The sequence below is a fragment of the Bufo gargarizans genome, unplaced genomic scaffold, assembly GCF_014858855.1.
Source record: "Bufo gargarizans isolate SCDJY-AF-19 unplaced genomic scaffold, ASM1485885v1 fragScaff_scaffold_347_pilon, whole genome shotgun sequence".
Classification (NCBI taxonomy): Eukaryota; Metazoa; Chordata; class Amphibia; order Anura; family Bufonidae; genus Bufo; species Bufo gargarizans.
Window position 1 is genome coordinate 206,619 of NW_025334099.1, and position 129,836 is coordinate 336,454.

At 48.2% G+C, this 129,836-nt stretch overlaps 1 protein-coding gene across 1 annotated transcript; it reads left to right on the forward strand.

The window, feature by feature from the left end:
* Positions 1-8,885: 8,885 nt before the first annotated feature.
* LOC122922423 (Myb related transcription factor, partner of profilin) lies at positions 8,886-100,545 on the forward strand. Its single transcript, XM_044273024.1, has 3 exons — positions 8,886-8,948; positions 63,274-63,711; positions 99,251-100,545. The coding sequence occupies exons 2-3, from the start codon at positions 63,309-63,311 to the stop codon at positions 99,868-99,870; spliced, it is 1,023 nt and encodes a 340-aa protein (XP_044128959.1). The 5' UTR covers positions 8,886-8,948; positions 63,274-63,308; the 3' UTR covers positions 99,871-100,545.
* Positions 100,546-129,836: the final 29,291 nt, after the last annotated feature.

A 129,836-nucleotide genomic window follows, 5' to 3' on the forward strand; every position in this document is an offset into this window, starting at 1 on the left:
CCGCAGACACTGACGAGGGTTTATGACCCGCACCGCTGCAGACACTGACGAGGGTTTATGATCCGCACCGCTGCAGACACTGACGAGGGTTTATGACCCGCACCACGGCAGACACTGACGAGGGTTTATGATGCGCACCTCCGCAGACACTGACGAGGGTTTATGACCCGCACCGCCGCAGACACTGACGAGGGTTTATGACCCGCACCGCTGCAGACACTGACGAGGGTTTATGATGCGCACACCCGCAGACACTGACGAGGGTTTATGACCCGCACCGCTGCAGACACTGACGAGGGTTTATGATGCGCACCGCCGCAGACACTGATGAGGGTTTATGACCCGCACCGCCGCAGACACTGACGAGGGTTTATGACCCGCATCGTTGCAGACACTGACGAGGGTTTATGACCCGCACCGCCGCAGACACTGATGAGGGTTTATGATGCGCACCGCTGCAGACACTGACGAGGGGTTATATGACCCACACCGCTGCAGACACTGACGAGGATTTATGACCCGCACCGCTGCAGACACTGACGAGGGTTTATGACCCGCACCGCCGCAGACACTGACGAGGGTTTATGACCCGCACCGCCGCAGGACACTGACGAGGGTTTATGATGGACACCGCTGCAGACACTGATGAGGGTTTATGACCCGCACCGTCGCAGACACTGACGAGGGTTTATGACCCGCACCGCTGCAGACACTGACGAGGGTTTATGACCCGCACCGCTGCAGACACTGACGAGGGTTTATGACCCGCACCGCTGCAGACACTGACGAGGGTTTATGATGGACACCGCTGCAGACACTGACGAGGGTTTATGACCCGCACCGCCGCAGACACTGACGAGGGTTTATGACCCGCACCGCCGCAGACACTGACGAGGGTTTATGATGGATACCGCCGCAGACACTGACGAGGGTTTTTTGACCCGCACCGCCGCAGACACTGACGAGGGTTTATGATGGACACCGCTGCAGACACTGACGAGGGTTTATGATCCGCAGACACTGATGAGGGTTTATGACCCGCACCGCTGCAGACACTGACGAGGGTTTATGACCCGCACCGCCGCAGACACTGACGAGGGTTTATGACCCGCACCGCTGCAGACACTGACGAGGGTTTATGACCCGCACCGCTGCAGACACTGACGAGGGTTTATGACCCGCACCGCTGCAGACACTGACGAGGGTTTATGACCCGCACCGCTGCAGACACTGACGAGGGTTTATGACCCGCACCGCCGCAGACACTGACGAGGGTTTATGACCCGCACCGCCGCACACACTGACGACGGTTTATGACCCACACCGCCGCAGACACTGACGAGGGTTTATGACCCGCACCGCTGCAGACACTGACGAGGGTTTATGACCCGCACCGCCGCAGACACTGACGAGGGTTTATGACCCGCACCGCCGCACACACTGACGAGGGTTTATGACCCGCACCGCCGCAGACACTGACGAGGGTTTATGACCCGCACCGCCGCAGACACTGACGAGGGTTTATGACCCGCACCGCTGCAGACACTGACGATGGTTTATGACCCGCACAGCCTGCAGACACTGACGAGGGGTTATGACCCACACCGCCGCAGACACTGACGAGGGTTATGACCGCACCGCCGCAGACACGACGAGGGTTTATGACCCGCACCGCTGCAGACACTGACGAGGGTTTATGACCCGCACCGCTGCAGACACTGACGAGGGTTTATGACCCGCACCGCTGCAGACACTGACGAGGGTTTATGACCCGCACCTCCGCAGACACTGACGAGGGTTTATGACCCGCACCGCTGCAGACACTGACGAGGGTTTATGACCCGCACCGCTGCAGACACTGACGAGGGTTTATGACCCGCACCGCCTGCAGACACTGACGAGGGTTTTGTGACCCGCACCGCTGCAGACACTGACGAGGGTTTATGACCCGCACCGCCGCAGACACTGACGAGGGTTTATGACCCGCACCGCCGCAGACACTGACGAGGGTTTATGACCCGCACCGCCGCAGACACTGACGAGGGTTTATGACCCGCACCGCTGCAGACACTGACGAGGGTTTATGACCCGCACCGCCGCAGACACTGACGAGGGTTTATGACCCGCACCGCTGCAGACACTGACGAGGGTTTATGACCCGCACCGCTGCAGACACTGACGAGAGTTTATGACCCACACCGCTGCAGACACTGACGAGAGTTTATGACCCACACCGCTGCAGACACTGACGAGAGTTTATGACCCCACACCGCCGCAGACACTGACGAGGGTTTATGACCCGCACCGCTGCAGACACTGACGAGGGTTTATGATCCGCACCGCCGCAGACACTGACGAGGGTTTATGACCCGCACTGCTGCAGACACTGACGAGGGTTTATGACCCGCACCGCCGCAGACACTGACAAGGGTTTATGACCCGCACCGCCGCAGACACTGACGAGGGTTTATGACCCGCACTGCCGCAGACACTGACGAGGGTTTATGACCCGCACCACCGCAGACACTGACGAGGGTTTATGACCCGCACCGCCGCAGACACTGACGAGGGTTTATGACCCGCACCGCCGCAGACACTGACGAGGGTTTATGACCCGCACCGCGGCAGACACTGACGAGGGTTTATGACCCGCACCGCCGCAGACACTGATGAAGGTTTATGATCCGCACCGCTGCAGACACTGACGAGGGTTTATGACCCGCACCGCTGCAGACACTGACGAGGGTTTATGACCCGCACCGCTGCAGACACTGATGAGGGTTTATGATGCGCACCGCTGCAGACACTGACGAGGGTTTATGATCCGCATCGCCACAGACATTGACGAGGGTTTATGACCCACACCGCCGCAGACACTGACGAGGGTTTATGACCCGCACCGCTGCAGACACTGACGAGGGTTTATGACCCGCACCGCTGCAGACACTGACGAGGGTTTATGACCTGCACCGCCGCAGACACTGACGAGGGTTTATGACCCGCACCGCTGCAGACACTGACGAGGGTTTATGACCCGCACCGCCGCAGACACTGACGAGGGTTTATGACCCGCACCGCTGCAGACACTGATGAGGGTTTATGATGCGCACCGCCGCAGACACTGACGAGGGTTTATGACCCGCACCGCCGCAGACACTGACGAGGGTTTATGACCCGCACCGCTGCAGACACTGATGAGGGTTTATGACCCGCACCGCCGCAGACACTGACGAGGGTTTATGACCCGCACCGCCGCAGACACTGACGAGGTTTTATGACCCGCACCGCTGCAGACACTGACGAGGGTTTATGACCTGCACCGCCGCAGACACTGACGAGGGTTTATGACCCGCACCGCTGCAGACACTGACGAGGGTTTATGACCCGCACCGCCGCAGACACTGATGAGGGTTTATGATGCGCACCGCTGCAGACACTGACGAGGGTTTATGACCCGCACCGCCGCAGACACTGACGAGGGTTTATGATGCGCACCGCCACAGACACTGACGAGGGTTTATGACCCGCACCGCTGCAGACACTGATGAGGGTTTATGATCCGCACCGCCGCAGACACTGACGAGGGTTTATGACCCGCACCGCCGCAGACACTGACGAGGGTTTATGACCCGCACCGCTGCAGACACTGACGAGGGTTTATGACCCGCACCGCCGCAGACACTGATGAAGGTTTATGATCCGCACCGCTGCAGACACTGACGAGGGTTTATGACCCGCACCGCTGCAGACACTGACGAGGGTTTATGACCCGCACCGCCGCAGACACTGACGAGGGTTTATGACCCGCACCGCCGCAGACACTGATGAAGGTTTATGATCCGCACCGCTGCAGACACTGACGAGGGTTTATGATGCACACCGCTGCAGACACTGACGAGGGTTTATGACCCACACCGCTGCAGACATTGACGAGGGTTTATGACCCACACCGCCGCAGACACTGACGAGGGTTTATGACCCGCACCGCTGCAGACACTGACGAGGGTTTATGATGCACACCGCTGCAGACACTGACAAGGGTTTATGACCCGCACCGCCGCAGACACTGACGAGGGTTTATGACCCACACCGCTGCAGACACTGACGAGGGTTTATGACCCACACCGCTGCAGACATTGACGAGGGTTTATGACCCACACCGCCGCAGACACTGACGAGGGTTTATGACCCGCACCGCTGCAGACACTGACGAGGGTTTATGACCCGCACCGCTGCAGACACTGACGAGGGTTTATGACCTGCACCGCCGCAGACACTGACGAGGGTTTATGACCCGCACCGCTGCAGACACTGACGAGGGTTTATGACCCGCACCGCCGCAGACACTGACGAGGGTTTATGACCCGCACCGCTGCAGACACTGATGAGGGTTTATGATGCGCACCGCCGCAGACACTGACGAGGGTTTATGACCTGCACCGCCGCAGACACTGACGAGGGTTTATGACCCGCACCGCTGCAGACACTGATGAGGGTTTATGATGCGCACCGCTGCAGACACTGACGAGGGTTTATGACCCGCACCGCTGCAGACACTGACGAGGGTTTATGACCCGCACCGCCGCAGACACTGACGAGGGTTTATGATGCACACCGCCGCAGACACTGACGAGGGTTTATGACCCGCACCGCCGCAGACACTGACAAGGGTTTATGACCCGCACCGCCGCAGACACTGACGAGGGTTTATGACCCGCACCGCCGCAGACACTGACGAGGTTTTATGACCCGCACCGCTGCAGACACTGACGAGGGTTTATGACCTGCACCGCCGCAGACACTGACGAGGGTTTATGACCCGCACCGCTGCAGACACTGACGAGGGTTTATGACCCGCACCGCCGCAGACACTGACGAGGGTTTATGACCCGCACCGCTGCAGACACTGATGAGGGTTTATGATGCGCACCGCTGCAGACACTGACGAGGGTTTATGACCCGCACCGCCGCAGACACTGACGAGGGTTTATGATGCGCACCGCCACAGACACTGACGAGGGTTTATGACCCGCACCGCTGCAGACACTGATGAGGGTTTATGATCCGCACCGCTGCAGACACTGACGAGGGTTTATGATGCACACCGCCGCAGACACTGACGAGGGTTTATGATCCGCACCGCCGCAGACACTGACGAGGGTTTATGATCCGCACCGCTGCAGACACTGACGAGGGTTTATGATCCGCACCGCCGCAGACACTGACGAGGGTTTATGACCCGCACCGCTGCAGACACTGATGAGGGTTTATGATGCGCACCGCTGCAGACACTGACGAGGGTTTATGACCCGCACCGCCGCAGACACTGACGAGGGTTTATGACCCACACCGCTGCAGACACTGACGAGGGTTTATGACCCACACCGCTGCAGACACTGACGAGGGTTTATGACCCGCACCGCTGCTGACACTGACGAGGGTTTATGATCCGCACCGCCGCAGACACTGACGAGGGTTTATGACCCGCACCGCTGCAGACACTGACGAGGGTTTATGACCTGCACCGCCGCAGACACTGACGAGGGTTTATGATGCGCACCGCCGCAGACACTGATGAGGGTTTATGATGCGCACCGCTGCAGACACTGACGAGGGTTTATGACCCGCACCGCTGCAGACACTGACGAGGGTTTATGATGCGCACCGCCGCAGACACTGATGAGGGTTTATGATGCGCACCGCTGCAGACACTGACGAGGGTTTATGACCCGCACCGCTGCAGACACTGATGAGGGTTTATGATGCGCACCGCTGCAGACACTGATGAGGGTTTATGATGCGCACCGCTGCAGACACTGACAAGGGTTTATGACCCGCACCGCCGCAGACACTGACGAGGGTTTATGACCCGCACCGCTGCAGACACTGACGAGGGTTTATGATCCGCACCGCTGCAGACACTGACGAGGGTTTATGACCCGCACCGCTGCAGACACTGATGAGGGTTTATGATGCGCACCGCTGCAGACACTGACAAGGGTTTATGACCCGCACCGCCGCAGACACTGACGAGGGTTTATGACCCGCACCGCTGCAGACACTGACGAGGGTTTATGATCCGCACCGCTGCAGACACTGACGAGGGTTTATGACCCGCACCGCTGCAGACACTGACGAGGGTTTATGACCCGCACCGCTGCAGACACTGACGAGGGTTTATGATCCGCACCGCTGCAGACACTGACGAGGGTTTATGATCCGCACCGCCGCAGACACTGACGAGGGTTTATGATCCGCACCGCCGCAGACACTGACGAGGGTTTATGACCCACACCGCTGCAGACACTGACGAGGGTTTATGACCCGCACCGCCGCAGACACTGACGAGGGTTTATGACCCGCACCGCCGCAGACACTGACGAGGGTTTATGACCCACACCGCTGCAGACACTGACGAGGGTTTATGACCCGCACCGCTGCAGACACTGACGAGGGTTTATGACCCGCACCGCTGCAGACACTGACGAGGGTTTATGACCCGCACCGCTGCAGACACTGACGAGGGTTTATGACCCGCACCGCTGCAGACACTGACGAGGGTTTATGACCCGCACCGCCGCAGACACTGACGAGGGTTTATGACCCGCACCGCTGCAGACACTGATGAGGGTTTATGATGCGCACCGCTGCAGACACTGACGAGGGTTTATGATCCGCACCGCTGCAGACACTGACGAGGGTTTATGACCCGCACCGCTGCAGACACTGACGAGGGTTTATGACCCGCACCGCCGCAGACACTGACGAGGGTTTATGATGCGCACCGCCGCAGACACTGACGAGGGTTTATGACCCACACCGCCGCAGACACTGACGAGGGTTTATGATCCGCACCGCTGCAGACACTGACAAGGGTTTATGACCCGCACCGCCGCAGACACTGACGAGGGTTTATGACCCACACCGCCGCAGACACTGACGAGGGTTTATGATCCGCACCGCTGCAGACACTGACGAGGGTTTATGACCCGCACCGCCGCAGACACTGACGAGGGTTTATGACCCGCACCGCCGCAGACACTGACGAGGGTTTATGACCCGCACCGCCGCAGACACTGACGAGGGTTTATGACCCACACCGCCGCAGACACTGACGAGGGTTTATGATCCGCACCGCTGCAGACACTGACGAGGGTTTATGATGCGCACCGCTGCAGACACTGACGAGGGTTTACGATGCGCACCGCTGCAGACACTGACGAGGGTTTACGATGCGCACCGCTGCAGACACTGACGAGGGTTTATGATGCGCACCGCTGCAGACACTGACGAGGGTTTATGATGCGCACCGCTGCAGACACTGACGAGGGTTTATGATGCGCACCGCTGCAGACACTGACGAGGGTTTATGACCCACACCGCCACAGACACTGACGAGGGGTTATAATCCGCACAGACACTGACGAGGGGTTATGACCCGCACCGCCGCAGACACTGACGAGGGGTTATAATCCACACTGCTGAATCCATCACGTAATTCAATGCCTTTGGTTCTGGTCGTACACTTGTATTATGGATGCAGTGAACCACGCGATGGATTCTGTAAGGCTGGTTTCACACGGGCGTTGCGGGAAAAGATGCGGGTGCGTTGCAGGAACATGCACGATTTTTCCGCACGAGAGCAAAACATTGTAATGCGTTTTGCACGCGCGTGAGAAAAATCGGCATGTTTGGTACCCGAACTTCTTCACAGAAGTTCTGGCTTAGGATCAGTGTTCTGTAGATTGTATTATTTTCCCTTATAACACGGTTATAAGGGAAAATAATAGCATTCAGACCACAGAGTGCATAGTACAATGGCGCTGGAGGGGTTAAATAAAATTATTTAACTCACCTTAGTCCACTTGCTCGCGCAGCCGGCATCTCGTCTGTGCTGTGTGCAGCAACAGGACCTGTGGTGACGTCACTGCACTGATCACATGGTCCATCACATGGTCTTTTACCATGGTGATGGATCATGTGACGGACCATGTGATGAGCGCAGTGACGTCACCACAGGTCCTGTTGCTGCACACAGCTGAAGACAGAAGAGAAGCCGGCTGCGCGAGCAAGTGGACTAAGGTGAGTTAAATTTTTATTTTTCTAACCCCTCCAGCGCTATTGTACTATGCAGTCTGTATTCAGAATTATATTATTTTCCCTTATAACCATGTTATAAGGGAAAATAATAATGATCGGGTGCCATTCCGATCGTCTCCTAGCAACCGTGCGTGAAAATCGCACCGTATCCGCACTTGCTTGCGATTTTCATGCAGCCCCATTCACTTCTATGGGGCCTGCGTTGCGTGGAAAACGCACAATATAGAACAAGCTGTGATTTTCACGCAACGCACAAGTGATACATGAAAATCACCGCTCGTGTGCACAGCCCCATAGAAGTGAATGGGTCCGGATTCAGTGCGGGTGCAATGCGTTCACTTCACGCATCGCAACCGCGCTGAATACTCGCCCGTGTGAAAGGGGCCTAAGAACGCAATACATTATGTAATTCACTTAACCTCAAACCCAAAAAGCAGGATCACTGAACTGATGGGACCGGATTACTAACATCCGGCTCCCCACCCTCATCAGTCTGCCGCCTGGCTCCCAATCACTGATGTGTGAACAGCCCCTTATAGAGAGCAGCGGCAGATGCGGTCAGCAGGCTGCACATGCGCACTGCGGCTCTGTCCCAGCAGCTCGCACCGCACGTGTTCCTGCGGAGTGGGCGTGGCTCGTGCTCAGCGTTTATAGAGTTCCCATCAGTCTAGACTTGTAAGGGGAACGATGGCGCCATCTCGTGGCCGCAGGGGGAACCTCTCCCATGATTCTAGGCGCAGCGGCTGAGGTACAGGCCGTGTTCTTGCGATGACGTAAGGCGGCGCATGCGCTGTGGGCGGCGGAGGAAGTGGAAGAGGTGGAGCTGGAGCCGGAGCGGCTGCGAAAAGGTAAAATCCCCGAAATCATTGCTGTGTGCCCCCGCCCCCTCCTCTACAGTAAGTACCCGGAGCCTGGCATACCTACCCAGCGGGAGGTGTCCGCGGCCGGAGACTGACCTGTAGATCTAGTAACCCTGAGATACGGTCCCCAAATGCTATAAACACCCGGGGATTAGAATATATACACCCGGTGACCGTCCTGTGCCCGCGGTGACCGTCCTGTGCGCGCGGTGACCGCCCTGTGCGCGCGGTGACCGTCCTGTGCGCGCGGTGACCACCCTGTGACCGTCCTGTGCGCGCGGTGACCGTCCTGTGCGCGCGGTGACCGTCCTGTGCGCGCGGTGACCGTCCTGTGCGCGCGGTGACCACCCTGTGACCGTCCTGTGCGCGCGGTGACCGTCCTGTGACTGTCCTGTGCGCGCGGTGACCGCCCTGCGCGCCCGCTGCGACCGTCCTGTACGCACGCCAAATTATAGGAACGCCCGGATATTAATACATATACACCCGGTAACCATCCTATAAACACCCGGTGGTGGTCTCACAGGGTATGGCTATCCTGCAGTGGTCTCACGGTCCCGCCTGTGACAGGGACTGGCTGTACATGATTGACAGTCTCTTTGGTTTCACCTTTCTGTGTTGTTGCTGGGGATGACCTCTTGTCTCAGGTGAAGCTTAAGTGGTCATTCCTTCTCTATTTAGTCCGCCTCGCCCATCATGCTATGCGGTTGATGGCTCCTTGTTTGCGGAAGTCCTGGTGTTGGTTCTCTCGGAGTTCCTGCTCGTCCGCATACTTCTGGAAGTTAAGTTTATCTTAACCTGCTGGTATTAGGCCTGAGGGGTCTCCTAGTCCTTCATCTGGGTAGGAATAGGCCAGCTGTGTCCTGACACTATCTGCAGGGCCCTGTTAGGGTGATATTGGGCTTAGGTTCCTGTGTATGAACATTCCTACCATCAAGGTCTGTTCATACTGATAGCAGTCAGGGCTCGGCGTAGGGACTCGCTAGGTGTGACCCTTTCCCTAGGTTCCAGACCTAATACCTTTTTCCCTCCCCTTCTGTGTTCAGTGTATTTCCCGCGCCGTGACATTATCAACCGCCGCAAACCATCTTTTTTTGTCTGTGTAAGTGAGGCTATGGATCCTATCGCTGCACTGGCTGGACAATTGCAAGGTCTGTCTTTGGAGGTAGCCGACCTCCGCACGCAGATCCAGGGATCACAGGCTGCTGGTGTCAGTAGTATTTACCTGGCCTGTCCTGAACCGACGGTTGCACTTCCGGACAGGTTTTCGGGGGGGGGGGGGGGGGGGGGGTGACAACTTCATTCAGTTCAGAGAGTCGTGTAAGTTGTACTTTAAGTAACGCCCGCTCTCATCAGGGAATGAGTCCCTCCGGTCGGTAGATGAATTTCTAAGAGCTCTAGGTCTCATCTCTGATGACCCCGTTTGGATCTCCCTGGCCTGAGACCAAGTTACGTGGTTTACGGCAGGGAGAGCGTTCTGCCGAGACCTATTGCTCTGAATTTAGGAGATGGACTACTGATACGGAGTGGAATGATCCAGCTCTCCGTAGCCAGTTCTGTCAGGGATTGTCTGAGAGGCTACAGGACACGTTGGCCTTTCACGAAAATCCTGAGTCATTGGAAGCGGCCATGTCCCTTGCTGTACGTCTGGATAGACGCCTGAGAGAGATCTAAGGTCCCTCACTCTCAGAATGAACTATCATATAACGTGGCGGCTTCCTCTGACACCTTCGGTGGAGAGACTCCTGAGTTTATGAACCTATGCAGTTAGGGGGAGCTACCCCTGGGCCTGCTTGCAAGAGTTTTAGTTATAAGAAGGGAATATGTTTTGCAGGATGTCCCTCCATGACAGCACCCAGTGGAGGATGTCCCCATTGGCCTCTGTAGGGACAGGAAGACTGAGATGTTAAAAGGTCACTCCCCACCCCCACTCTCCCCCCTACAGTGTTCTTCCTGTCCCTACGGGAGATAGGAGCAGAGAGGGTCCCTGCTGAACTTGTTGACGAGGCCGAGGCTGGTCGGGGGGGGATCTCACCTCTCCTCTTCAGCTCTCATTCAGGGCCTATGCTCGCTCTGGGAAGGGCCCCCTAGCCTTTCCTGGGATCCGGGACCTCCTGGACTCCTTACCCAACCAAGCCGCGGTATCGGGATCGCTGATGCCGCTTCTCCCGCCGAGCAGCTCTGGGCTCAGCGGCGGCTCCTGATGCGACGGAGCTCGTGACCGGAAGTGCGCGTCACGGGACCGGAAGTGCGCGTCATACGGCCGGGAGAAGATGGCAGCACCCGTACACATGCTGGCGGCCTCGGAACCGGGGCCCTCGCATGGGGGTGGACTCTTCTTTAGAATGAGTTCCCCGAAAATTAGGAGGCAGAGCTGCGCAGAGACGGGGGGCGGACCGAATGGGGTAAGTCTATTTATTCGTGTTGTAGTTTGTGCAGCTAGGCATCATGGAGGTCCAGATGTCTATTAAGCAGGACACTGTTACAGACTCCCCCGTCCCGGGTCATGTAAGTGTTTGATTGCCTTTCTAATACCCGCATGGTTTTTTGTAAGGCAATGCCGTATTTTGTCTCTTTCTCTTCTCCCTTCCACCTAGGCTGAGAAAGAGACAGGACACAAGTCCCATGGAGACTCAAAAAATGAAATAAAAAAAAAAGTGCAACCTGCACAAAGAAATTGCCGGAGATATATAAAAAATCGCTATGTATGGATTGCCTGGCAACAATCCTAAAAGAAGAACAACCTTCCTTTTTATCGAATTTGAAAGCCATAGTAACGGAAGAGGTCCAGGCAGTCTAAGCCACATCCCTCCGATAGTCCCTTTCCCCCCACCTGCTAAACGGTCTAGTGTCCAAATAGATTCCTATTCTGAGGAAGAGAGGTTATACTATTCCGATGACATGGAGGACGATCTTCCCCCTTCCTCTTCAGACAAACCGAGGAAGTACCTTTTCTCCAGCGAGGATCTAGATCCTCTCCTAACCGTCATAAGACAGACAATGGCAGTCGAAGAGGAAGAACAGGCTCGCACCACACAGGACGAAATGTTTGGGGGCCTGAGAGCAAAGAAACTTTTCCCTGTAAATACAAACCTAAAAAATTTAATCAAAGAAGAATGGGAGGAAGCGAAAAATAAATTATATGTTCCGCGACAATTTGAAAGCAGACTTCTCTTTGACCCAGAAGAGATAAAACTGTGGGAAGAAATCCCGAAGGTGGATGTTCAAGTGGCAAAGGTGGTGAAAAGAACCACTATTCCATTTGAAGATTCATCACAAATAGAAAATAGATGGATTATTAAAGAGAGCATGCAAATATCGCTGCCACCTCGATAGCCAGATGGATGGTCCTGTGGCTGGATCAATTAGAGAACCACCTCAGGATAAAAACGTCTGGGGAAGAAATCTTGGACTCTCTTCCATTACTAAAGATGGCCACATCCTTCATGGCTGACGCCTCAGCTGAATCCATCCGGTTTGCAGCAAGGAATGACACTCTAACAAACACGGCAAGGCGGGCACTTTGGCTGAAGTCATAGACTGGAGATATGGCTTCCAAAAAGAAACTGTGCGCAATCCCCTTTTCCGGTTGCTACTTGTTCTGTCCAGTCTTGGACTCTATCCTGGAAAGTGCAGCCAATAGGAAAAAAGGCTTTTCAGAAGAAAACCTAGAAAGACTCAGCCCTTTCGGAGGCCCTCTAAACAATTCTCAAGTACATTACCAAGAGGGAAAGGCAAGATGGGTAGATGGAGCTACCCAAAAGGAGGAAGGGAAAGAGGCTTCCTCTTCAACCCAAACACGGGGAAACAATGATGCCAAGCCGGTAGGGGGAAGACTCCGTTATTTCTGGCAAACTTGGAAGCAAGTCGCCCAGAACCAGTGGATCCTAGATTCCCTTCGAGAAGGATTCAAAATCGAGTTTCGTTGTCTATGCAGATTCTAGGTTTGATGATTTCTTACATCTCAATTGTGCCTTGGGCCCAGTATCACTGAAGAGCCTTACAGGACACGGTGCTCTCATCCTGGGACAGAGACCACCACTCCCTCAACTCAAAAATAGTCCCACCGAAGGAAGTGTTAAACTCCCTGTCCTGGTGGACGAACCCAGAAAACGGACTCCCTGGAACATGTCACTGGCCATAGTGATTACCACAGATGCGAGCCAGAGCGGCTGGCGAGAATAGGACATGTTCTATCTTTTGCGGAGCTGCGGACCCGAAGATCGGGGACGCGCTCCGCAATTGCGGATGCAGACCGCACACTGTGTGCTGTCCGCATCCATTCCGTCCCCATAGAGAATGAATGGGTCCGCACCCGTTCCGCAAAATTGCGGAACGGATGCGGACCCATTCTGCGGCCGTGTGTATGGAGCCTTAAACGCTGTCTTCCATTCATCCCCATCCTTGATCCTGACCAGATTATATGTCCCCCTTAGGTCCAACTTGGAGAACACTTTGGCATCTACAATCTGATTTTCACGCATCACTTGTGCAAAGAGGTGCGTTTTCCACGCAACGCAGGCCCCATAGAAGTGAATGGGGCTGTGTGAAAATCGCAAGCAAGTGTGGATGCGGTGCGATTTTCACGCACGGTTGCTAGGAGACAATCGGGATGGGACCCGATCATTATTATTTTCCCTTATAACATGGTTATAAGGGAAAATAATAGCATTCTTAATACAAAATGCTAAGTACAATAGGGCTTAAGGGGTTAAAAAAAATATTTTTTAATTAACTCACCTTAACCCACTTGTTCGCGCAGCCTGGCTTCTCTTCTGCCTTCATCTGTGAGGAAAAGGACCTGTGGCGACGTCACTGCGCTCATCACATGGTCCATCACATGATTCATCACAATGGTAGATTCATCCTAATATGGTAATTACTGATCACAAAAATCTGGTCTACCTGGAGTCGGCTAACGTAACAAAAATTTTAAAACTCAACACTTTCGGTTTTGCTCCCATTTTGCATGAGCTGAACTCAAAGATCAAAAACATTTTCTACAGACACAGAAGACCCATTACTCTCAGATATTGTTCACAAATCTGTCTGGATCTGTGTCAGTGAGCGCTTCTCCTTTGTCAAGATAATCCATCCCACCTCACAGGTGCGGCAGATCAAGGCACTTATTAGACAGCATGAATATTGCACAGATGTGCCTTAGACTGCCCACAATAAAAAGGCCACTCTGAAATGTGCAGTTTGATCACACAGCACAATGTCACAGATGTCACAATGTTTGAGGGAGCGTGCAGTTGGCATGCTGACTGCAGGAATGTCTGCCAGAGCTGTTGTCCGTGCAATGAGCTCATTTCTCTACCATAAACCATCTCCAAAGGCGTTTCAGATAATTTGGCAGTATATCCAACCGGCCTCACAACCACAGACCACGTGTAACCACACCAGCCCAGGACCTCCACATCCAGCATGTCCACCTCCATGATCGTCTGAGACCAGCCACCCGGACAGCTGCAGCAACAATCGGTTTGCATAACCAAAGATTTTCTGCACAAACTATCAGAAACCGTCTCAGGGAAGCTCCTCTGCTCGTCATCCTCATCGGCAGTTCATCGTCGTAACTGACTTGAGAGGGCAAATGCTCACATTCGATGGCGTCTGGCACGTTGGAGGTGCGTTCTGTTCACGGATGCCTCCCGGTTTTCACTGTTCAGGGCAGATGGCTGACAGCGTCTGTGGCGTCGTGTGGGTGAACAGTCTGCTGATGTCAATGTTGTGGATGGAGTGGCCCATGGTGGCGGTGGGGTTATGGTATGGGCAGGCGAATCACTGATGCATTTTATTGATGGCATTCTGAATGCCCAGAGATACCGTGATGAGATCCTGATTTTCATCCTCAGGTGAACGGACAGACTAAGGGCACTAACCAGAATCTGGAGACTTACTTGAGATGTTTTGTCTTGGAGAATCAGGAGGAGTAGTCTTCATTTTTGTCTTTAGCTGAGTTTGCCATAAATAACCGTAGACAGGAGTCCACTGATAAGTAGCCATTTTTGAGGGCATATGGGTTCCATCCGCAGAGACTTCTGGTATACCTGAAGAGGGAAGATTTTCCTCTTTGTCATCTATTTGATGGAAGATTCAAAATAATAAAAAAATGGCAATAAGTATAAACATATGGCTGACAAGACGTATGAATGGTCTGGACCTAAGAGTTAGTGATTCTGTGTGGCTGTCCACAAGTAAAATTAAGTTGAAAGTACCTTCGTGGAAGTTGGGCCCAAGGTTTATTGGTCCATATAAAATCATTGCCATTATTAACCTAGTTGTGTTCCATAAATCGTTGTTGAAGAGAGATGTCGAACCTGTTGAACCGTCCTCCTTGCCTCCTGCGCCTGTCATGGTGGACGGTAATCTAGAATTTCAAATAGCCAGGATAAGTGGACTCCCGAATTCTCCGTAGATCCCTCCAGTATCTTGCCCACTGGAAGGGTTATGGACCTGAAGAGAGGATGTGTGTTCCAGCGGCCGACGTTAATGCTAATCGTGTTGTGAAAGCTTTTCACATTGCTCATCCGGATAAAGACGGTCCTGGGGAGTACTGTCACGGTCCCGCCTGTGACAGGGACTAGAAGATCGAGGAGACTGGCTGCACGTGATTGGCAGTCTCTTTGGTTTCACCTTTCTGTGTTGTTGCTGGGGATGACCTCTTGTCTCAGGTGAAGCTTAAGTGGTCATTCCTTCTCTATTTAGTCCGCCTCGCCCATCATGCTATGCGGTTGATGGCTCCTTGTTTGCGGAAGTCCTGGTGTTGGTTCTCTCTGAGTTCCTGCTCGTCCGCATACTTCTGGAAGTTAAGTTTATCTTCTTTGTTTGTTGTTTTCCCCTACTTGCTGACATTAGGCCTGAAGGGGTCTCCTATTCCTTCATCTGGGGAGGAATAGGCCATCTGTGTCCTGACACTATCTGCAGGGCCCTGTTAGGGTGAGATTGGGCTTAGGAATGTTTGTACGCAAGAACCTACCATAAAGGTCTAGTCATACTGATAGCAATCAGGGCTCGGGACTCACTAGGTGTGACCATTTCCCTATGTTCCAGGCCTAATACCTTTTCCCTTCTGTGTTCAGTGTGGAGTGTATTTACCACACTGCGCTTTGAAAAGTGGTGGCGGTCATACAGGGGATGAATATCCTGCAGTGGTGGTGGTCATATAGAGGATGGATATCCTCCTGTGGTAGCAGTCATAGAGAGGTTGGGTAACCTGCAGTGGTGGTGGTCATACAGAGGATGGATATCCTGCAGTGGTGGTGGTCATATAGAGGATGGATATCCTGCAGTGGTGGTGGTCATATAGAGGATGGATATCCTCCTGTGGTAGCAGTCATACAGAGGATGGATATCCTGCAGTGGTGGCGTTCATACAGAGGATGGATATCCTGCAGTGGTGGTGTTCTCACAGAGGTGGGATTTTCTTTTACTGTGGCGGTCATACAGGGGATAGATATCCTGCAGTGGTCATTCTAAGCTCTTCCATCTGGGACACACACAAGATGATGATGATGATGATGATGAGGAGTGGTGGACCAGAGGGTTCCTATCACACATGGTTGACACAAGACCCGACCATTAGACGGACAGGAGAGAACACGTGGAGGTAGACTGAAGAACGTCCACCGATGAAACCTACATTCTTCTAATGGTCGTGTCTTGCGCTTATTATCCAATCCCTTGGAATCCAGAGAGAAAAAGATCAGCAGTCTGGGAGCAGCGCCATTTTGACGGAAACTGACCAATTTTTTAAATCATGTTTTTATGTTTAATATATTTTTTAAAAGAACGTTTGATTGTTGTTTTTAATTTTCCACGTCACTGTCCATATTTACAGAAAAAGCATTAAATCCTGCAGTTTTCGTACCGGCCACTAAGCTTAATTATTGGCTCCACTACTTGATCTGTAGAGATCACTTTACTGTAGTCATCTGCTTATCTACACACAGAGGTGATATCATTATAGGCAGGATTAGAATGACCCATGGTGATTGACAGAGTTTATCTACTCCACCTCCCTGCACAATGACCTCTGCACAGGTCACAGAGCATGCCCAGAAAACTCTCCAATAGAGGTCAATAGGGTCCCGTGCTGGAGACGGCGGCCCCCCGTGACCGTGCTGGAGACGGCGGCCCCCCGTGACCGTGCTGGAGACGGCGGCCCCCCGTGACCGTGCTGGAGACGGCGGCCCCCCGTGACCGTGCTGGAGACGGCGGCCCCCCGTGACCGTGCTGGAGACGGCGGCCCCCGTGACCGTGCTGGAGACGGCGGCCCCCCGTGACCGTGCTGGAGACGGCGGCCCCCGTGACCGTGCTGGAGATGGCGGCCCCCGTGACCGTTCCTAGAAAATGGAAGAAATAAATCTGCAATCAGAAAAGAAAAAAAATAAGAATATGCTGCTCTCTGTTTTTAACTGGTTCACTGTTTTGGAGACTTTTGTGCTTGTTTCGCCAATTTTGAGTTTTAAGTCTACTTCAAAAGTTTTCAAACTTTTGTGATTTTAGATATATATTTTCTTATGTAGGTGCGCCTGAATTAGACTCTTGAACAGTCTTATTTTGACTGCACTCCGGATCAGGCCTATTTTCCCCGTCTGTTTTGAGGGGGAACGTGCGTAATTTGTTCTATTGAAAGAGGTAGAGATGGAACTTTGAGGTAGAGATGGGACTTTGAGGTAGAGATGGGACTTTGAGGTAGAGATGGGACTTTGAGGTAGAGATGGGACTTTGAGGTAGAGATGGGACGTTGAGGTAGAGATGGGACGTTGAGGTAGAGATGGGACGTTGAGGTAGAGATGGGACGTTGAGGTAGAGATGGGACGTTGAGGTAGAGATGGGACGTTGAGGTAGAGATGGGACTTTTTTCCGGTCACTTGAGCAAACCCTTGAGACCAGCCTTAGGCTGGGGTCAGACGGCACCACTTATTGTAATGATAGTTTACGGTGACGCACTTCGACATACTGCGACACAACAGTCGCAAGAAATCCATCCACGGCACGGCGCAGTGCGACACCTTAGACCAGAGGTCGCAATAACGCCTGTACAAGCGTCATAGACTCCTGTTCCGGCCATTTTACTCCCTGGAAAAAGTCTGAGGTGTACAATACGCCTTAGACTTTCCCTGCATTTCCTCAGCGTAGGACGTGCAGTGAACGGCACAGGCAGCGCAGCCTTGCTGCCTGTGCCTGCAGTAACCAATAGCAAAGCTCCGGACAGCAAGAAGCTTTTCTATTGGTTGGTTTGGGCAGGCGCAGGAGCGATACAGGTCCTGCATCAGGGGAAGCCGGTGGGCGCTGGAAGGAGGGGGGGCGGCTCCGGGGGGATGTTTGGATACGCAGTCCTGGGTGTGCTGCACAAGGACCCTGACGGCGGTGGAGCTACAGACTGAGCAGAAAAAGGTGACAGCAGCGCGTAACGTAACGATGTGTCTGATGTATGTAGTGCAGTGTGTGATCATCACACACATGTATGCATCACACGCTGCACCACATGCGGAGCTCTGGCTCCTAGCTTGGGTTCTCACTCTAGGGCTGGGGAAGGTCCGGGTCTACCCACCGTAAAAGGACCTATCCCAGGCGGCATTCGTCTCCTTGCGGAGCAGCTCTCCAAGCCTGCCTTCTTTCTGCCTCCTCCCAGCCTCATGGGGAGCCGCCTGAACATGGCCACAGCGGCTAACCTGTTTCAGTCTGGCTGGGTGGGTGAGCGTCCCATTCCAAAGAAGGCCACCAAGGGCAGATGCGCTCTGTAGCTAAGATAGCCAAAAGATCTGCGCTTCCGTTTGAAGACCTAGAATGCCAAGATCTTGGGAATCGGCATCAAGTAGTCTCAGGCCTGCTATAGCTGCCTCCTGGGTCTCCAGGTCTTTAAAATTATGGTTAAAGGGAGTCTCTCACCACAATTTGCCCTTATGCACCGCTTACATAGCACTGTAGCATAACTAGAGATCAGTCAAATGGTACCTTTGTCTTTTTGTTTGGATGTTCACCAGGGGCAAGAACAGAGTTTTATTAATATGTAAATGAGGGATCGCAAGTGCCCAGGGGCGGCGTCCGGGGCTGTAAGTGCCCAGGGGGCGGCGTTCGGGGCTGTGAGTGCCCAGGGGGCGGCGTTCGGGGCTGTGAGTGCCCAGGGGGCGGCGTTCGGGGCTGTGAGTGCCCAGGGGGCGGCGTTCGGGGCTGTGAGTGCCCAGGGGGCGGCGTCCGGGCTGTGAGTGCCCAGGGGGCGGCGTCCGGGGCTGTGAGTGCCCAGGGGGCGGCGTCCGGGGCTGTGAGTGCCCAGGGGGCGGCGTCCGGGGCTGTGAGTGCCCAGGGGGCGGCGTCCGGGGCTGTGAGTGCCCAGGGGGCGGCGTCCGGGGCTGTGAGTGCCCAGGGGGCGGCGTCCGGGGCTGTGAGTGCCCAGGGGGCGGCGTCCGGGGCTGTGAGTGCCCAGGGGGCGGCGTCCGGGGCTGTGAGTGCCCAGGGGGCGGCGTCCGGGGCTGTGAGTGCCCAGGGGGCGGCGTCCGGGGCTGTGAGTGCCCAGGGGGCGGCGTCCGGGGCTGTGAGTGCCCAGGGGGCGGCGTCCGGGGCTGTGAGTGCCCAGGGGGCGGCGTCCGGGGCTGTGAGTGCCCAGGGGGCGGCGTCCGGGGCTGTGAGTGCCCAGGGGGCGGCGTCCGGGGCTGTGAGTGCCCAGGGGGCGGCGTCCGGGGCTGTGAGTGCCCAGGGGCGGCGTCCGGGGCTGTGAGTGCCCAGGGGGCGGCGTCCGGGGCTGTGAGTGCCCAGGGGGCGGCGTCCGGGGCTGTGAGTGCCCAGGGGGCGGCGTCCGGGGCTGTGAGTGCCCAGGGGGCGGCGTCCGGGGCTGTGAGTGCCCAGGGGGCGGCGTCCGGGGCTGTGAGTGCCCAGGGGGCGGCGTCCGGGGCTGTGAGTGCCCAGGGGGCGGCGTCCGGGGCTGTGAGTGCCCAGGCCGCTCTTCCTTCTTCTCACATTACCCCTCCCCAGCCTGTTGCTTGGCCCGTCCTGTAAGCCTCTTACATCATTCAGTGTACTGGCCGAGATCCTGCCGGCGCAGAACCCTATACAAGCATTAGAAAACCATGTACAGGACTTAGACATGGATGAATCGGGGCATTCAAAATATTCCCCATATAATCCATCAGAAAGGGTTCATGACCTTTAGCCGCCTACAAGAGCATTACCGCATCCCCGACATGGAGCAATTTAGGTACAGATGGTGGCCTACCTTGCTTAACTGAAGTTATATGACCCGTTCCTGAAGCCCTAAACAAGATTGGTCACTCCTCTCCAAGACCATATTACACCTTATTAAAGCAAAGCTTGACTTTCCATAAGGGACCTCAATTGATTCAATGGGAGAAAGACCTAGCAGAATAATTTTCCCAGACTGAATGGACATCTGTGTTTAGCTAGCCCCAAACGCAACGGATCGCACATTGCACTGGAAACAATATTGTAAAGTACTGTAGTGCTGGTATTCTACACCGCTAAGGTTCTCTAAGATCTACCCAACCTCTTCTCCCTCTTGCTGGATGCAGAAATGTAGGCTCTCTTTTCCATATTTTCTGGTCTTGTCCTAGACTACATCCATTCTGGGAATCCGTCAAGGCACGGATCCAGACTCTCTACCCTGAGCTGGATAAGCCTACCCCAGCCTTAGCACTATTGTTAATAGGCATGGCATAGCCCTACTCCAGTGCAGAGTTATAGTCTGATATCTTACAGCCTACTAAACTGGAAGGGGGCAGCCATACCCACTAGAGGAGGAATACACTGTCTAACAACTATCTCCATCAATCTCCAGAGGGGTAGCTTACAGTCATTTACTCACCTCTGGTCTAAATGGGGTTCCTTCCACCCAAATCTATCAACATGACAATATGTTGGCACATATCCTGAAAATGCAGGCTCTACGGATGTAGCCCATGTGGGCAATATTCCCAGGTGACGACAAGTTTATAAACCCTGTAACTTCATGGTTTATGCTAGAACTCCGTACTTTGACATTAGCGGCAGGGGAGTCCGGCAGGCGGGTGAGCAGCTGTCGCATCCGTCCTGCCGCTTCTTAGAAAGTGAAAAGCTAGTAACCCCAAGTACATAAGAGTGTGGAACATGTTTTCTGACTTCTTAGGAGGCAGTCCAGATGAAAGTCCCGGATGTGTCGAAAATTCTAAATGTTTTGCAAGCAGATCTAGATAAAAATCCGAAGGCTTCCCCCCTAAGAGTACAGGTTGATGCTCTCCGTTATTTCTTTGACACCAAGTTAGCAGAGCATCCATGGATTAAGAGATTCGTAACTGCAGCCTCCAGATTGCATCCCCCATTGAAACTGTTATCTCCCCCTTGGGATCTGAACACGGTCCTTTCTGCCCTGTATCAAAAACCAGCAAAAATGACCTTCAAAATGGCCTTTCTGCTTGCAGTTACGTCTGCTGGACGGGTCCCAGGAACTCAAGCCTTCTCCGCTTCTCCTCCTTACACGACTGTGTTGGAGGATACAGTGATTATTAGGCCCCTTCCATCTTTCCAGCCTAAGATGGTTTCAGACTTCCACAGGAGTCGGGATGTAGTGTTGCCATCTTGATGTCAGAAGATGCTTGTTAAGGTCCATGGCATCTTGAAGAGTAGATGAGGACCTTTTGTTAGAATTTCAGGGTAAATTCAGGGGTCACAAGGCTTCTACTGGTGCCATTGCTATTTCCATTGCCTATTCATCCTTAAACCTATCTCCCCCCAACTGGGTTTGGGGCACATTCAACAAGAAGCGCTGCAGCCTCTTGGGCAGAGAAGGTGGCTGCTCCTCTGGCTCACATTTGCAGAGCGGCCACTTGGCGCTTTCCCAATACCATTTTTTAAACACTATGGACCAGATTTATCATTAGCTCAAGTCAAAATAATGGAGTGAAAAAGTCACAAACTTCTGCACAATAGCTAAAACTGCGCAAAAATGTCCAACTTTTATTGGCGCTGCGCTGCGCTCGCCAGTTTTCTGAAAGTGTTTTCTTATGAAAATGAATACAGATTGACTATTCCTCAGTTTCACTCCAGTGACGACCATGCTTATCTTAGAACATGCAAATCTTTCATAGACGAGCGACTTTTGTAAAGCCGCTCACTGAAGGATAAACTGCTACCGTCAAGCCACCTTTATCACAGTATTAAGGGACCGTTAGTAACTCTGACTCGGCCAAAAGTGACTTTGGCGCACATGTAAAAGTGGAGTAAGATGTAAGTGTAATGATAAATCTGGCCCTATAGGTTGCATCTAAATTCAGATGCAGCCTTTGGGAGGAAAGTACTACAGAGGGTAGCCCCCCAAGTTCCAACTTATACTTTAGTCCTCATGGGTGAGCGGAAAGCAAAAATTACTGTTACCCGTAATAGTTTTTCTTGAAATCCATGACAGCACCCCAAAATTCCCAACTCTTAATAAAAAAATAAAATAAAGTGTAAGGTACTTAAAAATAAGTACATGATATTGGATAGGGATATAATGTACCGAATTGTGTTTGCATTAACCCTTTCTTAAGCCTATTCTTTTGGTGGTCGGCACGCCTCCAGAGAATCACTGAGGTGGGGGTGGGGGCCATTTTATCTCTTCAGGTTTCCTGTCCTGGATGGCAGTTCATAGTCGCATGGGTTTCAAGAAAAACATTCTTAATATTCTGTTCACATAACCTTATTATTAGGGCTTATTTTTTGCGAGATAAGTTGTACTTTCTAATGGCACCATTTACAGTTGCATGCAATGTAGTGGAAGCAGAAGAAAATTCCAAATGGGGTAGAATTGGGAAGAAAATGCAATTCTGCCACAGTTTTTATTTTTATTTTATTTACGGCATTCACTATGTTAAAATTTACCTTAATTCTCCAGGTCAGTACGATGACAGAGATACCACATTTATATAGTTTTATGGGCTTTGTGTTTACAGCGTTCCCTATGAGATAAAACTGACCTGTTCCCCTTATTCTCGGGGTCAGTACGATTACAGTGATACCACATTTATATAGTTTTATGGGCTTTGTTTTTACAGCGTTCCCTATGAGATAAAACTGACCTGTTCCCTTCATTCTCGGGTCAGTACGATTACAGTGATACCACATTTATATGGTTTTATGGGTTTTGTATTTACGGCGTTCCCTATGAGATAAAACTGACCTGTTCTCTTCATTCTCGGGTCAGTACGATTACAGAGATACCACATTTATATAGTTTATGGGTTTTGTTTTTACAGTGTTCCCTATGAGATAAAACTGATCTGTTCTCTTCATTCTCGGGGTCAGTACGATTACAGGGATACAAAACCCATAAAACTATATAAATGTGGTATCACTGTAATCATACTGACCCGAGAATTAAGAGAACAGGACAGTTTTATCTCATAGGGAACGCTGTAAACACAAAACCCATAAACTATATAAATGTGGTATCTCTGTAATTGTACTGACCGGAGAATGAAGAGAACAGGTCATATTTATCTCATAAGGAACGCCGTAAATACAAAACCCATAAAACTATATAAATGTGGTATTTACGGCGTTCCCTATGAGATAAAACTGACCTGTTCCCCTTATTCTCCGGGTCAGTACGATTACAGTGATACCACATTTATATAGTTTATGGGCTTTGTCTTTACAGCGTTCCCCATAAGATAAAACTGACCTGTTCCCTTCATTCTCCGGGTCAGTACGATTACAGAGATACCACATTTATATAGTTTTATGGGCTTTGTCTTTACAGCGTTCCCTATGAGATAAAACTGACCTGTTCCCTTCATTCTCCGGGTCAGTACGATTACAGAGATACCACATTTATATAGTTTATGGGCTTTGTCTTTACAGCGTTCCCTATGAGATAAAACTGACCTGTTCTCTTCATTCTCCGGTCAGTACGATTACAGAGATACCACATTTATATAGTTTATGGGTTTTCTGTTTACAGCGTTCCCTATGAGATAAAACTGACCTGTTCTCTTCATTCTCCGGGTCAGTACGATTACAGAGATACCACATTTATATAGTTTTATGGGTTTTGTCTTTACAGCGTTCCCTATGAGATAAAACTGACCTGTTCCCTTCATTCTCCGGGTCAGTACGATTACAGCGATACCACATTTATATAGTTTATGGGCTTTGTCTTTACAGCGTTCCCTATGAGATAAAACTGATCTGTTCCCTTCATTCTCCGGGTCAGTACGATTACAGAGATACCACATTTATATAGTTTTATGGGCTTTGTCTTTACAGCGTTCCCTATGAGATAAAACTGATCTGTTCCCTTCATTCTCCGGGTCAGTACGATTACAGAGATACCACATTTATATAGTTTTATGGGCTTTGTCTTTACAGCGTTCCCTATGAGATAAAACTGACCTGTTCCCTTCATTCTCCGGGTCAGTACGATTACAGAGATACCACATTTATATAGTTTTATGGGCTTTGTCTTTACAGCGTTCCCTATGAGATAAAACTGACCTGTTCTCTTCATTCTCCGGTCAGTACGATTACAGAGATACCACATTTATATAGTTTATGGGTTTTCTGTTTACAGCGTTCCCTATGAGATAAAACTGACCTGTTCTCTTCATTCTCCGGGTCAGTACGATTACAGAGATACCACATTTATATAGTTTTATGGGCTTTGTCTTTACAGCGTTCCCTATGAGATAAAACTGACCTGTTCTCTTCATTCTCCGGGTCAGTACGATTACAGAGATACCACATTTATATAGTTTTATGGGTTTTGTCTTTACAGCGTTCCCTATGAGATAAAACTGATCTGTTCCCTTCATTCTCCGGTCAGTACGATTACAGAGATACCACATTTATATAGTTTATGGGTTTTCTGTTTACAGCGTTCCCTATGAGATAAAACTGTCCTGTTCTCTTTATTCTCTGGGTCAGTACGATTACAGAGACACCACATTTATATAGTTTATGGGTTTTGTGTTTTACAGCGTTCCCTATGAGATAAAACTGTCCTGTTCCCTTCATTCTCCGGGTCAGTACGATTACAGAGACACCACATTTATATAGTTTATGGGTTTTGTGTTTTACAGAGTTCCCTATGAGATAAAACTGACCTGTTCCCTTCATTCTCCGGGTCAGTACGATTACAGAGATACCACATTTATATAGTTTTATGGGTTTTGTCTTTACAGCGTTCCCTATGAGATAAAACTGATCTGTTCCCTTCATTCTCCGGTCAGTACGATTACAGAGATACCACATTTATATAGTTTATGGGTTTTCTGTTTACAGCGTTCCCTATGAGATAAAACTGTCCTGTTCTCTTTATTCTCTGGGTCAGTACGATTACAGAGACACCACATTTATATAGTTTATGGGTTTTGTGTTTTACAGCGTTCCCTATGAGATAAAACTGTCCTGTTCCCTTCATTCTCCGGGTCAGTACGATTACAGAGACACCACATTTATATAGTTTATGGGTTTTGTGTTTTACAGAGTTCCCTATGAGATAAAACTGACCTGTTCTCTTCATTCTCCGGGTCAGTACGATTACAGAGATACCACATTTATATAGTTTATGGGTTTTGTGTTTTACAGAGTTCCCTATGAGATAAAACTGACCTGTTCCCTTCATTCTCCGGTCAGTACGATTACAGAGATACCACATTTATATAGTTTATGGGTTTTGTGTTTTACAGCGTTCCCTATGAGATAAAACTGTCCTGTTCCCTTCATTCTCCGGTCAGTACAATTACAGAGATACCACATTTATATAGTTTATGGATTTTAATACTGCCATATTCTGACCCTCTATACCTTTTTTACTAGCTATGTGAGCGCTCATTTTTTGCGGGTCGATCTGTACTTTTAAGTGATGGCATTTTGAAGTGTGTGTGACTTTTGATCACTTTCTATAAAAAAAAAAAATTTGGGCGAATTGGCTGTTTTTAGTAATTTATTCTATTAAATCATTTGTCGTATGGGATTAATATTATTATATTTTGATAGTATGGGCTTTTTCGCACGTGACAGTTCCTATGATGTGTACTTTTTTTGGAGTATTTTTATTTTGACTTTGGTGAAAGGTAGGGGATTTGAACTTCTATTTAGTTTCCTTTTTCCCCCTATGTAGCCATCATTGAACACTTCATTTTCAGTATAACCGTGCAGTGCTGCCACCTAGTGGCCTGGATTGGTACATGTCTGCTCAAGGCCTCAGGCTATTAGTGCAGTGTAACAGGTTCCCCGATCTCAGTTGGAACTGTAGGTTTGGTGGACTAAGAAAGTCCAAGAAAAACGGACCGAGTAACAGGCGCAAATCCACAACCAATGGTAGAAAACAAATTGGTTTATTAAGGACTGAATAGTCCTGAATAAACCAATTTGTTTTCTACCATTGGTTGTGGATTTGCGCCTGTTACTGTCCGTTTTTCTTGGTCCACCAAAGCTACAGTTCCTGTACTCACCCATTCGGCGGTTCGGCACCGACCGAAGGGGGTTTGGACAAAGCCGGCGGCACCAACCAACCCTCACGGGCACTCAGCTCTCATTGCAGTTGCACCCAATTGGTGCAACTCTAACAGGTGAGCATATTACCTCTCGCCTGAAAAGGGAAATAATCCTTTACATACTCACCCTATGAGCGCCTTCTCTTTCTTTTTGTCTACAACCGCCGATCTCAGTTGGGGAATGCAGGAGCACGCGGTCACATTTGACCACGGATCCTGAGGGCTGAAATGTAAGTGATCGGACTTATGGCCGATCACATACATGTGCCGCAGGTCTCTGCGGTTTGAAATGGCAGAAGCTTGGAGGTTACGGCGTTTGCTGCACACGCAACCGGGCGCCAAGTTTAAAGATGAGATTTCTGCTGTACATATACATCGGAGGTGGTGAAGGGATTAAAGACAGGCTTTGCCGATACTACAGTAAAGTCGTGCTTGATAAATGTGCCCCAGTTACATCACTCAAGTGTTTCTCATGCCACCAGTAAGGCCCGATAGAGGCTAAATATTCCAACAAAATAACCTCCCTAAAAACATAACCTTTATTATAACAAATCAAAAAACTAATCGTAATTAAAATCCACTCAGTCTAATAGAACAGACCCTGAGCAGGGACTGGTGATGGGGGGACCCTAACCCTAAATGGGCCCCAGTCAAATACGATGAAGCTGGTTTTATTAAAGGGGTTGTCTGGGTTCAGAGCTGAACCTGGAGGTTTCCCCTTCTTCTCCCCTCGGGCCCCCTGACTTTTAGTGCTCTGATCTCCCTTGCCCTGCGCTGGCAGTGAGCCCGGGGAAGTCACCGGCATTAATGGGTGGTCTTTAGCTCTGCCCAAGTCTGTAAAACGGTTAGGACGGTGCTAAATGCTGCCCATCAGTGACGTCCCGGGACCACAGCTAGGCAGGAGCCTCCGCGGAGCAAAATGTAAAGAGATATCGCAGGGAAGGGAGAGCATCGGAGCATGAAATATCAGAGGGGCTGCGTGGGGGAACCCTAAATATGAGGCAATTATCTGTGCGCGCGGCTGAAGGTCGGCGCCTGACTTTATGCTACCGGTCCGAGTAGTGTAGACACTATCACTAACTGGCGGGTTTATTGCAGTGTATACGTAATGTGAGAACCAATAACCCTATGCAGGCTAAGTGAATAAATATACAGTAACAAGCAAATCACATACAGAATAATAGTAAAGTAAATGGACATCACTAGCCTAAATCGCCATGTCATAGCACATGGACGACACCCCAGGGTGTACAAGAAATACTTGCATCCTACCTAGAATGCCTTCAGTGAAGTGCCAATCAATTGTTAGTGGAGACCTCCGTTATTCCCATCAGCCCCTCTGTCTCTGAGCTCACTCAGAAGTGTGTTCTTATCAGCACAATGGAGGATGGGTACTACATTACAAGGCACATCATTACACAGAATGGTAATAATAGAAGGCAACATAATTAAAGGGACAGAACAAATCAGTAAATCACAGAAAAAATGCACCAAACGGATATGCCACTGACTATACTAGCTAGTCATACAAGCAGATATTAAAAGCTGAGACTTTTGCCAATATATTCGTGTCAGGAACATATCAGAGCCCATCATGCAGGTCTCTCAGCATGGCAAGGGTCCTACCACTGCGCTAACTATGGTGTGAACACGGTCTGAAGGTGATGACATCCAGCTCACAGCCAAGCTTCCACACAACCGCCTAGCAGGACAACTAGTGCAATGTGAACAAAGCAAGACTGTGAGCCTCACCCATATCAGACCGTGTGATGGAGGCACATACACTACATATAAAACAAAATCACTGAAATATAGTGGCAAATATGGGGGAACTGCTCAAACCCCAAACACTGTAGCGTGTTTCTCATTGGGGGAGCAGCCCCACCGCATGTGGACCGCAGCAAACAACCACCCCAGCAAAAAATGCGTACAATGGAGGATGCAGGCGCGGTCCACATGCACCACAAAGGCATCCTACACAAAACGGAGCATGCCACTGACTATACTATACACTGACTATACTAGCTAGTCATACAAGCTTGTATGACTAGCTAGTATAGTCAGTGGCATATTCGTTTGGTGCATTTTTTCTGTGATTTATATAATTATATTTTCATCCGCACAATGCTCCGTTTTGTGTAGGATGCCTTTGTGGTGCATGTGGACCGCGCCTGCATCCTCCATTGTGCGCATTTTTTGCTGGGGATAGTCGTTTGCTGTGGTCCACATGCGGTGGGACTGCTCCCCCAATGAGAAACACGCTACAGTGTTTGGGTTTTGAGCAGTTCCCCCATATTTGCCACTATAGCTCTGTGATTTTACAGAACCAATCAGTACTTAAAAATACCCTTACAATACAACTGTGGGTACATTTTTGCATTCGTATTGGTTTTCTCAGTAGGTAGGTCTCCACTGTGTTGCACAGGTAAGTAGTTAGGGTTGTGGCTGTCTAATTAGGAGAAGCTAAAAAGCCAGTGTTGAGGCAGCTTGGTCCTTTGAATCCAGAGTGGAAAGATCAGCAGCCTGGTTTGGAACTGTCGGGAGCAGTCTGAAAACGCGAGTTTGGCAGCGAACAAGTGTTTGTTCTCAAGTGCGGGACTTTAGGCAGAGCCTATATTAAAGGGGTTTTCTGAGACTTTAACACTGATGAGCTGTCCACAAGCTAGGTCATCAGTATCTGATCAGTGGGGGTCTGACACCCAGGACCCCCGCCTCTCAGCTCGCAGTATCTCTGCAGCCTTCTCCGTGCTCGCCAAGCCTTTTGCCGTACACTGTACAGCGGCTGTGCTTTGTCTCGCACTCAGACCTGTTCTCTTCTGAGAGCGTCACTGCCTTCTCAAACAGCTGAGCGGCAGGGTTCCCGGGTGTCGGAGCCCCACCAATCAGATACTGTTGACCTATCCCGAGGACAGCTTATCAGTAATAATAAGTTTTGGAAGACCACTTTAAAGCTAGTGTCCAACAGCAGCCTGCTTGAGATGTCTGGATCCGCCATTGCCGGCCCCATTAACTAGAACCTAGAAAATACAGTGAGAATCAGCCGGACTAGGACGACAGCGTGCAGCGTCTTCAGGCAGTGGCGGATCCAGACCTCTCCGGCAGGCAGACAAAATGGCCAGAAGCAGAGGTCACAGTAACGCCTGTACAAATGTCCGACGCATTTTACTCCCCTGAGCCTCGCCCCTCTCCTGAGAAGCTCTGCCCCTCATCAGGAGCGGCTCCAGACTACACAGGACTTGTACAGTGGATCATGTGGTAGAGCTGTGTGTGTGTGTGTAATGGGCATGTAGCAGGGCTGTGTGTGTGTGTGTAATGGGCATGTAGCAGGGCTGTGTGTGTGTATAATGGGCATGTAGCAGGGCTGTGTGTGTGTATAATGGGCATGTAGCAGGGCTGTGTGTGTGTGTGTATGTAATGGGCATGTAGCAGGGCTGTGTGTGTGTGTATGTAATGGGCATGTAGCAGGGCTGTGTGTGTGTGTGTATGTAATGGGCATGTAGCAGGGCTGTGTGTGTGTGTGTGTATGTAATGGGCATGTAGCAGGGCTGTGTGTGTGTGTATGTAATGGGCATGTAGCAGGGCTGTGTGTGTGTATGTGTAATGGGCATGTAGCAAGTGCGGATGCGGTGTGATTTTTCACGCATGGTTGCTAAGATGAAAGTCTATTCACTGTGTTATTGTCCCTTATAACATGGTTACAAGGGAAAACAATAGCATTCTTAATACAGAATACTTAGTAGGTGGTCAATTGAGGGTTAAAAAATTAAAAAAATTAACTCACCTTCTCCTCTTGATCGCGTAGTTGCCGATCTCTTCTTACTTCTTTAATCATGAGCTGCCGGCTAAAGGACCTGTGGTGATGTCACATCACATGGTCCATCACCGTGGTGATGGACCATGTGATTGGACCATGTGACGAGCTCAGTGACTTCACCACAGGTCCTTTGAAAGGTCCTAAAGAAAGAACAGGAGACCGGCAGCTACGCGATCAATTGGAGGAAGTGAGTTAATTTAAATATTTTTTTTTTTAACCCTCAATTGACCTTGTACTAAGCATTCTGTATTCAGAATGCTATTATTTTCCCTCATAACCATGTTATAAGGGGAAATAATTACATCTACACAACACTGAACCCAAACCTGAACTTCAGTGAAGAAGTCTGGGTTCGGGTCTGGGTACCACATTCAGTTTTTTTTATCACGCGCGTGGAAAATGCAATGCACCCGGGACGCATCCGGCCCTAATCCGGGCTCGCTCGTCTGCAAGGGGCCTGTTCATGTTATAACATTATTGCTGTGAAGAAGAGGCCTGTGATCTCTGCTGAGTCAAATTCCGTTTTGAAAACTGCAAAAGTAACCCAAGCATCTGTGATAATATCTTGTAGGCAGAGAAATAATCTTACAAAAACCCCCGGAAGAGCAGGACATTGTGAATGGATTAATGGAACTTATTTACCAAAAAATGTAACATCTACAGCCTTATTCTACATAATTAAAAAACAAATCTTTATTTCATGATGGAATAACCTTTGGATGGTAATAGATTTTCCTCAAAAAGCATTTTATATAAAAAAAATAATCAGATTTTAAATAAAAATAATAATAAATCATTGATTTGTATCCACCCTGCTCGGTTTGCCGCAGAGCTACGTATCGAGCTTTGTTATTGGTCAGGTGGCTGCCGGGCCATTTGCTGCGCCACTTTCTGGAGGAGGCCTGTACAGTGGTGCTGCCATCTTCACCAATCCTGCTGGTGGAGTGGCGGCAGCCTCCAGTAAGGCTATGTTCACACTAGCGTTTTTGCTGGATCCGGCCGGGTTCAGCAGAACGCTTCCTTTACTGATAACACAACCGTCTGCATCTGTTATGGACGGATCCGGTTGTATTATCTATAACTATGGAGGACGGATCTGATTTCTTTTGTGTCATAGAAAACGGATCCGTCCCCAGTGACTTGCATTGTGGGTTATGGCGGATGCGTCTTGTTCCGCATCCCAGGATGGAAAGCTGCTCTCCGGTATGAGAACGGAACGGAATGCATTTTGGAGCTCTCCCTTCTGTTCCGTTTTGTCCCTATTGACAATGAATGGGGACAAAACGGAAGTGTTTTTTTTTCTGCTATTGAGACCCTATGACGGATCTCAAGACTAAACGCTAGTGTGAAAGTAGCCAAAGGGTAGCTGTGGGCAGGGTGGGCGCTAGGGTGGGGTGACTGGGCAGTTACCGCCAAATAATTACAGAATAGTCTTGGTAAAGCTGTTTATGGCTCTGTTATAGGTCATCACATGGGACAACTGCATATGTGGGCGCTGTGTATGGCAGCGTCGGGTGGGCACTGTGTATGGCAGCGTCGGGTGGGCGCTGTGTATGGCAGCGTCTGGTGGGCGCTGTGTATGGCAGCGTCGGTGGGCGCTGTGTATGGCAGCGTTTGGTGGGCGCTGTGTATGGCAGCGTCGGGTGGGCGCTGTGTATGGCAGCGTCGGGTGGGCGCTGTGTATGGCAGCGTCGGGTGGGCGCTGTGTATGGCAGCGTCGGGTGGGCGCTGTGTATGGCAGCGTCGGGTGGGCGCTGTGTATGGCAGCGTCAGGTGGGCGCTGTGTATGGCAGCGTCAGGTGGGCGCTGTGTATGGCAGCGTCAGGTGGGCGCTGTGTATGGCAGCGTCAGGTGGGCGCTGTGTATGGCAGCGTCAGGTGGGCGCTGTGTATGGCAGCGTCAGGTGGGCGCTGTGTATGGCAGCGTCAGGTGGGCGCTGTGTATGGCAGCGTCGGGTGGGCGCTGTGTATGGCAGCGTCGGGTGGGCGCTGTGGGCGCTGTGTATGCAGCGGGTGGCGCTGTATGGCAGGTCGGGGGACCGCTGTGTAGGGCAGCGTCGGGGTGGGCGCTGGGTATGGCAGCGTCGGGTGGGCGCTGTGTATGGCAGCGTCGGGTGGGCGCTGTGTATGGCAGCGTCGGGTGGGCGCTGTGTATGGCAGCGTCGGGTGGGCGCTGTGTATGGCAGCGTTATGGTGGCACTTATGTTTAGTGTATGACGTTGGATGAATGTATCATTGTCTACATTTGCTCGTTCTTCACAAAAGACGCTGTAGGTCACTGGACGATCTGTCCTAAAAGACGGCCCCCAACTGGTCAACAGTCCCTACCAGAGGTCGCGCTCTTGCCCCAGGAGGAGGACGGAGGTTGCAGATGCTTAATACGTAGTCTGCACTTTCTTCATCTGCATTGGAGCCTTTGTCACCGATTCTGTCAAGAGGACTGGACAAAAAATCCCCGCACTTTATTTTCTCTGGTAAAAAGAACGGAAACTGAACAAACGCCATCATAGTCGGCGGAGTCTGCTCTAACAGAACAGCAGAAATAAAGGGGCTCACACAGAGAACACAATGGATGCTGGAGGGTTCGCTATCAATTTGGGTCACCCAGTCCCAGTATTAAAAAGGAAATTGATAAAGAAAGATAGACGCTCCTCCTTCCGCAAAGTATGTAGTATAAACCCAAAATAGATATAAAACACAGGAAAATTCATAAAAATAAAAAATTAGCATGATCCGATATTGCACACAATAATAATACCAAATTCATATATTCATAAGATGGTGTCCCCAAAATATCAGGTAATATTGTAGCTTATAAGGGTAATTCATCCAGACTTGACTATAACCGTACAATCAGTTGGTGGTTAAAGTCTCTCTCGTAATTGATATCCTGAAAACACGATTCATCAGAGTATCTTATAATTAATATCTGGCAATTATTATTTTGTGTCCATGCTGGATCTCCCCAATAGTAGGAGCACTATTATAAAATAAATATACTGCAGTTGATGCTGTTAATATCAACTAGTCGGCTCCATTGTATCCATTCAGTAACCAATAGCAATGGTTACTGTCAGCGTGACCTATATGTGATAATATATGGCATATTATATAATCTAATATATAAAGCTGAGTATGTGTGTATGTCTGCTAAAGTAATCCACACCGTCGCATTTACAGTCACGATATTTGGTGTCTGAGAAGGTTTTAGACGGGGTCTCAGCTCTATAGCACGTACCGTTCCTGAGATATTCCCAAAAAATGCATTAGCCAATAGAAACTTGGTCACATGACCCTTATCAGCAGGGTAAGGGGGCGCAGTACAGAGGCAAAATACAAGTTCTTAACTCAAAACGTCAGTGTTTGTTCACACTTGAGGCAATTGCACAAAACAGCAGTAACTTTGCAGTGTTGGTGTTAATTCACACACAATGGAAAGTTCATATAACACAAGTCACCTTGCTGGCAGTTCATCCTCCTGTAGTCCACAGAAGACTTTAGGGGGCCTGTTTCCCCAGCACAGCACAAAGCCTCAGATCCCAAAAACAGAGACATCTCTGCTGAGCCCAGCTGCCTATTTAAGGACAGCCAGGTGCTGCCAAAACCTGGACCAGCACTTAAACTCCGGTCCGGTATTTGACATCACCTGGCTGTAAATCAGGCCAGCAGCACATACTGGGAGAAAATACCTGCCTTGCCAGAGACAACCCCTCATTGTGTCACATACCCCCCCCCCCTCCTTTGTTCAACCCTGAGGCAGTGGACACATGCCAGACAATGCACCCGGGACAGGGCATCCGCATTTCCTTGCAAGCCTGCTCCGTGTTCTACCGAGAACTTAAAGTTCTGCAGAGACCATCTGGTGACCCGGGCATTCCTGTCCTTGGCCTGGCTCATCCACTTGAGAGGACAGTGGTCGGTCACCAGGCAGAACTTTCTCCCCAACAATTAGTAGCGGAGAGACTCGAGTGCCCACTTGATAGCCGGACACTCTCTCTCCACTATACTGTACCGGGTCTCGGCTGGGGTGAGCTTGCGGCTTAGGAAGACAACGGGACGCTCCTCCCCATTGACTTCCTGAGACACTACAGCATCGAGGCCTACTTCGGAGGCATCCGTTTGTACCACAAACTCCCTCTTGAAGTCGAGCGTCACCAAAACCCACACATGGCCGACTTTAAAGCGGCAAAAGCCTCTTCCGCCCGATCATCCCAGCGAACCATCACTGATTTTCGTCCCTTCGAAGAGCCCTGTCAAGGGCGCGGCTAGAGTAGCAAAGTGAGACCAAAGCTCATGTGATAGCCACCATTCCCAGCAATCCCTTTATTTGCCTAGTATTGGAAGAATAAACCGGCACTCACTTAGTCTTCTGCGAATTGAATATTTTAATCGTCACATATAATGCAATTCTGTGACGCGCGTTTCGTCTCACAATACGAGCCTTTCTCCAACAGATATGGCATACACATGAGACAATATACACGATTTAAATAGATCGCCAAGGCGGAAGTGACATCGGGTAACCATAGTGATACATTCAACAAAAGGAAACAAAAGCAGAAACGCGTGCGAGAACAGCCCAACTGCAGCAGCACTTACAACATAGGTGGAAGTCTCCAAAAATTGAGATAATTTCCAAGTCAGGTGATGCGGTTGGGGGTTCATCACTTTTCTGAAAAAAAGAAGCAAATAAATACATCAAGTATAAAATACACATCATAATGGAGCTCGGAAGTTGCAGGAAGCCATTCGGATCATACACCCGTGGGCTCAGTGTCTGCAGTGTGTGGATCCAATAGGCTTCACGCCTTGTTAACATTTTGATCCCGTCTCCCCCTCTGCGAGGTTGCGGCACGTATTCGATGATTTGAAAGCGCAATTGTGCAATATTATGATTGCAGCGATCAAAGTGGTATGGGATCGGTAAGAGCAGGTTCTTTTTTCGTATAGTCGACTTGTGTTTCGAGAAGCGGTCCTTCATTCGCATGGACATTTCAATAGACACACTATAAAGTTACTATTGCGTGTAAAGAAACCCTTCACAGGAAATTGCTTTCCCGTGTGGGGATGTGAAAAATATCCCCCTCTGATCACCCTCGAGCAGGGAAACCTACCCTTCCTCGGAGTGGACAAGGTATGTTGTCGCTTCTCAATCTGACCGCTCCCCGCCTCAGCCCGTACCTCCATGTCGCGAATGTTCTTGTTGTGCTCATATTAGGAGAACTCTTAAACGCCTCCACAGAGGGGTATGCCCGGGACAAAATATGCCTACACTTGTTACCCCTGGGTGGTATGTGGTCACAAATGGGATGCGTGACTTTTTTCCCCCTCTTTTGTAGAAGCCAGAGAAGTGACCTTATTCCTCTCACTATTCGGCAGTGAAGTGCGGTAACCTCCATTCTCAAATCTCGCCGACATTTCATTCAAGCGATTCTCCCGTAGCACTAGACACGATTCTACGGACCCTCTGAGAATGGGGCAGTGCTTTTTGGACTGTGGAGGAGAGAATTCCTATCAGTGCTTTTTATCTATAAATCTCCATTATCCGCCTTAATCACAAGGGTATCTAGAAAGTACATTTCATGGATATCCTAGTGCAACGTGAATTGGAGTTCAGGCCAAATCGAATTTAAATAATCTGCAAAACCCTGAAGGGATCGGATGCCGCCCCGCCACACGCAAAACACGTCATCGACAGATATAGATCTGATATAGATGACAGATATAGCACTAAATATCAGACTAAGCGCTGCTTCCTGCCACCGCCCCACTGTAGGAGGGTCTTTATCCATTCCCGAAGTCTGGCCTGAAACGGAACTTTCTTCAACACCAACTGTAGCTCTCTATTTAAGATGTGCAGTGGCCCCCAATATACAGACTACAGGGTCTTCCAAAACGTGGATACCCAAGAATAACGATGTAGTCTCTACAATCTCTTTCCAATACCTTATCAATCTCGGGCATCTCCAAAAGCAATGTATAAGATCCGCCCTCTCACCCCTACATTCCGGACACTTATCCGAGGTTCTAACGCCCAGGGAGATCGATGTAACCTATGAAGTATAAAGAACTGCGACATTTTATGTGAGGCCCTTTCTGAGACCCTAGTATAACTTCTAAGGGCATCATTCCATTTTCCTTCCGAACACAATTTTTACTGTGGCGGCCGCCTCTCTTGCATCAGACAGAGGGGCCAGTACCTCTTCTCGAAAACCCGGCCACAAAGTATACGGTAACAAAGTATACGTATTAGGTATCACCGCGTCCGTAACAACCAGCTCTATAAAAAAATCACATGACCTAGCCCCTAAGCTGAACACTGTAAAAAAAACTTGCAAAAAAAGTAAATTTTTTTGTCACCTAGCATCACTAAGGGTACTTTCACACTTGCGTTGTTTGATTCCGGCAAACTGTATGCAAACGAATGTCATTTTTTTTGACCGATCAGGTATTTTTCAGACTGATCAGGATCCTGATCAGTCTGAAAAATGCCTGGTCAGTCAGAAAAATGCATTGCAATACCGGATCCGTTTTCCGCTGTCATCAGGCAAAACTGATCCGTTTTTCTTTCTCATTTTTAAAGGTCTGTGCATGCGCAGACCGGAAGGACGGATCCGGCACTAATACATTCCTATGGAAAAAAAAATCAGGGATTCAGGCAAGTCTTCAGTTTTTTTAGCCGCAGATAAAACCGTAGCACGCTACCTGATCAGTCAAAGTGACTGAACTGAAGACGTCCTGCTGCATCCTGAGCGTATCGCTCTCCATTCAGACTGCACGGGGCTATGCCTGATCAGTTATTTTCCGGTATAGAGCCCCTAGGGCGGAACTCGGTGCCGGAAAAGAAAACCGCTACTGTGAAAGTAGCCTTAAAGTGCAACAGAAAGCGATCAAAAAGGTGCATGCCCCCCAAAATAGTACTAATCAAACCGTCACCTCAATCCGCAAAAAATGAGACCCTACCTAAGTCAGACTATGGAGACCCTAAAACATCATTGAAAAAGTATACATATTAGGTATTGCCACGTCCGTAACGATCTGCTCTATAAAAATGTCACATGACCTAACCCCTCAGGTGAACACTGTAAAAATAAATAAATAAAAACTGTTCCAAAACAACCAATTTTTTTGTCACCTTGCCCCATAAAGTGTAATAATGAATGATTAAAAAATCACATGTACCCAAAAATGGTACAAATTACAACGGCAAAAAACGAGCCCCCACACAAGACGATCGTCAGAAAAAAGAGTTCAGTAAATGGAGACACAAAAACATATTTTTTATTTTTTTTTCAAAAATGCTTTATTATGTAAAACTGAAACAAAGTAAAGTAGACCTAGTTGATATTATTGCGTCCATAACTACTTGAGCTATAAAAATAGCACATGATCTACCCTGTCAGATGAATGTTGCAAAAAATCTAAAATAAAACGGCCATTTTTGGGTTACCTTGCCTCACAAAAAAACTTAATATAGAGCAATTAAAAATCATATGTACCCCAAAATAGTACCAATAAAACTGGCACCTTATGCCTTAGTTTCCAAAATGGGGTCACTTTTTGGGAGTTTCTACTCTAGGGGAGCATCTGAGGGGATAAAAAATGGACATGGTGTCTAAAAACCTGTCCAGCAAAATCTGCTTTCCAAAAACCGTATGGCATTCCTTTCCTTCTGCACCCTGCCGTGGGCCCGTACAGCCGTTTACAACCACATGTGGGGTGTTTCTGTAAACCGCAGAATCGGGGTAATAAATAATGAGTTTTGTTTGGCTGTTAACCCTCAATGTGTTAAAGGAAAAAAATGGGTTAAAATGGAAAATCTAGAAATTATAAATTTAGAAATTTCATCAGCATTTTCCTTTAATTCTTGTAAAATCAGTTTTTAGTAACTTGAGGGGTGTAGTTTCTACAGTGGGGTCCTTTATGGGGGTATCCACTATGTAGGCCCCACAAAGTGACTTCAGACCTGAACTGGTCCTTTTTAAAAAGTGGGTTTTGGAAATTTTCTTAAACATTTTATGAATTGCTTCTAAACTTCTAACGTCCTAAAAAAACGAAAAAAAAAAGTTACAAAATGAGGCCAACATAACGTATGGGGAATGTTAAGTAATAAATATTTTATGAGGCATCACTTTCTGTTTTAAAAGCAGAGAAATAGAAATTTAGAAAATTGATAATTTGTTCAACATTTTTGGTAAATTTGTGATTTTTGTTTCATATATAAAGGTGAATATATTGACTCAAATGTATAACTGTCATAAAGTACAATGTGTCACGAGAAACCAGTCTCAGAAAGGTTTGGATAAGTAAACGCGTTCCACGTAAAGTGACGCAGGTCAGATTTGCTAAATTAGACGCGGTCACGGGGGCATCAATGACCCTTGGTCATGAAAGGGTTAACCACCTGACTGAATACCAAGCCGATTATCTGACATGATTTTGCCGTTCTAGGTCGAGTCGATCAGGATTTCGGCCCCATTAAGCTGCGATATAACTGATATTTTGGGCGACACCATCTTATGAATATATACATTTGGTATTATTATTGTGCGCAAGATCAGATCATGCTCATGTTTTTATTTTTATGAATTTTCCTACATACTTTGCGGAGGGAGGGGTGTCTATATTTCTGTATTAATTTCCTTTACAAATAAATAGCAGTGGTGTGAACGGGGCCCAAGAGGAGGGTATTTATATAGGGAACCATTACTGATCTATATAACAGCAGGCAGTGATAAAGTACAGTCCTCCCTGTACTGTACCCTATAGTTTCCTGCTGCGCACTCACTACCGACATCACAGTGTGTGATGCATGTAGTGCAATGTGTGATGTACAGTTGTGTTCAAAATAATAGCAGTCAGACATCACTAACCTGATCACTGTTTTTGGTAGAGATGATATTTCTACATGGCTAATAATTTACTAGCAGGTGTAGTAGAGTAATAGAAACCCAACAGTCAGGACCTGCTGCTGCTGCTGCTGATGATTCTGTGTAATTCAATCACTTATTGAAAGGGGCATGTTCAAAATAATAGCAGTGTGGAGGTCAATGACTGAGGTAATTCATTCTTTGAAAAGCAGGCGGCAATTATTGCCCTTATTTAAGGAAGGAATCAGCAGATGTTGTACCTGCCGGTTACAGGGCATTTCTCTCTGAAATTCTGAGGAAAATGGGTCGTTCCAGACATTGTTCAGAAGAACAGCGCACCTTGACTAAAAAGTTGATTGGAGAGGGGAAAACGTATAAAGAAGTGCAGACAATGATCGGCTGCTCGGCTAAAATGATCGCAAATGATTTAAAATGGCAACCAAAACCTGGAAGACGTGGAAGAAAGCGAGAAACTACCATTGGAAAGGATAGAAGAAAAGCTAAAATGGCGAGGACTCGGCCAACAATCGGCTCCAGGAAGATGAAAGAAGGTGTGAAGTTCCCTGGGAGTCCTGTTACAATGAGAAGACCCCGATGTGAGGCCGAGCGATCTGCAAGAAGCCCCCGCAAAGTCCCACTGCTGGAAACAAGACGTGGGCTGAAGAGCTTACAATCTACCAAAGAGCCCATTGACGGCCTGAAGAGACCTTCTGTGGACTGATGGAAGTGAGATGGTTCTTTCTGGGTCTAGTGGCCGGAGACAGTTTGTCAGACGACCCCCAAACACTGAATTCAGCCCCAGTGCACTGTGAGGACAGTAAAGCATGGTGGACAAGCATCATGATATGGGGATGTGTCTCAGACTGCGGTGTGGGGCCTATTTATCACAGACCAGGGATCATGGATCAGTCTGAATCCATCAGAATCCTGGAAGAGGTCCTGCCGCCTTATGCTGGAGAGGAGATGCCCTTGACATGGGTGCTCCAACAAGACAACGACCCCAAACACTCCAGTAAACGGGCAACATCTCGGCTCCAGACCAACAAGACCGACGTTATGGAGCGGCCGCCCCGATCCCCGGATCTTAATCCAATAGGAAACTTGTGGGTGACATCAAAAATGCAGTTTCTGGGGAAAAACCAAGAAATAGAGAAGAACTGAGGAATGTGGTCCAATCATCCGGGGCTGGAGAACCTGGTGACAGGGGCAGAAGGTGGTGACGCCGAGCGGCACAGACGTCCAGCAGGTCTCAGAGACAGCGGGTATACAACCGAGTATCAGTGACGGGATTCAGAGGAGAGGAAATACTCAGACATTTCTCCGTTTATAGAGTGAGTGTCTGAGATTGTAAAGAAGAAGACAGACACTGCTATTTTTTTGAACAGTCTAATAATCACCTTTCTTCAATTATTTTTTTAGAGGAACAACACAAATTTGATAAATGTTTCTTCATGTTGTGATTCGGAATAGAAGGTGCAGTGTCCCCGATGCATCTGTGCGGATGGAGATAGAAGCCATTAGACGGGTTCTGAGCTTTAGTCACTTTTTTAAACACTGCTATTATTTTGAACACAACTGTATCTACTACTGTGGTTGATGTGTGTGGCGCAGTGTGCGATGTGTGTGTGTGGCGCAGTGTGCGATTGTGTGTGTGTGGCGCAGTGTGCGATTGTGTGTGGTGCAGTGTGCGATTGTGTGTGTGTGGCGCAGTGTGCGATTGTGTGTGTGTGTGGTGCAGTGTGCGATTGTGTGTGTGTGGCGCAGTGTGCGATTGTGTGTGTGCGCGGCGCAGTGTGTGTGTGTGCGGTGTGTGTGTGTGGCGCAGTGTGTGGCGCAGTGTGCGGTGTGTGTGTGTGTGTGTGTGTGCGCGGCGCAGTGTGTGTGTGTGCGATGTGTGTATGGCGCAGTGTGCGGTGTGTGTGTGTGTGTGTGGCGCAGTGTGCGGCGCAGTGTGCGATGTGTGTATGGCGCAGTGTGCGGTGTGTGTGTGGCGCAGTGTGTGGCGCAGTGTGCGGTGTGTGTGTGTGTGTGTGGCGCAGTGTGTGGCGCAGTGTGCGGTGTGTGTGTGTGGCGCAGTGTGCGGTGTGTGTATGGCGCAGTGTGCGGTGTGTGTATGGCGCACTGTGATGATCACACACTGCTGCTGCTGTCACCTTGTTCTGCAGGTCCACCGCTGATTGAAGGCAGGGAAAGTCGGAGGCGTATTGGGACTCCTTACACTCTTTTCAGGTTGTAAAATGACCTGAACAGGCGTCCATGACGCTTCTACAGACGTTACTGTGACCTCTGGCACAACGTACAAGCACCTGTGGTAAGAACTGCTGGGACCTGTTCACACGGCCAGAACCCGAGCAGAACAAACACAGAGCAGAATCAGCCCTGACGTGTGACCTGAAAACCCGGCGTTCACAGGACGACATTCCGCCGGCAGAAGTGCAGTCACTCTGGTCAGGACAGCCTGGAGACAGACGGACACCGGACCTCCTGATTTCCAGACAAACTGACCATTACCCCCCCCCCCAGTCCCATTACCCCCCCCCCCCAGGTCTCTATCTGCATAATCCTCCCCTCCTATAATGTAATCACCCCCCCCCCCCAGTCCCATTACCCCCCCCCCCAGGTCTCTATCTGCACTATCCTCCCCTCCTATAATGTAATCACCCCCCCCCCCAGTCCCATTACCCCCCCCCCCAGGTCTCTATCTGCACTATCCTCCCCTCCTATATTGTAATTACCCCCCCCCCCAGGTCTCTATCTGCACTATCCTCCCCTCCTATATTGTAATCACCCCCCCCAGGTCTCTATCTGCACTATCCTCCCCTCCTATAATGTAATTACCCCCCCCCCCCAGGTCTCTATCTGCACTATCCTCCCCTCCTATATTGTAATCACCCCCCCCCCCAGTCCCATTACCCCCCCCCCCCCCAGGTCTCTATCTGCACTATCCTCCCCTCCTATAATGTAATCACCCCCCCCCCCAGTCCCATTACCCCCCCCCCCAGGTCTCTATCTGCACTATCCTCCCCTCCTATAATGTAATTACCCCCCCCCCCCAGGTCTCTATCTGCACTATCCTCCCCTCCTATAATGTAATCACCCCCCCCCAGTCCCATTACCCCCCCCCCCCAGGTCTCTATCTGCACTATCCTCCCCTCCTATAATGTAATTACCCCCCCCCCAGGTCTCTATCTGCACTATCCTCCCCTCCTATAATGTAATTACCCCCCCCCCCAGGTCTCTATCTGCACTATCCTCCCCTCCTATAATGTAATTACCCCCCCCCCCCCAGTCCCATTACCCCCCCCCCAGGTCTCTATCTGCACTATCCTCCCCTCCTATAATGTAATTACCCCCCCCCCCCAGTCCCATTACCCCCCCCCAGTCCCATTACCCCCCCCAGGTCTCTATCTGCACTATCCTCCCCTCCTATAATGTAATTACCCCCCCCCCCCAGTCCCATTACCCCCCCCCCCCCCCGTTCTCTATCTGCACTATCCTCCCCTCCTATAATGTAATTACCCCCCCCCCCCCAGGTCTCTATCTGCACTATCTCCCCTCCTATAATATAATCCCCCCCCCCAGTCCCATTACCCCCCCCCAGGTCTCTATCTGCACTATCCTCCCCTCCTATAATGTAATTACTCCCCCCAGTCCCATTACCCCCCCCCCCCCGTTCTCTATCTGCACTATCCTCCCCTCCTATAATGTAATTACCCCCCCCCCCCAGGTCTCTATCTGCACTATCCTCCCCTCCTATAATGTAATTACCCCCCCCCCCAGTCCCATTACCCCCCCCCAGGTCTCTATCTGCACTATCCTCCACTCCTATAATGTAATTACCCCCCCCCCCCCGGTCTCTATCTGCACTATCCTCCCCTCCTATAATGTAATCACCCCCCCCCCCAGTCCCATTACCCCCCCCCCCCCCCCAGGTCTCTATCTGCACTATCCTCCCCTCCTATAATGTAATCACCCCCCCCCAGTCCCATTACCCCCCCCCCAGGTCTCTATCTGCACTATCCTCCCCTCCTATAATGTAATTACCCCCCCCCAGTCCCATTACCCCCCCCCCCCAGGTCTCTATCTGCACTATCCTCCCCTCCTATAATGTAATTACCCCCCCCCCCAGTCCCATTTCCCCCCCCCCCCCAGGTCTCTATCTGCACTATCCTCCCCTCCTATAATGTAATTACCCCCCCCCCCCAGTCCCATTACACCCCCCCCCCCCGTTCTCTATCTGCACTATCCTCCCCTCCTATAATGTAATTACCCCCCCCCCCAGGTCTCTATCTGCACTATCCTCCCCTCCTATAATGTAATTACCCCCCCAGTCCCATTACCCCCCCCCCCCAGGTCTCTATCTGCACTATCCTCCCCTCCTATAATGTAATTACCCCCCCCCCCCAGTCCCATTACCCCCCCCCCCCAGGTCTCTATCTGCACTATCCTCCCCTCCTATAATGTAATTACCCCCCCCCCCAGTCCCATTACCCCCCCCCCCAGGTCTCTATCTGCACTATCCTCCCCTCCTATAATGTAATTACCCCCCCCAGTCCCATTACCCCCCCCCCAGGTCTCTATCTGCACTATCCTCCCCTCCTATATTGTAATCACCCCCCCCCCCCAGTCCCATTACCCCCCCCCCCTCCCCCAGGTCTCTATCTGCACTATCCTCCCCTCCTATAATGTAATCCCCCCCCCCCAGTCCCATTACCCCCCCCCAGGTCTCTATCTGCACTATCCTCCCCTCCTATATTGTAATCACCCCCCCCCCCCAGTCCCATTACCCCCCCCCCTCCCCCAGGTCTCTATCTGCACTATCCTCCCCTCCTATAATGTAATTACCCCCCCCCCAGTCCCATTACCCCCCCCCCCAGGTCTCTATCTGCACTATCCTCCCCTCCTATATTGTAATCACCCCCCCCCCCAGTCCCATTACCCCCCCCCCCCTCCCCAGGTCTCTATCTGCACTATCCTCCCCTCCTATAATGTAATCCCCCCCCCCCAGTCCCATTACCCCCCCCCAGGTCTCTATCTGCACTATCCTCCCCTCCTATATTGTAATCACCCCCCCCCCCAGTCCCATTACCCCCCCCCCCCTCCCCCAGGTCTCTATCTGCACTATCCTCCCCTCCTATATTGTAATCACCCCCCCCCCCAGTCCCATTACCTCCCCCCAGGTCTCTATCTGCACTATCCTCCCCTCCTATAATGTAATTACCCCCCCCCCCCCAGGTCTCTATCTGCACTATCCTCCCCTCCTATATTGTAATCACCCCCCCCCCCCAGTCCCATTACCTCCCCCCAGGTCTCTATCTGCACTATCCTCCCCTCCTATAATGTAATCACCTCCCCCCCCCAGTCCCATTACCTCCCCCCAGGTCTCTATCTGCACTATCCTCCCCTCCTATATTGTAATCCCCCCCCCCCAGTCCCATTACCCCCCCCTCTCCCCCAGGTCTCTATCTGCACTATCCTCCCCTGCTATAATGTAATCACCCCCCCCCCAGTCCCATTACCCCCCCACCCCAGGTCTCTATCTGCACTATCCTCCCCTCCTATAATGTAATCACCCCCCCCCAGTCCCATGCCATACTCTTTAAAACTACTGGTGCAGCTCCCCCGACATGTTTCACCGCGAGATGCGGCTTCTTCAGGGGGGAAGAGGATGAACTACTTACAACTACCCCTCCCAAGAAAAATGAAACTATTCGGTGCATTGGAACTTTCGACGGATATAATAGAGAAATATACAATATATTACAGAAATACTGGTGCATCATACAGAGAGACCTTAGAGAAGTTCCCACCGTCAATCCAAGTGCGACATATAGAAGGAGCTCCAATCTAAAGGATCACCTTGTGCACAGCCACCTAAAAGAAAACCAATTGGAGAGAAATACTGTGGATCAACACCTTGTGGGGATTGCTCCTTCTGCAGGGATATCCCAGGCATTAAAGAATTCACAAATCCATCAGATGGAAAGGAATACACAATTAGACAAATGATCACCTGTAAGACTAAGGGAGTGACATACATAGCATCGTGGCCCGTGGCCCAAACTGTACGTGGGCAAAACTATTCAGGACCTGAGGCGCCGTATCTCTGGTCATATGAGCTCCATAGAAACAGGGAAAGATACACCAATTGCCAGACATGTAAAATATATACATGGCAACAATATAAAAGTCCTACGTTTCTGGGGCATAGAAAAACGAAGTATGGGTCCCAGAGGAGGCAACCGGGATAGGAAGCTCCTACAGAGGGAAGCCAGATGGATCCAGAGGTTGGACACCATGAGTCCAAAAGGATTGAATGAAGGATTTACCTTCACAGCGTTCATATAAATACAAACTGATTGATTATAAGAAAAGAAACTACTTGTATCAGATAAATTATTACTCTTGTTACCAAAAATAATTCTATATAAGATAACATAGAAAATAATAATAAATAAACAAATGCTCAGAAGCAAAATACAATAGAGCAGGAATATCCAGATCACAATAAATATGCCGTTGTTTTAAAAAAAAAATCTGAACTGAGTTGGCAAGTCTAGTCGGAGTCTGTATGTATATGTGTCTTCATCATATTGGAGATAATTGAGTATGGCTGGAAGTATGGGAATTTTTTGAGACATGGGCACGATATTCTAATCCTCCTGTATCTATATAACCTGGATGGTAACGTTATAAGGCCGCAGTACATGCCCCCTCGTGATAATACCAAGAATATTCCTTTATTTTAAACATGAATGGAAACACTCTCCTAGTGAGGTAACAGTCATGATGACCTACAGGAGTGGAATCGATATAATGAATCCTCCAACCAGAGAAAGCGTTTAGTAGGAAATTCAGGGAGTGATATTATTAAGATCTAAGTCCTGACATCTGCTCTCTATACCCTGTAAGATCGGGAGAAAGCGTCAGGCCACTCACCTAAGTGCAAGCAGATCCCTAGAGGGGAAAAGAAAAGAAAAAGATCTGAAGTCTCTATACCTGCACATTAAAACATCGAAGTGGCTAGGCCTGCGCACTGACGCCTCTGAACTGAGTAGAATTTCAAGTCCCGACGCAAGCGCACATAATAGTTACAACAAAAAAGACACTAAGTGCCGAACGCAAGCGCATAAGTAACAATGTGATTAGCTGATAACCAGACCATCGTGACTGACGAAACCGCATCTGGATTGGCCTGTTTGAATGCTCTTCAACACGAGATGTAACCTTACAGGACATCATGGAGCGGAAACCTGCCCCATGGATATTTAAGATCTTATAAATGAAACACTCGTGTTGTCAGCAGCTCCTTCCCCCCTGAAGAAGCCGCATCTCGCGGTGAAACATGTCGGGGGAGCTGCACCAGTAGTTTTAAAGAGTATGGCAGGGCAAATGAATGACTAACCGAACGGCGACCTGCAGACGCCGCACATATATGTACATTATAGGGGCAGACAATAAGCACAAGTGCGGGCGGTAGAAGCCGCTATGAGTGCCTGATAAAATATCGGACACGGACAAATACAGCACCGTAGGTAGGGTAATAATCCTAAGAGCGTCAGCTGCAAGGCGCCTGATGCCGGCTGACACTACAGACACGCACTGCACACTGCACTGCAAGAGATCAGAAACACTCAGCCACCTACAGATGAGCAGTGGATGCCAACCCTATAGCCCCTAACAGCACTCAGCCCCCCATATGCCGCTTTCAATTTATATGTTTTTGTGGCTACACTGTTTATTAAAAGAAAAATAAGTTATATTTTAAAAATAGAGAAACGGCCAGAAACAGGAATTATAGTCTTTTGACTATTGAAACCGTAACTTTGACCTCCTGGGTCCAGTGGATCATTTGTAAATATTTATATAATGTAATTACCCCCCCCCCCCAGGTCTCTATCTGCACTATCCTCCACATCTATAATGTAATTACCCCCGGTCTCTATCTGCACTATCCTCCCCTCCTATAATGTAATTACCCCCGGTCTCTAACTGCACTATCCTCCCCATCTATAATGTAATTACCCCCGGTCTCTAACTGCACTATCCTCCCCATCTATAATGTAATTACCCCCCCCCCCCCAGGTCTCTATCTACACTATCCTCCACATCTATAATGTAATTACCCCCGGTCTCTAACTGCACTATCCTCCCCATCTATAATGTAATTACCCCCCCCCCCCCCCAGGTCTCTATCTGCACTATCCTCCCCTCCTATAATGTAATTACCCCCCCCCCCCAGGTCTCTATCTACACTATCCTCCACATCTATAATGTAATTACCCCCCCCCCCCCCAGGTCTCTATCTACACTATCCTCCACATCTATAATGTAATTACCCCCGGTCTCTAACTGCACTATCCTCCCCATCTATAATGTAATTACCCCCCCCCCCCAGGTCTCTATCTACACTATCCTCCACATCTATAATGTAATTACCCCCGGTCTCTAACTGCACTATCCTCCACATCTATAATGTAATTACCCCCGGTCTCTAACTGCACTATCCTCCACATCTATAATGTAATTACCCCCGGTCTCTAACTGCACTATCCTCCCCATCTATAATGTAATTACCCCCGGTCTCTAACTGCACTATCCTCCACATCTATAATGTAATTACCCCCGGTCTCTAACTGCACTATCCTCCCCATCTATAATGTAATTACCCCCGGTCTCTAACTGCACTATCCTCCACATCTATAATGTAATTACCCCCGGTCTCTAACTGCACTATCCTCCCCATCTATAATGTAATTACCCCCGGTCTCTAACTGCACTATCCTCCCCATCTATAATGTAATTACCCCCGTCTCTAACTGCACTATCCTCCACATCTATAATGTAATTACCCCCCCCCCCCAGGTCTCTATCTGCACTATCCTCCCCTCCAATAATGTAATTACCCCCCCCCCCCCAGGTCTCTATCTGCACTATCCTCCCCTCCTATAATGTAATTACCCCCCCCCAGGTCTCTATCTGCACTATCCTCCCCTCCTATAATGTAATTACCCCCCCCCCCCAGGTCTCTATCTACACTATCCTCCCTCCTATAATGTAATTAACCCCCCCCCCCAGGTCTCTATCTGCACTATCCTCCCCTCCTATAATGTAATTACCCCCCCCCAGGTCTCTATCTGCACTATCCTCCCCTCCTATAATGTAATTACCCCCCCCCCAGGTCTCTATCTGCACTATCCTCCCCTCCTATAATGTAATTACCCCCCCCCCCCCAGGTCTCTATCTGCACTATCCCCCCCCCCCCCCCCAGGTCTCTATCTGCACTATCCTCCCCTCCTATAATGTAATTACCCACCCCCCCAGGTCTCTATCTGCACTATCCCCCCCCCCCCCCCAGGTCTCTATCTGCACTATCCTCCCCTCCTATAATGTAATTACCCCCCCCCCCCCAGGTCTCTATCTGCACTATCCTCCCTCCTATAATGTAATCACCCCCCCCCAGTCCCATTACCCCCCCCCCCCAGGTCTCTATCTGCACTATCCTCCCCTCCTATAATGTAATTACCCCCCCCCCCCCAGGTCTCTATCTGCACTATCCTCCCCTCCTATAATGTAATTACCCCCCCCCCCCCCAGGTCTCTATCTGCACTATCCTCCCCTCCTATAATGTAATCACCCCCCCCAGTCCCATTACCCCCCCCCCAGGTCTCTATCTGCACTATCCTCCCCTCCTATAATGTAATTACCCCCCCCCCAGGTCTCTATCTGCACTATCCTCCCCTCCTATAATGTAATTACCCCCCCCCCCAGGTCTCTATCTGCACTATCCTCCCCTCCTATAATGTAATTACCCCCCCCCCCCAGGTCTCTATCTGCACTATCCTCCCCTCCTATAATGTAATTACCCCCCCCCCCAGGTCTCTATCTGCACTATCCTCCCCTCCTATAATGTAATTACCCCCCCAGTCCCATTACCCCCCCCCCCCAGGTCTCTATCTGCACTATCCTCCCCTCCTATAATGTAATTACCCCCCCCCCCCCAGGTCTCTATCTGCACTATCCTCCCCTCCTATAATGTAATTACCCCCCCCCCCAGGTCTCTATCTGCACTATCCTCCCCTCCTATAATGTAATTACCCCCCCCCCCAGGTCTCTATCTGCACTATCCTCCCCTCCTATAATGTAATTACCCCCCCCCCCAGGTCTCTATCTGCACTATCCTCCCCTCCTATAATGTAATCACCCCCCCCCCAGTCCCATTACCCCCCCCCCAGGTCTCTATCTGCACTATCCTCCCCTCCTATAATGTAATTACCCCCCCCAGTCCCATTACCCCCCCCCCCAGGTCTCTATCTGCACTATCCTCCCCTCCTATAATGTAATTACCCCCCCCCCCCAGGTCTCTATCTGCACTATCCTCCCCTCCTATAATGTAATTACCCCCCCCCCCTCAGGTCTCTATCTGCACTATCCTCCCCTCCTATAATGTAATTACCCCCCCCCCCCAGGTCTCTATCTGCACTATCCTCCCCTCCTATAATGTAATTACCCCCCCCCCCAGGTCTCTATCTGCACTATCCTCCCCTCCTATAATGTAATTACCCCCCCAGTCCCATTACCCCCCCCCCCCAGGTCTCTATCTGCACTATCCTCCCCTCCTATAATGTAATTACCCCCCCCCCCCCAGGTCTCTATCTGCACTATCCTCCCCTCCTATAATGTAATTACCCCCCCCCCCCAGGTCTCTATCTGCACTATCCTCCCCTCCTATAATGTAATTACCCCCCCCCCCCAGGTCTCTATCTGCACTATCCTCCCCTCCTATAATGTAATTACCCCCCCCCCAGGTCTCTATCTGCACTATCCTCCCCTCCTATAATGTAATTACCCCCCCCCAGGTCTCTATCTGCACTATCCCCCCCCCCCAGGTCTCTATCTGCACTATCCTCCCCTCCTATAATGTAATTACCCCCCCCCCCAGGTCTCTATCTGCACTATCCTCCCCTCCTATAATGTAATTACCCCCCCCCCCCCAGGTCTCTATCTGCACTATCCTCCCCTCCTATAATGTAATTACCCCCCCCCCCCCCCCCAGGTCTCTATCTGCACTATCCTACTATCCTCCCCTCCTATAATGTAATTACCCCCCCCCCCAGGTCTCTATCTGCACTATCCTCCCCTCCTATAATGTAATTACCCCCCCCCAGGTCTCTATCTGCACTATCCTCCCCTCCTATAATGTAATTACCCCCCCCCCCAGGTCTCTATCTGCACTATCCTCCCCTCCTATAATGTAATTACCCCCCAGTCCCACTACCTCCCCCCAGGTCTCTATCTGCACTATCCTCCCCTCCTATAATGTAATTACCCCCCCCCCCAGGTCTCTATCTGCACTATCCTCCCCTCCTATAATGTAATTACCCCCCCCCCCCCAGGTCTCTATCTGCACTATCCTCCCCTCCTATAATGTAATTACCCCCCAGTCCCACTACCTCCCCCCAGGTCTCTATCTGCACTATCCTCCCCTCCTATAATGTAATTACCCCCCCCCCCCCCCAGGTCTCTATCTGCACTATCCTCCCCTCCTATAATGTAATTACCCCCCCCCCCAGGTCTCTATCTGCACTATCCTCCCCTCCTATAATGTAATTACCCCCCCCCCCCAGGTCTCTATCTGCACTATCCTCCCCTCCTATAATGTAATTACCCCCCCCCCCCCCCCGAGGTCCTTGCCCTAACCCTAAGATCTAAATCCCTGAAATCATTTTTAAGGACTCTCCACCTACCCCTAACTTTGTCGTTGGTTCCGATATGGACCATGACCGCTGGGTCTTCTCCAGCCCTCCCAGTAATCTGTCAACCTGATCCGCGATGTGTCGAACTCTAGCGCCAGGAAGACAGCGCCTCGTTGGACGATCCCGGTCTTTGTGACAGATCACCCTATCTGTTCCCCTAATAATGGAGCCCCCACTACCAGCACCCGTCTGCCCTGCTTACTGGAGTCCGGCTGCGGCAGTGCCATCCCTGAGCTGACAACCCCTTCATCTGACAACCTTGTGTCAGATCCAGGAACACACATACTAAAGTGGGGACTAGAGGAAGGATAGAAATGCTCCAGAATGCGTGCAGTGTATATGGAATTACTGACAGTGTATAGAAGGATAGAAATGCTCTGGAATGCGTGCAGTGTATATGGAATTACTGACAGTGTATAGAAGGATAGAAATGCTCCAGAATGCGTGCAGTGTATATGGAATTACTGACAGTGTATAGAAGGATAGAAATGCTCCAGAATGCGTGCAGTGTATATGGAATTACTGACAGTGTATAGAAGGATAGAAATGCTCTGGAATACATAGTGTGCAGTGTATATGGAATTACTGACAGTGTATAGAAGGATAGAAATGCTCCAGAATGCGTGCAGTGTATATGGAATTACTGACAGTGTATAGAAGGATAGAAATGCTCCAGAATGCGTGCAGTGTATATGGAATTACTGACAGTGTATAGAAGGATAGAAATGCTCCAGAATGCGTGCAGTGTATATGGAATTACTGACAGTGTATAGAAGGATAGAAATGCTCCAGAATGCGTGCAGTGTATATGGAATTACTGACAGTGTATAGAAGGATAGAAATGCTCCAGAATGCGTGCAGTGTATATGGAATTACTGACAGTGTATAGAAGGATAGAAATGCTCCAGAATGCGTGCAGTGTATATGGAATTACTGACAGTGTATAGAAGGATAGAAATGCTCTGGAATACATAGTGTGCAGTGTATATGGAATTACTGACAGTGTATAGAAGGATAGAAATGCTCCAGAATGCGTGCAGTGTATATGGAATTACTGACAGTGTATAGAAGGATAGAAATGCTCCAGAATGCGTGCAGTGTATATGGAATTACTGACAGTGTATAGAAGGATAGAAATGCTCCAGAATGCGTGCAGTGTATATGGAATTATGACAGTGTATAGAGATAATGCTCCAGAATGCGTGCAGTGTATATGGAATTACTGACAGTGTATAGAAGGATAGAAATGCTCCAGAATGCGTGCAGTGTATATGGAATTACTGACAGTGTATAGAAGGATAGAAATGCTCCAGAATGCGTGCAGTGTATATGGAATTACTGACAGTGTATAGAAGGATAGAAATGCTCCAGAATGCGTGCAGTGTATATGGAATTACTGACAGTGTATAGAAGGATAGAAATGCTCCAGAATGCGTGCAGTGTATATGGAATTACTGACAGTGTATAGAAGGATAGAAATGCTCCAGAATGCGTGCAGTGTATATGGAATTACTGACAGTGTATAGAAGGATTAGAAATGCTCCAGAATGCGTGCAGTGTATATGGAATTACTGACAGTGTATAGAAGGATAGAAATGCTCCAGAATGCGTGCAGTGTATATGGAATTACTGACAGTGTATAGAAGGATAGAAATGCTCTGGAATACATAGTGTGCAGTGTATATGGAATTACTGACAGTGTATAGAAGGATAGAAATGCTCCAGAATGCGTGCAGTGTATATGGAATACTGACAGTGTATAGAAGGATAGAAATGCTCCAGAATGCGTGCAGTGTATATGGAATTACTGACAGTGTATAGAAGGTTAGAAATGCTCCAGAATGCGTGCAGTGTATATGGAATTACTGACAGTGTATAGAAGGATAGAAATGCTCCAGAATGCGTGCAGTGTATATGGAATTACTGACAGTGTTATAGAAGGATAGAAATGCTCAGAATGCGTGCAGTGTATATGGAATTACTGACAGTGTATAGAAGGATAGAAATGCTCCAGAATGCGTGCAGTGTATATGGAATTACTGACAGTGTATAGAAGGATAGAAATGCTCCAGAATGCGTGCAGTGTATATGGAATTACTGACAGTGTATAGAAGGATAGAAATGCTCCAGAATGCGTGCAGTGTATATGGAATTACTGACAGTGTATAGAAGGATAGAAATGCTCCAGAATGCGTGCAGTGTATATGGAATTACTGACAGTGTATAGAAGGATAGAAATGCTCCAGAATGCGTGCAGTGTATATGGAATTACTGACAGTGTATAGAAGGATAGAAATGCTCTGGAATACATAGTGTGCAGTGTATATGGAATTACTGACAGTGTATAGAAGGATAGAAATGCTCCAGAATGCGTGCAGTGTATATGGAATTACTGACAGTGTATAGAAGGATAGAAATGCTCCAGAATGCGTGCAGTGTATATGGAATTACTGACAGTGTATAGAAGGTTAGAAATGCTCCAGAATGCGTGCAGTGTATATGGAATTACTGACAGTGTATAGAAGGATAGAAATGCTCCAGAATGCGTGCAGTGTATATGGAATTACTGACAGTGTATAGAAGGATAGAAATGCTCCAGAATGCGTGCAGTGTATATGGAATTACTGACAGTGTATAGAAGGATAGAAATGCTCCAGAATGCGTGCAGTGTATATGGAATTACTGACAGTGTATAGAAGGATAGAAATGCTCCAGAATGCGTGCAGTGTATATGGAATTACTGACAGTGTATAGAAGGATAGAAATGCTCCAGAATGCGTGCAGTGTATATGGAATTACTGACAGTGTATAGAAGGATAGAAATGCTCCAGAATACATACCGCGTGCAGTGTATATGGAATTACTGACAGTGTATAGAAGGATAGAAATGCTCTGGAATACATAGTGTGCAGTGCTGCCCATAATTATTCATACCCCTGGCAAATTTTGACTTAAAGTTACTTTTATTCAACCAGCAAGTAATTTTTTGACGGGAAATGACATCGGTGTCTCCCAAAAGATAATAAGACGATGTACAAGAGGCGTTATTATTGTGGGAAAAACATCTCTCCGCTTTTATTTACAGTTGAGCAAAAAGTGTCCAGTCCAAAATTATTCACACCCTTCACAAACTGTCGCAGTCTGTGGGGAAATCCAAAGTTCTACACCATTCCAAATAGTCCAAGCTGTTCTAAAGCCTCCTAATTACCCGGATTAATTGGGAACAGCTGTTTTAATCCACTCAACAGGTGAAAAGCAGCAGCTCCCTGCAGGTGGTTTGTGGACAGTCATGGCTAAGACAGAGGAGCTCAGCGAGGACCTGCGGCTGCGCACAAGTCAGGAAAGGGCTACAAGGCCATGTCTAAATGTTTTCAAGTTCCAGTGGCTACAGTGCAGAGTATTATTAAAAAATACAAGATGTTCCGCACTGTGGAAAATCTCAGAGGACGTGGTTGGAAGCCAAAAGTGACTCCCGTGCTGCCAGGAGGATAGTTAGAATCCAAGGATCACCACCAAGGCCATCCTGGTGAATCTGGGCTCTGCTGGTGGCCATGTCTCAAGGCAGACAATCAAACGGACACTGCAGACCAAGGAGGACGCCACTTCTCCAGATAAGACACCTGCACACTAAGGAGGACGCCACTTCTCCAGATAAGACACTGCACACTGCAGACCAAGGAGGACGCCACTTCTCCAGATAAGACACTGCACACTGCAGACCAAGGAGGACGCCACTTCTCCAGATAAGACACCTGCACACTGCAGACCAAGGAGGACACCACTTCTCCAGATAAGACACCTGCACACTGCAGACCAAGGAGGACGCCACTTCTCCAGATAAGACACCTGCACACTGCAGACCAAGGAGGACGCCACTTCTCCAGATAAGACACCTGCACACTGCAGACCAAGGAGGATGCCACTTCTCCAGATAAGACACTGCACACTGCAGACCAAGGAGGATGCCACTTCTTCAGATAAGGCACCTGCACACTGCAGACCAAGGAGGACGCCACTTCTCCAGATAAGACACCTGCACACTAAGGAGGACGCCACTTCTCCAGATAAGGCACCTGCACACTGCAGACCAAGGAGGACGCCACTTCTCCAGATAAGACACTGCACACTGCAGACCAAGGAGGATGCCACTTCTCCAGATAAGACACTGCAGACCAAGGAGGACGCCACTTCTCCAGATAAGACACTCCACACTACAGACCAAGGAGGACGCCACTTCTCCAGATAAGACACTGCAGACCAAGGAGGACGCCACTTCTCCAGATAAGACACTCCACACTACAGACCAAGGAGGACGCCACTTCTCCAGATAAGACACTGCAGACCAAGGAGGACGCCACTTCTCCAGATAAGACACTCCACACTACAGACCAAGGAGGACGCCACTTCTCCAGATAAGACACTGCAGACCAAGGAGGACGCCACTTCTCCAGATAAGACACTCCACACTACAGACCAAGGAGGACGCCACTTCTCCAGATAAGGCACCTGCAGACCAAGGAGGACGCCACTTCTCCAGATAAGGCACCTGCAGACCAAGGAGGACGCCACTTCTCCAGATAAGACACTCCACACTGCAGACCAAGGAGGACGCCACTTCTCCAGATAAGGCACAAAAGCTCGCTTGGCCTTTGCAAAAGCTCATCTGAACAAAGAAGAAGACTTGTGGTCTTCTGTGTTGTGGTCAGATGAAACAAAAATTGAATTGTTTGGTCACAATGATGTTTCCTTCATTTGGTGTAAAAAAGAAGCCTTCAACCCAAAGAACACCATCCCCACTGTCAAACATGGTGGAGGGAACCTAATGCTTTGGGGGGGATTTTCAGCCAATGGACCAGGAAACCTAATCCCAGTAAATGGCACCATGAAAAAAGAGCAATACATGAGGATTCTCACCGACCACATCATGCCGTCTGCAGAGAAACGTGGCCTTGGGCACCAGTGGACATTTCAGCATGACAATGACCCAAAACACACAGCAAAAGTGGTGAAGAAATGGTTAAAGACAACAACATTAACGTCTTGGCGTGGCCAAGTCAGAGTCCAGACTGGAATCCAATGGAGAATCTGTGGAGGAGCTAAATATCAGGGTGACGGCAAGAAGACCCTCCAACCTGGAAGATCTGGAGCTCATTGCTGAAGATGAAGGGGCAAAAATACCTGTGGAGACCTGCGAAAAGCTGCTCTGCAATTATAGGAAGCGTCTGATCGCTGGAATAGCCAATAACGGCTTTTCTATTGATTATTGAGAAGGGGAGAATAATTCTGGACTGGACACTTTTTGCTCAATGTAAATAAAAGCTGAGAAATGTTTTTTCCACAATAATCCATCTTGTCCATCGTCTTACTATCTTGTGGGAGACACCGATGTCATTTCCCGTAAAAAAACAAAAAACTTGCTGGTTGAATAAAAGTAACTTTACGTCAAAATTTGCCAGGGGTCTGAATAATTATGGGCAGCACAGTATATAGAATTACCAGCGGTGAGTACAGGAAGGATAGAAATGCTCCAGAATGCATTGTATATAGAATTGCCAGCGGCAAGTATGTATAGTATATGGAATTACCAGCAGTGTATAGAAGGATAGAAATGCTCTAGAATATTTAGTGTATTTGGAATAACAAGCGTTGAACAGACAAAGGATAGAAATGCTCCAGAATACATACAGTGTATAGAATTACCAGCGGAGACTACAGGAAGGATAGAATTGCTCCAGAATACATACAGTGTATATAGAATTACCAGCGGAGACTACAGGAAGGATAGAATTGCTCCAGAATACATACAGTGTATATAAAATTACCAACGGAGACTACAGGAAGGATAGAAATCCTCCAGAATACATACAGTGTATATAGAATTACCAGTGGAGACTACAGGAAGGATAGAATTGCTCCAGAATACAGTGTATATAGAATTACCAGCGGTCAGTACAGGAAGGATATTAATGCTCCAGAATACAGTGTATATAGAATTGCCAGCGGTCAGTACAGGAAGGATAGAAATGCTCCAGAATACATACAGTGTATATAGAATTACCAGCTGAGACTACAGGAAGGATATTAATGCTCCAGAATACAGTGTATATAGAATTACCAGCGGAGACTACAGGAAGGATAGAAATGCTCCAGAATACAGTGTATATAGAATTACCAGCGGAGACTACAGGAAGGATATTAATGCTCCAGAATACAGTGTATATAGAATTACCAGCGGAGACTACAGGAAGGATATTAATGCTCCAGAATACAGTGTATATAGAATTACCAGCGGAGACTACAGGAAGGGTAGAAATGCTCCAGAATACATACAGTGTATAGAATTGCCAGTGGTCCGTACAGGAAGGATAGAAATTCTCCAGAATACATACAGTGTATAGAATTGCTAGTGGTCCGTACAGGAAGGATAGAAATGCTCCAGAATACATACAGTGTATATAGAATTACCAGCGGAGACTACAGGAAGGATATAAATGCTCCAGAATACATGCAGTGTATCTAGAATTACCAGTGGAGACTACAGGAAGGATATTAATGCTCCAGAATACATACAGTGTATATAGAATTACCAGCGGAGACTACAGGAAGGATATTAATGCTCCAGAATACAGTGTATATAGAATTACCAGCGGAGACTACAGGAAGGATAGAAATGCTCCAGAATACAGTGTATATAGAATTACCAGCGGAGACTACAGGAAGGATAGAAATGCTCCAGAATACAGTGTATATAGAATTACCAGCTGAGACTACTGGAAGGATAGAAATGCTCCAGAATACATACAGTGTATATAGAATAACTAGCGGTCAGTACAGGAAGGATATTAATGCTCCAGAATACATACAGTGTATATAGAATTACCAGCGGAGACTACAGGAAGGATAGAATTGCTCCAGAATACAGTGTATATAGAATTACCAGCGGAGACTACAGGAAGGATAGAAATGCTCCAGAATACAGTGTATATAGAATTACCAGCGGAGACTACTTGAAGGATAGAAATGCTCCAGAATACAGTGTATATAGAATTACCAGCGGAGACTACAGGAAGGATAGAAATGCTCCAGAATACAGTGTATATAGAATTACCAGCTGAGACTACTGGAAGGATAGAAATGCTCCAGAATACAAACAGTGTATATAGAATTACCAGCGGAGACTACAGGAAGGATATTAATGCTCCAGAATACAGTGTATATAGAATTACCAGCGGAGACTACAGGAAGGATATTAATGCTCCAGAATACAGTGTATATAGAATTACCAGCTGAGACTACAGGAAGGATATTAATGCTCCAGAATACAGTGTATATAGAATTACCAGCAGTCAGTACAGGAAGGATATTAATGCTCCAGAATACATACAGTGTATATAGAATTACCAGCGGAGACTACAGGAAGGATAGAAATGCTCCAGAATACAGTGTATATAGAATAACTAGTGGTCAGTACAGGAAGGATATTAATGCTCCAGAATACAGTGTATATAGAATTACCAGCTGAGACTACTGGAAGGATAGAAATGCTCCAGAATACAGTGTATATAGAATTACCAGCGGAGACTACTGGAAGGATATTAATGCTCCAGAATACAGTGTATATAGAATTACCAGCTGAGACTACAGGAAGGATATTAATGCTCTAGAATACAGTGTATATAGAATAACTAGTGGTCAGTACAGAAAGGATATTAATGCTCCAGAATACAGTGTATATAGAATTACCAGCGGAGACTACAGGAAGGATATTAATGCTCCAGAATACAGTGTATATAGAATTACCAGCTGAGACTACAGGAAGGATATTAATGCTCCAGAATACAGTGTATATAGAATTACCAGCAGTCAGTACAGGAAGGATATTAATGCTCCAGAATACATACAGTGTATATAGAATTACCAGCGGAGACTACAGGAAGGATAGAAATGCTCCAGAATACAGTGTATATAGAATAACTAGTGGTCAGTACAGGAAGGATATTAATGCTCCAGAATACAGTGTATATAGAATTACCAGCTGAGACTACTGGAAGGATAGAAATGCTCCAGAATACAGTGTATATAGAATTACCAGCGGAGACTACTGGAAGGATATTAATGCTCCAGAATACAGTGTATATAGAATTACCAGCTGAGACTACAGGAAGGATATTAATGCTCCAGAATACAGTGTATATAGAATAACTAGTGGTCAGTACAGAAAGGATATTAATGCTCCAGAATACAGTGTATATAGAATTACCAGCGGAGACTACAGGAAGGATATTAATGCTCCAGAATACAGTGTATATAGAATTACCAGCTGAGACTACAGGAAGGATATTAATGCTCCAGAATACATACAGTGTATATAGAATTACCAGCGGTCAGTACAGGAAGGATATTAATGCTCCAGAATACAGTGTATATAGAATTACCAGCGGTCAGTACAGGAAGGATAGAAATGCTCCAGAATACAGTGTATATAGAATTACCAGCAGAGACTACAGGAAGGATATTAATGCTCCAGAATACATACAGTGTATATAGAATTACCAGCGGAGACTACAGGAAGGATAGAAATGCTCCAGAATACAGTGTATATAGAATTTCCAGCGGAGACTACAGGAAGGATAGAATTGCTCCAGAATACAGTGTATATAGAATTACCAGCGGTCAGTACAGGAAGGATAGAAATGCTCCAGAATACAGTGTATATAGAATTACCAGCGGAGACTACTGGAAGGATAGAAATGCTCCAGAATACAGTGTATATAGAATTACCAGCTGAGACTACAGGAAGGATATTAATGCTCCAGAATACATACAGTGTATATAGAATTACCAGCGGAGACTACAGGAAGGATATTAATGCTCCAGAATACAGTGTATATAGAATTACCAGCGGTCAGTACAGGAAGGATAGAAATGCTCCAGAATACAGTGTATATAGAATTACCAGCAGAGACTACAGGAAGGATATTAATGCTCCAGAATACATACAGTGTATATAGAATTACCAGCGGAGACTACAGGAAGGATAGAAATGCTCCAGAATACAGTGTATATAGAATTACCAGCAGAGACTACAGGAAGGGTATTAATGCTCCAGAATACAGTGTATATAGAATTACCAGCGGAGACTACAGGAAGGATATTAATGCTCCAGAATACAGTGTATATAGAATTACCAGCGGTCAGTACAGGAAGGATAGAAATGCTCCAGAATACAGTGTATATAGAATTACCAGCGGTCAGTACAGGAAGGATAGAAATGCTCCAGAATACAGTGTATATAGAATTACCAGCTGAGACTACTGGAAGGATAGAAATGCTCCAGAATACATACAGTGTATATAGAATAACTAGCGGTCAGTACAGGAAGGATATTAATGCTCCAGAATACATACAGTGTATATAGAATTACCAGCGGAGACTACAGGAAGGATAGAATTGCTCCAGAATACAGTGTATATAGAATTTCCAGCGGAGACTACAGGAAGGATATTAATGCTCCAGAATACAGTGTATATAGAATTACCAGCGGTCAGTACAGGAAGGATAGAAATGCTCCAGAATACATACAGTGTATATAGAATTACCAGCGGAGACTACAGGAAGGATAGAAATGCTCCAGAATACAGTGTATATAGAATTACCAGCAGAGACTACAGGAAGGGTAGAAATGCTCCAGAATACAGTGTATATAGAATTACCAGCGGTCAGTACAGGAAGGATAGAAATGCTCCAGAATACAGTGTATATAGAATTACCAGCAGAGACTACTGGAAGGATATTAATGCTCCAAAATACAGTGTATATAGAATTACCAGCAGAGACTACTGGAAGGATATTAATGCTCCAGAATACAGTGTATATTGAATTACCAGCGGAGACTACAGGAAGGATAGAAATGCTCCAGAATACAGTGTATATAGAATTACCAGCGGAGACTACTGGAAGGATAGAAATGCTCCAGAATACAGTGTATATAGAATTACCAGCGGAGACTACAGGAAGGATAGAAATGCTCCAGAATACAGTGTATATAGAATTACCAGCAGAGACTACAGGAAGGATATTAATGCTCCAGAATACAGTGTATATAGAATTACCAGCGGAGACTACAGGAAGGATATTAATGCTCCAGAATACAGTGTATATAGAATTACCAGCGGTCAGTACAGGAAGGATAGAAATGCTCCAGAATACAGTGTATATAGAATTACCAGCGGAGACTACAGGAAGGGTATTAATGCTCCAGAATACAGTGTATATAGAATTACCAGCGGAGACTACAGGAAGGATATTAATGCTCCAGAATACAGTGTATATAGAATTACCAGCGGAGACTACAGGAAGGATATTAATGCTCCAGAATACAGTGTATATAGAATTACCAGCGGTCAGTACAGGAAGGATAGAAATGCTCCAGAATACAGTGTATATAGAATTACCAGCGGTCAGTACAGGAAGGATAGAAATGCTCCAGAATACAGTGTATATAGAATTACCAGCGGAGACTACAGGAAGGATATTAATGCTCCAGAATACATACAGTGTATATAGAATTACCAGCGGTCAGTACAGGAAGGATAGAAATGCTCCAGAATACAGTGTATATAGAATTACCAGCGGAGACTACAGGAAGGATATTAATGCTCCAGAATACAGTGTATATAGAATTACCAGCGGTCAGTACAGGAAGGATAGAAATGCTCCAGAATACAGTGTATATAGAATTACCAGCGGTCAGTACAGGAAGGATATTAATGCTCCAGAATACATACAGTGTATATAGAATTACCAGCGGAGACTACTGGAAGGATAGAAATGCTCCAGAATACATACAGTGTATATAGAATTACCAGCGGAGACTACAGGAAGGGTATTAATGCTCCAGAATACAGTGTATATAGAATTACCAGCAGTCAATACAGGAAGGATATTAATGCTCCAGAATACATACAGTGTATATAGAATTACCAGCGGTCAGTACAGGAAGGATATTAATGCTCCAGAATACATACAGTGTATATAGAATTACCAGCGGAGACTACAGGAAGGATATTAATGCTCCAGAATACAGTGTATATAGAATTACCAGCGGAGACTACAGGAAGGGTATTAATGCTCCAGAATACAGTGTATATAGAATTACCAGCAGTCAGTACAGGAAGGATAGAAATGCTCCAGAATACAGTGTATATAGAATTACCAGCGGTCAGTACAGGAAGGATATTAATGCTCCAGAATACATACAGTGTATATAGAATTACCAGCGGTCAGTACAGGAAGGATATTAATGCTCCAGAATACATACAGTGTATAGAATTACCAGCGGTCAGTACAGGAAGGATATTAATGCTCCAGAATACATACAGTGTATATAGAATTACCAGCGGTCAGTACAGGAAGGATATTAATGCTCCAGAATACAGTGTATATAGAATTACCAGCAGTCAGTACAGGAAGGATATTAATGCTCCAGAATACATACAGTGTATAGAATTACCAGCGGTCAGTACAGGAAGGATATTAATGCTCCAGAATACATACAGTGTATATAGAATTACCAGCAGTCAGTACAGGAAGGATATTAATGCTCCAGAATACATACAGTGTATAGAATTACCAGCGGTCAGTACAGGAAGGATATTAATGCTCCAGAATACATACAGTGTATAGAATTACCAGCGGTCAGTACAGGAAGGATATTAATGCTCCAGAATACATACAGTGTATAGAATTACCAGCGGTCAGTACAGGAAGGATATTAATGCTCCAGAATACATACAGTGTATAGAATTACCAGCGGTCAGTACAGGAAGGATATTAATGCTCCAGAATACATACAGTGTATATAGAATTACTAGCGGTCAGTACAGGAAGGATATTAATGCTCCAGAATACAGTGTATATAGAATTACCAGCTGAGACTACAGGAAGGATATTAATGCTCCAGAATACAGTGTATATAGAATTACCAGCGGTCAGTACAGGAAGGATAGAAATGCTCCAGAATACATACAGTGTATATAGAATTACCAGCGGTCAGTACAGGAAGGATAGAAATGCTCCAGAATACATACAGTGTATATAGAATTACCAGCGGTCAGTACTGGAAGGATATTAATGCTCCAGAATACATACAGTGTATATAGAATTACCAGCGGAGACTACAGGAAGGATATTAATGCTCCAGAATACAGTGTATATAGAATTACAAGCGGAGACTACAGGAAGGCTAGAAATCGTACAGCGTTAATGCTGCTGCTGTGACACGACCCCGCTTGCTGCAGCCGCCTCCTTGTGTTTTGAGTAGTGCATGCTATGCTCACTGTGCAGTGGACGATCGGCTTGCCCAGCATAACCACTTTCATCTCTTTTCTCTATTCTCCTGTAGCCAGAACACTGGAGGCCATAGTGAATGCCCTCGCCATGTCTGGCGACACGGAGGAAGTGACCCGCCTCCGTAAGCCCAGATTTTCTTATGAAGAGAACCAGATTCTTATCAGAGAAGTGCGAGCCCATTATTCTATGCTGTATGGTGCGCAGAGCCGGCGCCTCAGTGTGGCAGAGAGACGCCGGGTGTGGGAGGGCATCGCTGCAAAGATCAATGCCATCACCAACTGGAAGCGAACCGCCCAGGAAGTGCAGAAACGCTGGAATGACTTTAAGAGGCGGACCAAGGAGAAGCTGGCTCGCATCCCTCATTCCACGCAGAATGGGACAGCAGAGGATGTTCTCACGGCAGAGGAGGAAACCATCTTTGCCATCCTGGGGCCTGGGGTAGTGCCTGGGAGGGAGTCCTATGTCCATGGGACACAGCTGGGAGCTATGGGTGAGCATTAGATTGCAGATACTCCTAGTTCTCCACTCCGAGGATTTCAGGTGACCGGTCTTCCAGCTGCTGTAGTTATAGAGTCTCAGGTCAGTGACGTTATCATAGTTTACTCTTTATTATAATCCTTATCTTCTCCTCAGCGGCTTCTTGGTACTGATCTCCACCAAGTTCTGGAGACTCCAGATAAAAGTAGAGGGGGGTCTAAAGATCTAATGGTCACTCAGGCATGTTCGTGCACCTTACAGTTAGGCTTCAGTCTTATTCTCAGGTTTACTTTGTTCAGTTATTATGATGGCCTTTAACAGATGCATCTAGTCCGTGACCCATACTCTTCTCCTCCCTCGACTGTGTGACATTTCCTCTAGTGGTGGCTGTATAATCTGTATGTAGTGAGCTCCCTCTAGTGGTGACTGTATAATCTGTATGCAGTGAGCTCCCTCTAGTGGTGGCTGTATAATCTGTATGTAGTGAGCTCCCTCTAGTGGTGACTGTATAATCTGTATGTAGTGAGCTCCCTCTAGTGGTGGCTAAATAATCTGTATGTCGTGAGCTCCCTCTAGTGGTGGCTGTATAATCTGTATGTAGTGAGCTCCCTCTAGTGGTGACTGTATAATCTGTATGTAGTGAGCTCCCTCTGGTGGTGACTGTATAATCTGTATGTAGTGAACTCCCTCTAGTGGTGGCTGTATAATCTGTATGTCGTGAGCTCCCTCTAGTGGTGGCTGTATAATCTGTATGTAGTGATCTCCCTCTAGTGGTGGCTGTATAATCTGTATGTAGTGAGCTCCCTCTAGTGGTGACTGTATAATCTGTATGTAGTGAGCTCCCTCTAGTGGTGGCTGTATAATGTGTATGTAGTGAGCTCCCTCTAGTGGTGACTGTATAATCTCTATGTACCGAGCTCCTCTAGTGGGTCTAGTGGTGGCTGTATAATCTGTATGTAGTGAGCTCCCTCTAGTGGTGGCTGTATAATCTGTATGTAGTGAGCTCCCTCTAGTGGTGGCTGTATAATCTGTATGTAGTGAGCTCCCTCTAGTGGTGGCTGTATAATCTGTATGTAGTGAGCTCCCTCTAGTGGTGACTGTATAATCTGTATGTAGTGAGCTCCCTCTAGTGGTGGCTGTATAATCTGTATGTAGTGAGCTCCCTCTAGTGGTGGCTGTATAATCTGTATGTAGTGAGCTCCCTCTAGTGGTGGCTGTATAATCTGTATGTAGTGAGCTCCCTCTAGTGGTGGCTGTATAATCTGTATGTAGTGAGCTCCCTCTAGTGGTGGCTGTATAATCTGTATGTAGTGAGCTCCCTCTAGTGGTGGCTGTATAATCTGTATGTAGTGAGCTCCCTCTAGTGGTGGCTGTATAATCTGTATGTAGTGAGCTCCCTCTAGTGGTGGCTGTATAATCTGTATGTAGTGAGCTCCCTCTAGTGGTGGCTGTATAATCTGTATGTAGTGAGCTCCCTCTAGTGGTGGCTGTATAATCTGTATGTAGTGAGCTCCCTCTAGTGGTGGCTGTATAATCTGTATGTAGTGAGCTCCCTCTAGTGGTGGCTGTATAATCTGTATGTAGTGAGCTCCCTCTAGTGGGTGGCTGTATAATCTGTATGTAGTGAGCTCCCTCTAGTGGTGGCTGTATAATCTGTATGTAGTGAGCTCCCTCTAGTGGTGGCCTGTATAATCTGTATGTAGTGAGCTCCCTCTAGTGGTGGCTGTATAATCTGTATGTAGTGAGCTCCCTCTAGTGGTGGCTGTATAATCTGTATGTAGTGAGCTCCTCTAGTGGTGGCTGTATAATCTGTATGTAGTGAGCTCCCTATAGTGGTGGCTTGTATAATCTGTATGTAGTGAGCTCCCTCTAGTGTGGCTGTATAATCTGTATGTAGTGAGCTCCCTCTAGTGGTGGCTGTATAATCTGTATGTAGTGAGCTCCCTCTAGTGGTGGCTGTATAATCTGTATGTAGTGAGCTCCCTCTAGTGGTGGCTGTATAATCTGTATGTAGTGAGCTCCCTCTAGTGGTGGCTGTATAATCTGTATGTAGTGAGCTCCCTCTAGTGGTGGCTTGCCTAGGCTGATAAGCTGTATGTAGTGAGCTCCCTCTAGTGGTGGCTGTATAATCTGTATGTAGTGAGCTCCCTCTAGTGGTGGCTGTATAATCTGTATGTAGTGAGCTCCCTCTAGTGGTGGCTGTATAATCTGTATGTAGTGAGCTCCCTCTAGTGGTGGCTGTATAATCCTGTATGTAGTGAGCTCCCTCTAGTGGTGCTGTATAATCTGTATGTCAGTGAGCTCCCTCTAGTGGTGGCTGTATAATCTGTATGTAGTGAGCTCCCTCTAGTGGTGGCTGTATAATCTGTATGTAGTGAGCTCCCTCTAGTGGTGGCTGTATAATCTGTATGTAGTGAGCTCCCTCTAGTGGTGAGCTGTATAATCTGTATGTAGTGAGCTCCCTCTAGTGGTGACTGTATAATCTGTATGCTAGTGAGCTCCTCTAGTGGTGACTGTATAATCTGTATGTAGTGAGCTCCCCCTAGTGGTGGCTGTATAATTCTGTATGTAGTGAGCTCCCTCTAGTGGTGGCTGTATAATCTGTATGCTAGTGAGCTCCCTCTAGTGGGGCTTGTATAATCTGTATGCTAGTGAGCTCCCTCTAGTGGTGGCTGTATAATCTGTATGTAGTGAGCTCCCCTAGTGGTGGCTGTATATCTGTATGCTAGTGAGCTCCCTCTAGTGGTGGCTGTAATCTGTAGTGAATCCCTCTAGTGGCTATCTGTATGTAGTGAGCTCCCTCTAGTGGTGGCTGTATAATCTGTATGTAGTGAGCTCCCTCTAGTGGTGGCTGTATAATCTGTATGTAGTGAGCTCCCTCTAGTGGTGGCTGTATAATCTGTATGCTAGTGAGCTCCCTCCCTTTAGGCTAGGTGGCTGTATAATCTGTATGTAGTGAGCTCCCTCTAGTGGTGGATGTATAATCTGTATGTAGTGAGCTCCCCCTAGTGGTGGCTGTATAATCGTATGTAGTGAGCTCCCTCTAGTGGTGGATGTATAATCTGTATGTAGTGAGCTCCCTCTAGTGGTGGATGTATAATCTGTATGTAGTGAGCTCCCCCTAGTGGTGGCTGTATATTCTGTATGTAGTGAGCTCCCTCTAGTGGTGGCTGTATATAATCTGTATGTAGTGAGCTCCCTCTAGTGGTGCTGTATATTCTGTATGTAGTGAGCTCCCTCTAGTGGTGACTGTATAATCTGTATGTAGTGAGCTCCCTCTAGTGGTGGCTGTATAATCTGTAGGTAGTGAGCTCCCTCTAGTGGTGGATGTATATCTGTATGTAGTGAGCTCCCTCTAGTGGTGGATGTATAATCTGTATGTAGTGAGCTCCCTCTAGTGGTGGATGTATAATCTGTATGTAGTGAGCTCCCCCTAGTGGTGGCTGTATATTCTGTATGTAGTGAGCTCCCTCTAGTGGTGGCTGTATATAATCTGTATGTAGTGAGCTCCCTCTAGTGGTGGCTGTATAATCTGTATGTAGTGAGCTCCCTCTAGTGGTGGCTGTATAATCTGTATGTAGTGAGCTCCCTCTAGTGGTGACTGTATAATCTGTAGGTAGTGAGCTCCCTCTAGTGGTGGCTGTATAATCTGTAGGTAGTGAGCTCCCTCTAGTGGTTACCGCAAAACAAAATAAAGGAAAACACGTGTAAAATGCAACTAAATGGCAAAGTGTAGAATGCCACAAAATACCGATGTGTGTTTTCAGCGTCTAGCAGGTTCTACGCCTAGAGTTTTTGTACAGATTTTTATTTTTTTTTTACTTTTTCAACCCCTTAAGGACCCTGAGATTTTCTATTTTTGCGTTTTCGTTTTTCACTCCGCGCCTTTCCATAGTCCTAACTTTATTTTTCCATTCACATAGCCTAATGAGGGCTTATTTTTTGTGGGACAAGTTGTACTTTCTAATGGCACCGTGTAGTAAGAAGTGGGGAAAAAAATTCCAAATGGTTTACAATTGGGAAAAAAACGTTTTTCTTTTTTACATCGTTCACCTGTCATCTTCATTCTCCAGGTCAGTGCAGTTACAACAATCCCACACTTGTATCATTTTTCTTGCGTTTTAATACTGAAAAAAAAATTAATCCTTTTGAGGGAAAAAAAAGAAAAAAAAATGTTTAGAACCATATTTTGACCCCTATAACTTTTTTGTAGTTGTGTGGACGGGGCTGTGTGAGGCGTCATTTTTTGCAGGACGATCAGTTCTATTTAGTGACTTTTTGATCACTTTTTATAAAAAAATTATTGGGTAGTTGAAGTGACAAAAAATGGCAAATTGGCTGTTTCAATTTTTTCCCCTGTTTGCCGTATCCCATTAATATTGTTATATTTTAATTGTATGGGCATTTTCGCACGCGGCGATGCCCATGATTATTATTTTTTTATTGGTTAAGTATTTTTATTTTAAGGAAAGCCGGTGAACTTTAAAAAAAAAATTCTTATATATTTGTAAGTCGCCTTAGGTGACACTAACTGCCGATCATTAGATTGCCCCTTGTGGTAATTGATGGCTAAATAGCCATCATTGAAGACTTCATTTGCACTATACCAGGGAGGCTCAACCTGCGGCCCTCCAGCTGTTGCAAAACTACAACTCCCACCATGCCCTGCTGTAGGCTGTGAGATGAAGGCTGTCCGGGTATGATGGGAGTTGTAGTTTTTCAACAGCTGGAGGGCCGCAGGTTGGGCATCCCTGCACTATACCAATACAATGCTGCCACCTAGTGGCCTGTATCGGTATAGTCCTGAAATAAGCTCTGAAGCCTGCTTGAGGCTTCGGCTATTTCACAGATAGAACTGGTTCCCCGATCTCAGGACTGCGAAAATGCCGTGGTCACATTTGACCACCGCATCTGAAGGGGAAAATGTATGCGATTAGCCTACATGTGCAGCGGGTCTCTGCTATTTAATATAGGCGCCCGCTGCACATGTTAGTGGGTCCCATGTTTGGGGACCGGACTTCCACCGTACATATACGGTGGAGGTCCTTAAGGGGTTAATCAGGTTTTTTATTTAACTAAGGGTACTTTCACACTTGCGTTAAACTTTTATGGTATTGAGTTCCGTCCTCAATACCGGAAAAAAACAGATCAGTTTCATCCCCATGCGTTCTGAACGGAGAGCGATCCATCCAGGAGGCATCAGGACGTCTTCAGTTCAGTCACTGTACGGTTTTTGGACGGAGAAAATACCGCAGCATGCTGCGTCCAAAATTCCAGAACACTTGCTGGATCCGGCATTATTTTACATATAAATGCATTAATGCCCCAAGTGTTCCGTAAAAACAGATCCGGTTTTTGCCGTCTGTGCATGCGCAGACCTTTAAAAATGAGAGAGAGGTAAATACCGGGTCTGTTTTTGCGGATGACAACTGGGAGACGGATCCGGATCCGTCTACAAATGCTGTCCGTTTGCATACAGATTGCCGGAATCCAGCAACGCAAGCGTGAAATTACCTCAACAGGAATCCTCAGGAAACAAACACATGCCGAAAAAAGGTGTTTAACATTAAAAATAAAAAATATTTGGGTGAACATTCATATTTAAACCCGGTGAGATTGCCCGTTTCCACCCGGTTCTTTGGGACATGTCCTTAAACCATGATCTAGGTCCGACTTATGGGCTTTACATCTTTTTATGCTCTCGGGTTTATCTGGGAGAGTAAAGCCATGACTAGCCCTATGCTTTAGGCCTCGTGCACACGGCCGTTCCATGCATTGGGGACTGCAATTTGCGGTCCCCAATGCACGGCAACATCCGTGCGGCAGCCGCAGACAGATCCAGACCCATTCAACTTGAATGGGTCTGTGATCTGTCCGCACCGCAAAAAAGTAGTGCATACATGGACAGAAAACATGAGGCAGAAATGTTCCATGCAAAAATTCACTGTGGTGCAGATCTTGAAATCCACAGCATGTTAAGTGTTTGTGCAGATCTGGGGCAAATGTCACAACCCACTACACAATCTGCAAGTAACATGTGGAGATGTAAATCTGCATAAGCCGCACTGCTGTGTGCATGCACCCTAATGGCTTTTTAAGGACAAAACCAGGAGTGGATTCAAAAACAGAGAAGTTAAGTCTGTCCTTAAGGGGGTTTCTGAGACTTAAATGCTGATGACTAGTATCTGATTGGTGGGGGTCCGACATCCAGGACCCCCACCGATCAGCTGTTAGAGAAGGCAGCGACACTTGCTGCAATCCTTAATGGTCTTTATTCTAGTCCGCCACAGCCTTTTTACAGCAGCCTAGAATAACGCTTCCTGCGCTGCGGAGAGCGGCTGCGCTTGGCTCTTACATTACCGCCAGGCTCCTGTTCTAATGGCCCAGATCAGCAGAAGCAATGGTCTGTTTAACCCCTTGGATGTTGCGGTCAAAAGCTACTGCAGCATCTAAGCGGTTACAGAGAGCGGATTCCCTCAGTTTTGAGACCGCGGGGTGCTGTTGTCTTGGCAGCCTAGGGACTTGTGACGCTGTGCCACACTGGTGCCGACTGCAGCACTGACTGAATAATATATTGCATAAGCAACGTAATGTATTATAGACGCAATCTAAAGCTCCTCTATTAAAATCCCTTTGTGGGACTAGTAAATGGTTAACAAAAGTTAAATGGGTTTCCCGAAACTTAAATGCTGATTCCACTGCCAACTCGAATAGCTGATCAGCAGGGGTGACCGGTGTAAAGACTCAGTGGCATTTTTGCTGCCCCCCCCCCCCCCGAAAGAGTTAATAAAAGTGAATCAGTAAGTTATGTGTACCTGTTTTAACATGAATTCGAAGATTTGAGAATAAGTTAGGCTTACACAGGCTAAGTGATGAAAGTACTTACTAAGTGTGATTAATATATATAAGGTAAAGCAGACAAATCCCATACACAAAGGGGGTGCTACCCGCATAGCACATGGTCGATGCCTCTCAAGGTTGATACAAGAGAGAGATAGTGACCGACAACATCCTGCCTGGATGATCTTCTCAGTGGAACAAGGGTTAATAACCCTAAGGATGTGCAGTGTGGGGTAAAAAGAAAAAGGAAAAAGTCTGGTACCGTGTTGGCCAATAGAAAACCAGTGCTCTCATAAGAGAAACAAAATAGATGATAATTACTCTTACCGGTAATTGGATTTTCCGTATAGCCTCCACAACAGCAGGAGGGTACCCCCCCCCCCCCGCCCCCAGGGACAGGAAACGATGTAGAAAGCAGAAGTTTAAATGCCTCCTCCCCATTACCTTCTCCAGTGAGTACCAAAGGAACCAGGATGATGCTGAAGAAGTAGCCTTTTATTTGTAGGGAGATATGAATCAAGTTATAATAGACAAAAGAATACAAGCAAACAATGGGTGGGAAAAACCCAGCGCCGTTGTGGAGGCTATACCGAAAATCCAATTACCGGTAAGAGTAATTATCATCTTTTCCGTACCCCTCCCACAACGGCACTTCAGCAGGAGGAATAACAAAGGAATCCATTAGGGGGGGACTGCCGCTGACGACTGAACGTCCAACCTATAGTGGTTGAAAAAGGTGGAAGGATTTGACCATGTAGCAGCTTGGCAGATCTGAGACAAGGAGGCGGATTATGCCCAAGAGGTGGATATCGCTTTGGTTGAATGGGCTTTTAAACCCTCTGGAGGAGTAAGACCCTTAACTGTATAGGCCATTGCAATGGTCATTCTTATCCAGCGGGCTTTTGATGCTGCCTGCCCCCTATTTTGGCCTGCATACTGGACCAGAAGACGTCTGATTTTCACAGTCCTTTTGTGGCTTCCAGATAGACAAGTATGCATCTGCGTGCATCCAGATGGTGGAAACGTCTTTCTTTTGAAGATTTTGCCCCTGCGCAGAAGGTGGGTAAGGAAATCTCCTGTTGGCAGTGGAATTTTGAGAATACCTTTGGTAAGAAGGAGGGTTCATGTCTCAATATAATTCTAACGTCAAGGATGGATAGGTATGGAGGTCTGCATGAAAGAGCCTGGATCTCTCCCACTCACCTAGCTGAGGTGATAGCTATGAGAAAAGCGAATTTAAAGGACAGCAACCTTAAGAGGATTGACTCAAGAGGTTCAAAGGGATGGTCCATAAGGACGGAAAGGACCAAATTAAGTTCCCAAGGCAGAACCGTAGATCAAGTAACTGGGTGAAGTCTGCTGGCTCCCTTTATGAACCTCTTGACCACATCCAAATCCGCCAATCTCATATCCAAGAAGGCACTAAGGGCTGAAATCTGGACCTTGATGGTACTGACACGAAGACCTTTATCTAGCCCCTTCTGAAGGAAGTCTAGGATTACCCTCATATCTGGGGGAAGAGTGGGATTCCAGGATTCCTTGGCAAATGAAAGTAAGGTTTTCAAAGTTCTCCAGTAGATATTGGAAGTTACTTGCTTTCTGCTAGAGAGCAGGGTGGAGATAACTGCATCAGAGAAGCCCTTGGACTTCAAAATGGAGTGCTCAAATTCCACGCTGTCAATTGTAGTCGGCAGATTGCTGGATGCCAAGCTGGGCCCTGATGGAGGAGGTCCGGAGACTGTGGAAGGGTCCAGAAGTCCCCCTTGGAGAGGTTCAGAAGGAGAGAGAACCAAGGCCTTTTGGGCCAGTATGGTGCCACTAGGATGATATGGGCTCGTTCCTCTATTATCTTTGCCAGAACCTTTGGTAGGAGTTGGAAAGGGGGGAACGCATAGAGCAGACCCAACGGCCATGGACCCGCTTAGGCATCCACTCTCACCAGATGGTCCCTCGCAGAGAGGGAATAGAAAAGGTCCACATGTTTGTTCTTTTATTATTATTGGGACTACCCATTTGCTGCAGATGTTCTGGAACACCGCTTTTTTGAGGCTCCACTCCCCTGGCCAAATTCTCTTCCTGCTTAGGAAGTCCGCCAGTGTGTTCTCGTCCCCCTTTAGGTGGACAGCGGTTATGGACTAGATGTTTGACTCTGCCAAAGAAAAGATCCGAGATGCTATCTGACAAAGGGAACTGCTTCTTGTGCCTCCTTGCTTGTTGAGATATACCACCGTGGTGGAGTTGTCGGAGAGGATTTTTATGTTTTGTCCTCGAATGAGGCCAATATACACGGTCAGAAGCTCTTTGGCATTTGAAGAAAGGGGTAGGGTCTCTGCATCCCAGTACCCCTGTAACAGCTGACCCGGACAATGGGTTCCCCAGCCTGTCCCGCTTGCGTCTTTTGTTATCACTATCTGATTTGGAGAGCTTCCAAGGGACCCCCTTGACTAAGTTTTTCGTTCAGCCACCACCCCAAGGAGAGTTTGACCCTTGGAGGTAAGGTAACAGCCTTTTCCAGGGAGAAGATGCTTTAGTTCCACTGTTTTAGCAGGAATTCCTGTAGTGGTCTCCCGTGAGCCTGGGCCCATCTCAGCGCAGGAATCGTCATCACTGCTAGAATTTTCATAATTCTTCGGAACGTGACCTTTCTCTGGCGTAAAAAGATGGAAATTTTTGATTTGATGTCCCGAATCTTTTGTTCTGGAAGAAAAGAGGTCATCTGGCTGTAATCCAGAAGAATACCTAGAAAGGTCATCTTTCGGCTGAGTGATCGCTTTGATTTTTCCAGATTTAGTTTCCAACCTAGGGATCTTAAGGTCTCCAGGACAAACTTCACTTGTAACTGCAACTGAGTCTGGGAGGCTGCTGTAATGAGAAAATCATCCAAATAGGGTATGAAGAAGTTTATCCCCTTCTGGTGGAAAAAAGCTGAGATTTATGCAATAATCTTTGTGAATACTCTGGGTGCTGAAGCCAGGCCAAAAGGTAACACCTGAAACTGGAGATGGAGAAGACGCTCTCCCCTGAAATTGGTGAAACGTAGATATTTTTGATGTTTCTGATGGATCGGAACATGGTAATTTGCGTCCGCCAGGTTGAGTGTTACCATAGAGAAGTTTTGTGTTAAAAGGTTCACTGTAGATCTTAGTCTCCATTTTGAACTTTTTGTATTTTATATACTTGTTGAGGAGCCTTAGATTGATTATTGCTCTGAAGGAGACATTTTGTTTTTTTTACGAGAGAAATTGGGGAGTACAATCCCCTTCCTTCTTGGTCTCCCTTTCTTTTATAAGATGCCTTTTCAAGAATATTGTCTAAGACTGAACCGAATAGATGATCTCCTTCACAAGGGATACTGCAGAGTTTATTCTTGAAGCGGTATCGCCTGACCGAGAGCGTAACCAGAGTGACCTCCTTGCCGTATTAGAAAGAGCCGCTGACCTAGCTGATAACTTTACAAGATCGGCAGAAGCATCTGCCAGGAAGTTAGAGGCCTGTTTCAAAACCGGCAAGGAGGCCAGGATATCCTCTCTGGGGGTGTCAGAGACCAGGTGCTCCTCCAGCTGAGAGAGCCAGAGATCTAGCTGTATAGGTGGCAGCTATGCTAGGCCTCAACATAGCGGTATTGGAATCCCAAGATTTTTTAAGTACGGATTTGCATTTTTTATCCATAGCATCTTTTAATTAGCCGACATCTTCAAAAGGCAAGGCTGCCTTTTTGGAGATTCGCGCAACAGGGGCGTCAACCTTTGGTGTTTTATCCCAAAGAGCCGAATCTTCCTTCGCTAAAGGGATATTTCCTTTTAAAGTTTTTTTGAAGAACCGGCCCTTTTTTCTGGGTCCTTCCACTTTCGGATTCTGTCATGGATGGGGAACACTCTCCTCTTCCTATCACCCAGCCCTTTGAAGATCTGATCCTGAACCGACTGTGACTGTCTAGATTCCTCAATATTCAGAGTTGATCTTCTAGCCTTCAAGAGACCGTCAATGTCTTCTAATAAGCATAACGGACCGCTGACTTCCTCATCAGAGGAGGATCCTGAGTCCGACGAATCATTAAAATCGTCGTCCTCCATATCCCATTCTATCTGGGGTTCCATGACCATTTTAGAAGTGGAAGGTTTTTGGGGAAAATACGCCATTTTTGCTTCCACTGCTAAACTCCCTTCTTCTCTTATAATGGATGGTACATTTTCCACTAGAGAAGGGGAATCTTCAGCCATTATTTTGTCAGTACACTTTTGGCAGATAGTTTTTTTTTTTTTTTGCTATGTCCTGCCAGATGCTTTTTGCAAATAGCACATTTTTTCTTCTGTGCAGATTCCCCACTCTTTAGTGCAGGGGAAGGAGTGGGGTAACCGTCACCAGGATAGTATATATAAACTACTCCAGAGGAGGAGGCTTACCGGTCTTGGGGCCTTAGGGGCATCGGAAGGCTTCTCCTGCTGCAGAGACATGATGAGGCATCCACTCTGCTCTGCTGGAGACACTTTGCAGCGTTTTTGCAGCTTCCCGCCGCCAAATTTGAATCACTTCCTGTCACATGACTTGCCTGCGCGTCACGTGGTCCGGCCGAGGTCACGTGACCGGACCTCGTGAGATCTCGGCCCACAGATCCCGCGCGCCTTCTGACCCTGCAACTAGCTTCCCCTGAGCCCGTGCACCGTCCGGGGGCTGCTTGAACTCAGAACTTACGCCACAAGCATGCGGTGGGAGCCGTATCGCGCCCGCCGCTCTGCCACAGCCCTCCTGACAAGCAGGGAATACTCACTGCAGGCTGGGCGCATGGAAATTCGGCAGGAGGGAGCCTGCCAGCTTTCCACTCATCCCAAGGGACAGGAAACGACTGGAGAAGGTAATGGAGAGGAGGCTTTCTACGTCGTTTCCTGTCCCTGGGGGCGGGTACCCTCCTGCTGAAGTGCCGTTGTGGGAGGCGTACGGAAAAAGAGTATTGCAGGTTTGATACCTTTTAATGGCCAACAAAGATAGAAGTAATGATGTTACATAGCGAGCTTTCGAGACATCACCAGTCTCTTCCCAGTACTCCCAGTACACCTGATAAAGGGATTGGTGAGGTCTCGAAAACTCACTATGTAACTTCATTACTTCTATCTTTGTTGGCCATTAAAAGGTATCAAACCTGCAATACTCTTAATGAGAGCACTGATCCAGTGTGGGGTATGCATGTCTTACGAGTTCACCCCACCACTTTGTATATGCTAATTATCCCCAACTCGCTACATTAGGAATATAATTAGAGGGCAAAGAACCAATCCGTACTTAATTATTCAATAAATTACTCCAAAATTGTGCCATTAAAAACTGCAACTTGTCCTGCAAAAAACAAGCCCTGATGCAGCTCCGCTGACAGAAAACGGAAAAAAAGTTCTATATCTTGGAAGGAGACAAAATTGAAAAAAATAGCTTGGTCACTTACACCCAAAATGCATGCAGGGGAAGGGTGAGTAGTTTCTCCTTTTATCATCAATGCCTGATTTTGGTAAAAAAATTGTAAGAAAATAAAAATGTGTGGCTGTACCGGTGGGTTAGGGACAGACACTGCTTCGTATCCACTCTTGCTCTCCTAATGATCCAGGCCTCTCCCACCAGACACCGCGGCCATTCAGTAAAATAGGCAACCTTTGGCTGTCATTGGTGGGTGTGGCCGCTCTCTCAGCACATGGTGCAGATGTGTATGCACAGAATCCTCAGCATGTATTGTGGCTATAGAAGACTCTGAGGAAGGGCGCATGCACAGTGCGCTCCCATTCACTTCAGTGGTAGAGGCGGGGGAGCTGCGCCTGGTGGTGGACGGACCCTGGGAAACCCGGGGTCCTCCAGCCACAACTCTCCCCGGCTCCGTTCTCCTTGTAGGTGCGGGTCCCAGAGGTGGGGCCTGTGCACATGGTGAGTAGTTTCTCCTCTTATCATCAATGCCTGATTTTGGCTTAAACAATTGTAAGAAAATAAAAATAACCCCTATAAGCTTAATTTAAAATAACCCCTATAAGCTTAATTTCTTGAAAAAAACAAAACAAAACATACTTACCTTTGCAAGGTTCTGTTATTCATGCTTTGTTTGCATGCTGCAGCAAAGCTGTGGGGGCGTGTACCAACAATGCCTGAGCCCGCCCCCATGGATATTTGTGGGTGTGAATAATCTGCCCTTCCCCACCCCCTGCACAACCTAACCTTGCATACAAACACTGTCACATGATCATCTCCGAGCAAACATAGCCAGAAGATCTTCCTGTCACATTGCAGATATGTCACACACATGTATACGTCACGCGCTGCTCCACATACGTCACACACATGTATAGTCCGTGTAACTTGGTAGCTAGGGATGAGACGTCAGGATTTCCAGGTTCCAATCCAAGGTCATACATGAGACAAACTGTTCAGCAAAGATGAGGTATCCAGAGGCCGTCTCCAGAGATAAATCAAGGAAGTCTCCAGAGATAAATCGAGGAAGGCAGAGGAAGTCTCCAGAGATAATTGAGGATCGCATCGGCATGGACGCTGGAACGGAACTCGCAGGTGATACCAGAGACAAGACCGGTCGCTGTGTGCCGCCACCAATCCGGTCAATCTGCCTCCAAGACCCTCGCGATCTTCCTCTCCGGCAACCATGCGGACGCACTACCGCGTCTGCCCACAAAGGAGTCGGAACTGAAGATTCCCCAGGCACATGCGTGACCTGTCCCGCTACTCCAATGGGGAGCCCCACGAGGACCCCTGGGGGCCCCAGTGGATCACGGAACAGGAGAGTGTCTTACAGCGACAGTGCGGATTCTTTTAGCGGACATACACTCAGCTTTATATATTAGATGTGGCCCCCAAGGGTCAAATGATATACAAAAGCGATCAGTAGTGAGCGATAAAGGTACTCTCCGATGACGGAACTGCCTGCCAGATCAAACTAACGCTAGTGTGAAAGTACCCTTAGAGAACGGTCTTACCACTTCAGAGATGCACGGTACCTGGTACCTCGTCCCTCGCCGGTGTTGGCATCGACAAACCGCTGTGGATATTACGTCAGGTGACCTACCTGCCGCATTTATTTTCTGCTTCGGCTTCCCATCAGTTCCCTGATGAGTTGGGTTATACGACCCAAGGAAACGCATCGGGAGGAACCTGCTGCACATTCCTGAATGGAGCTGACACTGACGGCTCAGAGGGGCCGCCCTTATCCGGGCGAGTGCTCCGCTATCTGGGTGTAAAGAATGGCTCAGGCCAAGTAGGGGTAACTAGGGTAAGGTGATTGGGAGCCTGTGCATTTCTGAAGCAGTAAGACCGTTCCCTTATCGCGCACTGCTGATCGCTTTCTATCATTTGACCCTTGGGGGCCACATCTTATTACTGCGTAAAAAAAGTGAAGTATTATTTATAAGGCCGCCATAGTTTTCTGGATTAAATATTGGTTGCTAGTGATGATCAAGAATGCTCGGTTCGAGCATCTTGATGCTCTGCACATGGCGGTACTTGGCCGAGTACCTCATGTGCTCGAGCGCCATGCTCCAGAACTGTCCTCACTGTAATGCCGTAGCCATGTTGTCTACTGGTATTACAGTGATTGGTTGGCTGAAACGCGTCATCGGGTGCTATATAGCCCTCAATGATGCATGTTCGGCTCATTCGTAGTCGGGGAGAGCGGAGCATAGTCAGGGACAGACAGTGTAGGGAGTGTAATAGGAAGATTTGTATACAGAAAAACTTTTCAGAGACCCAAAAGTCCTTTTAAGGACTGTTGTGTGTGGCAGCAATTTATATTTTTTGTAATATGCCGCTGCGGACAGTTAAATTATCTGCGCCACATCTCCTGTGTAAATTGTGCACATCCCTAAAATGTCAGTGACATCCAGTGTACTTTTTCCGTAGACACTGCGAACAGTGACATTACCTGCGGGATATTTCCTGTATAACGTTTCCTTATCACAAATACCTTTGTACATTTTTTTTCGCATACACTTCCAAGAAGGCGAGCAGTAAGGGACGGGGAAGTGGCCGTGATGCTGATGGTGCACGCATTGGCTGTGGCCCTGGGCGCGGTGAGACTGTGCCTGCTGCCAGAGCACAAGAAAAACAATCATCCACGATACCGAGCTTCATGTCCCAGTTTGCAGGGCGGCGCAGGACACCACTCTTCAAGTCAGTGCGACCAGGTGGTCGGTTGGATTGCAGCAGATAATGCTTCCAGTAAGCCGAGCGAGGACAGCAGTACAGAGGGGGAGGGATCCGCAGCACCGCAACAGGCTGGAAGAGGCAGTGGGGTGGCAAAAGGGAGAAGGCGGGCCACCCCAAACAGGCCCGCAACTGTTCCCCGGAGCACCCCCCTGCGTAAATATCCCTTGCCAATGGGTAGATGTTTCGCAGTCTGGCGCCTTTTTGAGGAAAGTGCGGACGACAAAAGAATAGTAGTTTGCAACCTGTGCCATACGAAAATCAGCCGGGGCATGAGCAACCTCACCACCACCAGCATGATCCGCCACATGGCATCCAAGCACCGTAATAAGTGGGACGAACGCCTGGGTCCACAATCTGTGTCTGCGGGTCACACCACTGCCTCCTCTTCCCCTGTGTTACATGCTGGCCATTCCCCTGTCGGAGACACAGGTCCGGATGCCTCCTGCCCTGCACCTGGACCTTTGCAAGCACCATCAGCGACCACATCCACTTCCATGTCCCAGCGCAGCATCTAAATGTCCTTACCCCAGGCTTTTAAACGCAAGCGCAAATACCCACCCACCCACAGGCCATAGCACTAAATGCGCAACTTTCCAAATTACTGGCCCTGGAAATTTAGCAATTTAGGCTTGTGGACACTGAGGCCTTCCGGAGCCTGATGTCGGCGGCCGTCCCGCGTTACGCAGTCCCCAGCTGCCACTATTTTTCAAGGTGTGCTATGCCCGCCTTACACCAGCATGTATCCCGTAACATCACACGTTCCCTCACCAATGCAGTTACTGGAAAGGTCCACTTAACCACGGACACAAGGACAAGTGCATTCGGCCAGGGACGCTACATTTCCCTGATGATACACTGAGTGAATGTGGTGGACGCCGGGAGCGAGTCATACCCTGGGATGGCACCGGTGCTACGTTAATCAGGGTTTCCGCCAGCACCTACGTTAGTGGCTCCAACCCCCACTTCTTCTCCTCCACTTCCACCTCTGAATTATCCTCTTGCAGCACCAGTCAGCCATCAGCCGGTAGCTGGAAGCAGTGTAGCACTGCAGTGGGGAAGGGGCAACAGGCCGTTCTGAAGCTGATCTGCTTAGGGGACAAACAGCACACCGCCGACGAGCATGGCAGGGGATAAGGGACCAGACCGAGCTGTGGCTCTCGCCACTCAACCTAGAGCCAGGCATGGTTGTGTCTGACAATGGCTGTAACTGTGTGGCGGCTTTGGAGCTCGGCAAGCTCAGACATATCCCATGCCTAGCCCACGTGTTCAACCTAGTGGTTCAGCGGTTTCTCAAAATCTACCCCAATTTGCCTGAGCTACTGGTGAAGGCGCGCCGCGTGTGTGCACATTTCCGCAAGTCACCGACAGCTTCAGCCGGTCTGTCAACGCTGCAGCAGAGCTTGAAAATGGCAGCTCACCGGCTGTTGTAGGACGTGAGCACACGCTGGAACTCCGCGTTCCACATGTTGGCCAGGCTTTGTGAGCAGCAGAGGGCAGTAGTGGAATACCAGCTGCAACATGATCATCACCTTTCCAGTCAGCTTCCGCTCTTCACAAGCGAGGAGTGGGCATGGATGTCTGACCTCTGCAAGGTTTTAAGAAACTTTGAGGAATCAACACAGATGGTGAGCGGCGATAGCGCTATTATCAGCGTCACCGTCCCACTTCTGTGTCTACTCAAACGCTCGCTGCTCACAATTAAGGAAAACTCTTTGCATGTGGAAGAGGTGGAAATGGGGGAAGACATTACACAGGGTGATAGCCAGACCACCCTCCGTTCATCTTCTCAGTGCGAATTGGACCATGAAGAGGAGGAGGAGGAGACGGCTGCCACCGCTACAGAGGGTAGTACCCATGGAAGTTTAATTCCATCTGTTCAGCGTGGGTGGGCCAAAAAGGTGGAAGAGGATGAGGATATTGAGAGTGATCCTCCTGATGACGACAGCGAAGTCTTGCCTGTTGTTACTCTGGCACACATGGCTGACTTCATGTTAGGCTGTGTGTTATACGCATTTTAGACAACACGGATTACTGGTTGTTCACCCTTCTCGACCCTCTCATTCCTCTGGTGGAGAGGACGAGCAAAACGGTGCAATACCAGAAGAATCCTTGTTGAAAAAGTCCTTACTTCCTTGGGCAATCGAGGAGGAGAGACGAGGGGAACACACAACAGTTCCTACAGAGGCAGGGCAACACTCTCCAAGGTCTGGGACAGTTTCATGACTCCCCGCCAGCACCCTCACCCTGATGAGCGGCCTAGTGTCACAAGGAGGGAAACATTTTGGAAGATGGTGAAGGAGTACATAGCAGACCGTGTCAGCGTCCTCAGTGATCCCTCTGTGCCTTACAACTATTGGATGTCCAAGCTGGACATGTGGCACGGACTTACGCTCTATGCCTTGGAGGTGCTGGCCTGCCCTGCCGCCAGCGTTTTGTCTGAGCGGGTATTTAGTACTGCTGGGGGCATTATAACAGATAAGCGTATCCGCCTGTCAACTGAAAATGCTGACAAGTTGACGCTTATAAAAATGAACAAGGCCTGGATTGCCCCTGACTTCTCTGCTCCACCAGAGGAAAGCGGCCGAACAAAGGCACTTTACATGTGTTGTTTATAATGTACTGAATACACTGTATTCCCTGCACCCCTTCCACCACAAGAAAGGGGATATGGTTAAATCTTCATTTTCTCATCCTCCTCCTCTTCCATCATATCAACATGCTTACAACATATAATGCCCTCGCATATGTTTTACAGGGTCAGTCTCACCAGCAGGCCCTCGCATATAATGTTTTACAGGTTCAGCTCACCTGCAGGCCCTCGCATATAATGTTTTACAGGTTCAGCTCACCTGCAGGCCCTCGCATATAATGTTTTACAGGGTCAGTCTCACCAGCAGGCCCTCGCATATAATGTTTTACAGGGTCAGTCTCACCAGCAGGCCCTCGCATATAATGTTTTACAGGGTCAGTCTCACCAGCAGGCCCTCGCATATAATGTTTCACAGGGTCAGCTCACCAGCAGGCTCTCGCATATAATGTTTTACAGGGTCAGTCTCACCAGCAGGCCCTCGCATATAATGTTTCACAGGGTCAGCTCACCAGCAGGCCCTCGCATATAATGTTTTACAGGGTCAGCTCACCTGCAGGCCCTCGCATATAATGTTTTACAGGGTCAGTCTCACCAGCAGGCCCTCGCATATAATGTTTTACAGGGTCAGCTCACCTGCAGGCCCTCGCATATAATGTTTTACAGGGTCAGCTCACCTGCAGGCCCTCGCATATAATGTTTTAGAGGGTCAGTCTCACCAGCAGGCCCTCGCATATAATGTTTCACAGGGTCAGCTCACCAGCAGGCCCTCGCATATAATGTTTCACAGGGTCAGCTCACCAGCAGGCCCTCGCATATAATGTTTTACAGGGTCAGTCTCACCAGCAGGCCCTCGCATATAATGTTTTACAGGGTCAGTCTCACCAGCAGGCCCTCGCATATAATGTTTCACAGGGTCAGCTCACCAGCAGGCTCTCGCATATAATGTTTTACAGGGTCAGTCTCACCAGCAGGCCCTCGCATATAATGTTTCACAGGGTCAGCTCACCAGCAGGCCCTCGCATATAATGTTTTACAGGGTCAGCTCACCTGCAGGCCCTCGCATATAATGTTTTACAGGGTCAGTCTCACCAGCAGGCCCTCGCATATAATGTTTTACAGGGTCAGCTCACCTGCAGGCCCTCGCATATAATGTTTTACAGGGTCAGCTCACCTGCAGGCCCTCGCATATAATGTTTTATAGGGTCAGTCTCACCAGCAGGCCCTCGCATATAATGTTTCACAGGGTCAGCTCACCAGCAGGCCCTCGCATATAATGTTTCACAGGGTCAGCTCACCAGCAGGCCCTCACATATAATGTTTCACAGGGTCAGCTCACCAGCAGGCCCTCGCATATAATGTTTCACAGGGTCAGCTCACCAGCAGGCCCTCGCATATAATGTTTTACAGGGTCAGTCTCACCAGCAGGCCCTCGCATATAATGTTTTACAGGGTCAGTCTCACCAGCAGGCCCTCGCATATAATGTTTTACAGGGTCAGTCTCACCAGCAGGCCCTCGCATATAATGTTTTACAGGGTCAGCTCACCAGCAGGCCCTCGCATATAATGTTTCACAGGTTCAGCTCACCTGCAGGCCCTTGCATATAATGTTTTACAGGGTCAGCTCACCAGCAGGCCCTCACATATAATTTTTTAGAGGGTCAGCTCACCTGCAGGCCCTCACATAAAATGTTTTACAGGGTCAGCTCACCTGAAGACCCTCACCTACAACCTTTTAGAGGGTCAGCTCACCAGCAGGCTCTCGCATATGTTTTATAGGGTCAGCTCACCTGCAGGCCCTTGCATATAATGTTTTACAGGGTCAGCTCACCTGCAGGGCTGCACCTAAAATCTTTTACTGGGTCAGCTCATCTGCAGGTCCTCATCTAATTATACCTAATAGGTAATTTGCGTGCATGCTGCCTTGCTTGGATGTGGTAGCCATAGCTGTTTCTCAGGCTCCCTCTCTGGAATCGAACCATAATTCCCCCGTTACCCATGGTCTACATCAGTGATGGGCAAACTGCGCTCTCCAGCTGTTGTAAAACTACAAATACCATCATGCCCTGCTGTAGGCTGATAACTGTAGGTATACTGGGAGTTGTAGCTTTACAACAGCTGGAGAGCCGCAGTTTGCCCATCCCTGGGCTACATGGTTTGGGCTCAAATTAACATCAAAAGTTGATAGGGCAGACATCCGAATGGATTGTCGCCATCACGGGGACGTGCGATTGTCCCCAGGTTATCTAGAGTCACCAAAGCAGCAGCAGGCCCTTGACCCTAATGTTTTAGAGGGTCACCAGCAGGCCCTTGCTCCAAATATTTTAGAGGGTCAGATCAGCAGGCCCTTGCGCCAAATGTTTTAGAGGGTCAGATCAGCAGGCCCTTGCCCATAATGTTTTTGAGGGTCACCAGCAGGCCGTGGCTGTGTATAATGCCCTCCTTTATGTGTAATAAAGGGTGTATTGGAGCGTCGGTTCCTTGTAGTTTTTGGCAGCCCTTTCACTTAGTACATAGGCTTTATGTGTAGGAGTCCCACTACCTGAACTATTGTACCACGATGTGAATGAGGCCCTCCTTTATGTGATATGCAGGTTGTATCGGAGCCTCTTCCTTGTAATTTTTGGCAGCACTTGCACTTTATATACAATTGAATATACAGGAAAGAATGTTTCCTAACAATTTTTCCTCTAAAATCGATTTTATCTTCGGTTTTCTGCGTATTATTGTCAGTCTGTAAGTGGCGCACTACTCGGACAACATCGTTCCCAGCAGCGACCTGGGAGTCTAAGATGCATCCAGACGTCCTCTCCGTGCTGTTCCCGAACCATTTCAGTCGTGTTTCCATAAATTTCTGACCTTTTCATATGAACCAGACGCCCTCCCCTCTTCAGAGCAGGCGGTGCCTGGTGTAATGCTCGGGTTCTCCCATTGACTTCCATGCACCGATGTGTTTGGCCTGAGCCCCACAGCATCCCGATGTGTTCGGCCTGAGCCCCACAGCATCCCGATGTGTTCGGCCTGAGCCCCCAAGCATCCCGATGTGTTCGGCCTGAGCCCCCGAGGATCCCGATGTGTTTGGCCTGAGCCCCACAGCATTCCGATGTGTTCGGCCCGAGCATCCTGATGTGTTTGGCCTGAGCCCCCGAGCATCCCGATGTGTTTGGCCTGAGCCCCCGAGCATCCCGATGTGTTCGGCCTGAGCCCCCGAGCATCCCGATGTGTTTGGCCTGAGCCCCACAGCATTCCGATGTGTTCGGCCCGAGCATCCCGATGTGTTTGGCCTGAGCCCCCGAGCATCCTGATGTGTTCGGCCTGAGCCCCCGAGCATCCCGATGTGTTCGGCCTGAGCCCCCGAGCATCCCGATGTGTTCGGCCTGAGCCCCCGAGGATCCCGATGTGTTCGGCCTGAGCCCCCGAGCACTATGGTGCTCGATCAACACTACTACTGATCCTGGTTGTGTTATGTACTGTATTAACAGCCGCGCACCCTAAGGCCAGGTTCACACCTGACTGAATAGCTGCAGATTTGCTGAGCGCTGCGTACAAAAACCGCTGCGGGAATGAATGCAGCGCAGAGGGTGAAGTCATGTAGGGTAGGACATGTGTCCCTTAGGCTCCGCTGAGCGAGGTCACTGTGGGAGCGCGATCTCCCGGCCTGAGCTGTGTGACAAGACCTCACGGCGGTAGAACGTGTCCCTGTCATGAATGCTGTAAGTACAGTTCACGAGGGCGATGTCGGGCAGGGACACATAACGCCATGAGGTCTTGTCACAGCGCGTTGCCTGCAGTGACCTCACTCGGCGGAGGCGCTTATGGCGCTTTCTTCCAGTATTTGATTGACTTTGCTGGAAGAAGACGCTTCTTACGCAGGTCTAACCTGTGGACCCATCACGGGAGATGACGTGACCAGAAGAGGGGACAGACTCACTTTACAATATGAATTTGTGGGGAAAGTAAGTGCCCCCTCCATGTGCAATGATCAGCCGCTCGGCGCGCTGCCAGGACTGATTTTAGTCTCTGACGACCCCCCCGCCTGCCGGGTTTTCAAGTTTCGTTTTTTTTATGTAGATTTTGAATTCAAGAGGTTTAAAAAAATAATAATAATCATAAGAGCCTTTGTTGCCCACAGCATCCAACCACAGCACGGCTTCCATTTCTCCAGAGGATTTTAGAACATGAAAGCCGAGCTCCTATTGGTTGCTGTGAGGTTTTCTTTTCGTTCTTTCCTTTATATTTGTGTCCATTCCTTGCTTTGCTGGTTCAAAAAAATCATCAGAATTGAGCATTGAACCCATCTCTGGGTCTCTGGGTGAAGGTCCTTTTCCACTGGATGATTGTACAGCCAGACGTTCCTGGTAATAGCCTGATTAGGGTTAGGGATGTCACATGGAGACCTGGGATCTGCTGCTGCTGTGATCACTGATCCCCATACAGACGTCTGTTTACATGCAGCAGTCATGTCCTGTGTATGGAGACCTGGGATCTGCTGCTGCTGTGATCACTGATCCCCATACAGACGTCTGTTTACATGCAGCAGTCATGTCCTGTGTATGGAGACCTGGGATCTGCTGCTGTGATCACTGATCCCCATACAGACGTCTGTTTACATGCAGCAGTCATGTCCTGTGTATGGAGACCTGGGATCTGCTGCTGCTGTGATCACTGATCCCCATACAGCTCTCTGTTTACATGCAGCAGTCATGTCCTGTGTATGGAGACCTGGGATCTGCTGCTGCTGTGATCACTGATCCCCATACAGACGTCTGTTTACATGCAGCAGTCATGTCCTGTGTATGGAGACCTGGGATCTGCTGCTGCTGTGATCACTGATCCCCATACAGACGTCTGTTTACATGCAGCAGTCATGTCCTGTGTATGGAGACCTGGGATCTGCTGCTGTGATCACTGATCCCCATACAGACGTCTGTTTACATGCAGCAGTCATGTCCTGTGTATGGAGACCTGATCTCTGCTGTGATCACTGATCCCCATACAGACGTCTGTTTACATGCAGCAGTCATGTCCTGTGTATGGAGACCTGGGATCTGCTGCTGCTGTGATCACTGATCCCCATACAGACGTCTGTTTACATGCAGCAGTCATGTCCTGTGTATGGAGACCTGGGATCTGCTGCTGTGATCACTGATCCCCATACAGACGTCTGTTTACATGCAGCAGTCATGTCCTGTGTATGGAGACCTGGGATCTGCTGCTGCTGTGATCACTGATCCCCATACAGATGTCTGTTTACATGCAGCAGTCATGTCCTGTGTATGGAGACCTGATCTCTGCTGTGATCACTGATCCCCATACAGACGTCTGTTTACATGCAGCAGTCATGTCCTGTGTATGGAGACCTGAGATCTGCTGCTGCTGTGATCACTGATCCCCATACAGCTCTCTGTTTACATGCAGCAGTCATGTCCTGTGTATGGAGACCTGGGATCTGCTGCTGTGATCACTGATCCCCATACAGATGTCTGTTTACATGCAGCAGTCATGTCCTGTGTATGGAGACCTGGGATCTGCTGCTGTGATCACTGATCCCCATACAGACGTCTGTTTACATGCAGCAGTCATGTCCTGTGTATGGAGACCTGGGATCTGCTGCTGCTGTGATCACTGATCCCCATACAGACGTCTGTTTACATGCAGCAGTCATGTCCTGTGTATGGAGACCTGGGATCTGCTGCTGTGATCACTGATCCCCATACAGACGTCTGTTTACATGCAGCAGTCATGTCCTGTGTATGGAGACCTGGGATCTGCTGCTGCTGTGATCACTGATCCCCATACAGCTCTCTGTTTACATGCAGCAGTCATGTCCTGTGTATGGAGACCTGGGATCTGCTGCTGCTGTGATCACTGATCCCCATACAGACGTCTGTTTACATGCAGCAGTCATGTCCTGTGTATGGAGACCTGGGATCTGCTGCTGCTGTGATCACTGATCCCCATACAGACGTCTGTTTACATGCAGCAGTCATGTCCTGTGTATGGAGACCTGGGATCTGCTGCTGTGATCACTGATCCCCATACAGACGTCTGTTTACATGCAGCAGTCATGTCCTGTGTATGGAGACCTGATCTCTGCTGTGATCACTGATCCCCATACAGACGTCTGTTTACATGCAGCAGTCATGTCCTGTGTATGGAGACCTGGGATCTGCTGCTGCTGTGATCACTGATCCCCATACAGACGTCTGTTTACATGCAGCAGTCATGTCCTGTGTATGGAGACCTGGGATCTGCTGCTGTGATCACTGATCCCCATACAGACGTCTGTTTACATGCAGCAGTCATGTCCTGTGTATGGAGACCTGGGATCTGCTGCTGCTGTGATCACTGATCCCCATACAGCTCTCTGTTTACATGCAGCAGTCATGTCCTGTGTATGGAGACCTGGGATCTGCTGCTGCTGTGATCACTGATCCCCATACAGACGTCTGTTTACATGCAGCAGTCATGTCCTGTGTATGGAGACCTGGGATCTGCTGCTGCTGTGATCACTGATCCCCATACAGACGTCTGTTTACATGCAGCAGTCATGTCCTGTGTATGGAGACCTGGGATCTGCTGCTGTGATCACTGATCCCCATACAGACGTCTGTTTACATGCAGCAGTCATGTCCTGTGTATGGAGACCTGATCTCTGCTGTGATCACTGATCCCCATACAGACGTCTGTTTACATGCAGCAGTCATGTCCTGTGTATGGAGACCTGGGATCTGCTGCTGCTGTGATCACTGATCCCCATACAGACGTCTGTTTACATGCAGCAGTCATGTCCTGTGTATGGAGACCTGGGATCTGCTGCTGTGATCACTGATCCCCATACAGACGTCTGTTTACATGCAGCAGTCATGTCCTGTGTATGGAGACCTGGGATCTGCTGCTGCTGTGATCACTGATCCCCATACAGATGTCTGTTTACATGCAGCAGTCATGTCCTGTGTATGGAGACCTGATCTCTGCTGTGATCACTGATCCCCATACAGACGTCTGTTTACATGCAGCAGTCATGTCCTGTGTATGGAGACCTGAGATCTGCTGCTGCTGTGATCACTGATCCCCATACAGCTCTCTGTTTACATGCAGCAGTCATGTCCTGTGTATGGAGACCTGGGATCTGCTGCTGTGATCACTGATCCCCATACAGATGTCTGTTTACATGCAGCAGTCATGTCCTGTGTATGGAGACCTGGGATCTGCTGCTGTGATCACTGATCCCCATACAGACGTCTGTTTACATGCAGCAGTCATGTCCTGTGTATGGAGACCTGGGATCTGCTGCTGCTGTGATCACTGATCCCCATACAGACGTCTGTTTACATGCAGCAGTCATGTCCTGTGTATGGAGACCTGGGATCTGCTGCTGTGATCACTGATCCCCATACAGACGTCTGTTTACATGCAGCAGTCATGTCCTGTGTATGGAGACCTGGGATCTGCTGCTGCTGTGATCACTGATCCCCATACAGCTCTCTGTTTACATGCAGCAGTCATGTCCTGTGTATGGAGACCTGGGATCTGCTGCTGCTGTGATCACTGATCCCCATACAGACGTCTGTTTACATGCAGCAGTCATGTCCTGTGTATGGAGACCTGGGATCTGCTGCTGCTGTGATCACTGATCCCCATACAGACGTCTGTTTACATGCAGCAGTCATGTCCTGTGTATGGAGACCTGGGATCTGCTGCTGTGATCACTGATCCCCATACAGACGTCTGTTTACATGCAGCAGTCATGTCCTGTGTATGGAGACCTGATCTCTGCTGTGATCACTGATCCCCATACAGACATCTGTTTACATGCAGCAGTCATGTCCTGTGTATGGAGACCTGGGATCTGCTGCTGTGATCACTGATCCCCATACAGACGTCTGTTTACATGCAGCAGTCATGTCCTGTGTATGGAGACCTGGGATCTGCTGCTGCTGTGATCACTGATCCCCATACAGATGTCTGTTTACATGCAGCAGTCATGTCCTGTGTATGGAGACCTGATCTGCTGCTGTGATCACTGATCCCCATACAGACGTCTGTTTACATGCAGCAGTCATGTCCTGTGTATGGAGACCTGAGATCTGCTGCTGCTGTGATCACTGATCCCCATACAGCTCTCTGTTTACATGCAGCAGTCATGTCCTGTGTATGGAGACCTGGGATCTGCTGCTGTGATCACTGATCCCCATACAGATGTCTGTTTACATGCAGCAGTCATGTCCTGTGTATGGAGACCTGGGATCTGCTGCTGTGATCACTGATCCCCATACAGACGTCTGTTTACATGCAGCAGTCATGTCCTGTGTATGGAGACCTGGGATCTGCTGCTGCTGTGATCACTGATCCCCATACAGACGTCTGTTTACATGCAGCAGTCATGTCCTGTGTATGGAGACCTGGGATCTGCTGCTGTGATCACTGATCCCCATACAGACGTCTGTTTACATGCAGCAGTCATGTCCTGTGTATGGAGACCTGGGATCTGCTGCTGCTGTGATCACTGATCCCCATACAGACGTCTGTTTACATGCAGCAGTCATGTCCTGTGTATGGAGACCTGGGATCTGCTGCTGTGATCACTGATCCCCATACAGATGTCTGTTTACATGCAGCAGTCATGTCCTGTGTATGGAGACCTGGGATCTGCTGCTGTGATCACTGATCCCCATACAGACGTCTGTTTACATGCAGCAGTCATGTCCTGTGTATGGAGACCTGGGATCTGCTGCTGTGATCACTGATCCCCATACAGACGTCTGTTTACATGCAGCAGTCATGTCCTGTGTATGGAGACCTGGGATCTGCTGCTGCTGTGATCACTGATCCCCATACAGACTTCTGTTTACATGCAGCAGTCATGTCCTGTGTATGGAGACCTGGGATCTGCTGCTGCTGTGATCACTGATCCCCATACAGACGTCTGTTTACATGCAGCAGTCATGTCCTGTGTATGGAGACCTGGGATCTGCTGCTGCTGTGATCACTGATCCCCATACAGACGTCTGTTTACATGCAGCAGTCATGTCCTGTGTATGGAGACCTGGGATCTGCTGCTGTGATCACTGATCCCCATACAGACGTCTGTTTACATGCAGCAGTCATGTCCTGTGTATGGAGACCTGGGATCTGCTGCTGCTGTGATCACTGATCCCCATACAGACGTCTGTTTACATGCAGCAGTCATGTCCTGTGTATGGAGACCTGGGATCTTCTGCTGTGATCACTGATCCCCATACAGACGTCTGTTTACATGCAGCAGTCATGTCCTGTGTATGGAGACCTGGGATCTGCTGCTGTGATCACTGATCCCCATACAGACGTCTGTTTACATGCAGCAGTCATGTCCTGTGTATGGAGACCTGGGATCTGCTGCTGCTGTGATCACTGATCCCCCTACAGACGTCTGTTTACATGCAGCAGTCATGTCCTGTGTATGGAGACCTGGGATCTGCTGCTGTGATCACTGATCCCCATACAGCTCTCTGTTTACATGCAGCAGTCATGTCCTGTGTATGGAGACCTGGGATCTGCTGCTGTGATCACTGATCCCCATACAGACGTCTGTTTACATGCAGCAGTCATGTCCTGTGTATGGAGACCTGGGATCTGCTGCTGTGATCACTGATCCCCATACAGACGTCTGTTTACATGCAGCAGTCATGTCCTGTGTATGGAGACCTGATCTGCTGCTGTGATCACTGATCCCCATACAGACGTCTGTTTACATGCAGCAGTCATGTCCTGTGTATGGAGACCTGGGATCTGCTGCTGCTGTGATCACTGATCCCCATACAGACGTCTGTTTACATGCAGCAGTCATGTCCTGTGTATGGAGACCTGGGATCTGCTGCTGCTGTGATCACTGATCCCCATACAGGCGTCTGTTTACATGCAGCAGTCATGTCCTGTGTATGGAGACCTGGGATCTGCTGCTGCTGTGATCATTGATCCCCATACAGACGTCTGTTTACATGCAGCAGTCATGTCCTGTGTATGGAGACCTGGGATCTGCTGCTGTGATCACTGATCCCCATACAGACGTCTGTTTACATGCAGCAGTCATGTCCTGTGTATGGAGACCTGGGATCTGCTGCTGCTGTGATCACTGATCCCCATACAGCTCTCTGTTTACATGCAGCAGTCATGTCCTGTGTATGGAGACCTGGGATCTGCTGCTGCTGTGATCACTGATCCCCATACAGACGTCTGTTTACATGCAGCAGTCATGTCCTGTGTATGGAGACCTGATCTCTGCTGTGATCACTGATCCCCATACAGACGTCTGTTTACATGCAGCAGTCATGTCCTGTGTATGGAGACCTGATCTCTGCTGTGATCACTGATCCCCATACAGCTCTCTGTTTACATGCAGCAGTCATGTCCTGTGTATGGAGACCTGGGATCTGCTGCTGTGATCACTGATCCCCATACAGATGTCTGTTTACATGCAGCAGTCATGTCCTGTGTATGGAGACCTGGGATCTGCTGCTGTGATCACTGATCCCCATACAGACGTCTGTTTACATGCAGCAGTCATGTCCTGTGTATGGAGACCTGGGATCTGCTGCTGTGATCACTGATCCCCATACAGACGTCTGTTTACATGCAGCAGTCATGTCCTGTGTATGGAGACCTGGGATCTGCTGCTGTGATCACTGATCCCCATACAGACGTCTGTTTACATGCAGCAGTCATGTCCTGTGTATGGAGACCTGGGATCTGCTGCTGTGATCACTGATCCCCATACAGACGTCTGTTTACATGCAGCAGTCATGTCCTGTGTATGGAGACCTGGGATCTGCTGCTGCTGTGATCACTGATCCCCATACAGCTCTCTGTTTACATGCAGCAGTCATGTCCTGTGTATGGAGACCTGGGATCTGCTGCTGCTGTGATCACTGATCCCCATACAGACGTCTGTTTACATGCAGCAGTCATGTCCTGTGTATGGAGACCTGGGATCTGCTGCTGTGATCACTGATCCCCATACAGACGTCTGTTTACATGCAGCAGTCATGTCCTGTGTATGGAGAGCCTGGGATCTGCTGCTGTGATCACTGATCCCCATACAGACGTCTGTTTACATGCAGCAGTCATGTCCTGTGTATGGAGACCTGGGATCTGCTGCTGCTGTGATCACTGATCCCCATACAGACGTCTGTTTACATGCAGCAGTCATGTCCTGTGTATGGAGACCTGATCTCTGCTGTGATCACTGATCCCCATACAGACGTCTGTTTACATGCAGCAGTCATGTCCTGTGTATGGAGACCTGGGATCTGCTGCTGTGATCACTGATCCCCATACGGACTTCTGTTTACATGCAGCAGTCATGTCCTGTGTATGGAGACCTGGGATCTGCTGCTGTGATCACTGATCCCCATACAGACGTCTGTTTACATGCAGCAGTCATGTCCTGTGTATGGAGACCTGAGATCTGCTGCTGTGATCACTGATCCCCATACAGACGTCTGTTTACATGCAGCAGTCATGTCCTGTGTATGGAGACCTGATCTCTGCTGCTGTGATCACTGATCCCCATACAGACGTCTGTTTACATGCAGCAGTCATGTCCTGTGTATGGAGACCTGGGATCTTCTGCTGTGATCACTGATCCCCATACAGACGTCTGTTTACATGCAGCAGTCATGTCCTGTGTATGGAGACCTGGGATCTGCTGCTGTGATCACTGATCCCCATACAGACGTCTGTTTACATGCAGCAGTCATGTCCTGTGTATGGAGACCTGGGATCTGCTGCTGTGATCACTGATCCCCATACAGACGTCTGTTTACATGCAGCAGTCATGTCCTGTGTATGGAGACCTGGGATCTGCTGCTGCTGTGATCACTGATCCCCATACAGACTCTCTGTTTACATGCAGCAGTCATGTCCTGTGTATGGAGACCTGGGATCTGCTGCTGCTGTGATCACTGATCCCCATACAGACGTCTGTTTACATGCAGCAGTCATGTCCTGTGTATGGAGACCTGGGATCTGCTGCTGTGATCACTGATCCCCATACAGACGTCTGTTTACATGCAGCAGTCATGTCCTGTGTATGGAGAGCTGGGATCTGCTGCTGTGATCACTGATCCCCATACAGACGTCTGTTTACATGCAGCAGTCATGTCCTGTGTATGGAGACCTGATCTCTGCTGTGATCACTGATCCCCATACAGACGTCTGTTTACATGCAGCAGTCATGTCCTGTGTATGGAGACCTGGGATCTGCTGCTGTGATCACTGATCCCCATACGGACTTCTGTTTACATGCAGCAGTCATGTCCTGTGTATGGAGACCTGGGATCTGCTGCTGTGATCACTGATCCCCATACAGACGTCTGTTTACATGCAGCAGTCATGTCCTGTGTATGGAGACCTGGGATCTGCTGCTGCTGTGATCACTGATCCCCATACAGACGTCTGTTTACATGCAGCAGTCATGTCCTGTGTATGGAGACCTGGGATCTGCTGCTGCTGTGATCACTGATCCCCATACAGACGTCTGTTTACATGCAGCAGTCATGTCCTGTGTATGGAGACCTGATCTCTGCTGCTGTGATCACTGATCCCCATACAGACGTCTGTTTACATGCAGCAGTCATGTCCTGTGTATGGAGACCTGGGATCTGCTGCTGTGATCACTGATCCCCATACAGACGTCTGTTTACATGCAGCAGTCATGTCCTGTGTATGGAGACCTGGGATCTGCTGCTGTGATCACTGATCCCCATACAGACGTCTGTTTACATGCAGCAGTCATGTCCTGTGTATGGAGACCTGGGATCTGCTGCTGCTGTGATCACTGATCCCCATACAGACGTCTGTTTACATGCAGCAGTCATGTCCTGTGTATGGAGACCTGGGATCTGCTGCTGTGATCACTGATCCCCATACAGACGTCTGTTTACATGCAGCAGTCATGTCCTGTGTATGGAGACCTGGGATCTGCTGCTGCTGTGATCACTGATCCCCATACAGGCGTCTGTTTACATGCAGCAGTCATGTCCTGTGTATGGAGACCTGGGATCTGCTGCTGCTGTGATCACTGATCCCCATACAGACGTCTGTTTACATGCAGCAGTCATGTCCTGTGTATGGAGACCTGGGATCTGCTGCTGCTGTGATCACTGATCCCCATACAGACGTCTGTTTACATGCAGCAGTCATGTCCTGTGTATGGAGACCTGGGATCTGCTGCTGTGATCACTGATCCCCATACAGACGTCTGTTTACATGCAGCAGTCATGTCCTGTGTATGGAGACCTGGGATCTGCTGCTGCTGTGATCACTGATCCCCATACAGCTCTCTGTTTACATGCAGCAGTCATGTCCTGTGTATGGAGTCCTGATCTCTGCTGTGATCACTGATCCCCATACAGACGTCTGTTTACATGCAGCAGTCATGTCCTGTGTATGGAGACCTGGGATCTGCTGCTGTGATCACTGATCCCCATACAGACGTCTGTTTACATGCAGCAGTCATGTCCTGTGTATGGAGACCTGATCTCTGCTGTGATCACTGATCCCCATACAGACGTCTGTTTACATGCAGCAGTCATGTCCTGTGTATGGAGACCTGGGATCTGCTGCTGCTGTGATCACTGATCCCCATACAGCTCTCTGTTTACATGCAGCAGTCATGTCCTGTGTATGGAGACCTGGGATCTGCTGCTGCTGTGATCACTGATCCCCATACAGACGTCTGTTTACATGCAGCAGTCATGTCCTGTGTATGGAGACCTGGGATCTGCTGCTGTGATCACTGATCCCCATACAGACGTCTGTTTACATGCAGCAGTCATGTCCTGTGTATGGAGAGCTGGGATCTGCTGCTGTGATCACTGATCCCCATACAGGCGTCTGTTTACATGCAGCAGTCATGTCCTGTGTATGGAGACCTGGGATCTGCTGCTGTGATCACTGATCCCCATACAGACGTCTGTTTACATGCAGCAGTCATGTCCTGTGTATGGAGACCTGGGATCTGCTGCTGTGATCACTGATCCCCATACAGACGTCTGTTTACATGCAGCAGTCATGTCCTGTGTATGGATACCTGGGATCTGCTGCTGTGATCACTGATCCCCATACAGACGTCTGTTTACATGCAGCAGTCATGTCCTGTGTATGGAGACCTGATCTCTGCTGTGATCACTGATCCCCATACAGACGTCTGTTTACATGCAGCAGTCATGTCCTGTGTATGGAGACCTGATCTGCTGCTGTGATCACTGATCCCCATACAGACGTCTGTTTACATGCAGCAGTCATGTCCTGTGTATGGAGACCTGGGATCTGCTGCTGTGATCACTGATCCCCATACAGACGTCTGTTTACATGCAGCAGTCATGTCCTGTGTATGGAGACCTGGGATCTGCTGCTGTGATCACTGATCCCCATACAGACGTCTGTTTACATGCAGCAGTCATGTCCTGTGTATGGAGACCTGGGATCTGCTGCTGCTGTGATCACTGATCCCCATACAGACGTCTGTTTACATGCAGCAGTCATGTCCTGTGTATGGAGACCTGGGATCTGCTGCTGCTGTGATCACTGATCCCCATACAGACGTCTGTTTACATGCAGCAGTCATGTCCTGTGTATGGAGACCTGGGATCTGCTGCTGTGATCACTGATCCCCATACAGACGTCTGTTTACATGCAGCAGTCATGTCCTGTGTATGGAGACCTGGGATCTGCTGCTGCTGTGATCACTGATCCCCATACAGCTCTCTGTTTACATGCAGCAGTCATGTCCTGTGTATGGAGACCTGGGATCTGCTGCTGCTGCTGTGATCACTGATCCCCATACAGACGTCTGTTTACATGCAGCAGTCATGTCCTGTGTATGGAGACCTGGGATCTGCTGCTGCTGTGATCACTGATCCCCATACAGACGTCTGTTTACATGCAGCAGTCATGTCCTGTGTATGGAGACCTGGGATCTGCTGCTGCTGTGATCACTGATCCCCATACAGGCGTCTGTTTACATGCAGCAGTCATGTCCTGTGTATGGAGACCTGGGATCTGCTGCTGCTGTGATCACTGATCCCCATACAGACGTCTGTTTACATGCAGCAGTCATGTCCTGTGTATGGAGACCTGGGATCTTCTGCTGTGATCACTGATCCCCATACAGACGTCTGTTTACATGCAGCAGTCATGTCCTGTGTATGGAGACCTGGGATCTGCTGCTGCTGTGATCACTGATCCCCATACAGACGTCTGTTTACATGCAGCAGTCATGTCCTGTGTATGGAGACCTGGGATCTGCTGCTGCTGTGATCACTGATCCCCATACAGGCGTCTGTTTACATGCAGCAGTCATGTCCTGTGTATGGAGACCTGGGATCTGCTGCTGTGATCACTGATCCCCATACAGACGTCTGTTTACATGCAGCAGTCATGTCCTGTGTATGGAGACCTGATCTGCTGCTGTGATCACTGATCCCCATACAGACGTCTGTTTACATGCAGCAGTCATGTCCTGTGTATGGAGACCTGGGATCTGCTGCTGCTGTGATCACTGATCCCCATACAGACGTCTGTTTACATGCAGCAGTCATGTCCTGTGTATGGAGACCTGGGATCTGCTGCTGTGATCACTGATCCCCATACAGACGTCTGTTTACATGCAGCAGTCATGTCCTGTGTATGGAGACCTGGGATCTGCTGCTGTGATCACTGATCCCCATACAGACGTCTGTTTACATGCAGCAGTCATGTCCTGTGTATGGAGACCTGATCTGCTGCTGTGATCACTGATCCCCATACAGACGTCTGTTTACATGCAGCAGTCATGTCCTGTGTATGGAGACCTGGGATCTGCTGCTGCTGTGATCACTGATCCCCATACAGACGTCTGTTTACATGCAGCAGTCATGTCCTGTGTATGGAGACCTGGGATCTTCTGCTGTGATCACTGATCCCCATACAGACGTCTGTTTACATGCAGCAGTCATGTCCTGTGTATGGAGACCTGGGATCTGCTGCTGTGATCACTGATCCCCATACAGACGTCTGTTTACATGCAGCAGTCATGTCCTGTGTATGGAGACCTGGGATCTGCTGCTGTGATCACTGATCCCCATACAGACGTCTGTTTACATGCAGCAGTCATGTCCTGTGTATGGAGACCTGGGATCTGCTGCTGCTGTGATCACTGATCCCCATACAGACGTCTGTTTACATGCAGCAGTCATGTCCTGTGTATGGAGACCTGGGATCTGCTGCTGCTGTGATCACTGATCCCCATACAGACGTCTGTTTACATGCAGCAGTCATGTCCTGTGTATGGAGACCTGGGATTGCGGCCTGCATACAGCGGATCTGCAATACACGGGCACCGACCGCGTGCACCTTCACCACGGATGTGGACCCATTCACTTGGGTCCGCTATCCTGGAGAGGCGGTGCGGATCGGAAGCACTACGGACACTACGCTTCGGCGGTGTTTCTGTTCGTGCCTCTGCACCGCAAAAAAAGCTAAACATGTTCTATTTTTTTATGGTGCGGACGGATCTCGGACCTATTCAAGTTGAATGGGTCTCGATCCGTCCCGGCCACCGCACAGATGTTGCCCGTGCCTTGGGGACCGCATAGTGCTTATTTGCCAGGTTGCAGACAAACCTCCGCTGGACCCCATTATAGGGGCCAGACTTCATTAATGGAGGCTCCGGCAATGCCGGATCCAGAGAGACCCGCAGACGGTTTCCTGAACACTATTGGGAATCTCGCTTAAGGCTGAAGAACCTAACAGGTCTCACATCTACTGACGTCACAGGAGACCGTTAGAGACATCTACATAGGGGGGACAGCAGGGACAGCTGGAGAACACAAGATGCAGTCACCACTGAGGGGCACAGGTGACACCTACATGGGAGATGAAGGAGACCACCAATTCCAGGTAGAACGTCTGAGGAAGGCCATAGATTACCCATGAACACCAGGCTTTCTGGAACAATGGGCTCTCGCCAGATAAGACCATTATGTGGTCGCAGGAGTAGAAGTCAGGACCATTGTCAGCATCACACTAGAACAGGGATGCTCAACCTGCGGCCCTCCAGCTGTTGTAAAACTACAACTCCCACAATTCCCTGCTGTAGGCTGTTCGGGCATGCTGGGAGTTGTAGTTTTGCAACAGCTAGAGGGCTGCAGGTTGAGCATGCCTGCTCTAGAAGAACTTGATACCAGTATTGTAAATCATAGCACTTGTGGACTAAGGATGGATTCACACACATCATTTTGCAGCCAGTTGTTACATTGAGGGTATGTTCCAAGGAGAACCAGGGACTGTAAAGCATGGTGGTAATGAGTTATGTAGACATGCAACCAGAAGCTGTTTGGGCAGCCTATCATCATGAAATCCATTCTGAATTGTTCATTGTACCAGAGACAGCTGGAGAATGTGAGACCATCTATTGTGGGCGGTGAAAGACAATACCTGTCATCTTGACGTAGGAAAAGCGAAGGTAAAGAGATGGAGAATCCAGCTGTGGATCCCATTGTGTAATAAGTTCTAGTGAAGGGAACCTGATCTTGTCCCATCCTCTCGTGTTCTGACAAGCAGATACTGATGTCTCCACATAAAGCGCAGTTCATCTCTACATCGAGGTACTTACATTTCCACGTGACTGTAGGTGGTAGGTATGTTTGTTTTGTAGCACCAGTCCTTGAGTGGTGGTCTTGTTAGGGGCAGAGCTTGGCTGATCTATGGATGCAGATTCTAGGACCTGAAGTATCTGGGGTCTTTAGAATGGATTATAATAATAATAATAATAATGATGGCAAGGCCAAACCTGCAGACACCACGACTGACTCTTAGAGGTCTCATGCAGCCTGGGCCGTAGTGAAGATCTTTAGATGTTATGGTGCCAACATTTTCTAGTGCTATGCTCAACTAACACAATGTCTCTTCTTATCCACAGACCTACATTTACCCGGCCCTGGCTCATCTAGTGCTGAGAACTCTCTCAGTGGTCCCTGCTGTCCCCCAGAGCCTCCGCTGCTACTTCATCCGAAGGAATCTGCTTCCCCAACACCTCAGCTTCATATAGTTCAGTTACCACAGCTGAGTCCTTCACCAGATCCCTCAGATGGGGACTCTCCAGAACAGCTGCCCCAAGGGTCTGGTTCTCCTTTACTTGCCCCTGCTGGTGTCGGTCAGCACTATGACCCAACGGTTGCCATGTTGAGAGCTCAACAAGAAACAGTTGAAGCTATTCGGCACCTAACCTATACCCTGCGGCAAAGTATGGACCGTTTGACCAATGTCCTGGCCACCCTATTGCCTCTCATACCTCCCCAGCCAGCTTCACCGGACCCCTCAGCCCTTATTGAGCCTGTTTACTTTCCCACAAAGACAGAGCCAGAGTCTGAACCATGTTCTGTAAATTATGAGGTAGAACGTCATGAGGAACCTGGAGATGATGCCCAGGAGACTACAGAAGAACCGCCTCAGCCTCCATCCCCCCCTCCTCCCAATAAAAGAAAGAGATTTTCCTACCTGAATCCACGTAAGCGCAGAGGCCGCTGGAAAAACGTATAAATGATGGTGAACTGTGCGAGGAGGCCCCGCGCTTCAGGATGTCTTCTCATCAACGTTATTCCCCAGATAGAAAAGGCTGAAATCTTCCCGCAGACTCCATGTTTGTTTCTGTGTTTGAATTGCGACTCTCACAATCCACTTGTAGGAATTGTCGGAGATGGTATAGCATGAGGGCCTCACCCTTCGGCCTAAATGTCATGCTCCTGTTAAGCGGGTGATGAAGGTACGAGCAGCCGTGAGGAGTTGGCCTGTAAATGTGGGTCTTCCATGCTGATCTCTCGTAGGTGGGTGACAGCTTTTTGTGGTTCAGGGCTGCTTGGAGGAAGGTTCTTAATAAAGGCACACTGGGCCCAGGGTGTTTAGCGGGGCATGACGTTCCCTCATGTGCTGAAGCTTCTACGGGTGTCTTGGTGACTCTGGATTCAGATGAGGGATATGAATGGGGGCTGCCTGTCCAGCGTTTGTTTCCTGTTGCTCTCAGGTTTTTTATGGGAATGTTCCATATTGTAAGTGACTTATCCAATCCTGTCCTCCTCTCTCTCCATTCATGTGGCTATTCCAGACAGCAATATATCTGCATCCTCACTAATGGCTTCCCTGCCTCGTTACACAACTAGAGGGTTGGGAGCATGGATTCTGTATGTAAATAACATATTAAAAGCTTCTGATTCCTAACGTGTGGTTTTCATTAGAGAGTGCGAACGGAGAGGAGCCCCCAGGAATGGCTTGTACGGCCCTGTTCTCATTCCCCCTCCCCACCACCAGGGAACATTAGTCACCTTCTCCCCACCAGCAATGGCCTCGTCCACACCTCAGTGGTCATGAGCAAACACCAGGACTGGAGCTTCTACAGGGATAAAGGGGACATTTATCAAGAGCAGCGCTGCAGGCGCCCGTGTGGCGGCATTAGATCCGCATACCAGGAAGGAGCTGAGGAAGATTCCCGCTAACCTTAGCCAATTCCCGGCCTAGATTATACGACAAACCCACACGGTGCACTACTTGGAAAAGAGGCAAACCATGCGTGAGCCCCCACAAAGTCACTCCATTTTGTGTCACGTTTTTGCCACGAGTCTTCTGTTGCAGAGGGGATGATGAGGTCCTTTCGCATAGACTAATAGGCCAGTTGTTAGAGATCAGTGATTGTGGCCCGAGGGCAGGTTCACACAGAGGGGGTCATTTAGGAACTTTTTTTTACGCCAGTTGTTTTAGTAACAATCTTGGACAACTGCCTTTTTGCGACTTAGGAGTGTCGCAGGCCGGGACTTAGGCCCCAGCAAATTTACCGATATTTACACCTGGGAAGAGGCGTAAATAATGGCAGAAACGACCCCAGCCGGGGCTGCTGCGGTTTGTCTGCATCTAATGCCAGCGCAAAAGGGAGAACAAATACCACCGCAAAAAGCCGTCTTTGTAAATAGCCCCCAAAGTTTTTTAGGGCAGATTTTCAAAAAACCTGAAGGAAAATCAGTCTCAAAGTCTTCCTGACCTGAATGCTGCTCCTATGACATGATAACGGATTCTAATGCCGACCTCAGATAATGCCACCAGGAAGACACCGCATTATAAACCACGCTACTGCTGCGTCCATCAAAGGGGCTATCCTCTGGATAGGTCCACATTCTCCGACTGGTGGGGGGCCTCGGGCCCACCGATCAGCTGTTTGAGTAGGCACTTGCAGTAAAGAAAAGACATATTAGGCATCGCTGCATCCATATCTACAAAAATACCACACACTCTACCCCTTCAGGTGAACAGCATGAAAAAGATGCCAGAACAGCCATTTTCAGTCACCTCCCGGACAAAAAGCAAAATAACAAAGGGATTCAAAAGTCCTATAAAGAGACAAAAACAAGATCCCCCCCCAAATGCTTAGTGTAAAAGTGGTAAAAATAAAAACGATGTAATATTGGTATCCGGCAGAATAAAGAGAAGGTGTCATTTTTCTCTACGGTGAACCAACAATGACAAAACCCAAAAAACAATGGCAGAAGTGATGGAAAAGTCTTATACGCGCCAAAACGGACCCAGTGATGAGGGCAACCCCCCCCCTCACTCAGCGCCGCTGATAGAAAACGTATGGTCCTCAGGATGTCTGAAAGCAGCATGCCGCCCATAAACCATCAAAGCCTGCTGCAAAAGCCAAATGGCGGTCTTCCCTTCTGAACCCTGCAGCGTTTCAGAGCCCACCTATGACGTGGTGTGAGCGGGCGCCACATCCTCCGTGCGGACATGCCATACATCTGGAAAACTCGCACTTTGCATGGTTCGCTGCGCCTTAATTTCTGCAAAATATTTGTGGTGACAAAATGCTGACTCCTTAATACCTTCTCAGGGTTCCATTTATTATTTCCACCAGAGCCTCCAAAGTAAATCATGCTTTGGGCCTCAATACTCCTCATACTCCTCATACTCCTGAGCGCTCTCATACTTTCAGCTAAAAGATTAGGGCCGCAGCAGAATAAGGAGAGGTTGACTTTTCCGACTGGCGCCCGATGGGCAGAACACGTTGGGCTCTGAATCTATGGAGAATGGTTTTCACTTTGCACCATCTACTGTGAGGGCCGTGGTTTGTACAAGGGGTTGTCGGCCAGTGCTACATCCATCGGTAGACGAGCAGATAGCGTTAACCTCTGAACGCCAGCGACGGAAGATGGACGAGAATCGTGCCATCTAAGTCTAACGATTGAGCGATCTGACCACAAATGCTCGTACAATCATCCATGGACTGCGTGGTGTGACTGTGCATCGCGTGGCTCGACAATGGGCAGGCGCCACGTATATAAATCATGTAAAAGACACGATAATCCGCTCGTTTTCTGCTACAAGGGTTAGTCATTTAGTCGCTCGTGTCGGTGATCGCTTAACCGATTATCTGCTCGACTGAAGCGTACCGGGTAGCACCCTCATGTAATCTGCTCGGAGTCCCACCCTGGTACATTACGCCAGCGCTCTCTGCTTCAAATGCAGAATATTCTTTTATTGAAATTTGCGGCTGTATCAACGCAACGTTTCGGCCAAACCCGCCTTTTTCAAACTACAGCAAAAGAAATAGCGGCGTTTTACATCAATCAAAAGAAGACATTTTCACGGACAGTGATAACGATAGAAGTGGAAATAAATGCTGGACAAACATCAGAAATAAATCATACGGATAAAGGAAACAATGCAAAACAGAATCAACATCAAAACACTAATTAGACAAAACATCCGCCATGCAGAACCTCACTGGTGTCCACACCTGGGAAAGTTGTGCCCGCTCCCTGTGCCCGCTTCCTGTGCCCGCTCCCTGTGCCCGCTTCCTGTGCCCGCTCCCTGTGCCCGCTCCCTGTGCCCGCTTCCTGTGCCCGCTCCCTGTGCCCGCTCCCTGTGCCCGCTTCCTGTGCCCGCTCCCTGTGCCCGCTTCCTGTGCCCGCTCCCTGTGCCCGCTTCCTGTGCCCGCTTCCTGTGCCCTCCTGAGAAATGCTGAAAAGGTAAAAGGATTATTTAAGGGGAACCTTTATGCTGAGCGTACTGAGGGCAGTGTAAAGCAGATGTGTGACACTGAAACCAGCATCACAATCACTGCAGCCCAGGCCTGGGAAGAGTCCTGGTCATTATAATCTCCAGAGAAGAGTCCTGGTCATTATAATCTCCCGGGAAGAGTCCTGGTCATTATAATCTCCCGGGAAGAGTCCTGGTCATTATAATCTCCCGGTGAAGAGTCCTGGTCTTTATAATCTCCCGGGAAGAGTCCTGGTCATTATAATCTCCCGAGAAGAGTCCTGGTCATTATAATCTCCCGGGAAGAGTCCTGGTCATTATAATCTCCCGGGAAGAGTCCTGGTCATTATAATCTCCCGGGAAGAGTCCTGGTCATTATAATCTCCCGGGAAGAGTCCTGGTCATTATAATCTCCCGGGAAGAGTCCTGGTCATTATAATCTCCCGGGAAGAGTCCTGGTCATTATAATCTCCCGAGAAGAGTCCTGGTCATTATAATCTCCCGGGAAGAGTCCTGGTCATTATAATCTCCCGGGAAGAGTCCTGGTCATTATAATCTCCCGGGAAGAGTCCTGGTCATTATAATCTCCCGGGAAGAGTCCTGGTCATTATAATCTCCCGGGAAGAGTCCTGGTCATTATAATCTCCCGGGAAGAGTCCTGGTCATTATAATCTCCCGGGAAGAGTCCTGGTCATTATAATCTCCCGAGAAGAGTCCTGGTCATTATAATCTCCCGGGAAGAGTCCTGGTCATTATAATCTCCCGGGAAGAGTCCTGGTCATTATAATCTCCCGGGAAGAGTCCTGGTCATTATAATCTCCCGGGAAGAGTCCTGGTCATTATAATCTCCAGAGAAGAGTCCTGGTCATTATAATCTCCCGGGAAGAGTCCTGGTCATTATAATCTCCCGGGAAGAGTCCTGGTCATTATAATCTCCCGGGAAGAGTCCTGGTCATTATAATCTCCCGGGAAGAGTCCTGGTCATTATAATCTCCCGAGAAGAGTCCTGGTCATTATAATCTCCAGAGAAGAGTCCTGGTCATTATAATCTCCCGGGAAGAGTCCTGGTCATTATAATCTCCCGGGAAGAGTCCTGGTCATTATAATCTCCCGGGAAGAGTCCTGGTCATTATAATCTCCCGGGAAGAGTCCTGGTCATTATAATCTCCCGGGAAGAGTCCTGGTCATTATAATCTCCCGGGAAGAGTCCTGGTCATTATAATCTCCCGGGAAGAGTCCTGGTCATTATAATCTCCAGAGAAGAGTCCTGGTCATTATAATCTCCAGAGAAGAGTCCTGGTCATTATAATCTCCCGGGAAGAGTCCTGGTCATTATAATCTCCCGGGAAGAGTCCTGGTCATTATAATCTCCAGAGAAGAGTCCTGGTCATTATAATCTCCCGGGAAGAGTCCTGGTCATTATAATCTCCCGAGAAGAGTCCCGGTCATTATAATCTCCCGAGAAGAGTCCCGGTCATTATAATCTCCCGAGAAGAGTCCCGGTCATTATAATCTCCCGGGAAGAGTCCCGGTCATTATAATCTCCCGGGAAGAGTCCCGGTCATTATAATCTCCAGAGAAGAGTCCCGGTCATTATAATCTCCCGGGAAGAGTCCCGGTCATTATAATCTCCCGAGAAGAGTCCTGGTCATTATAATCTCCTGCTGATGATTGGCAGATCTCTCCTAGAGAGAAGGGAGAAAACTAGGTAGAAGCCGGTCAGCCCCCTAACCGGGGCTCTTCTCAGGTGGATGGGACTCTTTTGCAGGCCTGGGCTGCAGCGATTATGATGCTGGTTCTCGGCAACCACTTACTTTCAGCTGATGACTTAGGCTACTTTCACACGAGCGTTCGGGCGGATCCGTCTGCATTATATTGGCATATAAAAGCTAAGTGTGAAAATAGCCTCAGACGGATCCGTCCAGACTTTCAATGTAAAGTCAATGGGGGACGGATCCGCTTGAAGATTGAGCCATATTGTGGCATCTTTAAACGGATCCGTCCCCATTGACTTACATTGTAAGTCTGAACGGATCCGCTCGCCTCCGCACGGCCAGGCTGCAAGCAGCGTTCAGGTGTCCGCCTGCTGAGCGGAGGCTGAACGCCGCCAGACTGATGCAGTCTGAGCGGATCCGCATCCATTCAGACTGCATCAGGGCTGGACGGAAGCGTTCGGGTCCGCTCGTGAGCCCCTTCAAACGGAGCTCACGAGCGGACAGCAGAACGCTCGTGTGAAAGTAGCCTTACCCAGCGCTGACATCAGCATGTCCGTCACTACTTTATACTGCCCTAAGTACAGTCAGCATACAGTGGATGACAGGTTCCCTTTAGGCCCCTTTCACACGGGCGTTGCGGGAAAATGTGCGGGTGCGTTGCGAGAAAATCGCGCGTGTTTGGTACCCAAACCTGAACTTCTTCACAGAAGTTCAGGCTCGGGATCGGTGTTCTGTAGATTGTATTATTTTCCCTTATAACGTGGTTATAAGGGAAAATAATATTGTTCTGACTACAGACTGCACAGTGCAATAGCGCTGGAGGGGTTAAAAAAAATTTTTACTCACCTTAATCCACTTGCTCGCATAGCCGGCATCTCCTTCTGGCTCCTTTGCTGAACAGGACCTGTGGTGAGCATCAAATACATGAACAGGACCTGTGGTGACGTCACTCCGGTCATCACATGATCCATCACATGATCTTTTACCATGGTGATGGATCATGTGATGACTGTGACGTCACCAAAGGTCCTTGTTACTGCACAAAGCTCAGATGAAGACAGAAGAGAAGCCGGCTGCGCGAGCAAGTGGACTAAGGTGAGTAATTAAAAAATAAAAATAAATTTAACCCCTCCAGCGCTATGGTACTTTGCATTCTGTATTCAGAATGCTATTATTTTCCCTTATAACCATGTTATAAGGGAAAATAATAATGATCGGGTCTCCATCCGATCGTCTCCTAGCAACCGTGCGTGAAAATCGCACCGCATCCGCACTTGCTTGCGATTTTCACGCAACCCCATTCACTTCTATGAGGCCTGCGTTGCGTGGATTATCGCACCGCAACGCACAAAGAGGAGCATGCTGCGATTTTCACGCAACGCATAAGTGATGCGTGAAAATCACCGCTCATGTGAACAGCCCCAAAGAAATGAATGGGTTGGTATTCAGTGCGGGTGCGATGCGTTCAACTCACGCATCGCATCCGCGCGGAATACTCGCCCGTGTGAAAGGGGCCTAAGGCTACTTTCACACTAGCGTTTGTACTGGATCTGGCAGGGTTCAGCAAAAACGTTATGAACGGATCCAGTTGCATTATCTTTAACTTAGCCAAGACGGATCCGTCATGAACTCCATTGGAAGTCAATGGGGGACGGATCAGTTTTCTATTGTGTCAGAGAAAGCAGATCCGTCCCCAGTGACTTGCATTGTGGGTTATGGCGGATCCGTCCCCAGTGACTTGCATTGTGGGTTATGGCGGATCCGTCCCCAGTGACTTGCATTGTGGGTTATGGCGGATCTGTCTCCAGTGACTTGCATTGTGGGTTATGGCGGATCCGTCCCCAGTGACTTGCATTGTGGGTTATGGCGGATCCGTCCCCAGTGACTTGCATTGTGGGTTATGGCGGATTTGTCTCCAGTGACTTGCATTGTGGGTTATGGCGGATCCGTCCCCAGTGACTTGCATTGTGGGTTATGGCGGATCCGTCCCCAGTGACTTGCATTGTGGGTTATGGCAGATCCGTCTCCAGTGACTTGCATTGTGGGTTATGGCGGATCCGTCCCCAGTGACTTGCATTGTGGGTTATGGCGGATCCGTCCCCAGTGACTTGCATTGTGGGTTATGGCGGATCCGTCCCCAGTGACTTGCATTGTGGGTTATGGCGGATCTGTCTCCAGTGACTTGCATTGTGGGTTATGGCGGATCCGTCCCCAGTGACTTGCATTGTGGGTTATGGCGGATCCGTCCCCAGTGACTTGCATTGTGGGTTATGGCGGATCCGTCCCCAGTGACTTGCATTGTGGGTTATGGCAGATCCGTCTCCAGTGACTTGCATTGTGGGTTATGGCGGATCCGTCCCCAGTGACTTGCATTGTGGGTTATGGCGGATCCGTCTTGCTCCGCATCCCATGATGGAAAGCATACCGCAGCACGCTGCTCTCCGGTATGAGAACGGAACGGAATGCATTTTGGAGCTCTCCCTTCTGTTCAGTTACGTTTTGTCCCTATTAACAATAAATGGGGACAAAACCCTATGACGGATCCCAATACCGGAAAATAGAAACGCTAGTGTGAAAGTCGCCTAAGGAAAAATATTAGTGTCAGAGTTCCCCTTATAAAGAGGAATGCAGATCGGCAGTCGGAGAGAAAATATATACCCTAATCAGGAGGTAAGTATCGGTAAGTGTGGCGGTGGGGGACAGGACTCGCCTGGTGCCGCTGTATTCAGTATTTATTGGGTATGTAGTTCACTAGAGAAAGAAAAGAACCTTCAGGATATGGCCTAGAAAAGTAGGGCTACCTGGCGCCGCCTAGGCAGTAAGGGAAGATGTGCTCCAGTAATGCGCCACGGGTATACAGTGTGGCCTTCTATTTAGGCTTCGCGCCAGGCCGAGGTGCAGGTGGGTGCACATGTGCATAGGGTGGCCACTGGCTTCACCCTAGAAAGCCGGACCGGCCCAAACCACACCCACAATGACCTAAACCACGCCTGCAAATCACATAAAACCACGCCCCATGCCAGTGAAGCCACGCCCCCACCATCGGCTGAAATAAACACGGGGGAGGAAAGGGAAGAACTTTGTGAATGGAAGGTAAACGGGGGCAGCTGGGGCGCTTCTCTTCCCCTCATCCACAGGGAGCCATGTCTGCGGCTCTAGTGACTGACTGGGGTGAGAGAAGCCTCGGTCAGTGCTGCTGTCTGAGACGTGAGCTACTGGAAAGGAGGACATCCCTGTGTCCGTCCAGGCACTGCGCCGGACGGAGGACAGGGAGCCTGAAAACCGGACGTCTGGCCACCCTACATGTGCAGTAGGAGGAATTGTGTGTCACGTCTCATTCTGAGCTCGCAAAATCTGTCCTCCAACATGGCGCTTCCTCCCTCCGGAGCCCTGCCGTGTACGCACCGGATGTACCCCGCAGAATCAGGGTAATAAATATCAAGGTTTGTATTGCTGTTAACCCTTGCTGTCTCACAGGGAAAATAGATTCAAATTGAAAATCAGCAAAAAAAAAGGGACAATTCACCATTTTACTGTAAAGAGGGCGTCTCACCTCAGACAATGGGGGCATATCGCCAGGATAGGTGCAGGTCCCACCTCTGTGACATAAGGAAATATGAAGCATAGAATTACATAAAATAAATGGTCCCAATCTGCTTACTTCTTAATCAAATTAGAGACACACAAGACACATTACTACAGTATATGACCACAGGACAAACAGGCACCCAAAGGGCAACAGGAAAAAGAGCGGGAAGGGGGGGATAGGCAAACTGAGCCGGTCCACGAACTATGGCGATATGTTCATAGTCACAGCCCCTAGGAAAAGGCCCCATCCTACAGAAAAAAGTGCATGAAGAAAAAGGGGTAAAAAAGAGGATATAAAGGCAAAATGCCACAGAAAAAAGGAAAACACAAGTCACACGTACCAGTAGTGCACCCTAAAAGCTCATATTATAAGAACCTCATAAGAGCATCAGAAGAACAGGGAGTACCCAGAGTTAGCAGGGTCCTCGTTATGGCTGCACCCTGAAGGCCCCCCATCCAGACCTTCATATTATGTCCAGCTGGCGAGTTCCTCACATCTGGTCAAGCTTCGTGCCCCACTCTTCTAGAGAGGTAGGTAGTGGTTGCAACGGAAAGGCACCAAGGCTTTAGCTGTGTAATGAGACTTGTCTTGGAGGGTGGTAGGAGCTGCTCGGTTTGGCCTGAACGACCATGTCTGGCAATATCTGAAACTGAGGTCTAGACACTTTTGGAATCATTGCTTCAATTTGGTTCCAAAATATTCTCATCGGTGCACAAGTTCACCAGATAAGCAAGTATGACCTGTGGCAGATTGACATCTCCAAACATCTGCAGCAGAAGAATTGTGTACAGAGACTCTGCCGTTTTGTACCAGCGGCTAATTAGCAGTTTATCGTGGCTTTCTTGCAGACGCTGACATATGGAGAAGTCCTGTGAGTGCACCAATACAAAATGAGACTCCCTGTCTGAGAGGCTAATACCCAACTCCGTCTCCAATGTACTCAGAAAAGCTAAAACAAACCAATGGTAAAGATTAGACAGCTTCTTAGGGGGAGTGTAGAGCTCAAAACGTGGAACATTTACAGGTCCTTCTCAAAAAATTAGCATATTGTGATAAAGTCCATTATTCTCTGTAATGTGCTGATAAACATTAGACTTTCATATATTTTAGATTCATTACACACAACTGAAGTAGTTCAAGCCTTTTATTGTTTTAATATTGATGATTTTGGCCACAGCTCATGAAAACCCCAATTTCCTATATAAAAAAAATTGCATATCCTGAAAAGGTTCTCTAAACGAGCCATTAACCTAATCATCTGAATCAACTAATTAACTCTAAACACCTGCAAACGATTCCTGAGGCTTTTACAAACTCCCAGCCGGGTTCATTACTCCAAACCGCAATCATGGGTCAGACTGCCGACCTGACTGCTGTCCAGAAGGCCATCATTGACCCCTCAAGCAAGAGGGTAAGACACAGAGAGACATGTCTGAACGAATAGGCTGTTCCCAGAGCGCTGTATCAAGGCCCCTCAGTGGGAAGTCTGTGGGAAGGAAAAAGTGTGGCAGAAAACGCTGCACAACGAGAAGAGGTGACCGGACCCTGAGGAAGATTGTGGAGAAGGACCGATTCCAGACCTTGGGGGACCTGCGGAAGCAGTGGACTGAGTCTGGAGTAGAAACATCCAGAGCCCCCGTGTACAGGCGAGTGCAGGAAATGGGCTACAGGGGCCGCATTCCCCAGAAACAGCGGCAGAAGCGCCTGACCTGGGCTACAGAGAAGCAGCACTGGACTGTTGCATGTCATTCGGAAATCAAGGTGCCAGAGTCTGGAGGAGACTGGGGAGAGGGAAATGCCAACATGCCTGAAGTCCAGTGTCCAGTCCCCACAGTCAGTGATGGTCTGGGGGCCATGTCAGCTGCTGGTGTTGGTCCACTGTGTTTTATCAAGGGCAGGGGCAATGCAGCCGCTATCAGGAGATTTTGGAGCACTTCATGCTTCCATCTGCTGGAAAGCTTTATGGAGATGAAGATGTCATTTTTCAGCACGACCTGGCACCTGCTCACAGCGCCAACACCACTGGCAACTGGTTTACTGACCATGGTATTACTGGGCTCAACTGGCCTGCCAACTCTCCTGACCTGAACCCCATAGAGAATCTGTGGGATATTGGGAAGAGAAAGTGAGAGACGCAAGACCCAACACTCTGGATGAGCTTAAGGCCGCTATCGAAGCCTCCTGGGCCTCCATAACACCTCAGCAGTGCCACAGGCTGATTGCCTCCATGCCACGCCGCATTGAAGCCTCCTGGGCCTCCATAACACCTCAGCAGTGCCACAGGCTGATGGCCTCCATGCCACGCCGCATTGAAGCCTCCTGGGCCTCCATAACACCTCAGCAGTGCCACAGGCTGATTGCCTCCATGCCACGCCGCATTGAAGCATCCTGGGCCTCCATAACACCTCAGCAGTGCCACAGGCTGATCGCCTCCATGCCACGCCGCATTGAAGCCTCCTGGGCCTCCATAACACCTCAGCAGTGCCACAGGCTGATTGCCTCCATGCCACGCCGCATTGAAGCCTCCTGGGCCTCCATAACACCTCAGCAGTGCCACAGGCTGATTGCCTCCATGCCACGCCGCATTGAAGCCTCCTGGGCCTCCATAACACCTCAGCAGTGCCACAGGCTGATGGCCTCCATGCCACGCCGCATTGAAGCCTCCTGGGCCTCCATAACACCTCAGCAGTGCCACAGGCTGATTGCCTCCATGCCACGCCGCATTGAAGCATCCTGGGCCTCCATAACACCTCAGCAGTGCCACAGGCTGATTGCCTCCATGCCACGCCGCAGTGAAGCATCCTGGGCCTCCATAACACCTCAGCAGTGCCACAGGCTGATTGCCTCCATGCCACGCCGCATTGAAGCTTCCTGGGCCTCCATAACACCTCAGCAGTGACACAGGCTGATGCCTCCATGCCACGCCGCATTGAAGCCTCCTGGGCCTCCATAACACCTCAGCAGTGCCACAGGCTGATGCCTCCATGCCACGCCGCAGTGAAGCCTCCTGGGCCTCCATAACACCTCAGCAGTGCCACAGGCTGATTGCCTCCATGCCACGCCGCAGTGAAGCATCCTGGGCCTCCATAACACCTCAGCAGTGCCACAGGCTGATGGCCTCCATGCCACACCGCATTGCAGCCTCCTGGGCCTCCATAACACCTTAGCAGTGCCACAGGCTGATTGCCTCCATGCCACGCCGCATTGAAGCATCCTGGGCCTCCATAACACCTCAGCAGTGCCACAGGCTGATTGCCTCCATGCCACGCCGCAGTGAAGCATCCTGGGCCTCCATAACACCTCAGCAGTGCCACAGGCTGATGGCCTCCATGCCACACCGCATTGCAGCCTCCTGGGCCTCCATAACACCTTAGCAGTGCCACAGGCTGATTGCCTCCATGCCACGCCGCATTGAAGCCTCCTGGGCCTCCATAACACCTCAGCAGTGCCACAGGCTGATTGCCTCCATGCCACGCCGCATTGAAGCCTCCTGGGCCTCCATAACACCTCAGCAGTGCCACAGGCTGATTGCCTCCATGCCACGCCCGCATTGCAGCCTCCTGGGCCTCCATAACACCTTAGCAGTGCCACAGGCTGATTGCCTCCATGCCACGCCGCAGTGAAGGCATCCTGGGCCTCCATAACACCTCAGCAGTGCCACAGGCTGATGGCCTCCATGCCACACCGCATTGCAGCCTCCTGGGCCTCCATAACACCTTAGCAGTGCCACAGGCTGATTGCCTCCATGCCACGCCGCAATTGAAGCATCCTGGGCCTCCATAACACCTCAGCAGTGCCACAGGCTGATTGCCTCCATGCCACCACCGCATTGAAGCTCCTGGGCCTCCATACACCTTAGCAGTGCCACAGGCTGATTGCCTCCATGCCACGCCGCATTGAAGCCTCCTGGGCCTCCATAACACCTCAGCAGGGCCACAGGCTGATTGCCTCCATGCCACGCCGCATTGAAGCCTCCTGGGCCTCCATAACACCTAGCAGTGCCACAGGCTGATTGGCCTCCATGCCACGCCGCATTGAAGCATCCTGGGCCTCCATAACACCTCAGCAGGGCCACAGGCTGATTGCCTCCATGCCACGCCGCATTGAAGCCTCCTGGGCCTCCATAACACCTCAGCAGTGCCACAGGCTGATTGCCTCCATGCCACGCCGCATTGAAGCCTCCTGGGCCTCCATAACACCTCAGCAGTGCCACAGGCTGATTGCCTCCATGCCACGCCGCATTGAAGCCTCCTGGGCCTCCATAACACCTCAGCAGTGCCACAGGCTGATTGCCTCCATGCCACGCCGCATTGAAGCCTCCTGGGCCTCCATAACACCTCAGCAGTGCCACAGGCTGATTGCCTCCATGCCACGCCGCACTGAAGCCTCCTGGGCCTCCATAACACCTCAGCAGTGCCACAGGCTGATTGCCTCCATGCCACGCCGCATTGAAGCATCCTGGGCCTCCATAACACCTCAGCAGTGCCACAGGCTGATTGCCTCCATGCCACGCCGCATTGAAGCATCCTGGGCCTCCATAACACCTCAGCAGTGCCATAGGCTGATTGCCTCCATGCCACGCCGCATTGAAGCATCCTGGGCCTCCATAACACCTCAGCAGTGCCACAGGCTGATTGCCTCCATGCCACGCCGCAGTGAAGCATCCTGGGCCTCCATAACACCTCAGCAGTGCCACAGGCTGATTGCCTCCATGCCACGCCGCATTGAAGCATCCTGGGCCTCCATAACACCTCAGCAGTGCCACAGGCTGATGGCCTCCATGCCACGCCGCATTGAAGCCTCCTGGGCCTCCATAACACCTCAGCAGTGCCACAGGCTGATGGCCTCCATGCCACGCCGCATTGAAGCATCCTGGGCCTCCATAACACCTCAGCAGTGCCACAGGCTGATTGCCTCCATGCCACGCCGCATTGAAGCATCCTGGGCCTCCATAACACCGCAGTGCCACAGGCTGATTGCCTCCATGCCACGCCGCAGTGAAGCCTCCTGGGCCTCCATAACACCTCAGCAGTGCCACAGGCTGATTGCCTCCATGCCACGCCGCATTGAAGCAGTCATTTCTGCAAAAGGATTCCCCACCAAGTATTGAGGGCAGAACTGAACATAATTATTTGAAGGTTGACTTTTTTTGTATTAAAAACACTTTCCTTTTATTGGTCGGATGAAATATGCAAATTTTTTTAGATAGGAAATTTGGGTTTCATGAGCTGTAGCCAAAATCATCAATATTACAGCAATAAAAGGCTTGAACTCCTTCAGTTGTGTGTAATGAATCTAAAATATATGAAAGTCTAATGTTTATCAGCACATTACAGAAAATAATGAACTTTATCACAATCTGCAGATTTTTTGAGAAGGACCTGTATATTTAAAGTGTGCATAATAAAAGGTCATGGTCATATCTATTGAGTGTATATATATATATATAGTTCAAAGAAAGCAGGACTGCGCTCCAAGTAAAAGTGAGAAATCAGTGGAGCTTTATTCACCCATCACTTTGGCAACTTTGCGACGTTTCGGCTCCCAAGAGCCTTCCTCCAGCGTAGAAACAGTGAAAATGGCGACCTATAAAGGCAAGTCTGAAGTGACTGGCCAATCATACTGTGATCACAATCATGACTGAATTAAGTGCATGTGGTGCACAATCTATTTCCCCAAAAACTCAGAGAATACCTTTTATGTCCACATATTCCAACTACAGGGTAGAAATAGGACAGATTCATAAAAAGAATTGGCATATTCTGAGTAGAGGAGTCAAGGATGTCCCTGAATTTGTGAATCCTCCACTATTATCCTATCGAAAAAACAAAAATATAAGAGATTATCTGGTCAAAGCAGATGTCGGTCCAAAAAGAAATGTCATTCAGCGACCGTTGACGCAGGCGGGACTGGGCTGTTTCCCGTGTCTCAACTGCGTCAACTGTCGTTACATAAGGAAATCAAAATCCTTTACACATCCATCTACAGGAAGAGAACATCCTATTAGATATCATTTGACATGTTCATCATCTTATGTCATTTATGTTTTATCATGTCCCTGCAATCTGATATATGTAGGAGAAACATCCACAGAATTGAAGGTCAGGTTAAATAACCATAGGAACTCAATTAGGAAAAGTCGCACCGATCTGCCGGTTTCCAGCCATTTTGGATCCCTTCATCATGGTGAACGGGATCTAAGATGCTGGATAATCGACCATGTGGCTATGCCCAGGAGAGGTGGTGACCGTCTGGCAATCTTGAAACAACGAGAACTAAGACGGATATATACCCTGGACACATCCCAATGGGCTTAATGTAGATTTCAGATGAGAGCCTGGCTTTGAGGTTCAACTTGATCTCCGCTGCGTCTTGTTGTTCTTCCTCTTCGGTTGTATATAGGTGCCTTGAAACGGTGATAATACATATTGACAATCATTATGATACAGATTAATTCATCTGTAATTAATTTGTTAAATTTTTCTTTGCCTTTTAGAACAAAATTTTTAAAGAAATTTCCTATGGATGGAGATCCTGGAACTGGCCCTCTTTGATGATGATGGTGCCGTGCTGCTACATCTACAGCCTTCTCGCTGCGTATTTCCATATATGAAACTTTCCTTGAAGAATTCTTCTTATGGCTGCGTTATTTTCAGCAAGTAGTTTGGCAGTGCCGGCTGGGTACACTGACGTGTTCCCCTCGGCACATGCCATCTAGTGGGTAGGATCCATCTCGGCAGAGTTGGCACCTTCTCCACATGCTGATCTGTGTAGGATGCACCTACTGCGGCCTAATGTACGATGCAGGAAAGCGTTGTGCTTTATGAAGGTAGGCATGAGTGCCACTTACGTTATCGCTGGGCAATGTTGCCCTATATCAAAATGGTGTCTTCAATGCTACTAAGATAGAACGCATGCGTCACATGAAAGCGCTTTGACAGAGATGATGACGCGGATTTGGACATGCGCAGTGAAGGAATGGAGACGCTCAACGAAACATGATAGTGTGTGCCGGCGCCATTCCATCTAGAGGTGCGACTTCTAAGATCTCCATCCGATATAATTATGCACTTTATAATATTATATATTTGTATTTATTATATGATCGATCACGGGGACTGCGTTCTTGTGACACCGATCTCTTACCTACTAGTCACTATATGCACAGTATGATTGGCCAGTCACTTCAGACTTGCCTTTATAGGTCGCCATTTTCACTGTTTCTACGCTGGAGGAAGGCTCTTGGGAGCCGAAACGTCGCAAAGTTGCCAAAGTGATGGATGAATAAAGCTCCACTGATTTCTCACTTTTACTTGGAGCGCAGTCCTGCTTTCTTTGAACCGTATTGTTGGGGCATTGCCGCTGCCTCTGTGGATATTGCACCCGATTCCTGGTGGTGCTCCCGCTGGATTTTCTTCTATATATATATATATATATATATATATGGAGAAGGCCACCAAAAGGGATGACCTTATTAATGAAAGCCTCACCAATAGGCCAAGATATCAAAGAACGCCAGAAGCCTTCCTTGGCTGCACCTGGGACAGAAAGAAGGGCAGGTAACAGTGCTAGATGGTGGAGGTGGTGTTGGCGCTAGCGTCGGGCCCATTTGTCGCCACACTTCTCAGTGCTTGTCGCATTGGGTCAGTTTCACCATCTAACGGAAACCTAGCACCTGGGATCCATAGATTCTCTATCTCAAACCAACTACCCAGCGGGGAGAAAATGGCAAAATGGTCATCTTTCCCACATGGACATGTCAATTGCAGTCATCTATTCAACTGCACAGCCTTATAGTAGAATAGCACGTCCGGGAAACCAGACCCCATCCCGTTTCCTAATAAGCAGTGAATGTGGCATGCACCGTTTCTTGTTTTTTCACACAAAAAAAATTTCAATAGGTTTTTTCTGCCTAAACAAGAAACCCACAGAGAGTCCTAAGATTTCAACATTTCAGTGGGCTCCGTGGGCAAACGATAAAGATCAGTCAGGTCTCTCGAAAGCCGTACTCCTAAATAAGTGATTGAAGAAGTGGCACACAAGAAACTGGCACCGGTCTTTAAACTGGCGAGCATCGGCTGAGGGATAGCATCGGCTGATATAGTCAGTATTTCCGATTTGCCAGAATTAACCCTGAAGTTGGACAAAATGCCAAAGTCCTGTAGAAGACCTGTTGGATTAGTTGTCAGAAAAACTTAATCATCCGCAAATGCCAGGAACTTCAGGCCCGATCCACAGAATTTCTACCCCTGTATACTGTATGCCCCTGTTCTCTAACTGCCTGAAGCAAGGTTTCCACAACTTACACAAAACGGGTAGGAGATAAGGGGCGCCCCTGATGTGCAACATACTAACATGGTTTATAAGGGTGGGTTCACATCTGCGTTCTGGATTCCATTATGGCTTTCCGTTAAAACATGGTTATAATGGAAAATGACAGAATCCGTAAGACAGAAGGACGGATCCGTTCTGCTGCCCATAGACTTGTATTATGACGGAATGCAAAACGGAAGCCTTTAAAAGGTATTCCGTCCTAATAGAAGTCTATGGGAATTATAACGGATCCGTCCCTGTCGATAGGACTTTGTTTTCCGTCTTGCATAACGGGAACAGACGGATCCGTTATGATTCCCATAGACTTCTTTTTTTAAAGCAAAATTTTATTTTTTCAAGAAAAAGACATGTACAAAGTAAAATTTTAAGCGATGCTGTTACGCTGAGCGCTCCGGGTCCCCTGCTGGCCGCGGAGCGCTCACAGCGTATGCCCCCAGGCAGCACTCCAGTGTCTCGGCGTGTGCGTCCTCGCTCTCTAGGGCGCGCATGCGCCGGGACTCTTAGATTCAAAGGGCCAGTGCACCAGTGATTGGTGCCTGGTCCAAAGGGGATATTAAGGGTTAAGGTTTGTGAGAGGCAGTGCTGACTTAATTAGGCTGCACCTGTGCACTGCCCATTTATACCTTCGCCTCCCACAGCTTCCTGCCGGATCTTTGTGCCTTGTGCCTCAGAGAAAGCGTTCCACTGTGTTTGTTTGCCTTGCCTGTTGCCGAACCCGTTGCTACCGTCTACTCGCCTTAGAACCTTTGCCGCCTGCCCTGACCTCTGCTACGTCTGACTACGCTCTTGCCTTCTCCCTGTGTACCACGCCTTATCAGCTGCCAGAGAGGTCGAGTTGTTACTAGGGGACACGACCTGGTAGTTACCGCCGCAGCAAATCCATCCCGCCTTGCGGCGGGCTCTGGTGAAGACCAGTAACTGCTTCGAACCGGTCCTTTAGTACAACCCGCGCCATCGCCTCTCTGGTCCAGAGGATCCACTACCTGTCCTGCCGGTACGTGACAGTAAGATCCGGCCATGGATCCCGCTGATGTTCCCTTGAAAAGGAAAAAGCTCATCCTAGACGCTTTCCTCGTCTGGCTCCCGTTTTTCTGCATCCACCTCAACCCGCTACTGGGCTTTCCGCCGTGGAAGCCATGCAGGTGGATCGGTCACGCCTGACTCCGCAAGAACGAAGCCGCCGCAGAAACGAGAACCTGTGTCTGTACTGTGCCAGTACCGAGCACTTCCTTAGAGATTGTCCTCCGTCCACCGCGTTCGGGAAACGCTCGCACCTAGTAAACGTGGGAGAGGCGTTGCTAGGTGTGGATTCTTCCTCTCCACGTCTCATCATACCCGTGAAGTTGATCATCTCTTCCAAGTCCTCTTTCTCCGCAGCCGCCTTCTTGGATTCCGGTTCAGCTGGCAACTTCATTCACGCCTCCTTGGTTGACAAGTACCGTATTCCAGTAATCCGTCTACCCAAGCCGTTTTTCATCTCTACTGTTAACGGTGAGAGACTCTCTGCCACCGTACAGTTCCGTACCCAGCCTCTGCAGATGGACATCGGAATATTTCATACCGAGACTATAGAGTTCTTTGTCCTTCCCTTCTGTTCCTCCGAACTCTTCCTGGGTCTGCCGTGGCTTCAACGTCATAGTCCTGTCCTGAATTGGTCCACCGGTGAGATCCTGCGTTGGGGTTCCTCCTGTTCGGACCGCTGTCTCAAGCCTGCTCTGGTCAAACAGAACCCGCAAGTTTCTCCGCCTTCTGGGCTGCCCAAGCCATACCATTCCTTCGCGGATGTCTTCTGCAAGAAACAAGCTGAGGTCCTTCCTCCTCACCGATCCTATGATTGCCCGATCGACCTGATACCCGGTTCTACTCCACCTCGGGGCAGAATTTATCCTCTCTCACCTCCTGAGACTCTTGCCATGTCCGACTATATACGTGAGAACCTACAGAGAGGATTCATAAGAAAATCTTCTTCTCCTGCTGGGGCCGGTTTTTTCTTCGTGACAAAAAAAGACGGCTCCCTCCTCCCCTGCATTGACTACAGAGGTCTTAATAAAATTACCATCAAGAACCGTTACCCTCTGCCTCTAATCTCTGAGCTATTTGATCGTCTCCGAGGGGCTAAGATCTTCACAAAATTGGACCTTCGAGGGGCCTATAATCTGATCCGTATCCGGGAAGGAGACGAATGGATGACCGCCTTTAACACAAGGGATGGCCATTTTGAGTATTTGGTGATGCCCTTCGGCCTCTGCAACGCACCCGCTGTCTTCCAGGAATTCGTCAATAATATTTTCAGGGACTTATTTTACACCTGCGTGGTCGTATACCTGGATGATATCCTGATCTTTTCCTCCAATTTGGATCAACACAGGGTCCATGTGCAACAAGTTCTTACTCGTCTTAGGAGAAATCGCCTGTACGCTAAACTTGAAAAATGTCTTTTTGAACGGACATCCCTGCCTTTCCTGGGATACATTATCTCAGCCCAAGGACTTCAAATGGACCCAGCCAAGCTCTCGGCGGTTCTGGATTGGCCACGCCCCTCTGGTCTCCGAGCCATACAAAGATTTCTGGGCTTTGCGAATTACTACAGGCAATTCATCCCTCACTATTCCACTCTGGTTGCTCCTATCGTGGCCCTCACAAGAAAAGGAGCTAACCCCAAATCCTGGCCTTCCCAAGCCGAGGAAGCCTTCCAGTCCCTGAAATGCGCCTTTGCCTCTGCACCCGTTCTCTCTAGACCAGATTCCACCAAGCCTTTCTCTCTTGAAGTGGATGCCTCCTCGTTGGGAGCCGGAGCTGTCCTCACCCAGAAGTCTTCCCGGGGCAAGACTTCTACTTGTGGCTTCTTTTCTAAAACATTCTCTTCCGCAGAGAGAAATTACTCCATTGGGGACAGGGAACTGCTGGCTATTAAATTGGCACTGGAGGAATGGAGACATTTACTTGAGGGCGCCACACATCCTGTGTACATCTTCACGGACCACAAGAACCTGGCTTATCTCCAGTCTGCTCAGAGATTAAATCCCAGTCAGGCTCGTTGGTCTCTGTTCTTCGCCCGCTTTAATTTTGAGATCCATTTCCGTCCAGCTTGTAAGAACATTAGGGCAGATGCTCTGTCTCGCTCCTCTGATGTGGTGGGCGACGAGTTAACACCTCGATATATTATCCCTCCTGAACGCCTTATAACAGTCGCTCCCGTGGACCTGCGCCTTCTTCCTCCTGGCAAATCCTACGTACCCCCACGTCAGCGGCTGCGAATTCTCAAGTGGGGCCACGCCTCCCCTTTTGCCGGTCATCCAGGGGTGCAAAAGTCTCTCCAACTAATCTCCCAAAGGTACTGGTGGTCTTCTCTAGAGAAAGATGTCTCGGACTTCGTCCAGGCCTGTATGATTTGCGCCCGGGATAAATCGCCTCGCCAGAAACCAGCGGGTCTCCTCTTGCCTCTACCCATTCCTGAAGTTCCCTGGTCTCACATCGCCATGGACTTTATTACAGATCTTCCCTCCTCCCATGGCAAGTCCGTTATTTGGGTCGTGGTGGATCGCTTTTCCAAGATGGCTCACTTTGTACCCCTGCCCGGTCTACCCTCTGCACCTATGTTGGCCAAACAATTTTTCCAACACATCTTCCGTCTCCATGGCCTTCCCAAACATATTGTCTCGGATCGTGGGGTACAATTCGTCTCCAAATTCTGGAGGGCTCTATGTGCTCAGCTCGGGATCAAATTGGACTTTTCTTCTTCGTACCATCCTCAGTCTAACGGCCAAGTAGAACGGGTGAACCAAATTTTGGGTGACTATCTGCGTCACTTTGTATCCTCACGCCATGACGACTGGGCTGATCTACTTCCCTGGTCGGAGTTCTCCTACAACTACAAACAATCCTCTGCCTCTAACAAATCTCCTTTCTTTGTCGTTTTTGGCCGTCATCCTCTTCCACCTCTGCCGCAGTCTCCCACTCCTTCTTCTGTACCCTCCGTGGACAGTCTTGTACAGGATTTTTCCTCCATCTGGCGAGAAACCCACGCTGCTCTCCTCAAGGCTTCCGCCCGTATGAAGGTTCAAGCTGACAAGAGACGCAGATCTCCTCTGGAATTTCGCCCGGGTGACAAGGTGTGGCTCTCCTCTAGGTACATCCGATTTAGGGTCCCAAGTTACAAGTTGGGCCCTCGTTTCTTGGGACCCTATAAAATCAAGAGTCGTATCAATCAAGTTTCTTATCAGCTCCATCTTCCTCCCTCCCTCCCTCCGAATCCATAACTTCTTCCATGTCTCCCTTCTTAAACCTGCTGTCTTTAACCGTTTTTCTCCCAAGCTTGTTTCTCCCACCCCTGTCGCCGGTACCTCCGATATATTCTCTGTCAAGGAGATCTTGGCGACCAAGATCTCCCGGGGAAAAAGATTTTTTTGGGTCGACTGGGAGGGCTGCGGTCCTGAGGAGAGGTCATGGGAGCCGGAGGAGAACATCCTGGACCACAGTCTCATCCGCAAGTTCTTCGGTACCAAAAAGAGAGGGAGACCAAAGGGGGGGTACTGTTACGCTGAGCGCTCCGGGTCCCCTGCTGGCCGCGGAGCGCTCACAGCGTATGCCCCCAGGCAGCACTCCAGTGTCTCGGCGTGTGCGTTCTCGCTCTCTAGGGCGCGCGTGCGCCGGGACTCTTAGATTCAAAGGGCCATTGCACCAGTGATTGGTGCCTGGTCCAAAAGGGATATTAAGGGTTAAGGTTTGTGAGAGGCAGTGCTGACTTAATTAGGCTGCACCACGCCTTATCAGCTGCCAGAGAGGTCGAGTTGTTACTAGGGGACACGACCTGGTAGTTACCGCCGCAGCAAATCCATCCTGCCTTGCGGCGGGCTCTGGTGAAGACCAGTAACTGCTTAGAACCGGTCCTTTAGTACAACCCGCGCCATCGCCTCTCTGGTCCAGAGGATCCACTACCTGTCCTGCCGGTACGTGACAGATGCTTGTCGGTTACAAATCATTTTCATAAAACATACATTGATGTCTAGTCAGAAGGTAAAAGATTCAGACCATTTGACCCTCAAAGTCAATTTTTATTAATACCCTTCTTTTAAGAGCCTCCCCCCCTCCCAGATCTGAGAAGACCAGGCATATTCATTCCCCCTTTAATTTTAAGGGCCATCAACTTCCTCAGACTTATTCTTGGTCTCTTTCCCTTCCAGATAAAACATGTCACCTCACCATGAAGTCTACTGACGTCCACATGCTTAATCAGCAAGGGCAACGTTTGGAGAGGATAAAGAAGTCTGGAGAAGCTGATAATTTTGACTAAGTGAATTCTGCCTAGTAGGGGTAGGGGTAGATTCTGCCATTTTCTCAACTCGCCAGTCACCTTGTTCAGAAGAGGGGTATAATTTAGACCATACAGGGATTCTGCTCTGGGACCTATCTTTATTCCTAAATATGTAATGTGGTCTTTAGCCACCGGTATTCCACCTATATCACTCCTCGAGCTTAATCTCGTCCCCCCCCTCCCCAACTGTAGGAGAGCACACTTGGATGTATTTATTCTGAAGACTGACCAAAGTCTGCTATGCTGTTCAATACCGCTTGTAGGTCTGAAACAGGGTTTTCCATAAATAAGAGTATATCATCAGCGAAAAAAATGGCTTTCAGTTCAGAATTCCCTATTCTAATACCCTCAAAAATCCCATCCGAGTTTCGGAGACGAACCAGTGGCTCCACAGCCAGGTCGAATAGCAAAGGGGACAAGGGGCAACCCTGCCTGGTTCCCCTATGTAAGCTAAACGGGTCAGAAAGAAAGCCCTGCATGCCAATCCTGGCCATAGGAGTTGTGTATAACTGAGAAAGGTACTCCCTGAGAGAGCCCCTTACCCCAGATTTGTCCAACACCCTCCATAGCCACTCCCAGTGTATTTTATCAAAAGCTTTCTCAGCGTCCAAGGTGACTATGGAGGGTGTCGATCCATCTCCCTTCCTTCGGCCCACCTCGTCTAGAACCGCCAAGACTCTGCGTATGTTGGTGACCGCTGATCGATTTCTTATGAAACCAACCTGTAGTGGGCTGATCAGACTCGGGAGGATGCGTGCTAATCTGCTGGCCATAAGCTTTGAGAGGATTTTGACATCCTGATTAATGAGAGATATCGGTCTGTACGACGCGGGGTCCTCTGCTGGCTTACCCTCCTTAGGGAGCATGCATATATGTGCCATCTTCATTTGAGCGGATAGCCTTCCCCCCTGTAGGAGGACATTCCCCAATTTAGATAGTACCGGTGATATTTCTACTTTTAGGGCTTTATAGAAGTCACCCAAATAACCGTCAGGTCCCGGTGCCTTATTCCCAGGTAATTGTGATATCGTATTCAGTATTTCTTCTTCCGTGATGGGCATATTGAGCTGGGCCAGATCCTCCTGTGCGACTTTTGGGAGATTTAGACCATCTAATAAACTGGGACCTGTCACTGCACTATCGGGTGGTCTACTATACAGGTCAGAGTAGTAACTTCTAAACATTTTCAAGATGTCGGGGGGTTGGGACCTCAAATTTCCTGCAGAATCTCGTAGATGGGTGATTGGGGTTGTTTGTCTACGCCCCTTAGCCAAATTGGCCAGGAGTCTACCAGCCTTGTTTCCAAACTTGTGTAGCTCCAATTCCCACTTGGCTTTCTGAAAACTCTCCTTTCTCATTGCCCAAAGCTCAAAATGAATTGTGTTTTCGTATCTCTCTTGAGACCTGTCTCTTGAGGGTCAGAATCATGCTCCTGGTTGAGAGTGCTGTATTCCAGCCATCAGCCCCGTAGTAATTCTATAAAAGTCTCGTCATCTGCTAGAAAAGACAGGAATTTCCAGATACGGTCTGCCCCTCTCGGTTCCACATCCGCCAATGTCAAAACCACTGGCGAATGGTCCGAGATCACCAGATTTTCAATGTCTACATCACTAACTCTGGAAAGAAGTTCTGGTTTAGCAAACCAGTAGTCTATGCGAGGCCATGAATTTTGTGCATGGGAGAAGTGGGTGAAATCTCGGTCATCAGGAATGCGAGATCCGCCAGGCATCCACCACAGCAATGTCCTCTGTAAGAGAAGACAAAACCCCACCTCTCCCATGGACCTTTTTCCTCACCAGTACTGACTGCTTGCGGTCCTCACTTTCCACCATTGTGGCATTGAAATCCCCTCCCACCAGTATGTTACCCACGGGATCTGTTAAAATCTGGTCTCTCAGGGAGGCAAAAAAAACGACCTTGCATTACATTGGGGGCATATATATTGTGCATGTTGAGATTCCTGTTCCCATCTTTCATTGTTAGTACTAACACCCTGCCCTCGTCATCTGCAGCATATCCTTGGATCCTATGCACTAAATTCTTATGTACCAGAGTGATTTCACCTGCCCTGCACTGCTGGAGACCCATAGACCTTTCCTACCCACAGCCTTGACATTCTCATAAATTCCGCCTCCTGCAGAAACGCAATATCTGCCCCCAAGCGCTTCAGATGGCGCAGCACCATTATGCGTTTCTGCGGGGAGCGCAGGCCCTTGACGTTCCACATTAGAATCTTAATCATTACTCCACATTGTCATCTGTAGTATATATACAGTATGTCCACTGTAGTATATACACAGTATACTGTCCTCTGTAGTATATATACAGTATACTGTCCTCTGTAGTATATATACACAGTATACTGTCCTCTGTAGTATATATACAGTATACTGTCCTCTGTAGTATATATACACAGTATACTGTCCTCTGTAGTATATATACAGTATACTGTCCTCTTTAGTGTATATACACACACAGTATTCTGTCCGCTGTAGTATATATATATATAGTCCCCTGTAGTATATATATACAGTATACTGTCCTCTGTAGTATATATACAGTATGTCCAGTGTAGTATATACACAGTATACTGTCCTCTGTAGTATATACACAGTATACTGTCCTCTGTAGTATATATACCGTATACTGTCCTCTGTAGTATATATACCGTATACTGTCCTCTGTAGTATATATACTGTATACTGTCCTCTGTAGTATATACACAGTATACTGTCCTCTGTGGTATATATACAGTATACTGTCCTCTGTAGTATATACACAGTATACTGTCATCTGTAGTGTATATACAGTATACTGTCCTCTGTAGTATATATACAGTATACTGTCCTCTGTAGTATATATACAGTGTACTGTCCTCTGTAGTATATATATACAGTATACTGTCCTCTGTAGTATATATACAGTATACTGTCCTCTTTAGTGTATATACAGTATACTGTCCTCTGTAGTATATATACAGTATACTGTCCTCTGTAGTATATATACAGTATACTGTCCTCTTTAGTGTATATACACACACAGTATTCTGTCCGCTGTAGTATATATATATATATATATATATATATAGTCCCCTGTAGTATATATATACAGTATACTGTCCTCTGTAGTATATATACAGTATGTCCAGTGTAGTATATACACAGTATACTGTCCTCTGTAGTATATACACACAGACAGTATTATGTCCGCTGTAGTATATATATATAGTATATATACAGTATACTGTCCTCTGTAGTGTATATACAGTATACTGTCCTCTGTAGTGTATGTACAGTATACTGTCCTCTGTAGTGTATATATACAGTATTCTGTCCTCTGTAGTGTATATATATACAGTATACTGTCCTCTGTAGTATATATACAGTATACTGTTCTCTGTAGTATATATACAGTATACTGTCCTCTGTAGTGTATATATACAGTATACTGTCCTCTGTAGTATATACACAGTATACTGTACTCTGTAGTATATACACAGTATACTGTCCTCTGTAGTATATATACAGTATACTGTCCTCTGTAGTATATATACAGTATACTGTTCTCTGTAGTATATATGCAGTATACTGTCCTCTGTAGTGTATATATTCAGTATACTGTCCTCTGTAGTATATACACAGTATACTGTACTCTGTAGTATATATACAGTATACTGTCCTCTGTAGTATATACAGTATACTGTCCTCTGTAGTATATATATACAGTATACTGTCCTCTGTAGTATATATACAGTATACTGTTCTCTGTAGTATATATACAGTATACTGTCCTCTGTAGTGTATATATACAGTATACTGTCCTCTGTAGTATATACACAGTATACTGTACTCTGTAGTATATATACAGTATACTGTCCTCTGTAGTATATACAGTATACTGTCCTCTGTAGTATATATACAGTATACTGTCCTCTGTAGTATATATATACAGTATACTGTCCTCTAGTATATATACAGTATACTGTTCTCTGTAGTATATATACAGTATACTGTCCTCTGTAGTGTATATATACAGTATACTGTCCTCTGTAGTATATACACAGTATACTGTACTCTGTAGTATATATACAGTATACTGTCCTCTGTAGTATATATACAGTATACTGTCCTCTGTAGTATATATATATACACAGTATACTGTCCTCTGTAGTGTATATACAGTATACTGTCCTCTGTAGTATATATACAGTATATTGTCCTCTGTAGTGTATATACTGTATACTGTCCTCTGTAGTATACATACAGTATACTGTCCTCTGTAGTGTATATATACAGTATACTGTCCTCTGTAGTGTATATATACAGTATACTGTCCTCTGTAGTATATACACAGTATATTGTCCTCTGTAGTATATATACAGTATACTGTCCTCTGTAGTATATACACAGTATACTGTCCTCTGTAGTATATATATATATACAGTATACTGCCCTCTGTTGTATATATACTGTATACTGTCCTCTGTAGTATATATACAGTATACTGTCCTCTGTAGTATATACACAGTATACTGTCCTCTGTAGTATATATACAGTATACTGTCCTCTGTAGTGTATATACAGTATACTGTCCTCTGTAGTATATATACAGTATACTGTCCTCTGTAGTGTATATACAGTATACTGTCCTCTGTAGTATATATACAGTATAATGTCCACTGTAGTATATACACAGTATACTTTCCTCTGTAGTATATATACACAGTATACTGTCCTCTGAAGTATATATACAGTATACTGTCCTCTGTAGCGTGTATATATATATTACACACAGTATACTGTCCTCTGTAGTATATATACAGTATACTGTCCTCTGTAGTATATATACAGTATGTCCACTGTAGTATATACACAGTATACTTTCCTCTGTAGTATATATACACAGTATACTGTCCTCTGAAGTATATATACAGTATACTGTCCTCTGTAGCGTGTATATATATATTACACACAGTATACTGTCCTCTGTAGTATATACACAGTATACTGTCCTCTGTAGTGTATATACAGTATACTGTCCTCTGTAGTATATATATATATATATATATATACATACACAAAGTATACTGTCCTCTGTAGTGTGTGTGTATATATATATATATATATATATATATACACATACACACAGTATACTGTCCCCTGTAGTATATATACAGTATACTGTGCTCTGTAGTATATATATACAGTATACTGTGCTCTGTAGTATATATATATACAGTATACTGTCCTCTGTAGTGTATATATATACAGTATACTGTCCTCTGTAGTGTATATATACAGTATACTGTCCTCTGTAGTATATACACAGTATACTGTACTCTGTAGTATATACACAGTATACTGTCCTCTGTAGTATATATACAGTATACTGTTCTCTGTAGTATATACAGTATACTGTTCTCTGTAGTATATACAGTATACTGTTCTCTGTAGTGTATATATACAGTATACTGTCCTCTGTAGTATATACACAGTATACTGTACTCTGTAGTATATATACAGTATACTGTCCTCTGTAGTATATACAGTATACTGTCCTCTGTAGTATATATATACAGTATACTGTCCTCTGTAGTATATATACAGTATACTGTTCTCTGTAGTATATATACAGTATACTGTCCTCTGTAGTATATATATACAGTATACTGTCCTCTGTAGTATATACACAGTATACTGTACTCTGTAGTATATATACAGTATACTGTCCTCTGGTAGTATATACAGTATACTGTCCTCTGTAGTATATATACAGTATACTGTCCTCTGTAGTATATATATACAGTATACTGTCCTCTAGTATATATACAGTATACTGTTCTCTGTAGTATATATACAGTATACTGTCCTCTGTAGTGTATATATACAGTATACTGTCCTCTGTAGTATATACACAGTATACTGTACTCTGTAGTATATATACAGTATACTGTCCTCTGTAGTATATATACAGTATACTGTCCTCTGTAGTATATATATATATACAGTATACTGTCCTCTGTAGTGTATATACAGTATACTGTCCTCTGTAGTATATATACAGTATATTGTCCTCTGTAGTGTATATACTGTATACTGTCCTCTGTAGTATACATACAGTATACTGTCCTCTGTAGTGTATATATACAGTATACTGTCCTCTGTAGTGTATATATACAGTATACTGTCCTCTGTAGTATATACACAGTATATTGTCCTCTGTAGTATATATACAGTATACTGTCCTCTGTAGTATATACACAGTATACTGTCCTCTGTAGTATATATATATATATACAGTATACTGCCCTCTGTTGTATATATACTGTATACTGTCCTCTGTAGTATATATACAGTATACTGTCCTCTGTAGTATATACACAGTATACTGTCCTCTGTAGTATATATACAGTATACTGTCCTCTGTAGTGTATATACAGTATACTGTCCTCTGTAGTATATATACAGTATACTGTCCTCTGTAGTGTATATACAGTATACTGTCCTCTGTAGTATATATACAGTATAATGTCCACTGTAGTATATACACAGTATACTTTCCTCTGTAGTATATATACACAGTATACTGTCCTCTGAAGTATATATACAGTATACTGTCCTCTGTAGCGTGTATATATATATTACACACAGTATACTGTCCTCTGTAGTATATATACAGTATACTGTCCTCTGTAGTATATATACAGTATGTCCACTGTAGTATATACACAGTATACTTTCCTCTGTAGTATATATACACAGTATACTGTCCTCTGAAGTATATATATACACACACACACAGTATACTGTCCTCTGTAGCGTGTATATATATATTACACACAGTATACTGTCCTCTGTAGTATATACACAGTATACTGTCCTCTGTAGTGTATATACAGTATACTGTCCTCTGTAGTATATATATATATATATATATACATACACAAAGTATACTGTCCTCTGTAGTGTGTGTGTATATATATATATATATATATATACACATACACACAGTATACTGTCCCCCTGTAGTATATATACAGTATACTGTGCTCTGTAGTATATATATATACAGTATACTGTGCTCTGTAGTATATATATATACAGTATACTGTCCTCTGTAGTGTATATATATACAGTATACTGTTCTCTGTAGTATACAGTATACTGTCCTCTGTAGTATATATATACAGTATACTGTCCTCTGTAGTGTATATATATACAGTATACTGTGCTCTGTAGTATATATATATATACAGTATACTGTGCTCTGTAGTATATATATATACAGTATACTGTGCTCTGTAGTAATATATACAGTATACTGTCCCTCTGTAGTTGTATATACAGTATACTGTCCTCTGTAGTATATATATGCAGTATACTGTCCCCTGTAGTGTATATATATACAGTATACTGTCCTCTGTATTATATATACAGTATACTGTCTTCTGAAGAGTATATATACACAGTATACTGTCCTCTGTAGTAGAGTTGAGCGAACACCTGGATGTTCGGGTTCGAGAAGTTCGGCC

Coding starts and splice junctions, on each gene's coding strand:
- LOC122922423 (XM_044273024.1), top strand. CDS start 63,309: ATGTCTGGCGACACGGAGGAAGTGACCCGCCTCCGTAAGCCCAGATTT. Junction 63,712..99,250: donor GACACAGCTGGGAGCTATGG/GTGAGCATTAGA, acceptor TCTTATCCACAG/ACCTACATTTACCCGGCCCT.